The sequence below is a fragment of the Apteryx mantelli genome, chromosome 18 (assembly GCF_036417845.1).
Source record: "Apteryx mantelli isolate bAptMan1 chromosome 18, bAptMan1.hap1, whole genome shotgun sequence".
Taxonomy (NCBI): Eukaryota; Metazoa; Chordata; class Aves; order Apterygiformes; family Apterygidae; genus Apteryx; species Apteryx mantelli.
Window position 1 is genome coordinate 19222694 of NC_089995.1, and position 109532 is coordinate 19332225.

The 109532-nt window shown below is 58.4% G+C and overlaps 6 protein-coding genes across 6 annotated transcripts; 4 read left to right on the plus strand and 2 right to left on the minus strand.

The window, feature by feature from the left end:
* Nucleotides 1-1873: 1873 nt before the first annotated feature.
* LOC136993645 (BPI fold-containing family B member 3-like) lies at nucleotides 1874-7909 on the plus strand. The gene is made up of 15 exons (XM_067307977.1): nucleotides 1874-2241; nucleotides 2289-2357; nucleotides 2879-2983; nucleotides 3403-3543; nucleotides 3920-3983; nucleotides 4352-4412; nucleotides 4808-4899; nucleotides 5169-5381; nucleotides 5509-5553; nucleotides 5637-5807; nucleotides 6119-6186; nucleotides 6538-6580; nucleotides 7054-7117; nucleotides 7246-7322; nucleotides 7583-7909. Exons 1-15 carry the CDS (start codon nucleotides 1874-1876, stop codon nucleotides 7619-7621), a joined length of 1620 nt encoding a protein of 539 aa, XP_067164078.1. The 3' UTR covers nucleotides 7622-7909.
* Nucleotides 7910-8905: 996 nt separating this feature from the next.
* LOC106490850 (BPI fold-containing family B member 4-like) lies at nucleotides 8906-19514 on the plus strand. Its single transcript, XM_067307978.1, has 17 exons — nucleotides 8906-8911; nucleotides 10769-10952; nucleotides 11596-11727; nucleotides 11983-12169; nucleotides 12705-12809; nucleotides 13179-13322; nucleotides 13771-13831; nucleotides 14415-14475; nucleotides 15042-15133; nucleotides 15532-15744; nucleotides 16018-16071; nucleotides 16623-16793; nucleotides 16996-17063; nucleotides 17266-17308; nucleotides 18397-18460; nucleotides 18921-18997; nucleotides 19208-19514. The coding sequence occupies exons 1-17, from the start codon at nucleotides 8906-8908 to the stop codon at nucleotides 19229-19231; spliced, it is 1686 nt and encodes a 561-aa protein (XP_067164079.1). The 3' UTR covers nucleotides 19232-19514.
* Nucleotides 19515-45415: 25901 nt separating this feature from the next.
* Nucleotides 45416-52768, minus strand: CDK5RAP1 (CDK5 regulatory subunit associated protein 1). Its single transcript, XM_067307636.1, has 13 exons — nucleotides 52689-52768; nucleotides 52145-52248; nucleotides 51662-51696; nucleotides 50825-50925; nucleotides 50427-50637; nucleotides 49460-49580; nucleotides 48962-49192; nucleotides 48632-48729; nucleotides 48463-48518; nucleotides 48222-48352; nucleotides 47066-47215; nucleotides 46227-46367; nucleotides 45416-46079 (listed from the first exon to the last, which is right to left on the minus strand). The coding sequence occupies exons 2-13, from the start codon at nucleotides 52220-52222 to the stop codon at nucleotides 45999-46001; spliced, it is 1434 nt and encodes a 477-aa protein (XP_067163737.1). The 5' UTR covers nucleotides 52223-52248; nucleotides 52689-52768; the 3' UTR covers nucleotides 45416-45998.
* A 721-nt stretch (nucleotides 52769-53489) lies between these two features.
* LOC106490849 (bactericidal permeability-increasing protein-like) lies at nucleotides 53490-62616 on the minus strand. The gene is made up of 15 exons (XM_067307483.1): nucleotides 62457-62616; nucleotides 61838-61952; nucleotides 61187-61315; nucleotides 60774-60929; nucleotides 60201-60264; nucleotides 57910-57973; nucleotides 57347-57438; nucleotides 56999-57175; nucleotides 56740-56799; nucleotides 56375-56542; nucleotides 55897-55964; nucleotides 55616-55658; nucleotides 55023-55086; nucleotides 54499-54575; nucleotides 53490-53937 (listed from the first exon to the last, which is right to left on the minus strand). The coding sequence occupies exons 1-15, from the start codon at nucleotides 62569-62571 to the stop codon at nucleotides 53890-53892; spliced, it is 1440 nt and encodes a 479-aa protein (XP_067163584.1). The 5' UTR covers nucleotides 62572-62616; the 3' UTR covers nucleotides 53490-53889.
* A 5871-nt stretch (nucleotides 62617-68487) lies between these two features.
* Nucleotides 68488-80975, plus strand: KIAA1755 (KIAA1755 ortholog). The gene is made up of 14 exons (XM_067307601.1): nucleotides 68488-68584; nucleotides 72200-72397; nucleotides 72900-74109; nucleotides 74234-74419; nucleotides 74997-75120; nucleotides 75685-75778; nucleotides 76296-76382; nucleotides 76468-76584; nucleotides 76704-76802; nucleotides 77160-77308; nucleotides 78217-78355; nucleotides 78680-78802; nucleotides 79584-79775; nucleotides 79859-80975. Exons 1-14 carry the CDS (start codon nucleotides 68582-68584, stop codon nucleotides 80639-80641), a joined length of 3504 nt encoding a protein of 1167 aa, XP_067163702.1. The 5' UTR covers nucleotides 68488-68581; the 3' UTR covers nucleotides 80642-80975.
* Nucleotides 80976-88747: 7772 nt separating this feature from the next.
* TGM2 (transglutaminase 2) lies at nucleotides 88748-100864 on the plus strand. Its single transcript, XM_067307503.1, has 13 exons — nucleotides 88748-89008; nucleotides 90414-90593; nucleotides 91900-92142; nucleotides 93463-93581; nucleotides 93904-94032; nucleotides 94175-94352; nucleotides 94992-95127; nucleotides 95231-95334; nucleotides 95471-95710; nucleotides 95887-96159; nucleotides 99577-99737; nucleotides 100080-100216; nucleotides 100323-100864. Exons 1-13 carry the CDS (start codon nucleotides 88999-89001, stop codon nucleotides 100477-100479), a joined length of 2067 nt encoding a protein of 688 aa, XP_067163604.1. The 5' UTR covers nucleotides 88748-88998; the 3' UTR covers nucleotides 100480-100864.
* Nucleotides 100865-109532: the final 8668 nt, after the last annotated feature.

The following is a 109532-nucleotide window of genomic DNA, read 5'->3' on the forward strand; positions in this document are numbered from 1 at the left end:
CTCCACGTTCTGGTACTGGGCTGGTACTGGATGAAGAGCAAGCCCAAAAACACAACACGCAGGTGTTTGCCTGCATCCCATGTGGACCCCCATCCCAGACCTGGCCTGAAGTCTGCCTCTGCCCTCACTGGCCATTGCTCAATAACTTACCTAACTTTTAACATCTATAAAGAAATATTTGCACTGGAAGTCACCAGAAACCATATATTGTTTGTTTTACTCCCTGCCAATTATTCTGATGTCCTTGATGACATCTGTTCCCTCATTCCTGTTGTAAAGTTTTGTATATAAGGATCCACGCTGCAGGTCAGCTTCAGAAGACAGGGACATCAGCTGAAGAGGTTTTTACGAGCAAGAGATTGGTCAGGTATGAGCAAAATTATTCCCTGAAGGCATGCGCGGAGCTTCTGCTTCTGCAAAGTCAAATGCCTCCAGAAGGAGAACTCTTAATGTTAGCTTGTGAGTGTTGATCAGGTTCACAGGTATCTTGGTTTTTAACAGAAATTGTTATTCTTGCCTGCTGCATGGTTAGTTATGCTCCAACAGGTAAAGTGAGAAGCTGCTCTCATTCTGAGCTTCGCTGGCATACGTGTGAGTGTTCATTGTATTGACTGTCCTTGAAGAAGAAAGGGTATTTCATGATTTTCATAAACAATTATCGGTTAAATTATTTTTGGTATAACTCTATTATCTGGGATAGGTTTATACCTAAGATGAATGAGACCTTTCATGCTTATTTTGATTCTTTTTGATGTACTATTTACATTTAAATGAATTGGGGGCAGTGAAGTTCATTACAGTTCTTGAATAAATGCTACTTCTAGTAGTAGGTCCCATAAAAATACAGGAAACATTTCAATGGCTCTGAAACTTTTAAAATGATTTTCTCCCTGTTACAATTTTAACAAAAGGAACCTCTGTGCAGAGACAAGCCTCGGACATTTGATATTTGTGTAGAGATGCTGCCATTCAAACAAGGAGATGCTCTCCTTGCTAGATATGTTGGTTTATTTGTCCTGCGTTCATGCTATTGCTTTTCTTTCTATGACTAGAGTTGTCAGAAACGTCCTGTTTTCCCTTCATCGGGGATACAGAATCTTGTTTTTCAGAGAAATTCTCACCCAGAACAGATGCACCCCAGATATTCCAAATGAAATAACTAATATTGCGTGCCAGTGCTAAGGAATTAAAGCAGGAAGAGCTGCACAACCCCTTTCTTTTTATGTGGTGCTGTGACAGTCAGTCTTTGAACAACTCTCCTCTTCCTTGACCCCCTCTTTCCTTGACCCATTGGCTTGCGGTTACTGTCTCAACACTGCACTGATTGCAATTGCTTTCCACAGTTCCCGGACCAAAGATGTCCAAGTTGTGGGCAGTTTTCCTCTTCTGTGGCCTGCTGACCCCTTCACAAGGACTTCTTGGAAACATCCCTTTGGTTTCCAGGTTGGATAAAGATGCAGTAGAAAATGGTAAATTTATGGAAGGGATGGGACTTTTCTTTATTTTGAGACTAATTCTGCTCCTCCTGTATCTTGTCTGTGCTCAGAAAATCAGAAGTCAGCAGTAGTGATGATGCTGGTAATTTGCACTTATAAAACACTTTGGACATGGGACTTCAGGGGCTTTACAGTTGCTGGTACCATCATGGCTATTGTGTAAAGGGGGAAACAGAGGAGCAGTGGCAGGAAAGAGATGCCAGGCTGACACAGCATGTTTGTGCTTTGAATCTGCATGACTCACGGTGACCTTCCATCCATTTGTTCAGCTATTGCAGGGTCACTTGCCAAAGACAACTTTCTCCAAGGGCTCGTGGGTGGCCTTGTTGGCGGGGATCAGCTCAGCAGTCTCATTGGCAGCAGCCTCCTTGGTGGAGATGGTCCTGTTGGCGGCCTCCTTGGTGGAGACGGTCTTGTTGGCGGCCTCCTTGGCGGAGATGGTCCTGTTGGCAGCCTCCTTGGTGGAAATGGTCCTGTTGGTGGCCTCCTTGGCGGAGACGGTCCTGTTGGTGGCCTCCTTGGTGGAGACGGTCCTGTTGGCGGCCTCCTTGGCGGAGACGGTCCTGTTGGCGGCCTCCTTGGCGGAGACGGTCTTGTTGGTGGCCTCCTTGGCGGAGACGGTCTTGTTGGTGGCCTCCTTGGCGGAGACGGTCTTGTTGGTGGCCTCCTTGGCGGAGACGGTCTTGTTGGTGGCCTCCTTGGCGGAGATGGTCTTGTTGGTGGCCTCCTTGGCGGAGATGGTCTTGTTGGCGGCCTCCTTGGTGGAGATGGTCTTGTTGGCGGCCTCCTTAGTGGAGACGGTCTTGTTGGCGGTCTTCCTGGAAAGAAAGGTCTGCTGAGTGCAGTACAAGGACTCACAGGGTGAGTGAGAGTAGAAGACGGGTGTCCCCGAGCAGTGCGTGGTCTGGGCCATGCTGGGGAAAGGAGACTCTAGTCCAGAGCCTGCAGTCTGGAGACATGCGAATCCCTCTTTCCCCTCCCAGGGCAGGTTTATAAACAAGCCTTTGAGAGACACTGTATGTACCTACCGTGTCAAGGGTGTCTTCTGTTTGCCGCATGCTGGCCCTGGCCGGCAGGGTTCCCTCGCTGACCCAAGGCAGAGGACCATGGCGGTTGCTCAGGGGCTGCAGGTCTATAGGAGACGTCTTTTGCCCCGGAGCTGAGCTGCAGAGTCCTCCCACGTGTGCTGGCATGCCTGTGCACAGACCTGCGCGGCGGGCAGCGCTCATGGGGCGGGAGCGGGAGCATCTCTCGCTGCCAGAACATGTCCCCGAGACCGCGGGCTCTGCAAGCAGATGCCAGCGCTGGAGGGGGGCTGAGGTGACAGGGCATCCGCTTTACAAACGTGCTACTTTCTGCTTCCTCTTGGTTCAATTATCCAGGCTGAAAATCGTGAACTTTACCCTCCCCCAAATCACTCTGCGCTTCCTGCCGGGGATCGGGCTCCAGCTGAATCTCTACACCCAGCTCACGATAGACGGAGGCTCGTAAGTAGTTTCCCACCTGGAACACAGCAGAACTGGTGGTTGCACAATGCGGGACAGGGGGTTTTCTCCATCTCTTCAGAAAGTAGATAGTTAGAATATTTTCTTACCATGCCTTGTGCGTACACGGCACGTTCAAATGCTGATGCATCAGAAGTGTCTCTGAGAGCGGCGTGTGGACAACGTACGCTGTCTCAGCCTTGTGCACCCTACAGCTCTCTGACAGCACCTTACGGAGGCTTCCCAAATTGCTCCTCGGAGGCCTTCATGTCTGTCTGTCTGTCTCCCCACGAACTGGGCTGAGGGACTAACCCAGGTGCGGTGGATTAAATTCGGAAGCCTGAAGTCCAGCACAAAGAACGAGCTGCTGTGAGTTTGTGAGTGAGACGTGTCCTGTGTTTAATCCCCGGGGCTCTGCTCAGTGCTGCAGGTGGGCTGCTTCGTGTCCAGGTCAAAGCAAACGTTACGGCAAGAGCCAGACTGGTCCAGGATGCGTCGGGGGCGCTGAAGCTGGTCATCGAGGACTGCAGGACTCTTCTGGGAGACATCAACATCCGCGTGGGGTAGGTGCCCGTGTGATGAGGTGCTCGGCAGCAGCACGGTGCAGCTGCAGCGCTAATGAACGTTTGCTCTGTTAATCGTCGAAGACGGTGCAGTAGTGCTTTTGTACCTGGCACGAGGGAGGCTAAAATGCTGAAGTTTCTTTTAAAGTTTTGGCTCAAGTGGCCAAAATAGCATATTTCTGGGTAGTGCTGCAATCCTGACACTGGGCCACATTCAGAAGGTTCATTTTTGTTTAAAAAAAAAAAAAAAAAAAAGGCCCTGAAGTACAGCCCTGCACAGTGCAAGTGAGGCCTCAAATTTCTTCTGAGCAGAGTATGTTTGTTTCTAGTTACTAATTTGAGCCACCTTTTTACTTCCTATTTTCCTATTATTTAGACCCAAAGTGCCAGTTCTGGATCAAGCTTTAAAAGGTGTCCTTGGTAACACCCTGCCTAAACTGGTAAGTCTGCAAAATGATCTCTGTTAATGAATGGGCACGATGCCTGGAAGGGCAGTCTGTGCAGCCGACCCGTCGCCCTTTTGGACCGGCTGCCCCGGGCGTGCGGGCTGTGTGTCCGTGCAGGGGCAGGCTCACTCGGCAGCGGCGAGGCTTCCTCTCCGGCTGCAGCCGCACCTGCAAACGCGCACCATTGCACGGCGCGTGCGCCCTGTGCGTGGGCAGAGCCTCTGTTTGCAATCACGTTTCTGGGCCTCGGGGGGCCAGGGATTGCCCAAGCTGATGAGTTGTTGCTGGTCACGTTAATAAAACGTAGCAGGACATACGTCCCCGAGAGTCTCAGGGAATCTCACTTACTTCTGCCTCTTCAGCTGTGCCCCGTCGTCAACACTGTGCTTGGCGTTGTGAACTCGCTGCTTGGCACCGTCACTTGTAAGTGTTTGGTACCTTCCTTTGCTTCTGCTCCCGTATAATCCCCCAGCCTGTGTCTGTCTAGCACTTAGTTTTCCTTTTCTTTTTTATGTTGGATAAATACAAATATTTTAACAACTTCCTAAAACCACAACTTTCTGCTCAAGCACAACATTCAATTCACATTACCCCTGATCAGCAACGGAGAATCTTTCTGCAAAAAGCCAATTCAGAAACTGTTGCTTTTGGAAACAACAGTTTTGCTGTGAAAAAAAAAAAGTGCTTTCTAGACACTTGTCCAACTGGGAACGTTGTGAGCAGGAGCAGCCATTGGTTCAAATATCTTTTGAGACCAGTAACTGGGAATATTTCTCCTTCACTGCAGTTTCAAAGCTTTTCTTCCTCTTTCCCTGTAGCTGTGCTCCCACTCGGGGCTCTGGGGAATCTCCAGTACACGCTAGGGTCCCTTCCCGTCATTGGCGACAAATCCATCCAGCAGGATTTAAATGTAAGTGCCACCACTTTCCCTTGCGCAAACACCTTTGAGTCGGTGAATCTCAGTAATTCATCTAGATGCGGTGACTACTTTTGAAAGACTCCTCTTACTTCCAGCTATCTTTAGGGAAGCGTTCACTGAAAGACGCTGACGACTGTCATCCAGCGGCGTCTGTGTTAATGCTACCGCTGGGTCTCTGCTTTACCTTTTTCTTGCTAATCCTGGAGCACGGCACGAGTTGCACTGCCTTGACGCTGCCCTGCTCTCTCCATCCCCTGCAGCTCCTCGTCCGCGACGCCGCGGGCAACGTGGTGGACCAGGGCCTGGGGCAAGTGGCGCCCGTCTCCCTGCCGCCGGCGGCGAGCGGCGTCTCGCAGCTCGGCCTCTCGCAGACCGTGCTCGGCGCCGTGCTGAGCCTCCTCCGTGGCACCGGCGCCTTTGACACGGACATCACGGCGGCGGCGCTGAGCGCGGCGGGCTCCATCCCGGGCCAGGTGGGCGTCCCTACCCGCGTTGGCGCTCGCGGCTGCCTGCTCCCGCTGCCGCGCGGAGGCGCCCAGCGCGGGCACCCACGGCCGCACCGGCCAAAACACCTCGTTTTTCACCGTGCTTTTTTCGCAGGACATCCTGCTGTCGACGTCCGCCCTGCGCTCGCTGCTGCCGCAGGTCAGTGCTCTTATTTCTCGCGACCTGTGCCCCGGTGTCCGAGAGCGATTCCTTGCCCTAACCGTCTTGCTGGCCCCCTGCAGCTCTCCACGGTGATCCCGGAGTCCCTGCCGCTGGTGCTGCAGGTGCGGAGCGCCGGCGCCCCGGTCGTGTCCCTGCGGAACGGGAAGGCGACCGCCAGCGTCGCAGCCTCCATCGCCGTGCTTGCCCAGCGCCCCGGCTCCCCGCCGCAGCCCCTCTTCACCCTCGACGCGGTACGTGCCCGTATGCATACAGTACTTGTACTTTTGAATTTATTATGTCTTTAAAATGGTGGTGCCCAGTCCTTTTAAAATGCACATAACAAAGCACAAGCAAAATATTTGGCGAATAATTTGAAATAAAGACAGAAAGTCAGAATCCTCAGGAGAAAGATCAGTGATGCCATCTGTCAAAAAACACTGTTTCTAGACACAGGGAGGCGTTCTTCCTTGGGTGGGTTATTTACAAATATTCTGGGTTTTCTTTTCAGTCTTAGGAGGTAGACAGGGAAATAACTTCATTTATTTTGTTGTTCCGACTTCAGGACATCAATCTGAACGTTAGCCCATCTCTCTCGGCCAACAAGCTCCAAGCCACCCTGGCTGTTGACAGGTAGGACAGAGCGTTGCGTTGCTGGTAGGGAAGAGGCGGCGCCTTGGGGCTAAGCAGTGGGTAGACGAGAGGGGTCTGGTGCCAGTTAACAGGGAAGCACAATGTAAATGTGATAGAAATGTAAAGAGCCGCTGGAGCTTTGCTGCGTCTTCCTAAAGCTAACCTTAGATGAAGTGCAGATCCGAAGTAATGAGAGACTTAAAAGTTGCTCTATATTCAAAATCATTATATCCTTATGTGTGTAAGACAAGTTTCAGACCAAACAAGATCTGAGCACCATGCTGAAGGTTTGACTGGGGCTTCAGTGGATGTGTCGCACCCCTGACTCTTCCTTGTTTCTATCTTTCACAGCATCACCCTGAGACAGGGAGGTTCGAAAATTGGCAATATCAACGTAAGTTCACAGCCCTTGTGACCTGCACACTGCAGCAAGTGATTTGATGATCAGAAATGATATGCGGGGAAGGAGGTCCAAAATTTTAATTCTTCCTGGGTCTTCACATTTTTTATTCTTTTGGCAGAGAATTATTGTTGACTGATCTGTTGATTCACACACCCATTATAGTCTATAATAATGACACTTGAATATATATGTTCTCTTCTGCTGTTGGGAGCATACTGTGAGTGCTGAAGAGAAGAGAAGGAAGATTCAAGAATAAATCACTTGAAGAGTATTTCATTGTGTACCACCCCCATACTCATGCCTGGAAGAGCTTTACTTAAGGAAATGTCCTCGCATTTGCATTTTATAGTTCCTAGCATCCTGCACTGACAGAACTTGATTTATAAGCTTGACTTGCTCACTTTTCATCCCAGCAATCATTACTCTTTTCTTCAGATACTAATACATGTCTTCTTCCCCTGCAGGTCTCCCTTCTTGAAAGATGGGTGAAGGACATCCTTGAAGCTGCATATCTACCCGCAATTAACAGTACGGCTGGGGTTTGAGCCCCCTGCTCTTTGCAGCTCCGCCTGTATTTCAGGACTCTCTTCTCTTCCTCCCTCATCTGCGTTTGGGGTTTCACTGCTGGGATAAACTGTTTCTCCCTGTTTTTGCAGAGGCTCTCAGCGTGGGGATCCCGCTGCCTAACCTCTTCAACATGAACTTCGAGGGTGCTAATGTTGATGTCGTTGATGTAAGGACCTGACTTTTTTTTACGTGTTGTCTTCCTGGGGACTTGCAGGACGAGCCAACCCTGGGGCAAGGGCACGCGGCATTAATAGGCTCTTGCAGTCCCTTCCCAACCCGTTTCCTATGAGTCGCTGCTCATTTTTAAAAGGTTGCTCTGCCTGTGTGGGCCCAGTGTTGGAACTTGCTGAGCAGGATATAGGGGAAAAACTGGTGAAAATCCAAATGAGAAAAATGATTTGTTTTTCTGCTGCTTCTTCCCGGCAGAATGCTTTCGTGATCTCTCAGACCCACAGAATGTCCTAAAAAGAGCCTGTTCCAGAGAAACCTCCACCCTTCTCCTTGGATGAGACAGAGAATTCACTGCAAACAATCCCAGTTGTCCTTGTTGTCTCTTGGGTGCTGTCCTGGGTTAGCTCCATGGCCTGGGGGAGAAGGTGATTCTGCATCTGGTCAATGAGCTCTGCTGTAGACTAGAATTGGGGTATGGAGAAGTTGCTCAGCTGATTCAAATATGGCTCCAAACTTACGAAGTTTGGAGCCAGAGCTCATTTTTAGGCGTAAAGGATGTTGCTCTTGAATTGCTCTTTCAATAAAATCTTTCACCGCCTCAATATTTCTTTCTCCAAACATTTCTTTGATATGGGTTTCCAGGTGCCAGAAACCATTTCTATCATCTCCCCTATATCATGTGACCCATAGAACGACAGCACATTTCCGGGAGGGGACTGTGCCTGTAGTGAGTAATTTGATAAGCTGGTACCTTACCGAACGTGTTTTGGAAGCTCAGCCCGTGGCACGAGCTGGAGGTCAATCGCATGCTTCGTCTTAAAGCTGGCGAAACGTGCGTGCGGTTGCACAGAACGACTCGCCGTGCCCGTACCGCGCTGCCGCGGATGACCGGCTTGCAGCCCCGGGGCTTTCGGCATCCTCCTCGGCCCTTTGCCGTCTCAGTAGAAGCAGTGGGCGACACCTCTGCTCTTAGTTGTGCTCATTGCTGCTTAGTCCCGCTCCTCAACAACCCTAATACAGCAGTGCTTCACCGTCCGTAGGCTTCCGGCTGTTTCCACCCCTCCTGTCCCGTAGTCCCTATGAGCCGAGGCCGGTGCATCTGCCACCGAAGCAGCCTGGCTGCAAACGGGGCTCCGGCGGCGCCAGGCAGGAGCAGGCGTCTCGCTCGCCCTGCGGCGACGGGAGCTCCTCGTCCCACGCGGAAGGTGCTCTCCGTCCGAAGGGGCCTCCGGCAGCGACCTGCTTTCCAGGGAGCCGAGCGCCTCCTGGCTTGCTGCCAACACGCTTCCGCGAGGCTTTGGCACCTCTGGCAGTTGCACTTAAGCCAACAGTTATTTCTTAACCATAAGTGCAGCAAGCAGAAGGGGGGGGGGCTTACGGGCAGGGTGAGGCAGCGGCTGGGGGCAGCGAGGGCTCTGCTTGGAGCCCGGCACCGCGGTGTCCGAAATGTCCGAAATGCCGGGGCCGGGGGTGGGGGGGTGTGCCTCCTCGACACGAAACGCCCGGCTCCCGGGCTGTCGTGTCCCCGCGGCGGCTGCAAGGAGCAGCTCGCAGCTGCGTTTAATGTGTCTTGCGGCGATGACGGTTTCGGGTGGGGCAGCGTCCCCCCCTCCGCAGCCCCGGTGCACAAGGGTCCGTGCGGAGCCGGGCAGCGACACGCCAAGCCTGGGCCTCCTCCTTGCTTGCTTAGGATCACGGTTTCCCCTCGTTGTGTAAGATGTGCCGGACGGACCGTCCTGGCGAGATACTTTAATCTCAGGAAGGAATTAGCGGTGCGAGACGGGCGGACAAAGCGTCCTCTGATCGGGAGCTGGCACTCGATCGCCTCTTCCCGCGCGGGACCGCCTGGGCGGTGGAAATGCGTCCCCAGAGCGGGCTGGCCCCCGTGGGACGCCGGAGCATCTCCGGGAGCCGCTTCTCCGGCTGAACCTCAGAGGAACCGAAACGCCCCTTGGCCGAAGCCTCGGGGCTCCTCCGATGGCTCCACGTTCAGCTTGTGTTCCTGCCTGCCCAGAAAAAGTTTTCCAGTCGAGTAAGGACATTTACCGGCTTGCAGAGCCGGTCGCTGCTCTCCTGCCTCGACTGGAAATTTTGCAGGCTTTAATCCCGGCTCTTTCGTTAGCTCCCGGTAGCTCAGCGCCGGCTTTGAGGAACCGCGTGCGATCGCATTGTGAAGGCGCACGTCCACTGAACGGTGATTTTTCAGGCTGAGACATTCAGTGTGTCCCGGAGGTTGGGCGCAATGGTTTTAACGCTTAAATTTAAAGACAAAGCAGCCGGAGAGCGGAGAAGGAGCGTGGTGCCCACGGTGTCCCTAAACGGGAACGAGTAAAGAGTCACCGTAGCTGCCCGGGCACTGGCTTGAAAAATTGCCTGCAGATGTGTGTGCGTGTGCCAATACAGCAATGTGTGTGCGAAATCCTGGGTGCAAGTATCAGCTGGGATGTGCTCGGCTCTTCCTGCGGGGCTGGGATCAGCTTGCGGCGCTTGGGCAACGCCGTATCCGATAACCTGTTGCTCAATACCTTCCCCTGTTCTAAAAATCGTTATTTATATTGGAAGATATTAAAACCACAAATGCTGATTTATGCACTCAATCTGCTAGCCCAGCTTTTACAATTTAGGTGTCTTTCCGCTTTTCCGCATCAGGGCGGCTATATAAGGATCCTGCGTTTCAGAGCGCGGACGACGTCAGAAGCCGGTGGCTATGGGCAGCTCCGAGGTCTCCCCCTGACCCAGAGCTGACCGCGGAACAGCAGCACCAGGCTTCGAAATTCGGGATAAGGCCAGGTAAAGAGAGACATCATGGGTTCCCGGGTGCTGGGGGGGGGACGGGGTCACCTTTGTACCTCTGAGCCTTACAGTATACTCTGGTGAGCAAGAAAAAGCCACGGGAAATATAAAATTAGTGGTAGAAATGTAGGAAAGTAATCCAGCTTTATGTTTGGTGGCTAGCCAGAAAAATCAGGAAAAAAGGGTTGACAGAGTAAAATGAAAACCCTTCTCTGAAGAAAAAAAGAGTTTATATTCATTTGACACAAAAAAATTAAGGATTCTCTTGGATTACAGTATCTCCTTAAATCTATTATTATTATTATTTTAAGGTTAAAACACGGCATTAAAAAAAGAACCGAAAGGCTTTATGCCAAACGCGCATTGCTGGTGTAATTGCACCATTACCTTGCACACGCGGGCAGAGGGCGGTGGGAGCGCGGGAAGCCCAGCCTCGTCTATAGGCTGTTGGTAATGATTCCGTGTGGGAAGTTTAAAATTATGTCACAGCGACCAGAGGCTGGAAAGGAGCGTGTCGCCCGAGGCGCACCTAGGCAGGGAGAAGCCGGCAGGCGCTGCTCTTGTGCAGAAGCGGGCTTGAAAGATTGCCTGCAACGTGCACACGGCTGCCTGCCCTCCCCCCCCCCCCCCCCTTGTGTGCGTCCAAAGCTCCCTGCTGAACGTGGCTCCGACGCGGGGCAGTTTCGGTCCTCCCAGCGCTCAGCCGTGCCCAGCGGAGCCAGCATGCTCGAGGCGCTGAGCGTCGCCAGCCTGTGCATCCTGCTGGCCCCGGCGCTGAGCCAGATGTCCAGGGACGCCGTCCTCAGGATCAATAAAGGTGTTTTAAGCGATGGTGAGTCGACGAGCTTCCTCCTCGTGGGACCCCAGGAAAAGGGGACGATGGTCCTTGGGGCCGACACCGTCGTACTGGCAGGAGCCCAGAGGCCTGGGAGGGGAGGGGAATGCCACCGAGAAGTGACACAGCACGAGGCTCACGTGCAAAAAAACCCTGAAACCAAACCGAGGTTTTTCTTTTTTCTTTTTTTAATGAAAATTTTAGCTGGCTGGGCTCCTAGAAGGAGCAAGCACAGACCACCTCTCGGGGGGGGGGGGGGTGTAAGCCCGTCTGAGGCCTGCCACGTTGCACCGCGCTTCATCTCACGCTTTTAGGATTTAGCAGCACCCCAGGATGGTGCAAAGCCGTTTTCCAGAGAGGCTGCAGACAGACGCCTCCGAGCCGCCTCTCGTCCTGGTGTTTAAAAGATCCCAAAGCCCCTTTTCTGTCAAAACACCAGCAGAGAGGCAGGAATTAGAATGGTGATATTAGTGGAGAGCGCAAACCCCTGCACAACCCGCGCTCGAGCAACGCGGCACCTAACCGTGCGCGCACGGGGATGGAGGCAGCGCATCGTTCCCGGCTGAAAGCAGCTCGTAGCGGCTGCAAAAGCAGCAAGAGCAGCTCTGGGCTGCAGGCTGACTGTGTGCAATGTCTCCAGCTGTTGCAGGCTCCTTCCAGCAAAGCAACGCTCTCCAAGGCGCCCTGGGCAACGTGCCGCTGGGGAGCGGCGGCGCCGCCACGGACGGAGGCGGCGGGCTGCTGGGCGGCCTCGGCGGAGGTCTCCTCGGGGGTGGCGGAGGCGGTGGCCTGCTCGGTGGTGTTACTGGTGGCTTACTGGGTGGCAGCGGCGGAGGGCTGCTGGGGGGGCTCACCGGTGGCCTGCTCGGTGGAGGGGGCAATGCCGGCGGGGGTGGCGGGATGCCTGGTGGCTCGTTCGGCGGAGACGCTTACGGAGGAGTCCCCAGCGGCATGCCCGGTCCCAGAGGCTGGCCGGCGGCCGGCCGCGACATCCCAGGAGGAGACGTCCCCGCTGGGGTGGCCGGAGGAGCTCTAGGACCGGGAGGTCTGCTCGGGGACGGGGGCGTCCTCGGCACCCTGGGGGTCCTCGGCGGCTCCGGCGGCCTCCTGGGCAGAGGAGGGCTGCTGGGCTCCGGCGGGCTGCTGGGCGGCGGCGGCGTCCTTGGCGTCCTCGGCGAGGGAGGCTTGCTCAGCACCGTCCAGGGGCTCACCGGGTAAGGACGCGCAGCGCGCAGCTCTCTACGGAGCGGGCGGGCGCTGAACGCGGTTTAGGGGGAGCAATAGCGATGTTTCAGCGGGTGCTCAGCTTTGGTTCACAGCCGATGCTTCTCCGGCATGAACGTTGCCGGGAAAGCCACCTAGTTTTGCATTGACGGCTGCAAAATAGTCTCCTGAGCTACACAAGGGAAGGTTAAAGGTAGTTGAATAACGTTGCCCATTGGCAGCGCGCTGGGCCTTATGTCAGCCCCGGGCAGCAGGGCCGCGGTTTCCAAGCCAGTGCTCAAGCTGCTGCCAAAGTTCCCATGTTAACTCTTGGTTACATGAAGCACAGCGCTGGGCAGAAGAACACGCAATAGCAAGGTGAATAGACAAAAGCACCTAGTAAAAGTGGAGAATAACCCAAGAAACCTTGGTGGCTCCTGCCATTCCTTGTCTGGATGGGCTCGGCCATCCTGGGAGCAAGCCGCAGGGCCGGCAGCGGAGCTCGGACCATGACCGCCCCCCCCCCCCCTTCCCCGTGTGCCGCAGGCTGAGGATCGTTGAGCTGACGCTGCCCAAGGTGTCGCTGCGGCTGCTGCCCGGCATCGGCGTCCACCTGAACCTCTACACCAGGGCGTCCATCAGCGCCAAGAGGTAGGTCGGGTGAGCGCCCGCTCTGCTCACCGGACCCCGATGAAGGCACTGCATGGGGCAAGGGTGTCCCCAAGCGCTGGAGTGACAGGGCACCGTGGCCACCAAGCCGTGATGGATGGCCCATCCTTGGCTTGCTCCGGTCAGAGGAGATCGGTGTCCACCCCGATGGGATGCCGAAGAGGTAGGCGGCTGTGGGAGAGGCGTCCTCCTGCAGCACCAAGGATGAACGAGTCCCCCTGGCCACCATCGCACTGGGCTGGTCCCCGAGCCACCGCGGAGGGGCCGAGGCCGCTCTGTCCCCTTGCGGGCAGCTCCCGCTCTCCGGGAGGACGCGATGGCCCTGAAGGTTTTCCCTTCCCTCTCGCACAGCCTCCTGGGTTTCCTCGACATCGCGGTGGAAGTGAACATCACGGCCAGAGTGCGGCTCACCATGGGCGGCACGGGTTACCCCCGGCTGCTGGTGGAGCAGTGCGACACCCTCCTCGGCGGCATCAAGGTCCGGCTCCTGCGCGGGTAAGCGCCTGACCTTGTGCCGTGCCCCGGCCGGGTTGTCAGAGCTCCCACCGCGTTGCCCGCTGTCCCGCTGGGGACGAGGGTCTGCCCAGCACATCCCCGGCAGCGAGGAGGGACCGCGCCAGCCCCAGCCGCTGGCTCCCTCCTGCAGCTGCAATGATGGCAGTGCACAGAAACCGCTTAGGCTGAGGTTTCTTTTTCCCCCTTTCATTTAAGGAGACTATATAGTAATACATAAAAGGCAGCAATACATTTCCCACTGGCTATTTTGGGATGCAAATTAGACTTATATCTCATGCAAAATCTAAGCATACATGATGCACTTTGCTGCCGCAAGCGTGTTGCTCCAGGAAGTCTGCTCTGGATAATATTCACAGGGAATTGTTTAACAAGACTCATTTGCTTTGCAGCAGGGTTTTTTTCATGGTGCTCCTGTGTTTTTCCACAGCTTGCTCCCAATTGTGGACAATTTATTGGCAAGTGTCCTGAACAGACTTCTTCCTACGCTGGTAAGTCTGAAAAAAACCTTCATGGTGCAGCTTCACAGAAGCAGAGTCAAGGTCCAGCTTTGGTGTCATCTTTGCACAAGTTAGTTTGGGAGGTGATTTATCCCAGGCTGCCAGCAGGAGCGGGGCCGGGTGCCCAGGGGCTGCTGCGCCTGTCCCGGTGGTTTGGGATCAGTGGGGGACACGGACACATCACTGGGGACAGCTGCTCCTTCCTTTGACGTTCAAGGCCAAAGTGCCTCGTGCGGGTCTACGCCAGCGCCCGGGAGTTTCTCATGATCTCCTAGACCCCGTTACGGGTTCGAATCTCTCCCTTCTCCTGCAAACCCCGGGATCTCTCCAGCCTGCCCGCATAGGCTCCTAGGACCCCGTCCTGGCCCCGCTGCTCAGACATGCTGCAGGGTGCCGGGGCCGGACCCCGCGCTGACACCAGTCCAGCAGCATCGTGGCATTGCAAACGGGAGGTCTGAGCCCACGAGTCGGGCGCTCCCATTTCCCGGTGAAAATGAGACACAAATGGGCTGCTGGTGCGTGTCCTCGTCCGGCTCCGAATGCCAATTCGCCACCTCTCCCGTACCTCCTACAGCTGTGCCCGGTAGTTGATGTCGCCCTGGGCCTCGTCAACGACCAGCTGGGGCTCGTGAACTGTAAGTCGTTTTTCCGTGCCTTGCCCTCCTCCCTCGCACCCATCCCTGCCCTCGGCTCGGGCCGTGCAATGCCTGCAACGCTCCTCGCCCCTGTGCACCCCGGACGGCAAGAGCGGATCACCTGGCTCCATCCCACGGACCCGAGGCCCCACTCAGAGCTCAGACCCTGCACCCAGACGGCAGCCGTGGGGCAGACCCCCAGCTCGCACGGGACACGTGTCCTCATCCTCCTCCTGGCCCAAATCTGTCTTTCCTCGGTCTTTAACCGCTAACCGAAGGGCCTCTGCGTGTGTGGAGGTGGGCACCGATGGGGGGCTGCGAGCTCGCCCCTCCGTTTCCAGCAGGGGCAAGTGTTGCTCCTCAGGGCCGTGCTTTTGCCTGCAGCGGGACTGTGCGGCGCAGGGCAGGCGCTTGGACCCCGTGGGCGAAGCAGCCCCGTGCGCAGGCTCCTGCTCTGAGTCCCCCTGCAATCTAGGGGCTTTTCCAGAAGAAAAGGAACGGATGGGGAGGTGGGAGCTGCGCCCCAACTCAGTGGGCAACCGCTGATTCGTTTTCTCTCCACCCAGCGCTGGTGCCCCTGGGTATATTGGGAAGCGTCCAGTACACCGTATCGAGCCTTCCGCTGGTAACCGGCCAGTTCCTTGAAGTAGATCTGAATGTAAGCAAGTCCTGTGGGTTTTTTTTCCCTTGCATTTCTATGAAGGTGTTGTGTGGTTTCACGGCGGTGCTGCAGTTTGGGAATGGCTCCTTGGGTCCCTGGGTCTCAGAGCAGGCAGCTCCGAGGAGCAGCTGGCTGCTGCAGAAGGCTCGCAGCGAGCCTGGGTCCACGTGCTCTGCTCTGGGCTTGGCCCCGCTGCGGCCACGGGAGAGCGCAGCCGGGGTCTGCGCTGCTGGAATTTCTGCAGGAGGAAACGTCAGGGAGCCTGACGTGGGCTGGTTCTACGTGTGGTGATTTCACATCAGGGGGGGGACCTTAAGTTTAGCGTAAAGGCAAGTATCATTGCAGCCTTCTGCAATGTTTTGAAATGTTTGAACTTTCTTTCCCGGTGATTGCAGACTGCAGTCGGGCAAATAGCAGGAGGCGTGGTTGACTACCCTCTGGGAAGACCAGAAGCTGTCCCCATGCCGCCGAAGGTGCCCATGCCTCCACTGCCACCGATGCCGGACACCAGCTCCTCACAGCTGGGCCTGTCCGTGAACTTCCTCAGCTCGGTGCTGTCGGTCCTGCAGAAGCAAGGTGTCCTGGACTTAGACATCTCCAACGGGATGGTGAGTACAAAGTCCCCGGGACGGGGCCAAGGAAACAATGCCTAGCTTTGGAGTTCAGAGAGATTAAGGGTGGTCACCAAACTGGTCTTGCTTTGCAATGCTTTAGCATGTATTTACCATTTATCAGGAATTCTGCTATCTTGAGCAAAAAGAGAGAGGCAGAGAACTGTCTGGTAAAGGCCCCAGGTGCATTACTGTGCCAGAGTAGGAGATATCTATTGAAAATCATCACACACACACTCCAACGCAATGTCTCCTTCTTGTCCGTAACAGTTTTCCGGGCTTCCACCGCTAACAACATCGACCCTTGGAGCCCTGATCCCTGCGGTGAGTGCGTTCAGCTTCCACTTTATACTGCAAACAATCTGGTAAGAGAAGAAATATCCAGAGACAGGGGAGCTCTCCCTATCTCTCCTGCTCAGAGGCCTCTGACTCGAATCTCAGAGTCCTGTGGACTTGAAAGAGCTTTGAATTAGGTTGAAAACTGAAAGCTGCAGCAGGCCAGAGCCTGGTTTATCACCCTGTTCTCTTGCACCTCTCCTGGGTCACAAATGAGCCTTGTAGCTACCTGTTCACATCTGCCTGGGTGAAGGGGTTGTCTGTGGTCCTCCACGCAGGACAAGGCGTCCTGACCTGGGCTCTGAGCTTCCATGGTGGTTGAGCTCACAGCTGGCTTGAAATCACTTAAATCGACTGGGATACAGCCTGGCTGGACTGGAGTAAAGCTGGCCCCCGTAGAGCTGCGCTGGCTCCAAGTGAACACTGACCTAGTGGGCAGCTTGCTCTCTGATTCATACTTGCTGGCTTGTTCTGCCTGTTCAAGTGTCAACAGCACGCGTGCTCCTGCCACCAAACACTCTCCCTTTGGATGTTGACAGGTTTTCGAGGCATACCCTGAGCCACAAGAATTGCTGCTGAAAGTTGCGGTCCCTGAAGCACCCGTGGTGACCTTAAAGAAAGACAAAGGTGTGATCCAGCTCAGGGCTACAACGGAAGTGATGGTGATCCATCCAGACGACGTCCAGAAGTCCCTCTGCCTTCTGAATATTGTGTGTATTAAGGAAAAACCCATGCAGAAATTCCTCCTTTGGCGAAACAGTTGCTGCCCATCCTCCCCTTCCCCTCTCCCCAGATGCAGGGGGTGCCTGTAAACATGGACACGCATCTGTGGTGGAAAAGCCCATGTTGTAGACTGGGGCAAGGCCTGGCACAGCCAGCTCCTGTCCTGACCTCTCTGCTGTCTGCCTGCAGGATGCTACTTTGCTGGCCCAGTTTTCTGTTGAAGACCAGAAACTGAAGATCAGCGCCAGCCTTGAGAAGTAGGTGTTAAATTGGTGTCAGTTTGTTGCCAGTCACATAGGATGATGACAGGCTGCTCTAACGCAAGCCCGGGGGTAGTGAGGTGGGACCGTTCACAAGGGTCTATCCTGGGCTGGGTGCGGATGAAGAAACCGGTAGAATTGGACCATCAAAGGAACTTCCTTGAATTTTACTCACTTCTGCTGCTTTTTTTTCCTGCAGAACTGAGCTCTCCTTGGCATCTTCAACCATTGGTGATTTTGATGTAAGAACACGGCCAGCTTCAGCAATATGTGAAATCTGTTGTGGGAAGCAAAGTGCTGATAGATATTGGTTCAGGAGAAATAAGGGCCGATTATGGCGTAACTTTTGTGTCATACTTTTAGTAGAAGCTTTCTTTCACTCCGGAGATGGATTTTTTTCCGTGGATGATCCATTGGCAATTTTCAGGCAAAATCCTGTAAATCTGTGTGTGTGAAAAATAGTTACGGGAAATAGGAGAACAATCCCTATTACTGACATCAGGATACATGGGGCCAGAGGTGAACAAGCAGGAATTATCTGTATTTAGCAGTGAGTGTATTTATGTTGCACTGTGGGTAGCTGAGAAGCACAGCAAATTAGCCTGGGCATTGCCGCACGCGGCCGCGGCTGACGTGATTTCGATATCCGAGCTCCACGGGGCCTCCGGCCACAGCGTGGCACGGCACGGCACGGCATGGCACAGCATGGGGCAGGTGATGTACTTCATCATCCACTTTAATTCCCAGGCAACTCCTGGGCCCCAGCCAGCATGCTCACATTTATGCAGCAGGGAGGAATGTCCTCTGGGAATAGGGGTTCCTTCCTCGGTGGAAGGTTTTGTCTGATTTGTCATTCTTCATCAAAAAAAAAAAAAAAGAGAGGTTTTTGAGCCCCTCGGTCTATGCTTAAAATATTCTGCACGTATCCATGACATCATTGCCTTGTGAGGCACCTGGGGGAAGGCATGTCCTGGTGTTTTGTAGGGGACAAAAATCAAAATCCAGGAGCAGTCTCGCGGTTCTCCTTTCCTAGGTTAACTGGAGATAAGGTGCGCTTGGTTTGCAGGGTGGTTAACTGCAGGCAGCTTGTAGTGCCAGCTGGAACAGCTCTGCAGAGGGGCATCATTTTTGGACTATAGGTTGACCATTAAATGTTTAAAGAAAGGTCCATGTCCTGCGAACTTGGGGATTTGCACTAGGCGGGGGTGGAGCTGGAGCACCAGGCTCTGGCTTAGCCGGTGCGAGAGGAGCAGCTCCGTGAGGCCGGGTCCGGGTCCGGGTGCGGGTGCGGGGCAAACCGGCGGCGGGGCTGACCCTCTCCTTGCTGCAGACCTCGCTCCTGGAGATGCTGGTTGGCAAGATTTTCGATGTCGCCTTCCTGCCTGCGATGAACGGTAAGGATGCTTTGATTCCTCAGCCGTGTATTCATTTATGCGAGACCGTGCGCCACACGACTATTTTATGTATTTTTAATTTACCTCAGCTATGTACAACAGGAGCCAGTGGAACTAATTTGCACTAACAATGGCGAGACTCATTTCGGGTGACAGAGTGTTTGTCGGGAAGGGAACAAAGGCGTAAGGAAACAAAGGCCCCGGGAAACGGGGCTGTTCGCCGCTTGCCAGGGCGCTGGCAGGTGACGCCTCCCCACCCACGGCGATAAGTAGCGCTAAGTTTTGCCAAAGCCCTGCGGCCTCCGTGACCCGCAGCCCTCCAGGAAGCCGTGCTTTCGCTGAAAGGAGGGATGGGAACAAAAGAAGGACAGTTTCAGGAGACAAAACCCGCAGGAGGAGAGTTTAAGTAGCCATCGGGGTCCCTTTGTGCCGGGTGCTCAGGGACGGTTCTGCCCCGCAGGCATCCTCGGAGGAGGAGTTCCGCTCCCGAAGCTGCTCAACATCGACTTCAGCAACGCCGACGTGGACGTCGTTGAGGTAGGTGCCCCGGCGGCCGGCCGGGCGCGTGTCCCGGGAGCATCTCCCGGGAGCGTCCCGCTTCCGGGCGAGGGGGCTGCGGGGGCCGCCGGCGTGGGAAGCGGTACCGCCGGCGTGGGAAGCGGTACCGCCGGCGTGGGAAGTGGGTACCGCCGGCGTGGGAAGCGGGTACCGCCACGAGCTGAACGCCGCGCCCCTTGGCTCCGGCAGGACCTGCTCGTGCTGTCGGCGTGAGCTGGGATGCTGCACGGAAACGGAGCCCCGCGTTTCGCACGTCGTCCGCCGGCGAGGCGCCCAGTGCAGCCCGGCCTGGGGGCGCCGCGCCGCCTCGCGCTGAGCACGGCGGAGCGAGTCCTGCGGCCCCGGCGCGGAGCAGCCGCGTCCTGCCCGCGCTGCTCTCAGCACAGGCTCACGGGAAGAAAACGCGGGTTTCGTTGGCCGGGGCCTCGGGGACGCGCGGAAAGGCGTGTGTGTGTTCTTCGCGGTCTCGTGCTCAGCTCTAATAAAGCTCAGCCTTCCCTGCAGCCGCAGCGGTGCCTCGCAGCCTGCCCAGCCGCGCGGATAACGAGCCCAAGACGGGCGATGGAGAGACCAAGGGAGGTCGCGATTCCGCTCAGACCCGCAGCCTGCCGCCGTCGCCGGGTTACGGGCTGCAGGGCTGGGGCGGATCTTTCCTTAGATCGGGGAGGAAGTGCCGGTGTTTAGGGATAGGTGTTGGGGAATACGCCTGGCCAAAGAGGCAGGGTTACGGCTCGCCTCGGGAAGCGAGCACCCAGCTCCCGGCCCGGCGAGGAGGCGCCCGCAGCGGCCCGCACGGTTAGCGAGCCGGCGCTGGGGACGCCGGGGAGATTTGTCCACCGACGCTGCCGAACCGCCGCGGTTTAGCTGGGCACCGGCTCCTTCCTGAGCCTCAGCTGCATATTGCAGAACTGAAGCTCTTGCTGATTTAAAGCCTTAAAGCCACTTATCGCTCCTGGAGTGAAAGGAGGTACCTGGGACTGCTCTAATATCGCTGCCTTTCCCACTGTGTCCTCCCCCTGCCCGGTCCGGTTAAATCCGGAAAACTGCCTCGAATCTAGGACTCAGGCTTTTTCCATCATCCCTTTCACGCTTCTTTTCCATTCCGCTCTGTATTTATTTCCTTTTTTTTTTTTCTTTTATTTGCTATCTTTCTCGCCTGCCTTTGAACAGCCCAGCTCTTTCTTCGAGGAGCACAGTCTCGGACCTGCCTTCGGGTAACAGCCTGGCTTCGCGCCGCAGCCGGTGCGCTGTGAATCCGCCACACTCCGGCGTGTGATAACATTTTATCAGCCTCACACTGTTTCTGTAGGAGAGTAGGTGTCATCCAGCCCTGGGGCAGCCGGCAGTGCCCTCGCCGGTGCTTCGCTCGCGGGAGCGATAACACCACATTTTGGGTGTTCCCGCGGGGGGCGAAGCCGGGAGCCCTCGGGCTGGTGCTGCTCGCGGGGGCCGGTGCTGCTGCAGGGCTCAGCTCCTTGTGCAGAGCGTTGCAGGGAGCTTCTGCCTGGGAGCGTCCAAAACAGCCACTTGGCTGAACTGGGAAAAAAGGGGGGGGAAAAAAAAAAGGTTTCATCCTCCCTTCAAAGCCTCTCGCAGGTGCGCGTGGCCCTGTGCCTGCTGCAGCATCCCGCCCCGCCAGGAGCCATGTCCTTCCGTTTGCTTTGCCGGCAGAGTTTGCTGGAAAATGTTGTGCATCTTCAGCAGGAAATTCCCACATCTCAGAGTTTGCTTTGGCCCTGAAAAGTCCATCATGAGATGTTTTATGGGATGAATGACTAAAGTATTTAAATTTGAGAACATGAAAATGTTCTGAGCGAAGGGAAGTGCTCCAATAACATGACACACAATCTATAAAATCTGAAGTATTTAAGTAAAGAAATTAAAAATGCATACACACAAACATATTTTAATACAAGAGTAAAATCAGAACAATACGAAATGGAAGCAGAAATAAAAGAATCAGAAGCAAGAGGAAAAGCTGAAATGGAAACCAATGCTCGAGCTCAGGTTTAGGGTGTTCCGGAATCTGTGACAAGTGCAGATGCGCCTCTTGGGATGGTTCCGCTGTCCCGAAACACCCCTCTCCTGTGCAGATCACTTCCATTAGATGCCGTTTGCCAGCTTGCCTGGGACGGAGGTGACTGCTTTCATCTCCTGCTCACCCTTCCCTCGACAGCTGAGGAAGAGGAGGTGCGGACACGGGTGAGGGTGGTGCAGAGCCTGTGGGTTTGCCCGCAGGTCTCATGGCATCATGTGTTTCTTCAGTCTCCTTCCAAGGCAGGATGTTGGGTTTGCTGACGGTAACCCCAAAGAGCAACATTTTCTGGAAATGTAAGCGAAGGGCCCTGTGGGCCCTGCGGTGCAGGTGCAGGGAGGGAGGCGGATGCCATCCTGGCCGGAGCTGCTGGTGCATCCCTGGTGCCGGAGCTGTGCGGCAGCTCCACTCTGTCCTCGGCCGGGCGGCGCGGGGAGCCTGGGGAGTCTCCATCCCTGGAGGTATTCAAAGCCATCTGGGCTGGTCCTGGGCAGCCTGCCCTAGGTGACCCTGGGGGAGCAGGGTGGTTGGACCAGACGATCTCCCGAGTTCCCCGCCAACCTCAGCCCCGCTGTGCGCGGTTCCACAGGTCATAACGTGGTGTGGCGGTTTCGTGCCTCGGGAAAGCCGGCAGATCTGTGGCGCTGGCGGTGTCCCTCCAAAGCGCAGGAGGTCCTACCTGCGGTCGCGGCCGTGGATCCTGGTGCTGCTCGTCCTGCTCCTCACCTGCCTGGCTGCAGGATGGGCTCAGCGTGCCCAGGCTGCTGCTGAGCGCCAGGGCCACAGCCCCAGCACAGGGCACGGCCAAGTTCCTCGTTCCTTATGCTGACGCCACCGGTCTGGCACAGGCGGCTTCGCGGGAAGGCCACCTCCCCGAGGCACGTGGTGCTTTGCAACGGGCAGTGTTCCCAGGCTGCCGGCAGATGGATGCTGCCGCATTCGCCCCCCCCTTCCCTTGGCTCTGCGCAGGCTCCCGCACAGGGCTGCATCCTCACTGCAGCCCTGGGAGCCTCCCGAGCCCGGATGGTGCTGTGCTGCAGGGGACTCCCGAAAATAAAAAGAAATCCTCCCTGTCGCTAACAAGCTCGCTGGAGCCTCTTATGCTGAGGCCTGAGCCCAGCCCTGTGCTCCCCCAGGGACGAGCAGGAGGTCGCAGAGCCTCAGCTCTGCACAGGGCAAACGACTCCCAGCTGGAGCTGGGGCTCCCGGGGGTCCCGTGGGTGCAGGCTCCTGGTGGGGCTCCTGGGGGTGCAGGCTCCCAATGGGATTCCTGGCGGTCCCGGGCGTGCAGGCTCCCAGTGGGGCTCTGGGGGGGGGTCCCGTGGGTGCAGGCTCCTGGTGGGGCTCGGCGGGTCCAGGCTCCAGTGGGGCTGCCGGGGGTCCCGTGCACGCAGGCAGCCAGAGCCTGATGCTGGAGCTGGGACGAGTGAAAGGCTTCGTCCCCAGGGGCCGGGGCAGGAGCAGATTCCGTGCAGGCGCAGGAGCCGGTGGGACACGGCTGCGAGGCCGCAGGGATGGATTAGCAAACACCACCAGGCTTCTGCAGAAACCCAGCTGGTCTTGGCTGGCGCCTCTGGACCGGGGTCGTGGCTGCTGCGTGCGGTTTGCAGGGTCAGGCCGGTGCTGCGCTCGCAGCCCGTGCAGGGAGTTCATGCCCACTTGCATCCCTGCTTTTCCTTTCCTCATTCCTGCTCGCTGCTGGGTATATAAGAGCAGCTCCCTCCCGGCAGCAGCCGGAGGCCGTGGGCAGCACCGCACATCAAAGGCAGCCAGGTAAGAGGCGCAGGGGTGCCGCAGCCGCGCCGCTCGCGTTCCCGCTGGACTACCTACAGCAAAGCCGAACTCAGCACTAAAAAAGCAAGAATTTTAATGATGTTTTCCTTTGATTTCTGCAGCAGCATTTAATCATTTATGAAAATTAATTTTTAAAGCTAGTAGAGCTCTTGCTTGTCAAACTCCACATTTATTTTTGTTGTTGTTCAGTTTATTATAATGATTAAACTAGCAGAAATGACTAGCATTTTTTAAATGTTCTTGGTGACCAGCATTCAGAACAATTTTGAACTTGCCAGGTCTCATCTCAGCTGGTACAAAAGAAATGTTTATCTGCCAAGCTTTGTACCCGTTTCCGTGGGCTGGGTGTCTTGCCTGTGCATTTTTGCAAGTGACCAAGAAGGTGCACTAATCAGCCAGAGCTAGCTAAGTAACTGCATAGATATTGGTCTACTTCATCACGTATTCTCTCCAAGAGTTCTTTTAAAAGACCTGAAAACCTTTTTGGCATCCTTTTACAATGCTATCCACGTCTTGCAGAGACCCTCCAACAAATCCTGCTGATTTTATTTGACACAATTTTCAATCGAAGCTGCTCAAGCCTCTATCTCTCTCTTCTGTTCAATAATCACAGCTACAGGAGCTGTGCATCATTACATGCTGATCAAAGGGAGAATGTAAAAGACAGTCTAGTGAATTAAAGTCTAATTTAATTGTGCCAAGAACTGTCATAAAGGGATTTTTAAAAGTATCTGGAACAGATAAAGAAGTTGTTCAGTATGACCTAAATAATATTATTTCTTAGTGCTGCAACTCTGCAATATGCAGATTGTACATTGCCTTTCACTGCAGAGACAAAGCCAGCCTTATTTGGACCAAGACGTGGGGTTTGTAGGCATATGTTTTGTTAAAACTGAGCCCTGTAGAAATGCTTTAGTGATTGCCTTTTCTGATTTTTTTTGCAAGCACATTTATGTGCATGAACAAACATTCCACAGCGATGGTTGCAACCCCGGCTAGACCAAATGGTGTGAGAACATGAGGTCCCTGAAGGTGATTTCTTTTGAATAGAAGCAGATCAAATACGCAAAAAATGGACTGTTTTCATAAGCTGAACGGAGCAAAATGAGAAAAACAAACAACCCAGCCACGGAAAAGTGAATCTGATTTTGGCTGCGCTTTGAGCCTTAATAATGTCAGGTGTTACTCATAACGCAGAGAAGGACGTGGTTTTGACGCATGCAATTTTTTTAGCTGGCTGTGCCCCCTTAAGTGGTCTTATTTCAGGGTCATTTCCGAGCAGGCTGAAGTGACCCATCTCCCTCCGCATAAGGTCTTTCTGTCCTGTCTCCTTCCCTCTTGCTCTGCTCCAATGTCATTCTCTTCCTCTAAGTGTCCCCGCGGTGTCGGGCACCGACTTCCCCTGCACCGGGGCGGCCCGTCCAGGCACGAGCGCACGAATCGCTTTGCAGTACGACATTGCCACGCTTCAGCTGCTCCGTGGCACCCGAAGCGCTGGACCTCCCCGGCCGGCAGAGCGGGGTGGCGTGGCGATCGCCGCAGGCTGGTGCCCCAAGCTGGCGTGGGGTTGGCGGTGCTCGGGCTGACGTGGCTCTCGGCAGGTGCCGGGACGGGAGATGATGCTGAGCTGCTGCTGCCTTGCCGTTCTCTGGGGTTTGCTGCCCGCCTCCCAGGGCCTCCTCAACTTGGGGAGCGCTCTTGGGTTAAGTCCAGTGCGACCCGGAAATGGTGAGTTCAAAGGTTTTCCTGTGTTTCGCGGTGATCCAGGGACGTCGGTGGCCTGCTCCTTGCAGGCTCAGCTCTGTTGGGGAACCGAGCCACCAGCGAGGCTTTGCAGGGCCTCGGTGATTGCAGCGAGTTGGAGACCTCATGAGCCTCCCCCGCCAGTGTGCCAGAAAAAATAGCTCTGAAGAGCAACTCAAAAGCAAATACTCACCCAGAGCAGATGAGCATCCCTCCCCCTCACTCTTCCTCCTGTTTTTTTTTGCTGAGTTCCAAGTGTCTGTGCCTGGATGATGTCCCACAGAAGCCGATGGCAAAGCCCTTGGCTTTGAGGGGTGCAGGATTCCCCTTGCGTTGCACAAGTGGCACGCCACACGGGATGGGAGATCCCCTGACTTTCCTGGCATGGAGTCGCCCTTGCAGAGGAGAAACTTCAGAAAGATTTGTTCCATTTACAGTGATGTTTAACTAAGAGGGAAAGATATACCAGAATGTTTGTTTTGTGAGAATGAAATTTCAGTAGGACCCAGCGAGGAAATTGCAGGCAGCCCTGGCAGCAGGAAACCTGGTGGGGATGGAGTATACGTGGTGCGATGATGCATTTTCGTTTCTTTCTTTTAGCTTTTTCTGATCTTCTGCATGAAGGGGGAGGGGGGGTTAAGAAAGTACACGCTGCAGTCCAAGTGCCCAGGATCCAGGTCTTTTTGGCCAAGAAGATCTTCTAGGAACAGGACTGTTTGGTGGGGGCAGACCATGCAGCACTGATATTTTGATGCCGGGTGGGGGGGTCTTAGCAAATGTGTGCCCCACACAGAGCTCAGCAGCAAGGCTGTGCCCCTCAGGCCTTGCTGGCAATGAGGCTGTGCAAGGTCTGGAGCTCTTGCCCAAAGGGAAGCTCCTCAGACTACTTGGTGCATAAGATTTACTTTTCAGTGAAGATGCACAGGGTAATATTTTGGCTGGTAAAGATGATGTTTTGAACAAGGAAGATGTGCCTGGCCCAGATCTTCTGTGAGGTACAGTTTTGTCTGACGCAGGACATGAAGATGAACCTAGAACAGATATTCCTGCACAAAAGGGCAAATCTTCCCAGCCACAGAGACCAGTCCAGCAATGGCTATCCTTGCTGGGGAGGTCACACTAATGTATCTAAATCACACTTTCTTGTCAATGAAATTCTTCTCAACAATGAAAGTCTAATTAGTAACTGAGACTTACTTGGTGCAGGAGGCCTGCTTGGTACCGGTATTCTCGGCAATGAAGGTCTACTTGGTGGAAAAGGTGGAGTGCTTGGCACGGGCCTTCTAGGTGAAGGTGGGCTACTCGGTACGGGCCTTCTTGGCAAAGAAAGTACAAGTGGAAAAGGAAGCGAAGGCTTCCCTGGCGCGGGAAATGAATCCAGCAGAGCCGGACTCCTTGGCACAGGCCTCCTAGGTGAGGAAGGTCTACTTGGCATGGGGCATGGGTGTGTTTGGGAGAGGAGGGCTTCTTGCCTGTTAAAGCCAGTTTGGTAACGAAGCTCTGACTGTTGCAGGAGGACAGTCTGGCACTGGCGGTCTGCTCGGCACCGGGCTCCTTGGTGGGGAAGGCCTCCCTGGTAGTGGTCTCCTCGGCAATGGCCTACTTGGCAATAAAGGTCTTCTTGGAGAGAAGGGTCTGCTTGACACAGGTCTGCTTGGAAAAGGAGGTCTCCTAGGCAATGGAAGTCTACTTGGTCTTGATGGTCTTCTGGGTGAAGGAGGACTTCTGGGTGAAGGAGGACTTCTGGGTGGTGGAGTCGCTCAAAAGTCAACGCAAGACTTTGACTGGTAAGTCAAAGCAGAATCACAGCTGTGGTGCTCACTACAGGTCCTCAGCCTGTCCATCAACTTCCCAAGAGAGGAAAAGCTTGTATGAGCTGTAGGCCTGGCCTGATATTTTAAAACTAAGTTTAGTAAATGGTAACAGATACTTAATCGGCACTTGTCTAAGAGACTAGTGGTAAACCCTGCTTCCAGCAGAGCTATCTGAAGGGTAACTGATAACTTCCAGAAGAGAGGTTGCCCTGAAAAGGTGCTCCAGGGCAGGACCAGATCCTTCCTGTTATAAAAAATACCAGTGCCAGGCTTGCAGCTCACATGAGGAGCTGCAACAGGGGAAATTCCAGCTGGACACAGGAAGAAGTCTTCCCATGAGTGATGTGATGTTGGGATGGGCACCCAGAGAGGTGGGGGAAATCTCTATCCTTGGAGACAGTCAAAACTCAGCTGGACACAGCCCTGAGCAACCTGACCTAGCTTTGAAGTTGGCTCTTCTTGGAGCAGAGGTTGGCCCTTTCCCACCTGCACTTTTCAGCGATTCGATGGTTTTCTTACTGGGAATATCCACACTGGCAACGGGTTAAATGATTAGCACCCTGTAGTGAGCCCGTGCGTGTGGGCACAGGGGGGTAAACACGGGCAGGCGGTTTTCTCCCGCTGACGCTGCTTTGCGGCAAACTTGACTCACGGCTCAGCTGCCCGACCCTCTGGCTCACGTCTCAAGCCAGGCTTGCTGTGGTTTCGACCTCCAGGTTGAAGGTTCTGAACCTTGAGAACGTCCGAGCGTCGTGGAAGGTCCTTCACGGGGGCGAGCTCGTGCTGAACCTGTACTCAAAGCTGACGCTTAACTTGCCAGGGTGAGTAGGGTCGGGGGGGCGAGTAAAACAGCACGAGGTTATGGGAAGGCTTGAGAGGGCTGAGGTAGGATGGGACGTTTCAACACGCTGGAGAAGCAGCAGCAGACACTGAGCAAGGTGTTCATGAGGACAGGCTCTGTGTTGTGCTTCCTACATTTTTCTCGGTGAAATCTCTAGCTTTCACCACTTTAAAGGCATGGCCTCAAAGTTTGCAGCAGCAGCTTCTGTTCAGACAGTGAACCTGAGGTCACCTATCAGCCCGTTCCCTCACCCTCGCAGGTAAACAGCAGGCTGTTAAAGGCTACAGGTATCTTCTGCTGAAAGGCCATCATCTGCTTGTTTGTGACCATACTTGAACAGTCCAGAGGTCTCATATTTCTGACCTTTCTGCAGAAAGAGCAGCGCTTTGAAAAGCCAGTGAACTTGTGCATACCGTGATAAAGGAAGTTTCAGAAAATAAATATTGGCTCTTAGAGGAGGCTGCACATCGCATGCACCTCTGGAGCTGTTGTGGTTTTGCACTTTTAGTGCTTCCTTAGAAATCCCATTCTGTTTAAGAGAAGAGCAAAGCTGTTGACTCCACCAGGGCCCAGATTTTGACCCCGAGAAGCCGGCGGAGGCAGCGAGTGTTCTGCAAACAAGGTGTCGGAAGCAAAGTGCCAGCGAGGCTCTTTCATGTAGACTTGCCCTTCCTTCTTCTGAAGCCAGAATCATCCTGGAAAAAAAACCCTCTGTGCCTGTTCTCAGCACATGGGGACTATGACGGTGATCTGCTAATAGCAACAGGGGCCTAACGAAAATCCTGAGACGAAAACTGTCCCAGCTGAGCCCAAGCTTGTAAATCAACCAGAGATGCTGCTTTTCTGCGTTACTTTGACTTTCTTCATAACCTTCCAAGCCACAATAGTGACTTCCTTGTTTTTCAGAATCTTTCTCTTTCTGAGTGGATCTTCAGTGGAAACGAACATCACATCACATATTGCCCTGACGCAGGATACCCCTGGCAACCTCAAATTAGTAATTAAGGATTGTGGCAGCCTGTTTGGGGGCTTTAAAGTCAACCTGCGGAAGGGGTGAGTGTGAGGAATAATCAACAACGCTGTGCTAATTTAGCATGTTTTACAGCTTTTCGTTCAGAAATCCCCAGGCGATTGGCAAGGACAGAGCTATAGCACGCAGGAGCTGAGTCCAGCGTCCAGGGCTCATGTGGGACTTTGGCCATCAGGGTAGGGATGAATTTCCCACTGGATGCAGGATTGTCCCTCTCTTGCTTCCCTGGGGGAATCGACCCACGGAGCAGCCCAGCTGGGCTCTAATTTCCAGATTTCAGACTGTGCAGCACATCAAAGAGCAGGTTAATTCAAAGAAAAATCTCAGTGGCAACATGCACAGCTCTGTTATCCAGTGATGAGGAAACCATGGACTTTTCTCACAGAAAAGTCACTTTTCTGAGAAACCTGAAAGGGAATTGGATATTGGTGTATGCCTGTGGAAATATTTAATATAATGTGCAGAACTAGCCGTGGGTCAGCTCTTTGCATCTTGTAGTGGGGCGAAATTTCAGTCTCAAATCTGAGCACAGGGTTGCACGTTAACAGTCAGATTTTAATGAACAGGCATTAAAAGTCCTGAGCATCTATAATTCGTGCTAAAGCCTGGGGGAGCTGTAAGCTTGCTGCAACTTTTCACGTCAGAGATAACAGAAGACACCGTGTGCTGGTCTTCGGTGCTCACGGTATTGCAAACCAGCAGCGTGTTCCAGCTTCATCTTGATTCTGAGACCTATGTTTTGACAACCTCACTGACATTAGGTTGATTTTTGTCTGTCTTTTTCTTTTTTCCTTTCTAGCTTCTTCACCAATATAGTGAGCGGTTTGGTGAACTCTTCTCTTCGGTCTTTCTTACCTGCGCTGGTGAGTTTGGGCAAAATCCCTTCACTGTGAGAAGCTGCAGTTTAGGTGAAGTTACTGCTCTTTCCATAATGGTCTAGCATTTATATATGTACATATATATATATACATGTGCATTCACAGACACACATTCACATCCCATAACTGAATTCTGCAAACTTCCTTGATCTTTCTTACAGTCAGGATTTATTTGTTAAAAGTAATTCAAATTCCATCATGCAATGTTACGGGATAATTTGTAACCAATTGCTTTCTGAAATGCTTTTTTGTACTGAGAAAGTACGGTAAACAGAAGTGACAGCATCACTTAGAAAAAAAGGTGCTTGTTAGAAAATCTTTTATTCTATTAAATAGAATCTCTGCCGTTTTGAGAAGCAGGCTGAGCAATTTATATTGCTGTTTTTCCGTGGAGGAAACTGTGTCCTAGGAGCTGATTGTTCCGTCTTGATTTAAAGTCTGTGAAACTCAAACGATGTTAGTGAAACGTGCGGCTGCAGCTGCAATCCGCTCACCGAGGTTGTTCCCCTTGTTACCGTTGCAGTTTTGCCCATTAGTGAACATTTGGTTCAGCATCATCAATATTCAGCTACAATTTCTCAACCGTAAGTTGCTAACTCTTCTTTTCTATATTGATTTTGACAGTGACACTTGAGTTTTACGTGTCTAGCCCCCTCCATAGGCATCGGATGTCCTCAATAGACGTCTGCCGCCAACCCGCGGGAGAGGGAGCAGCTCCGGGCTGCCTCCGCCGGGAACGCTGCCGGTGCCGGGCTCTGCCCTTTACACGGGCCTTTTCCCGAGTAGGGTCCGGCCTGAGCTGCTGCAAGGCGAGACGGCTCTGCCGGGAGCCCCTGGGCTGCACCCGCATGAGCCCCACTTTGCACCCACATGAGCCCCACTTTGCACCTGCGCGAGCCCCAGGCTGCACCGCACGAGCCGGGCGGCTGTTTCCCGCCAGCTGGCTCGAGTCACTCGCGGCTGCATTTGCTGTTTCATGTCATGGAAAGTTTTCCCTATTATTTGCCCCGAATCTTTCCCACGCCGTGGGGCACAGAGCAGGTGGTTTCAGAGCAGTAGTTTGCAGCGGAGCCTCTGGATGCCGGCACGTCTGACAGCCGCAGGAGGACAAGCGGTTTTTCCTCCTCGGTTCCCCCAAACGCTGTCAGATGCTCCGCTTCCCGGGATTGCCGCTTCCGGCTGCTGCGCTGAGCCGCTTTGCGGCGCGATGCCGGGTTTCCCCCCGCTCCGGGCAGGGCGGCTCTCCCGCAGGCCACGGTTTGCCCCGCTCTGACGGATGCGCGTCTCCCTCCGTGCAGGCATCGTCTCGTTTGGGCTTCTTGGGAAAATCCACTCTGCCCTCTCCAATGCGCCAGTGACGACAGGGCAATTCGTGGAGCTGGATTTACAGGTACTGGCCATGCTCAGGGAGACCTCGGAGATGTGCAGCTTCCCGCGCCCCAAGCACCGAGCCGTGGCTCCGGGTGCTGAGCCGTGACTCCGGGGACGTCCTGAGCACCGAGCCGTGGCTCCGGGTGCTGAGCCATGGCTCCGGGGACGTCCCGAGCACCGAGGTCATGGCTCCTCCATGGCTTTTCCGCGCCACAAGGCTCGCCCTGACCCATGCCCACGTGGTCACCGGTGGCAGAGCACCGGGATCATCCCCCGTCCGCACCCCCATCCCCACCCCAGCTCCCTGCCTTCCGCTGGCCGCAGCCTCCGGAAACGGCCGCTTCGACACCTCCATCACATGCCTGTTTTTTTGCAGAATTCGCCTTTCCCAAGCGCCTTCATCAACTGGCTCCTGCGGAGTAAGTCCAGTCCCGGGCTGGGGGCGCCCGGCGGGTCTCTCCCGCTCATGCTTGCGGGTCAGGACGAGGAAGCCGCGGACGGCGGCGGCGGCTGGTGCCAGGAGGGGACGTCGTCCTGGGGCAGTGAGCGGGGCCCCACGGCTGCCAGCTCCGGCCCTTGGCCGATGCCACATGGTGTCGATGTGTCTCCGGGCAGCCCCGGCCCTGAGCGCACCATGGCGCGGTGCAGGGTGCTGAGCGCGGCATGGTGCAGGGCGCTGGGTGCAGCACGGTGCAGGGTGCTGAGCGTGGCATAGTGCAGGGTGCTGAGTGCAGCATGGTGCAGGGTGCAGCACAGTGCAGGGTGCTGAGTGCAGCGCAATGCAGGGTGCTGAGCGCGGCATGGTACAGAGCGCTGAGAGCAGCACGGTGCAGGGTGCCAAGTGCATTGTGGCGCAGGGTGCTGAGCACAGCGCATTGCAAGGTGCTGAGCGCAGCATGGTGCAGGCACCAAGCGTGGCATGGTGCAGGGCGCGGAGTGCAGTGCGGTGCAGGGTGCTGAGCGCACTGATGAGCCGCAGGGTGGTCAGGGCTCATCTTCTGGGCCCCTGGTCCTCAGGGGCTCTGGGCTAGGGCACAGCCAGGCTCCCCACGTGCCGGCCGCTGCCTCGCTGCTCCGGCCTCTCCAGCCGGTGGTGGCCGTGCCGTGACACAGCGCCTGCGTACACCTCCCGCCGCTCCGGGCAGCCTTGGAGGAGCCACTTCACCTCTCATAAAAGGGTTTAATACTATTTACTTAGCAGGAGTGAATAATGGTTCTCGGGATGCTGCAAGGATTAATTAATATTTGTGGAGGTGATTGGAGGAGCTTTAAGCTCCATATGAGTGCAAAGTAATATATAGAGGGAAGGAACACTTGGAAGCAGTCCCAGGTTCCCCAGAGACGTTTTCCTCGGGCGCTAAATCGCCTCTCCCGGTAAAGCCAAGGTCGTTCGTGCCGCTGGCCCACCAGGCACCGCCGGGGCCGGGACCAGGGCACTCGGCCGGACTGGGCGCGGGGGGAGCCCGGGGCCACCGCGGCACACTCACCGTGTCCCTCTCTCCAGTCGCAGGCGTCCATCCTGGCAGCAGTGTCCAGTAGCCACCTCCTCGGAGCAGTCCGGCACGCCGCGGGGTAAGGCCATCGGGTTTGCACGGGGCTCAGCTCGGGGCCCCTGCCCCTGCCTGTGCCCATGTCCATGCCCATGCACATGTCCATAGCCGTGCCCATGTCCACGCTCATGTCCATGCCCATGTCTACATCTGTGCCTGTGCCCATGTCCATGCGCATGTCCATGCCCATGTCTATGTCCCTGCCTGTGCCCATGTCCATGCCCATGCACATGTCCATAGCCGTGCCCATGTCCACGCTCATGTCCATGCCCATGTCTATGTCCGTGCCTGTGCCCATGTCCATGCGCATGTCCATGCCCATGTCTATGTCCCTGCCTGTGCCCATGTCCATGCCCATGTCCACGCTCATGTCCATGCCCATGTCTATGTCCGTGCCTGTGCCCGTGTCCATGCTCATGCACATGCCTGTAGCCGTGCCCATGTCCACGCTCATGTCCATGCCCATGTCCATGTCTATGCCAATGCCCATGTCTGTTCCCATGCCCATGTCCATATCTGTGCCCAGGTCCACGCTCATGTCCATGCCCATGTCTGTGTCCATGTCCATGCCCGTGCCCATTTCCATGCTCATGTCCATGCCCATGTCCATGTCTGTGTCCATGCCTGTGTCCATGTCCATGCCCATGTCTGTGCCCATGCCTATGTCTGTGCCCGTGCCCGTGTCCGTGCCCATGTCCATGTCCATATCTGTGTCCATGCCCATGCCCATGTCCATGCCCGTGCTGCCGCGCGACAGCAGTGTCAGCCCTGGCCTTTCCCCAGGTCCCCCCGGCCACCCCACCGCACTGCGAGGAGGAAGGGAGGAAGATGCTCAGAGGATTAAAAATGAAAATAGAGGCAACACGACCAAGAAAAAACACTGTTTCTTCGACTTTACATTTCAGCCTTACCCGAATTCGATCTCTCTGCCAGGCTAAGGGTTAAGCTTAGCCACTACCCTGCTGCTAGCGGTGCCACCGAGGCAGGAGTCCCCACTGCTGCCCCGGGAGCAGCCGCATTTTCCCTTTCTCAGTTCTGCTCTGTCCTTACACTTCCCTGGCTATAAGGTCCGTTAGGTCGGTCATGGTGGCGTTCACTTCCAAAGACGCTGGCCTGATCTCCAAGTCCTTCCTCATGCAAACCGGAGTTTGCCCGAATTGGGGTTGCGGTTTGGCCCAGGTCGCTGCTGCGGCACAGGGGAGGGTTTCCTAGCGCGTGACCAAGAAAACCTGCCGGCAGAGGAGATTTGCTCCGCTTGCACCAGCCCCACGCGAACACGGAGGTTGCACTGACTGCGCCGCATCGCCATCAAGGGAAGGAAGGAAAAGGACGAACACTGACGAAACACCAGCTCCTTGTCTTTGCTCTCCTTCTGCTTTTTGATTTGTTGACTGTTTGAAAACAAAATTTTACTGTTTCTAGTGATTTTGTACTGTTAAAAAAAAAAAAAAAAAGCAGACAAAAAAGGTCTTCAAACTAATCCGAGTGTGTACTTAGAGGTTTTTTTCACAAGCATTTACGCTTTGAAATGATCGGGATAAATGCTCTCCTATCTTGTAATCTCCAAGCGGATTTGGTGTATGTTGCATTGTGGGTAAGGCGGATTCACATCCCTTCTGTTACTCTTTACAATAAAAAGGCTTTTTCTTCATCTGCATTCAGCACATGGTTCGCTCTCCTTTCCAAACTGCCGGAGGATTTTTGCATTTGCAAGGGGTTTGTTATCTCTCTTCCCTATCATCAGCTGCCGGAGCAGTTCTCACCCGCGAGGGCCGGGGAGGAGCGGCGAGGTGGGGAGCCCGGCGTGGGGAAGGGTCCCGCCGCGGCCGGGGCGGGCAGCACCCTCCGACCCGCAGCCCCTTCCTGCCTCAAATGGAGCCACCCTATTTACGTTTTTTTTTAGCATTTGTGACTTCCTTGAATTCCAGGACAAACTGCGCCCGTGAAGGACCAGACGCATTTCGTGACTCTAATATTTAAGCAGAAAGAGCACGTTCCCAAGCATGTGGTTCTCCTTAGCTTATTTTTTACTCGTTTCTTAGTTTATTAAGTTTACTCTTTACTCGTTGCCTGGCCCCTTCCCGGCGCTTTTGCCTCTGGCTGCAGCCATCCTCCAAGACGAGAGACTAATTATAAAAACGATGCTGCTCAGTCCTGGACTCTCTGCTATTGCTGGAAAAGCAGAGCCAGTTATGGCAGCACCACGAACGGCCTCTGGTACCGGCAATTAGCCCAGTGCCTTAACGGCGCGAGAGGTCGCAGCAGCCCTCTGGGTCACGGCACGGCAGCCGGGATGGCCGGCGCTAAGCAGAGCCAGGTAGCTTGTCCTTAATGACAGTAAATTCTTTAACAAGGACCCTGCAATTCTCCAATGCTCATGTAAAAGACAAATATATAAATCAGGGCCTGATGCCTTTGCCCATTAATTTGCAACTTGGAGGAACAAGTTTGCAAGAGCGATGCGCTGGGCCACAGGGGAGACGGCTCAGGCATGCTGCGAGCAAGTCCAAGCCCCTGGAAACCAGCGGGCACACACCAAAGACCACTTTTCTGTTGGATGAGGCAGAAAACACAGGATCCACGGTTTCCGCTGGCTCCGTGGGTGCTGCTGGAGACCCCGGGCCGCGGAGGAGGTGACGCGCTGCCCCGGGGCTCGGCGCCGTGCTTGGCTGCGGCAGGGACCGTGACTGCCGGCCGCTGCTGTGCGTGGCCCCGAGGCCTCCCCATCGCTCCTACGCGCGTGATTTAAAGGTTATTGAAACTGAATTTTACAGTGAGTTTTTATTCAACTTGAGAAGTTTGCAGTGTTGTTATAATTGCTTCTGTTCTCATGCATGCGGGAGAATTGCTGTTTATCTGTCTCTGCAGATACCCAGGCAGATAAATGCTGCTTTGAAAATATGAAGTCTGCTCCCCCGGCAATGCTTCCCACGCGTTCAAGAGGCTGAATGGTTCGGGGGCAAAGGCAAAGCTGCGAGGCGCGTCGAGGAGCGTCGCGGTGCCTCCGGCAGCGCTGTGTCCCGGGACTTCCCTGCTGCCGCGGGAGCCTGGCGCAGAGGGAGCCGGCTCCAACCCTGCCCAAGCAGCCGCGTTCGCATGGGGCCCATGGTTTTTGCAGGAGCAGCCTTAAAAACGTGTCTCCCTGCTGCTCCCAACAGCTCCGTGCCGCCGGAGCTGGGCTGCCACTGGCCGTCGGTGCCGGGCAAGAGCAGAGCCAAAGGTGCCACGAGCAGCCGCCGGCTGCGGGAGCTTCGTCTCTGCCGGACGTGGCGCCGCTGCAGCGAACGCCGATGCTCCGGGGGCTTCGGCAAACCAATGATGTGTGTGTGTTTAACAGCGGGAAGATGGAAACCAGAAGGCTGGATGTGCTGGGATGGCAGCGTGGGGGCACCGCGGAGCTTGGGAGCAAAGGAGCAGAGATGGGTCTTATTTCCCTGGTCCACGTTATCCAGTGTGCGACGCCTCGTTAGCTGCGCTCAGCTTCCAGCTCCGAAAAATCCGGCGGAATGGGACGGAAGCCGCTGCCAGGCCCCAGCGCAGGCTCGCCGCCTGTGAATAATCATCGCAGGCAGATGCAAAGATTTCCCCAGTAATCCTGAGAAAGGAAACGCCGAAAGCAGACCGTTTCCGCGGCCTTGGTGCCATCTGCTTTGTTTCAGCTCCTGCTCTTCAGGATCTTCCCAGGAACGGCCGGGAGCAGGCGCAGAGCCCAGCGCGCACCTTGCAGCCCGGGCACCCGCCGCGGGAGCCGCCGCGAGCCCGCGTGGCTCTCAGGCCCTGGGCTACTGCGCGTGTATCACGGTCCTGACGGTAAATGGGATTTATACGAGGGAAGAGGCAGGAATTTTTCACTGGCTTGAAGCACCACTATTAATATAAAAACGTACGGTGCCGCATCCGGGCTGCTTGCGCTGGCTGGCGCCCGGGTGAGGGCAACGCCGGCAGCTGCAGCCCGGGCTGCATCGCGGAGGGGACCGAGGGCACTGAAAGGTTCCTGCTCGTCCTCCCGTTGCATCCCGAGGCAGCTGGGACACGTTGGTCCCTGGCGATGACCGCTGCTGGGGAGAGGCATCGCGCGGGAGCCGGGCACGGATCCCCCTTGGCACCGCACATCCCGGCTCCGCGCACGGCTCCTCATTCAGCTGCGCTTCAGTTCCACGTCTGCCTTTGTCGGGTTCACTTGGACAACCTGCCATCCAGCTTTCACCCGACTTCCATTAACGCTACGGGCAAATACGAGCTCTGGAATCGCTGGGCCGTGATGGACTGTGGCCCACGAAAATGCAAAACCGAAGCCACCGACTGCAGGCAGCAGCCTTGGATTTCGTTGCTCCTCTGCTTCGCCTGCTCGTGAGCTGCTCTGCCGTGCACGAGCCTCCGGTCCCGTCTCGAACCGCCCTGGCGGGAAAGCGGCACCAGCGGGCAGCGCCCTGGTCACGCGTAGAAAGAAAGAGAAAACAGGTTAAAAGATGAGGGTAAATCACCCAAAGAGAATCAATTATCTTGTGTTGGCTCCAGAAAAAAACTGCATCGGCTTGGCCCAAAGTGAGTCTTGTTTTTGTTTTTTTGCTTCAGCCATTGCCCTTGTCGTCTTAATGGCTGCAGAAAGGGGAGGAGGACAAATCCGTCTGGCTTTTCATTTTCACAGCAGTGCGCTGAATATTAATCAGCCTAAAAACAGTGCTGTAGGCAGTGCTGCAAATTACACATTCTGCAGTTGGTAGTAGTTTGCTGTGTTATTTTTGCATGCAAGTCAACAGCAGGGGTTGGGCAAGCAAACTCTCTTCTGTGACCTGCCTCTGCAGAGAGCAGACGTAACGCGGAGCGCGAGTGTCCCTGCAGCACCCCCGATATCTTTATTAGAAACGCAACTGTAGATCAGTTTGTTGTCATACAAGGCTTTTCCTTCCAGGAATCAGGTGTCCTTCTCCTCCTCATTAATGTAAAAACTGTAAGTAGCGAAATTAGGCTCGTTCTCACATTAACTCTCTCCGCATGTGGCCGAGCCTCACCTCGGGTCCTGCCTCGCACCTGCAAACGAAACCAGGGGGGGCGAATTTTACTGGATGGGGCGGACGGAGACGCTCCTCCTTCCCCGACGCCTCCCCCCAACTTTTCTCTTCGCTCTTTCGGAGACAGGAAAGAGCCCTTTGAAACCGCCGCGACAGATTGTCCACCTTGCGGGCGAAGCCCCCTGAGACCCGCGCTCGGCCGGCTGAAAGCCAGCCCGCGCTGTGTGTTTTGATTTAAGCAGAATATCTGAGCAGAATCTACTGCAGATTTGCGCACGGAATTACTTCCATCTGCTGCAGGTCGAACCTCGGCGGGACGAGTTTTCAGATGCTCCTGCCAGAAGAGACCGGCCAGGACTCGCTGACACGGGCCTCGGCGCAGCGCAGCGCAGCCCAGCAGCCGCGCGGGCATCAGGCTCTGCCGCTCTATAAACGCAGTGGCATTATGTGTGTTTTTGCAGCCTTTACACGGACCACGACGGGATTTATTGTTGACACCGCCGAAGATGCAAGGAGAAAATCCCACAAGCCCGCGGTACCGCACGGGTCCTCTCTGCTCTCCACGCAGTAGCATCTCCAGCTGGTTTGACTGCTGAGAAAAGGTGGCCTTTACCTAAGGCCTGGGGCCACGTGCCGCCTTGAAATAAGGTGAAATAATCCTGTTTCGCTTCCAGTTTACTAGAGCAAATTCTGCTAATAAGGATGAAAACCTGTCAAGCACATGAAACAGTATACACCCCCCCCCCCCCCCGCAGCTGGTACATTAAAATAATATATAATACAGGGTGTATTTATTCATTCCACAGATCTCAGATCAAGGGCTCTGGCTGCCAGTGGAAGAAGGCATCTCCTTTGCCCACAGCGTGATTTCCCGTCTGCAAGTAAGCAGCTGACGTTTCGCAAATTATCACTTCCAGCGCTGTACTTTTTTCTTTTCCCCAATGAAAAGCAAAAACTCCTGAATTTCCCCATCACCAGCGGTGTTTGCAGCGGGACAGAGAAGCCCACGCTGCCTCCGGCAGGGCAGCCGTTCGCATTTGCTCTTTGCCCCGCGGAGCGCCCAGCTGCTGGCGGCACCTGGGACCGGAGGCGTTTCGGAGGTTGCGCCCCGGCTGCCTGCGGCACTGGGAAGCCGCACGCCTGGAGGCTGCTTTTCGTGCAAGGTGCTGCTGCGCTGCCCTAGCTCGTGCTGCTGCCCTCGGTACTTGTTTATCAAAGAGGTGATTTCCTGACATCAGAAAGCTTCTTTGCTCTTTGAAATTTCGACATTTTAGGTAAAATGTTGTTTTGAATCCTACTTTGCTGTTTGATCTTGTGACTTTCCCGGGTAAAACGTCAACATTGCTGTTGCTCTTCATGCTGAACATTAAACCATGGAGCATGAGACAGTAATTTTCCTTCGGTAACTGTTCAGCCCAGCCTGTGTCTGTGCGGTTACCTGCTAATCAGCTCTCCCGAGGTCCCTGAGCCGCAGCGGTGGCCGCTGCTGTTGCGCCTGAGTCAAAACTCCAGCTCTTAATCCCCTCAACTGCACAAAAACATCTTGAATAACCCATGAGCATGAAGCTTTTTTTTTTTCCCCCCCAGAACAGCTTTCCAAATGGGCGTTAATGCTCCAAATCCTCTTCATGGCAGCCCGTGCCGACGCCAGGCACGTTGGAGCCGGTGGGTGCCGAGGTGGGTTCTGCTGTGCCGGGAGCCCGGGAGCACTTCTGCAGCCGCGGGGCGCAAAGCCCTGGCTTCGTGCAGGGCTCCCCGGCTGCGGGGATGGCCGAGTCCAAAGGCGGTCGGAGCAGAGCACGGATGAGGTTGCATCCCAGCCAGCCAGGGTATCCGCGCGTATTCTGCCTGGAGGTAAGCGGTTTTCAACCGTGCTGCCGTCCGCGCTACCGGCAATGCAACCAAAGTGCCCCAAACCCCGCCGGCGCGCTCCTTTCCTGCTGCTTCCGCTCACAGGGCGTTCGGGGCAGAGCCGGTGCTGCGCAAGGAAGTCCTGAACAAACAGCTGCTGCTCAAAGCACGGCCGAGACGAGGTTCCCGAGTGGAAAAGAGGATGCGCACGGAAAACAGCAGCTGTAAAGCATCTCGAATTCTAGGGCTATTGCCAAAAAAACCCACAGAGCTACGGTCCGAGACTCAGCGAAGAGGAAGCCAGGTTTCAAAACACGTGCATCCGAGGGTCCTGCTGGGAGAGGGGAGCAAACCGCTGGGCAGGTGGGAAAAGTAAGGACGCGCTTCCAACCCGACGCCGGGCTGGACACGTTCGCTCACAGAGCGCGTCCAGTACAGTTGTCCGAATAAATTGCACCCTCTTTGCATCACAGGAGGAATTTTAATCACTCTCTTGACTCATGCGCTTAAGAAAAGCAGCACGGCGTAGATCAGCCCAAGACTAAAGGGACGCGGAGGGAGGAAGCGCGGGAGCGAGCTTGTGGCCCTCCTCGCACTTCGCCCCCGCGAGCTGCCAGCTGCATCCCCCTTCCCTTCGCACGTGTGGGGGGGACCGGGCACTGGGTCACTCCATGCAGACCTTTGATCCCTGTCTAACTATTCGCAGGTCTCCCATCAGTGTCTAACTATTAAATATCTTAGCCAGCTAATGGGGAAAAAAAAAAAATTCTGAAAAAATATTTGGAGGATAGGGAGACATCGATGAAAAAATTGGAAAATAGATATCAAATAATGGCACCAAAATGAGAGCTTATTAATAGAAAAGTCTAGAGATAAAACTAATTCAAACCTAATGAGGCAGGACACCTCATCTTCAGGAGAAAGAAAAGTCAATAGTTAGCTGTCAGTAAAGAAAATAAATTACTCGCGAGGGAGGAGGAAAAGCCATAGGACTCCCAGGTCCCAGGGAACGGCACTTACTATGACAGACTTGTAAGACACACAGCGAATTTGCAAAACCCTGAAAAATAGAATATGCCACTCAACATCAGCACCTCTGTCATTGAAATTCAATTCGCAGCTGCTGGAGCGCTCCAGGAAGACATATTGTTATGGAAAGAGTTTGAAGATATAGACAGAAATGTAAACAGCGGATCTCTTGGCGAGAGCGGGCTGCTCGGTGAATTATAGAGCGGGTCTCGGGCTGTTTTGGAGCTGACGTTCGTGGAAGGATCGTGGAGGAGGGTCGGGAGGCAGGGACGGGTGGCTGGGAAAGGGCACACTTGCACGGCGAGGGAGAGTCGCGGTCTCGTTCCTCGCGAAGCAGGATAGCCCGCTGCTCGCCAGGGATTAGGGGATTTTGCGGGGAGCAGTCAGCGCCAGCGTCGTGGCTGTAAAGGAGCAGCGAGGTCCCCTGCGCGCGTAGGACCAGGCTTAACTCTTCCCGAGAGGCTCCAAGAGCAGCCAGTTTCAGGAACGAGTGAGCTAAATATATAACTAATTTTAGGGATGCAAGGGAGTTTAAAAGATGCTGCTTGCACGGTGTTAAACCCCTGAGCTTTATCCGCAGAGCTGGGGATGAGAAGCCACCAGAAGAAAACACCCTGCGGGCGTCCGACCCACAACAGCGACTGCTGCGAGGCAGCAAGATCCAGCCCGGAGGAAGAAGGCTGCAAGCACCTGGAGCCTGTCTGCTAAAGCAGCCGGCAAAGAGGGGCTGAAAGACCACGAGGAAAGGGAAGGGAAGGATGGGGAAGGGCAGGGAAGTGCGTTTCCCCCTCGGTGCAACCCGGCCGTGCAGCTCCTCACCCGCCACCACGCTAGCAAAAGGGAGCTTTGCGATTGACCTGAAGCAGACTGTTCTTACAAGCTGCCATCAGGGAAAAAGTCAATCTTTTTCTCCAGCTTCATTGGTATTCAGACTGAAAACAGCTTGCAGCCCCCGGGGGTTGCTCTGGAAGGATGTGCCACAGCAGAGCCAGTCCCAGCCGTGGCTAAAAACAACCTGCTCTGCCTTAGCTCTTTGGGAAGTCTTGGAGAACGGGGCACGGCTGGATATCGAGCACACTGATGGGAAATTATTATGAGATTGTCTTTAGGCTAACAAACCGCAGCGATGAGCAAACGCGCGCTGGTTGGGAGCGCGCGCTGCAGCCCGTCCCTCCTATCTGCAAGCAGAGCCAGCAACCGGAGGACAAACGGGTTTGGTCTTTCAGGACGCTGCGCTGCGGCGGCCGGACGCCAAGCGGGCTCTTGTTCTCCGCGACGGTGACGTTGGCCCACGCCAGGGTGTCGTCTGCGTGTTCGCGTTCCTGGCCGGCCTCACTCGGCATACGCTGCAAGCAGGAAAGGAAAGCGTTGCCGTTGGCGCGTGTTGTGAAATCCCTTTGCCAAGGAGATGCCTCGGGGCATGACTAACACTCGAAAGCAAATGTCCTCCCGGCCCTTCGGTTTTGTGCTCAGCAAACCTTCTGCCAAAATGCCTCATTAGGTGTTTGCTGGCTGCTGACCGCAGGGTCTCGTCAGACCGGGAACAAAGCTCTGCAAGTGTAACCAGGGGCACGGCCGGCCGGACACGCCGCCTTTCTCCAGGGGACGATTGCTCCAGGGCTGGGGAAGGAGCACGCTCCTGTAAGGGTGAGGTTGGACTGGGCTCTGCTTCTTCCAGAAAGGACAGTCTGAGCCACGAGGATATTAACATAACTAGATCCCGGCACACATCTGCTCAAGCAGCTCAGCACATCCGGAGTGGGAGACCAAGGACACCGAGCCTTGATGCCTTGCAGCGGTGGGACAGGCTGGCGAGACTGACGTGTCTCCTAGGTTGTGCTGGAGGTTGCACGTGACAAGTCAGAGCACTGGCACTACGATTACTGTCCCTGCGAGCTGCAGCGTAGCTATTAAGACACATTTAACGCTTACCCATAAGCCTGGCCCCATCCTGCTGTAGATCAGGAGGGGCTCCAGGGAAGTCGGGAGAGGAAGAGCGGTGTGAAGGAGAATGGGGCCCTAGAGCCGCTTTGTTCTGGCAGCGGAGGTAACACTCAGAATGAGAATCTGCTTTAATCGGAAACTAGATTAAAGCACATCGAAGGCTGATGTCACAGGGGAGGGACGGCTCAGAGCCTGCCACCTCCGTTCGGTGCCTGAGGCAGGACCGTTGTCATCCGGCCAGTCGCTATCACAGCAGCCAACTTATCCCCACAGCCGTAACAGGGCACGGAGGACAGCAAAGGCCGCCTGTTCCCAGCAGCACTAAATTCAAATTACCGCTACCTGCTGGTAATGCTAGACCAAGCCAGAGCCATAATCACGGACAGGCTCCACAGGCACAGGTGCTTTATCAGCACAGGTACAGAAGCGACCGGACTCCGGAGAGTTCACACGCTGCTGTGCCGCAGCCAGGCCTCCTCGTGCTGCGCCCTGTGCAAAGCACAACCGTCATCAGCAAAGTCCTAAGGGCCATTTAGCAGCTCATTTGTGCATCTAAGCTCCCCAGAGGCTCTCACAGGCTGGAAGCAGCCTTCCTTTTTTTCGGAGTGGATGGAGTTTAATCTGTTTTTCTGGGGGCTTTGTTTGTTTCCTAATGAACTGTCACCCTTCTGCTGCAGCTCCATCACCGCCTGGCTCAGGCGCTGCAGATGTCAAGTATATTCTATCACACTGGACCCATATTTCTATTGAGTTGTTCTATTTCTGTACATAGCAAGTGTGGCTCTTGGGCTCATTACTGAAGGCTTTATACGCTGACACTCTGGTTTTCATGTACGTCCTCTTTTAATTCCCCAGCTATTACCTAAAGAAGCTGTATCAGCAAATGACCTGGAAGTAAATCTTTGCTGTGACTTTTTCTTATCTTCTCCTAAATGTTTTCTGAATACGGTATTTTGTGAGAATAGTTCAGGGCAGGAATTAAACAGTGGTCTCCTTGACTTGGAAAATCCCTTCTGCCCAACAGTGGGAATATAAACTTGGGAACTTGGGAATATAAAGAGCAGAAAGAACAAAAAATAGCCCCAAAGTCATGTGAATAAATAGCTTTATTGCAGGACAGTTTTGTTTTGTTTCCTGAGGCTGGTGACTTCTAGACTGGTGTTGTTATTGCCAGGGGTTTTCTTCCCAAGAGAGAGTATGCAGAACAGCAGGTTGGGAGCACAGAGCAACGCTGGGGCTATGCGGTAAAAAGAGGACTGGAGTTGCGGGTCTGACTTGAGGAAGACCCCCGAGTCATCCCTAAAACAAAATATTGCCCATCAGCCAACGGGTGGTATTTTGCCTGTGTCCAGAAGCAACCAGAGCCTGACAGTGGTGCTGACTGCAGCTTCTTTCCAAAAGAACAAGGCTAGGATCCAGCTTTCAAATTATACCCTGGTAGTATAATCAGTCTCACATAGCCCCTCAGGAACATACCAGCACTTGCTCCTGGAGTTTGGGATACTAGCAGTGAAGACCGAGCTTCATTATGAGATACATCTTTTGAGACTTAGCAATCTGGTTGAAATTAAGGCTTTTAAATGCTACCTTCTGGATAAAAAAAGTCCTAACGGGCCTCTTTGCTGATAACGGTAAGAATATCACTATCTGTGATTCAAGTCTGGGTAACAATTCCTACATTTGTGTTTCTTTACAGGACCCAACAATAGAGATGCAGTAGATGGTTACACTAACCAACAATGTGGTTTGGACCCACAGCTGTCTTTCTTACAGCAGTAATCCCAGCAAAATAAATCTTTCTTTCATCAATGAGGTACTGATGTATAAAAACACTTCAGCTTCCAATAGTAGAAAGGTATAAATCGTTGAGGGGGACTGAGACTCCCTTGGAATTCAGGATTCTCGTGCCTGCTGAAGGTGGGAAAGAAAATGTACAAGAATGAGCATTAGACAGGTTAGAGGTTTCACAGCAGCTGCATTCAAGGAGCAAACCTTGTGACGGGCAATACAGAAACTGCATCACACCTTTAGCCCCTGGGAAAAACCATTCCTGCTTTCAGGCAGTGCCAAATGACTAACTCAGCCTCCAAGGTCATCCTAATGGTTGCTTTGCTGCCTTAAAACCTCAGCCTTCATTCCCGAGGCCTATAAAAACTAAGGAGGCAAGGCAAATGGTGAGTACTACAGCTCCTGGGGGAGTCTGTGCAGTGAGCATTATCACCTTCTCATCAAAATGTAAAACCTAGCTCTCCTCCTCATTAGTCTCTTGTTCTTAAAATAATGATTGTAAAACGACCACAGCTGGCCTCAAAGCTGAACGGAGTGGGGAGGGTGCACTGCTGTCAGATTTTCTCACTTGGAAATCGGTGTTCATGGAGAAAAGGTCAAAATGAACAGTGAAAGGCGGGTGTCAGCCCTTCTCAGGAGGTGTTTGGCCATGGTTTTAACATGCACGGGAAAAACGAGCTGAAAGAGATGCTGCAGGGTAGTTAACCCAGTTATTTTTATTAGCAAGCACATGTTGGCTTTGGTACCTGTCACTTTTGAGTGATGATGCTTACATCCTGCTTCTTCCCTTGGTATTTCAAACCAAATAGGCCCTCTCGTTTCCTTAAAATCCTCTTGTCAAAGGCTTACACTCACTGGATAGCAGGGGCCTACAAACTGATTTGTGAATTTGGGCCTAGGACACTATTCTTTCTGGAGGCAGGATAGCTGAATAGAACTGTATTTCTTAACATTTCAAATCCCACACTGATTAGTGCTGACTGTGCAGTTAGAAGATTCAGCTCTATGAGAAGAGAATTAGCTTTGGGATAATCAGCAAAAAGTGTTTGTTTCTTAAGTTAAGGTCTAACGAATACTCAGTGAACCATGCTGTTTTCAAAGAGAGAAAATTGTATCTTGGATCCAGTGGAGGAGAAAAGACTTTCTAGCAAAACCCTTTCATGTTAATTTAAAAATCCTGCAAATTCATGTCAGAACTACTTTAGAAAGACTTGATCAGCTTCTTCAATATTTCTCACTGGATAGAGCCTTTTACAATCTTTTCTTTTAATAACAAGATTATCTATATTAAAAGGTATGATTCTGTCTCACATTTCACAAGAGAGCTTAGCTGCAAGTGCAAGTTATAGTTATTTGTTTGAATTTTGTCATAGTCCAGCCTTGTCTACTATGTGGCCAGGGTTAACTGTGGGTTCTGATAAAAAACAGGCAATTAGAAGATGAACTTCCAGAAGTTACTGGCCATTTAAACTGGTACCAACCTTTTCTTCCCTCCAGTTAAGCAAAGGGAAGGACATACCACAGAAGAGGAGCACAAAACTCCTAGAGTTTGCACCTAGTTTTGACAGGCTAGAGAGGTAACCTCAGCTGCCCAGTCATTACAGTACACATTCCCTTAGGCCTAGAGACAAGGAAATCCCCTCTAGCCTAGATCCAAATATCCTCAGTGCAAGGGGCACATTCCCTAAATCCTCAGATATAAAATACTAAGCATCACTTGTGCATGTTAAACACCACTTTATATTCCACAGTTCTGTGCTACATTCCATCACACAAGCAGGAGGCAGGTTCTCCCTTACCCTTTCCAAGCATTTGCAAATGGGGAAGTTATTAATATTTGAAAGAAATCATCAAAATCTTCTGTTCTTTGAGTTGTCTCCTTGTGCTGTCCCTCTACAGCAGTAATTGGAGTTGTATTTTCTGGGTGCTGCAGGTTTTTGCAGCTCCAAAATTCAGCTGAGTTAGTAGGAATGACCTGCTCTGCAGACATCAGTTTCTCAGGCTGGGATGAAATAGAGGACATGATCAAAGACAGGGATGAACCTGCAACACTGCAAGGGGCGGGAGGGGGGTTCAAACAGAGAGCCAGTGAAAATACAATATCATGTCATAGCTGGGTTTGGCAAATCCATGCACGGCTTCTGTCCTTTTGCCTACAAACTTGCACTGATCTATGGGGGAAGGTTGTTGCCAAAAGGGAAAAGAAAATCCCTGTTTTTGCCCCCACCTCCCCCTGACCAAACTTCCTTGTTTCATCCTGGGGAAATCTGCTGCTTTTGCCCATTGACAGCAGGGATACATCAACAACAAGCCGCAGAGCGGGAGAGGGTAGTACGGCAAAGCGGAACTCCCTTCAAGGTCTGAGAGCTGGCAGAGGTTACCTGAAAGAAACAGCACAACAGTCCTTAGGAACAAAGATGCTTAGGAAGATCCATTTTAATTTTAGGCTCTCCTGGCAGCAGCTGCTCTAGAGAACAGCACTGTGCAGGAAAAATAGCCCAAGAAAACAAGCATTCCAGGCAGGTCACCTTCACCAACACGTAGTCCCCTGGCTGGGCCCTGACCAGAGCTTTGCAGTCTGCAGCATCCTCTATCTCGGCATCAGGGAAGATCACCTTGATGTTGCCATCGTTCCTCCCACACAGCTCTGATGCAGAGCGCTTGCTGGGCTGGAAGGAGGATAGGGAACATTACCTGAGTGGCAATAACTCTGATTCACTGCTGAGCTTTATCGCAGCAGGAATTAATTGAGCACTATTGGCAGTATTAAAATCGACTTTCCACACTGCTAAGCATGCTGTGTAACAAAGTCCTATGGCCTGAGCTGCTGTGTTGAGAACCACACACCAAAGCCAGTACTTGAAAACCTGCACTGATTCAGTGCTTGAGTGGAGAGAGGTCTCTAACCTATCCCATCCATTTCCAGGACTGCCAGTCCTTCAGATAGGAGTCTCATCTTCACAAGTGCATAAAGGACCCAATATGCTGTCTGTACTATGCCAACAAGCCATAATTAATCATTTTAGTCTCATCTAGTTACCTCTTTACACCCTGTGCCATACAGAATTCCAAGTCTGGTGACTTCCCTGATGGCTGTCTTTGAATTTGGACCAAGGTTTTTAGAAGCAAGGTGGCTAAAGCCCTAAACCAAAGAGATCATGCATTTATAAGGCAACATCTTGTGCTCAGCTCAGCACTCTGGAAAATCGGGCTGCCTGCTTAAGTGTGTAGACCTGGTCTTGGAGTCCTAGGAGTACGAGGGGAAGGGTGAGATGGAAAGATAGAAGGGATATTGCTGTATATAGACTAAGAGCCCCTTGACCAGCAAGAGGGGAGGAGGAAAAGTTTATGTTCCAGGCACACTCACCCCCTCCACCAGCACCAGTTGAGAGTGGCCCACCATGGCTCTGTTGGTCCTTGCAGCCTCCTCTCTAAAGACAGTAATGAGCTCCTCCAGCCGCCTCTGTTTCACGTCCGCAGGCACATCGTCTTGCAGCCGGTGATATGCCCGGGTTTTCTGCAAACAGACAAAATAAGTGTGGCCCCTCAAGAACTAGACAACCTGAGATCAGAACCCGGTCTTACCCCAGCCAGCTGGGCTGCACTTCAAGCAAGCAACAGCTTTTCACGGGTCACATGCTATATTTGCAACCTCAGGGAATATCTTTAGCTACTATATGTGCTGCTCTGGCAGGATCCCAAGCACCAGCAACATCCTTGTTTTCCTCACATTCTTTCTGCACCATCTTTTTGGTGGAAGGTTTGTGGTAGGGCACAGAGTATTTGGGGCTGCACGAAGCAAAGGTTCTGTGGCTCCTGTGAGTTATGTCTCTGTTGCCTGGCTGTCGACAAAGACAGGCAATGGATGCTATTACTTTTAGTCCCATGTTTGGAGAGCTGATCCATACTCCTTTATTTTCTCAGGCTTCCCAGCCTCCTGCCCTCTTTCCCCACCAGCCTCTTATGCCTCGGAGAGCATCTTAATGGAAACTTGTCAAGCATCACCTCTTTTGCTGGGTATATCTTCCAAAAATTCACCAGTTCTCTCCAGCACTGATTGAGAGAAAGTCTCTGTAACTGGACCCAAGCCCAGCTACATCAGCACAATTTCTCACCAGCAAAGACAAATGTACCTGCAGTCAGGTCTCTGCAGACATGGCTGTTTCACTGCAATCACTCTGGAGTGTCTGCAGAACTAGGTAACCCAATCAATAATCAACTCTGTTGCTCACCCAGGGGAGCTGGAAGCCTTACAGGCATAAAAGTTGCACTGCAGAGCATGCTGAGAGGCAGTAAACCCTGTAGCTTCACTCCTCTTGCCTAGCATGAGCACAGAACAACCTCACATACCCTTAAAGTGCTGCATGTAAGCAAAAAGCCCCACCAACATACTGAGTCTCTACGCATTATTTTCAAAGAGATTGTGAGAAACAACGCTCAGGAGCTAGGGACAAAACAGAAAATGACAATGTAGGCGAGATGTCCATACAGAGAAGAGAACCTTCTCCAGATCCTGCACTCACCTGTCTCATGCTGTAAGCAAACAAGAAGCCTACGTTGTAGCGGACTTCCTGTAGCAAGGACACAGTCTGCTGATGATCTTCTTCTGTCTCCCCACAGAACCCAGCAATAAAATCGCTGCTCAAGCTCACTCCTGTCACAGACACACAGCTTTACACTTCACTCAAGAAGAACACTTCCTTCGAGAACAGACAGTAAGATACAATCGTGCTGAAGTCAGATCAAGCCAAAGGGAGCCCATACCTGGAATGGAGTCACGCACGTGGTGTACCAGCTCTAAATAGGCTTCTCTCGTGTATCTGCAATGAACAACACATGGATTTGCTAGTCAGAAAACCATGACGTCAGTGAGGAGAAAACGGCACCCTATATTGAAGGGCAGGGTAGAGGGCTCTCCATGGCCATCACCCACCCTCGTCTCATGGCCTCCAGGACTCGTGTGCTTCCACTCTGGGCTGGGAGGTGAAGCTGTTTGCAGATGTTGTGTCGCTCCTGGATAAGCTGGAGGACCTGTGAACAGCATTCAGAAGACACTCTCATAGATGGCCCAACTCTGCCAGAATACCAAGGGAAGAATCTTCCCCAAGTAAAAGCCAGAAAACTGCAAACCTGTCAACTTCAGCATACACTTCCCCCCACTCCCAGGACAGCTGTTCCCTTTGGGAAGGAGGCACAACCCACATCTAACAGCTCACAGCTACCTGCCTGCAAGCAGCAGTCCAAGTGTTTATTTTACACTTGCCTCATCAGGAAAATCCTTGGGGTGTGGAGAGGTGAAACGGATCCTCATTTCTGGGTCAATTCTGGAGACCTGGTCCAGGAGATGTGCAAAGCGCAAGCCTCCTGGTTTAGCTTTGTACACTGTGCTAAAGCCACGGCTGAGGACTGGGGTAGCAGCTGATTGGAAGTGGACCTCAGACAGATCTCGAAAGCTGTTGACGTTTTGCCCCAAAAGGGTCACTTCTTTCACCCCCTACAAAGATAAAGAGAGGCGAAAAAATATATAACTTGGTCAGGAAGGCTAAAGCTGCAGAAGCAGCCATGGTTTTACTCTTACTTCAAGGATGAGTCTCCAAGGGGAGCCCTCCCTTCCCTGTCTGTCTCACAGTATTACAAGGGCAATTAAAAAGCAGCTGGTGGAACCCTGTGGTAACCTTATCTCCAGACATAAAGGCTGCTAAAAAAAACACTTTCACTGAGAACCACAGTGTGAAATAGTTGGAATGAGGCTCTGCCTAACCTGATCCGAGAGCATCTTCACTTCCTGCAGGATGGAGGCAATGGGCCGGCTCCTTTCACGGCCACGGGTGAAGGGCACAATGCAGTAGCTACACATGTTGTCACAGCCCCGCATGATGGATCTGCAAAGTGGTAAAATACAGGTCAGTATTACGACCGCTCCATAAGAACCACCCATGTTGCATCCTGCCCTGCTTTGACCTGGCCCAGCACTTCTGCCTTCAGCCAGCCCAACACCAACACTTGGTCTGCAGCGCATGTAGCACCAGCTCTGAACCCAATTTTGCGGCTTTCCCTTCCACATTGTTCCAATCTCAGCTGACTACTGCTTGCCCTTAGCTAACACCTCCTAATATCCTCTGCGTATTTCCACTCGAGAAACTTACAAAGCAGCTAATGAGACACAGACTTGTGTCGCAGTCTGGCAGTAAAGAAAGGTCCTTCTGCATCGCACAGGGTGAAAACTGTCCCTCTCTACTCTATGGCCAGACTGAGCAGAGTCTGATTTCATGTTTGGGAATCTTACTATCAAAACTGTACAAATTAAATGGAAGAAAAAAAATCAATAGAAATGACAACACATGGAGAATTAGAAAAATTAAATAGGAAAACATAGGCCAGGACATAGCAGAAGGCAGGGATGAGAGTGGCACAGATTTTCAAAAGGCACGAACGTCGGTGGGACAGAAATCACTTGGTGCAGCATCAGGCTTCCACAACCAACATTCTCAGAGGAGAATAAGAGAAGCCCATAGCCAGCCAGAGCACAGGTCAGTCTCTCCAGGGCTCAGTCAGAGAGCAAAGAAGCAACAAACAGTCTGGTAGGCTGGCGTCTCTGGGCTGCTGGGAGTGAGTGCAACCAGGCATTATATCTCTTGGGTAGCTACTGTCACTGACATGTCTGTTCTGCACAACAGTATTTCCAAACTAGAACCATAGAAACATGCACAGGAAAATAAGGTACTTACACAAACGCTGTTGTGCCACCTGCACTAGTCTGGACTGGCAAAATATCTGCATAAGTCTCCTCTAGTGATAGCAGGACGTTAGCAGCTTGCTGGCCAGATTCAGCCACTGTCAGCAGCCTGGGAAGGTCACGATATGCATCAGGGCCTGCCACAATATCCACTAGCTTCTCCCTGTGCAAAATCTTCTCCTTAAGCCTCTCAGCCATGCATCCTGCCGCCAAAGGAGAATGGTCTCTGTGAGGAAGTGCCCATCCTCAGCGACACCTCTGCACCCCCTCACTAGCTGCTTTCACCCTGCAGAAAAGGCTTGATGCCACCAGAAGGGGAGAGGAAACGCAGCGTGATGGGATGCGTCACAACGGCGTATGTTCCCCGCTGCTGCCCATCCTGCCAGGTACCTAGAATCCCGATGTGGAGAGGTAAGCGAGCCTGGAGCCGCCTGGCTTTCAGAGCCTTGAGGTGCTGCAGGCGATTCCAGATAGCCTGTTCTGCTTTCTCCCTGGGAAGCCAGGAAAACAGTGGTTATTTTGACTGGCTGCACTTTAATGTTCCTCCAACCTGAAGGCACAAAAGCTTTGTGAGGAGAATTAACTAAACACAGGGAACCGTTCGCCTGATTGATTTGATTGCACATGGAAGTGCTGTTTGTGGTGTGCATACTGTGTCTTGGCTCTATCTTATCTACTACCATTTTACTTGCTTGGGAACATCTATGCTGTGGAAATGACTGAGAGACTTAGCTCTTGCAGAGAAAGCCTGACCTAGCCGGCAAGTATGAGCTACCTCACAAGTGACAATGAGCATTTTGCACTGCGTTCTGAAAAAAAAAAACCATGCGAAGTTCCCTATATATTTATAGATATAGTTCCTAAATTTCCCAGAAACATATTCCCCAAATTTCTGTAGTATAGACCCTGTACTGCAATGACAGTCACTTCAAGAGAACACAGAAGACAAACAAATATCAAAGCAGCACAAATCCGTGCTGGTCTCTAACTGCTCATGACACATACACAGAGCATACGCTACCAAAGAGCTTTTTCTCACTATATGGAATACTAATTTATAGCACAATTAATGCTGTATGCAGTAACATCAGCTAGCTCTACCCTAAACTAAGTGGTAGTTTCACATCTGCAGTCTCTTTTCTCATCGAACATATTTACTGCCTTGGTTTTCAAACGGAAATGCCTTAAAAACTGTTCAAAAAACAGCAGTGACAAAAAGTTTCTTACCTCACTGAACAGGTGACAAGAAGAATCACATCTGCCTAGATTAAGGACAACAAAAAAGGAAGGAGAATTTGTAAAAGCCAACAAGAAGTACTAATCCCCTGCACAAGCCACTTGAGGAGGCAGACTATCAAACCCACTTAACTCAGTGAATAAGACGTGCCCAAACACACAGTGGGGTTCAACAAAGTAGCAAGAAAACACAACAGCAGACTGGTAAAGTCTTCCACCGAATGGTGAAAGTAAACTCAGATAAAGATGAGTCCTATCCCCTTTCCAGCTGAGACGGAACCCAGCAGTGTAATGGAAATAAAAACCCAACAGCTTTATATCAGGCTTGTCAAGTAGTTTCATTTACTCCACAAACTTAGGCCGCAGAAATCACTCAAGATAAAATCTGCCTCTCCACTCTCCCCAGGGGATGGACTCACACACATGGCACTGGTGTGAAGCCCTCACAGAAGGCCTGTGTTACAGGTGCCTCACCTCGTCGAGTGCCTTCGTCCTCGTGTAGCCACTCTTCTGCAGGATGGCCCAAGCAATCTCCGTGTCGTTGACGTTCATCTGGCAGCCGTAGGTCTCCAGGTACACTGCAATAAAGCCAGAGCTGGGTGTGATGCGCAAGTCTCTCTTGGCTGTCTCGCATGCAAGCTGTTCCCATGAGCTTTTCCATTCAAGAGAAGCTCTCAGTCTCACTATCGGTGGGATCCCAAGCAAGCAGCATATAAGCTGCTTCCAGCCCATGCAGAAAGGACAAGCCAAAAATAAAGACGGGCCCTGCCGGTGGCACCGGGAAACCCGAGTGCCTCCGAGGGTGCCGCTCCACGGCTGCCCGGAGAGGCAGCAGCCGCGTTACCACTGAGCTATAGCTTTCGGCGCGGCGAAAGCCGCCTCTCCCCGGGCCTGGTGGCGGGAAGGCCTGTCCGGCCCGGCGGCGGCTGGCACCCGGCCACGGCGGGGCCGCGCCAGCACGAGGAGGAGCACGAAGCCCCGGGAGCACCCCCGCCCCGCCAAACCCCCCAGCACGGACCTTTCCTGGGCGCGGGGGCAGGGCCGGCCGCCACGCACGGCCCCGGCTCCGGGCCCTGCTCGGGCCTCCCGGGCGGCGGCGGCGCGGCCCCCGCGAGGAAGTGCCGCAGGTCCGGCCCCGCCGCCAGCGCGGCCCCGCGCCCCCGCTCGCCCGCCCCGCCGTGGGCCCCGCGGGCGGCCCGGAGGAAGGGCCCCGCCGCCCCCAGCGCGCGCCGCCAGGGCTGCATGGTCGCCGCCGCCGCCGCCAGGCCCAGCGGGCTCCGGCGCCGCCGCCGCAGCTCCCGGCGCGGGCCGCGCTAGGCCCGAGGGCAAGGCCGCGTTGCCATGGCGACGGCCCCGGCAGGGGGGGCGGATACGCGGCCGGACCCGCCGGCGCCCCGCAGCCAATCGCGTGGGGCCGCCGCGCGCGGGAAAGCGGTTCCCCCCCGCCCGCCGCCCCCGCGCTGCCGTTCCGCGGCGCTGCCGTTCCGCGGCGCGTCCCTCCCCCGGGCAGCGCCGGAAGACGAAACGGCCTGAATTAGACACCCGTTTTCCTACAACAGCAGGGATAAAAACACCCCCCAAAGGAGTCCCAAGAGCGCCTCTCCCTTCAAGAAAAGCGCTGTGAGGAGATTTTTGTAACACCGCTGTCGGTTAACGCTTGCAACTTCACCATGAAATTTTCAGGGGAACGGTTCAGAAGACAACGCAGCCTTCACCAGGGGCGCTGGTAAATTTGACTGAGCAAATCGCTGAGATGTGCATAAAGTGCGGTGTAAGCGTGAAATACGCTTAAAAATAACAACAGTAGCCATGTTCCTGCGCATCTGCTTGCTTTATTTGCCACCAGCAGCATTTCACCGCCCACGCGGCCTCCCCGGGCCGAGACAGGAGGGGGCCAGGGAAGGACCCGTTCCTGTCATTGATGCCCGGTGATCCCGAGGGATGGCAGAGGAGCTGGCCCACCCCGGCAGAGCCTCCCGCTTTCCCCCACCATGGCGTTGCCGGTGTTTCTAAACCCCAGCACATGCTGCTCGGGGGCCAGTCGAGCTGTCTGACGAGCAAGGCATCAGCAGAGCCACTTTTTTTTGGCTTTGGCATGTGGTGAGGGAGGGGATGGAGAGGCCGGAGCCGGGCCCAGACCCGTGACGGCAGCTGGAGACAGGGGTGAGGTGGGGACGGGAGGGCAGCGCTCACTTTGGTGCCCCAGCTCCCCCTCGCCTTCATCCTCTGCGCTCGTAATGGACGTCTGCTCCGAGCAGCAGGAAGTTCTGGGAGAGGGAGAGAGGGCGGCAGTGGGGCCGGCAGAGCCCGCAGCCCTGCGGTGCAGCCCAGTGCCCAGGAGCCGGGCTGTTCCTAGGATGCGAGCTAACTGGCTTCTGCAGCCCCTTCTGGCTAATTTTAGCTCCAAAGACGTTTCGCAGCCGCACCCAGCAATAAATATTCAGCATCTTTTCGCAGCTGCTCCAGCAGATGCTCCCCACAGCCTCCCAAAACACCGGCTTCCCTCCCACCCCTGGGTTGCTGCATCCCTGGGCTTCAGCATGGCTGTGGCCCCACCACATGCAGACGAGTCCTGGCAGCGTGCAGTTGCACCACAGGAGGGGGTAACACCATATAAACCTCTGTGTGCTATAAAAAGCACCATGGGAAACTCAGGCCCCAAGTTTAAAAGCTGCAGGAGGGCACAGCGCACCGCTGGGACGTGGTGCAGAGCAGCCACCACCTTGGCAAGGGGACACTGGTGGCGTTTCAGCCTGGCCTCCCGTGGCGCTGGGACCCCACCACCTCCCCAGCACCCAGTGAAGGGCCACAGCCGGGTGCTGGCTCACCTGGTGCGACTGCACGATGACGTTGGAGAGCTGTATCCTGTCCGGCAGTGGGAGAGGGAAGCCCTGGCCTAATCGCGCTGGAACAAGACGATGCACAGGGTGGTATGGGGACAGGAAGGGTGCACATGGGGCTGGGCAAAGCAGCAGCTGCCTCCTACCACCCCGACCCTTCGTCCTCCCTGCCTCATCCCAGGGCAGCAGAGGAACCCCCCCCCCCAGGGGCTCTCCTCGGGCTGGCACCCATAGAACTCAGGAAAGCATTTGGATGCATGTTGCACTTGTTTCTGTCCTGTTCCCTTTTGGATGCATGTCACCATGTGGAGGGAGGCTCCAGCACTGTGCGGTCCAACTCCGCCACCCCCAACACCCCTACGCTTGCACTGCCGTCCCCACCGCTCACTGCCAGTTTTACTCACGAATCAGGCCTGGCCACGCAGTTTTAATTAGCGAGCTGGGCCTGCTGTGATGGAGCAACCAAGTCTGTGCTTATTCCAGCATCCCCCATTCCCCCAGCAGGTCCTTACCATTAAGACGTGGCAGCAGGATACTGGAAGCAAGTATGTTCATTATTGACTGCAGCGTTCGCACCTGGGGACATGGAGAGAAGGGAAGGAAAGAGCTTTAGCCTGCGGGAGGGCAGGTGACCATGCACTGGTAGATAGTTAGGAGAAGAAAAGGAGACCGGGAATGGGGAATGAGCATCTGCTTCACTAGAGACCAGCCTCATGTCAGGGCCGTGCTGGTGGCAGAGCAGCATGGAGAAGACGGAGGCATCCCGCAGACAGTGGCAGGAGGTGGCCGCACAGTCAGCGCACCCCAGTCCTGCGGCGAGGCAAAGCTGGGACAGAGTTGTGGAGCTGCAGCTCACGAACCACCCGGACCAGAGGGGACGGAGCCACCAAGACCCCGGGAAGGGGCAGAGCATCGCGGGTGGGAGGCAGGTGGGCTCTGGGCAGACACACGCTAGCGCAAGCCCAGCCCGGCAGCGCGGCCCCAGGGCTCAGGGCACCGTCCCTGCACCTCTCGCCTGCACCAGCGGATACTGGCTGGGGGGGAAGCAGCTCGCCAGCCCTCCAAGTGCACCACCCGGGCACGGGCTCTCCGGAGGGCAGCTCACCTGGAAAGGGCCGACGTCCGAATGCTTCAGAGACAGCCTCAGCCTGCAGAGGTACAGGAGAGCACGCTGAGACCTCCGCAGGGCAGGCGTTCCCGCACGGCCTCCGCTCCCTGCGGGCCCAGCTCAGCGCCGCCGCAGCAGCTCCCTGTTCCCAGGGTCTCCCCATCCCGCTCCATCCTGGAGCCCGGAGCAGAGCCACCACCCCAGCCGCTGCACCCAGGCTGGGCACCCCGGCGGCTCCGCCGGAGGCACGGGGCGAGCTCTGCCCCTCTCCCCCTCACCTGCCAACCGTCAGGTTCCCAACGATGCGGCTGGACTTCACGTCGATGCTGGCGGACACGTTGGCTGTCTGGGGAGAGAGCGCAGAGCTCCAGCGGCTCCCCCAGCCCAGCAGGAGCCCGGGGGGGACGGCTCGGACCGCGGAAACGCAGCGAGGCTGCTGCCTGTCCACGGGCATGTTTGCACCCAGCGTCAAAACCTGAATTTGCGAGCCCAGGTATTTTTCTTTCGGGAATGCACCCAATGTACCAAGAAAAGCAGCAAAACAGGCTGGTTTTGGAAGGAATTCACCGCCTCTCCTAGCAGAGGTGGTACGGGATTGCCAAACGCCACCGAAGGATGCTCCATAGCTCGGACATTCCCAGCTTCGCCCCGCCGGGATGCGGTGGGGAGCTCACAAGCGCCCAGGGCTGCGGCTGCACGAGCTGCTCCCTGCCGGGGCGGCAGACAGCCGGCACGGCAAGCCGTGCCCCGACTCACCAAGTTGAGGAGGAAGAGAGGAGCCAGGCTGGAGCTGGGAAGGATGGCGTAAGCTTGGATATCCACAACCGGCCGGAGCGAGAGCCCCGCGGGGTCGATGCTCAGGAAAGGGGCAGAAGGGGTGGACAGCCTGAGCTTCATCAGCATGTCGGGGTACATCTTCTCCAGCTGGAAAGGAGCAGAGCGGGAGGGCGGTCGGAAGAGCGGCACATCCGCGGGAGAACGCTGCGGCGGTCCGGGAGCAAAACCCACCGCGGGCCCCGACGGCCAGCCGCGGCCGCGCTGCTCCCCGTGCCGGCAGCTGGGCACGCGCAGGGCCGCGCTCCCGGATAAACCATCCCGCCGGCTCCCGCCGTGCCGCTCACCTGGGGGACGAAGGCCGAGAAGGCGGAGGTGTTCAGGTGGAAGCCGAGGCCCTTGGGGATCTGCGGGAGGGAGGAGGTCACCGCCGGGGGCGGCTCCGCGAGGACGATCCCGCCAGGGAGCCGGGGTGAGATCGGCCCTTCGGCACCGGCTCTGCCCCGAGCCCGGATGCGCCCCGCGTTCAGCCGCCGGCGGAGCGGAAAGCCCCGAGACCTCCGGCTGCCCGCCGGCGGGTTGCACCCGGCCCTGCGCGCCCCTCACCATGGAGTCGGTGAGCTCGAGGACCAGGGCCCCCGCGGCGTGGTAGGTCAAGCCGGCCGTGTTGAAGAAGTAGCTGGAGGCCCCGAAGTAAACCATGCGGGCATGGTCCGGCGGGAAGGCGAGCGGCGGAGGAGGGAAGGGCACGGCGGAGCGGTGCACCGCGGAGAAGAACTCGCCCTGGAAAGGGAGGAAGCGAGGGAGGGAAGGAAGGGTGATGCTGGCGGGCAGAGCGCGGTGGGAATCACCCGCTCACCCGGGCTGGGAAGCGGCATTTGCCAAACCCCGTCTGTCTCCCACCGCCTCCTGCGATGGCATCAGCCGGACCGAGCTCTCCCGGCAGCCTCTCACCTTCAGGCCCGCGTCCAGGGATTGGGCGGTAGCAGCCGGGGGTGCCACCAAGGAGTAATCGATCCCAGCCACTGCATCTATCTTGGCTGTGACTGTGAAACATGAGGCAGAGCCGTGAGCGAGACGGAGGCGGAGGGGAAAGCCGGGAGGACGTTGCCTGCCGCCCAGGCGGTGCCGGCACCCGGACTTCCCAGTGCAACCGCACGGTACTGGCTCTATGCATGGGCATTTTCTCTCCAAGTCTCTTTAGAAGCAAAAAAACCCCACGTTTCCCTCCGCACTCTGCTTCTCTGCACTGCAAAGACTCCTGCACCTGCAAAGCAGCCCGGGTCCCCTTGCTAAGAACCAGCCCCAGGGCACAGCTCCGGCTGCGTGCGCCGCCTGTGCACGGTGACAGCTGGGTGCACGGTGACAAACCTCCGCCGATAGCGTTCAGCGGCTTTCAACACGGGTGGGGAAATAAAGGGAGATGGGGAGGGGGCGGAGGGTCGAACGCTGTCCTCACGGGCAGGGAAACGCGAGGAAGAGCTGCTCAGAAACCCCTGGGCAGCCCCACGCAGTACCTGGCAGGGTCTGGAGGTAAGGCTGCAACTCGCTGTGGACAGAGCTGACCACGTTTTCGCAGACCTGGGAGAAAAAGGCAGCAAAGTTTAGCACCTGCAGCTCTGTTTGGGGTGACCGAGTCACATCCTGAGGGTAAAAGCCTCAGACAGTCTCTGCATTGCTGCCTAGTGCTGTTTTTATTCTTTGCAAAAGCCTGATTAAATAGAAGAGCACACAGTGACATTTGCGTCTGTGCATCAGACAGCAAATTAATTAAGTGTCCAAAATACATGCAGGGTTTGTACCTGCAAACATCTGCTCATGACAAGCTCTCCACGCACAGTTTAGCTGTATCAAGGCTCTTTGAAGGGATCTCACTTGGGCCCTTAAGATTTTCCCTGGGGTCTATACTGGAGTGAATTGTGCTGAGCAGCCAACAGTTCGGCTTAAGCAGAGCAATGGAAAGAGTTAATCTGTCCCTGCAGGGGCGGGAGGACAAATAAGCAATGCGAGTTCATACAGCTTGGCGCTGCCAGGACAGAAGAGCACGTCCCTCTGCCGCTGCCATCCCCCATCTGCAGGTGAAGCCTCAGCATTACTGGGAGCTTGGAGCGCGGGCTAAACACTGGCCTAGGAAACAGTCCTGCGGACAAATGAGATAATCTGCTAAAGGTCTCTTCCAGTCCTGTTCCCATAAGGGCACGGGAACTGCCACGCTGGATCACACCATCATCTGTCTGATCGGGCATCCAGCCTGCAGCAGCCGATGGCGAGATGCAGAGCGCCGGAGGAGCAGCGATGATGCTGCCAGCAAAGCAGCCAGCTGGCCACGCAGAGCCAGGGAGGAAGAGGAGGCAGAGCCTCGGGCACATCCTCATTGACAGAGGGTCACTGCTGCTCACTGTCCCCCAACCGACGTTCATCCATCTGTGCTGGAAATGCCCCCATCGCTTCCCGGGAGGGACAAACCGCCAAAGGGCTCCGTACCGGAGGTGGCAAACGTCCCGGGCAGCCCCGGTCTGGCGGGGAGGCGTTCTCAGCTGCTTGGCCACAACAGCATCGTGCAGCGGAGCATGTTGGGCAGTGCTAGCGGGAGGCCAGGAGACCTGATCCCTCCTTTGCGCGAGAGAGCTGCAGCCCCGCGCCCGGCAGGCCGGGACACCCACCAGCTTCCTTGCTGCGGTGGGACAAGCACAGGCAGGCTGGAAGGGGAGCAGCAGAAACGCTGTTTACAGCGACCAGGTCCCTCGTGCCTTTGGCGGCAGCAGACACTTTCCAAGGCTCATGCAGCACGCCGGGCTGCCGGGGCCGGGAGCCGCCCCGCGGGATGGAGCGGTGCCCAGGGAGTCCTGCTGCGGCACCTGCCCGGTCCATCCCAGTGCACCCTGCCCTCGCCCTGCACGGCCCCCTCATGCATTGGAAAAGGTACTTGAGAAACTTGCGTTTGGCAAGAGGGGGCTTTGCTGCACTGCCGGAGGAGCCGAGGATGCGAGAGCCTCTCCAGATTCCCGCAACTGCCTTCCTTCCAGGAGGTAAAAGAGCAAAAAAGGCCTGGTCTGCTTGGCCCCGGCTTAACTCCTACTGCCAACCCATCTGCTCCCACAGCTCCCAGGTGGCCCATAAAAAGCCACTAGATGGCATCCGAAGTAGCCAAATGCGCCTGGATGAGGACTCGGATCTGCTGCAGAAGTGGGATTTGCCTGTTCTCCAATTGCCTCCTTCCTGAACAAGGTTCACATCCAGAGAGGTTGTAACTCCTGCCAGTTAGCCTTGTAGTAATTATTGCTAACAGCTTGTTTTCATGTCTTATTGCAGGTTTCCTGCATGTAGGCTTTTGTACAGGGCTGTAGGTACCAGGGTTTCCCTGATGCACCCCATTAAAACAAGATGGCAAGTGTCTGAAATCCAGAGATGAGAATTTCTACCCCATTGCTCCCAAATGCCTGTATGAGTGCAGGCCATTGAAAGGACAGCTCTAATCAGGTTTCCTCTGTTACAATGAGTTTGGCTGAGGCACCAGATCTAATTAACTGACCACATGGAAAGAAAAGTCTTTGTTAATTAGGAACCAATTATCTTAGGCACTGGCAAATGTTGCAGGTTTAGAATTCAGCCTGAGCCACACAATGCCAAGGGGACTGCAGCTCGCAAGCGCTCATTGCTCACGGTTTTCACCAAACCGGCAGCGTGCCAGCATGCTCTGGCTCTAGCAAAACCTGCATGCGTGACAGGAGGAGCTCAGACCACAGTCACAAGTGAGGACTGGAGATCAGCAGGAAGCCTGGAGCTCAGCCCTCCCGGCCTACCATACCTTGCTCTCCAAGATCCTCCTGAACCTGGACTCGATAGCGCTGTGGAAGAGGTTGTAGAGCCAGCTGCGGAGAAAAGCACCGAGAGATACAGTCATTCTCCCTCCAGCTCAGGCAATGCTGCAGAAGCATTTGCCAGAGAAAGAGCGTCACTAGAGATACGAGACAGTGGAGAATGTTATCCCCATGCCAATTTGGAGTCTAGCTTTGCTTTAGGGTTTACATTTGCAAACAGACCTGCTTATAAACAACATGCATACAAATGTACTGACTGCCTGAAAACTTCTCCCTTAAACGTGCAACCACAGTAGAGCAAATCTGGACCAGATTTAAGTTCTTTCAATTGCATCTCTGGATGGAAATTGTATTGCAAGAGTCCAGAGGCAGCTGGATAATGGTGTGCAAGGGGCAAGTAGGTCTGGGGGGGCCGAAGGGACAACCTGCAAGGGATAGCGGGTGCCAGCATCCTATTCCTTGCACCAGGGCCTGAAAGCCGTGCCACGCTGCCTGTCACATTCCCATACCAGCTGAACTAACACACAGGATTTCTAGGCTTTAACAGTGAAGTTACATACCCTAACTTGCCCGAAAAGTGTATACGAACGTCGGAGATGTGAGTGCTGCAGTCAGAGGTGTCAGCAGTGGGCTTCCCAGAGGCATCGCTGCCCAGCTTCAGGCTGATTCTGATAGAGAGATTCTCAACCTTCAGGTCAAACGAACCGTGGTCCCTACTGCAGGGAGAACAAGAAAGGGGGCATTTTTCACTGGTGAGTCCTGGTGGTTGGACCCCAAACCAGCCAGAGCTTCGAGATGGATCTAGCTCAGGCTTCCCCTTGTAGAGAGCATCCAGAGAAGATGAAGACTTCTAAACTCAGAAAGACCAAACTTCAGGAGGAGAAGAAAACAGTCCAGACCCAGAGTGGGAAATGCAGAGTGAAGCACGTAGACGACTGGAAGATGCTCTCAGGGAGAGCCACGGGGCACCTACATGAAATGCACCTTCACCCGCCAGTTCCCGTCCACCTTGGCAAAGGCGCTGGAGATGGAGACTTGCAGGCCCACGTTGGGGATTGGGGAAATCTGCGAGTTTGGCAAGTGGAAACTGCGAAGGTTCAAGCTAAAAATAAAGAAATAAAAGGAAAAGCGCTTGAAAGGTGGTGCCTCGACCCCTTGCAAGCCTTGCTGCTGAGGGAGCCGGGCTCGAGGAGCCCCGGAGCCGTCCACCCCACGGCTCCCTGCGGCACCTCTTGGCTCCCGCTGGCCTGGGCTTGAAGTGCAAATGAGCTGCTGTTTCAGGGACTGCAGGGACCGTGTTTCTGAAGGCATCACTTCACTTTGCATTTCTGTGGCACGTCACTGTGCCAAACTCACCGCTTTGAGCTCAGTTGCACAAAAACCGCTTGCACCCAAATTGCTGTAACTCTAGTTCCCCTTTCCCCTGCACCGGGCGGGGAGGGTCAGAAGCAGGAGCGTCCCAGCCCACTCCGAGGACGCGGATGACATCTCTGGGGTGCGGCGGGGAGAGGACCATGCTCGCTGCTCCAGAGGCACCCCTGCCCCTTCCCAAGCCTCCTGTGCCTTGTGCAGGCCGGGGGGGGGGGGGGGGGGGGCCACTGCTCGGCGGGCTGGCCAGGCTCACCTGGAGATCTTGTAGTGCACTTTTCCTACATGCCGCACTCGGAAGTCCCCCGAGATGTCCGGCAGCCTCAGCTGACTGAGCTTCTTCTCCAGGACAGCGACCCCATACTGACGAGCTGCAAGGGACATGGGGAAAACATCACTGCCATGCTCTTTCCGAAGGGGACCCGGCCCTGACTCCCATCTCCCTCCAACACGCAGGAGGGCCCCAAGCTCCGTGCTGCTCCCGCTTCCCAGCAGCACAGGAAAGCTGGAGGGAGCCCGGTCCCCGGGAGCAGCGTGGCACAGCCGGGTGCTGCATCCCTGCTCCGGCGAGGCAGGGGAGTCACGTCCTGCTCTCCAGCGCGGCCGGAGGAGCCGCTGGGGTAAATGAGCCATTTCTTGCACAGCGTATTTCAATCCATAACTCCGCTCCAGTGGAGCCAGGGCTCTGCCTGCCTCAATAACAGCGACGCGGGGCCCATCCATCTCGGGCGCTGCCTCCCCCGGCAGCTCGGCACCTGGGCACGCCGGCGCTGCCTGCAGGCGTGCGGCCGCAGCGAGACCCTCCACCCCGCCAGACCTGCCGTGCACCCCGCTCTGCCCACCTGCAAGAGAGGGGAAATTGGGGCCAAACCTACCGTAGTCCAAGCCCGCCTGAGTGATCCTGACCTCGAAGCCGGGGTGCACAGCCCCGGCCAGCGCCAGGCACGCGGCCAGCACCATGCAAGCCAGCGCCGGGCTCCGCACTCCCATCCTCGCCGCCCCGCGAGGTCGGCCGCCCTGCACGAGCTGCGGCGCTGCCCGCTCGCCCTCCACCTTTATAGCACCGCGGAAAAGGGAACCGAGAGCGAGGACGGCACGCAGAGCCGCTGCGCCTTCCTGCACGGGACGGCCCCGCGTCCCAGCCCCCAGCCGGCCGGCGAGCAAGCGAAAGTGCTTCCTGCTTGGCCACGGCCCTGCTCTGGCGGCTCACCTGTGCCCGGCAGCACCGCCGGCTCTTCTCCTCGGGGACCCCGATGGGCTAGTGAAAAGCAGGAGGCAACTGCTCAGCTTTTAGCCCTAGGTCAGATGTGACCAGTTTTCCCAGGCAGCAGGAGCAGACGTGCTGCTGGCACCGGTTCGATTCTGCCAGCCGAGCTCGAGGGGCTTGTTTGCTCGCTCTGTGCTCTGCCCCGGCTGCTTTCCTTGGGCACAGGCTGCACCGGAGCTGCCTCCGAGCCCTCCTGCCCCGCCGGAGATCTCCCGGCTCCTGCCCCCAGCCATCACCAGTCACAGGCACCAAGCAGCAGCAGCAGCAGCACAGCCCGGGCTAAAGAAAACGAGTTCTGTTCCTTCACCTCGGGAGAGCAAACCCCAGATTCACCTGACACCGAGCAAGGGCTGGTGAAGAGGCACTCGACCCGGGCTGGGAGACCACGACGGGGCGTTAGGGAGACTGAAATCAAGGAGCATCCTCCTCTCCTTGCCCCCGAGCAGCCGTGCCCGGGGGAGACCCCGTGGCCCCAGGTGTAAGAGGTCCGGGGGTCCCGCCGTGTCGCAGCGCTTGGGCTCGGGAATACCGAGAGCTGTGCATGGCCCGGGCGCAGCGAGGCGGAGGAAAGGGGAAGCACCTCTGCCGCTGCAGCCCCAGCGCCGCAGTCCCGGGGCGAGCCGGGCAGGCAGGACATCTCCGTGCGGGCTTCGGAGGCTGCTCTGCGCTTTCCCCAGAGCCCTGCTGACCCCCGGCTCAGCACTCGCAGGGGAAGGAAGAAGAAACAGTTCAAGTCACTTTCATTTCCCTTTCTGGAAGCAGAGCGGGACTGGGCACAGGAAATCCACAGTGGCTGAGGCAGGCAAATATCGCCTTTGGATCCTGGGAAGCCCTGATTGCCAAAGACAACATCCCGAATGAAGCACTTGTGAAATGGAGCTATTGCTCAACCGCGGCAGCCTGAAGTGACCGTGCACTTTGGTGGAGCCTGGAGAAGAGCTGCAGCCCCAGCGGGGCCTGGAGAGAGCGGGCGAGCAGGGAGCTGTCATTGCTGGAGGCATTGGGCACGCGGAGGGTTGGTGCTGCGAAGACTGGGATGCACTGGGATTCCCATGCGATGATTGCTCGGGAGAGCGGAACTGCTGCCGCCACGTGCTCTGGGGAGGCACGTAACGGCCAGCACTGCCCCGCTTGCGGGTGGAGAGGGCAGCCCCGCACCCTGCCCTGCTCCGGGCTCGCGCCTGCTGTGGGCACCAGCTGCCAGAAAAAGCAGAGAGGATCCCGCAGGTCTGGTGCCAACAGTGCACATCAGAGCCGCAGCAAACAGCCCCCGGGCAGCTGGACACAGCGATGGGCTGAGACGCCCCAGCAGTGCAGGAGCCCACGGACCTGGCTCATTTCCCATGGAAAGTGGGAGCCAAGAGCAGAGCAGGTGGCTACAGCACAGCCCTGCACCAGCGGCCCCCGAGCTGGCGGCTGCCTGCTGTCAGCTCTCTGCCGGGTCTTGCTCCGTGCGAACGGGCCGCTCCAAAGCCTCCCGTCCGTGACGCTGCATCCAAGCGGGGCGGTTTTGTAATGTTTAAGGTCTTTAGGACAAGCATTAAGGAACCAGAACCTCTTTTATGAGGAGAAATGAAATTTCATGGGGAGCAATGTACAGAGGAAGCATAAACAGAAAGTTTCCCACCTGAGCTTGAGCAAATTTTAAAGTTGAACTGAAAAACTTTTGCACAGCACAAGTCCTGACAGAACAGAGCTTTGTTCGTCAAGGAAGAGCTGAAAACACTTCTAACGCCCCATAGCAAGGGCTGGCCCCGCCGGCGCGTCGCGCTGGGGATGGCAGCAATAAACCAGTTGTGAAATTCTGCCCTGACTGAGCAGGGGGAAAAGGGCTTCGCTGCCCAGGCTGCGCTGCCAGCCCCCGGGGCTGCCGGGGAAGGGCCGGAGCCGGGTGGCCAGAGCCGTTCCCTCCGGCCGCGCGCATGGCCATCGCGGGAGCAGCTCCCCGGGCTGCCCACGACTCTTTTCCACTTCGGGATGCAACCACCCTGCCCGGACCATCCTGCCGTCGCGTGCACGGGCTCTCCGGGGGCTCCATGGGGCGGCTCTGCCCCATGCCAGGCAGCCGTCCTCCCTGGGCGCTGGGCTCGCTCCTATGCCCGTTGCGGATGCAGGGCCGCGCAGCAGGGTTTATCGCTCCGTTGGCTGTGAGCGAGGACATCCAGACACAGCAGCCTTCAGAGAGGGGAATTGGTGGAATGCGTTTCCCCGGAGACGCATCTGCCCTGGGAATTCCCCAGGGCCAGGGCTCTGTGATCCTGCCGGAGGTGCCGAGCTGAGCTGGCGGCTTATCCGACTTTTATGTTTGCAGAGCAAATCTCTGGTCTGGCAAGCGTGCTGTTTAATGGGGAAATACACGGGGAAAACCCAAGGAGACGGGCAAAGAAAGCAGGAGGCACCTGGCTGGTTTCAGGGGAGCTCGGAACAGGAGACCCTCAGTCCTGCTGCAGCCAGGCAGAGGCTTCCCTGTGGATTCCCTGCTGGCAACGGAGCAGGGCTCTGAGCAGGACCCGCAGGCGAGCAGAGACATGCTTTCCAGAGGGCTTCATCCCAACCCCTGCAATGGGTCGGCAGCACGGAGATGCCGGGGAGCCCGTGGCTGCTGCCGGCTCCCGTGCGTGCCCATGCACTGCCCACCCGGGCACGGCCCCCGTCACCTGCTGCTGCAAGTCTGACAACGCGGATCCAGCAGCATCTAAAAATACAGCCGGGGGCAGCACAGGGGCTCCTTCCCGCTGTTGTTTTCCCAGCTGCGGGACGAGGCCGGCCCTGGTGTGACCCGGGGCCCGGCTGTCACTGGAGGCTCCCCGTCGGGGCTGGGGACACGGCAAGCAGAGCAGGAGACCCGCTGGGCATGGCAAGCAGCATCGTTCTGCCACGGAGCCCCGGGCACGGGACCGAGCCACGAGCAATGTCGCTCCTGGAGGGACCCGGCGGCATGGTCGGGGCCAGGACCACGCAGCTGCTGCCTCGCCGGAGCGGGCCTGGGGGTGCAGAGGCACGGGGAGGTCACCGCGCAGGCGACGGCCAGGCGCAAGCTCAGCTGGAGCACGGGCTTCCCCGAAGGGCTGCACAGCACCGCAGGGAGCGGAGACCACACCGAGGTCCCCGGGTGCGGGACCAGCGCCCTTGGGGCCGGGCTCGCTGCCTGCACCAGCCGTTAGCGGCATCCCGGGCCCCCGGCACGAGGCTGGCTCCGCAGCAGGGCGCCCTCCCCACCGGCCGCAGCGCTCCCTCCCCGCGGCATGCCGCCCCGTGCTGCCTGACGTGATGTCTGGGAGCCTCGCGGGAGACAGAGGGGGACGATTTTGCAGAAAAGTCAAAATAAAAATGCAGGAATGGTGACCTCAGGCGGACCCCGGCGGGGGGGTGAATGGTGGCTCTGTGCCGGCGGAGGGGCAGGGGAAAGGCCACGTGCACAGCTGCTCGGGCAGGGCCGGGCGCAGAGGGAGGGAGAGCGCCAGGGTCAGGGGCCCGGGGCTGCCGGGCGCTCGGGGGCCCCAGCAGCACTGCTGGCTGCTGGCCGACGCCGTCTCTGATGCCCCTGCTCCAAGCCTCGCTGCTGCAGGGTGCACGGGGCTGCTTTGGGGCGCTGCAGGGATTCAGAGCAGGATGCAGCCGCACTCACGGGGCAGCCCAGCCGAGCACAGCAGACGCAGGGCACATCACGGTCCCGCAGGGAGCTGCTGCCTGCAGCCACCCCGGGAGGTCACTCTGCAACACCCGGGACGGCGGGGCCCAGCCAGGGGTGGCTTTGCACCTTCCTCCCCTGCTCACCAGCCCTGGGGCCACCAAAGCATCCTACCTGCCGCTGCCCAGATCCAGCGAGACGTGGCTCAGCACCCTCCTCCACCAGCTCCGCTCACTGCTCCCTCCCTGCCTGCGGGGGCATGGGCCAGAGCAAGCGCTCAGGTGCATTTCAGAGCTACCTGAGCAATTAAACAGGAGGCTACAGGAGATGATATCACATTCCCTCCTGCCCCTGCACTCAGAGAAACCCTAAAAAGCCTGAAGCAGAGTATGCGAACTAATGCAATTACGGAGCAATTGGCTGCTGGTGGGGAAGGGAGGAGCTGGCCCGGCAGGCCCTGGTCTGCATCGGGGTTCCCAGGCAGGCATCTTTGATGGGGGCCTGGGCGTGTCTCGGCTAAGGGGTGACCTGCGGGCAGTTGGCAGTGCCAGCAGCTCTGTGCCGAGGCTGTGCGGCGGTGCTGGGGCAGTGCTGCGGCGCTGGGGCATGCCTCGCACTGTGGGCCCCGGCCGCTCTCAGCCCTCCTTGGCATGGGGAGCCCAGGGCTGCCGTCGCCCCCGGGCAAGACCTGCCGCCCCCTGCACCCGCTGCTGGGGTGCTGTGGCTGCCTGCAGCCTGAGCCCTTGCAGCATTCGTGACCTGTAACGGCAGAGGAAGAGCTCTTGCAAGCTCCCAAGGAAATGGGAAGCGAAGGCGGAGAGCCCTCCCTCGCGCTGTTTCTCCCCTCCGCGCGAGCCAGCAGCCCAGCTGCACCGTCTCCCGGCCTCCGCTTGTTTTCACAGCGTGTCCTTCAGCCGCTGACTAATCCCTGGACAAGCGTCACCACGACTGCCCTGTCCCAGCCAGCAGCTCGGGGCCAGCAGCTCGCGGCCCACGCCGCGGCCGTTCCCACCGACGGTGCCCGGTGCCCGTCCCCGCGCCCTTGCCTGCAGCGCGGCCGAGGGGCTCCGTGCCCGGCTCCTGCCCTGGGGATTAAGGGCTCTGCCAAGCAGCCGTTCGTGTCAGGCTGCACCGCATCTGCGGGTTTGGCTTTTGCCCTGATTGTTTTTGTACAACCTCTGGCCAGTAAATCATACTTTCTGCCTTGAAATAGGTACTCTCCATTGTTGAAACATGCCAAAGAGCCCCACAAGGCACTTTCCCTGCGACATCATTCCGGGCCAATTCACAAATGAAAACTCCAAACTTGTTAAATGCTTTGAGTACAAAACACTCCCTCATGTTTCATATCAACACTTGCCCATATTCAAAAAGAAGAAAAGCAGCCCTAAGTTGTGCATACGCACATGTATACATAAATCGTGCATGCATGAATGTACAGACACAGACACACGCGCGCGCGGAGTTTTGCAGTTTTGCTGGTGTGGTGAAGGATAATCGTTTGCAGCCTGGAGCGGGATTTGGAGCAATGCCGCTCCGTGCGACGGGGCGCCGCGTCTCCGCGCTCCCGCCGGGCTCCCCGCGCCGGGCGCCGCGAGGCCGCGGTGGGGGCGGCAGCGGCCGCGCTGCCCCGCCGGAGCCGCGCGGCCGCCTCGGAGCCGTGTTTGCAGACAGCCCCCTCCCTTCCCTTCCCTTCCCTTCCCTTCCCCCTTTCCACTCCCCCTCCTCCCCCCTCGCCAGCGGGGCTCGCTCTTTTTCTTCTGTTTTTGTCTTTTCTTTTTTTTTCTTTCTTTTTTTTTTTTTCCCTTAACGAGAGCCGCGGGTGAGTGGGAGGGATCCTGCCCGCCCGGCTTTCCCAGGCCGGGATGGAGGCTCGCAGGCAGAGGCCGGGCGGCCGCGGCCGGGGCCGGGGCACCCCGCGGGCCGGTGCTCGGCGCTGCCGGGCCGCCGCCGGGGCGCCGGGACTGCGCTGAGGAGCGGCGGCGGCGGCGGCGGCCGGGAGCGGCGGCGGCCGAGAGCGGCGGCGGAGCGGCCCCGAGGAAGGAAGAGGGACGGGGCGCTTCTGCCGCCTTCCCCCGCCCCTCTGCCGCTTCCCCTTGAACATGGTAACTGCTTCTGCTTTCGTGCCCCTACCGTGCCCCCGCCTGCGTCCCGTGTGGGCGCCAGCCCCGGGCCCTGGCGCTACCTGTGCCGCGGACCCCGCACACCTGCACGTGGCGAGGCCGCGCGACGCTGCCCGGACGTGGCCACGGCCATGCGAGAGCCGCCTGCTGCGGGCACCGCCGCTGCCCCGACAGAGCTTCGGCTCCGGGAGCGAGGAAGAGCGCGGCGGTCGCAAGCAGCCATCCGGCGAGACGCACGCGGGGCTGCGACCTGGCGTCGTTCGAGCTGCCCTGCAAAGTTTTGCGGGGGGATTCGGTGCAGCGGAGGGGTGCTACTGCCTTAGCCGCGCCTGCCTTTCTCGCGCCGGGGTGCTCAGTCCGCCCGCTCCTCGGCTCGCGTCTCGTTTGTCATTGTGGCTGCTCGGTTGCCTTGGGCTCCCGGGCTGCGCCGCGCTGAACGCCGGCCTTGTATTCTTCCATGCTGCGGCTGTTCTTTAAAACTTGGATCCTGCAGTGCCAAACTCTTGCTGGAAGTAAAAGCTGCAGAAAAGGGAGAGGAATTGTTATTCACTGCCTGTCGCGGCATTCAAGCCGTGCTCCCATCCTGAGCGGGGAGAGGGAGCTGAGTCACCCCCTTGGTTAGGATAGGCATTAAACAACTCTACTGCGCCGAAACACCAAAGCCCAGCTCCTCTTGTTGGTATAAACCACTTTTTAAAATATGGGCATTTGGGGAGAAATATCAATCTCTATTTAACAGCACTTTGGCTTATTAAAATGGAAATAGCTTTGCAAATGTAAATCTCCTTATGCTCCCTAATGCCTTTTGTTTCGTTTTTGCATTTCATTTAAACCAGCGAAGGGAAGCAGGCTAATTGGTTTCTTTTTGATTTCTAATCTCTCTCTGGTCAGTCTCGCCTTGGCGTCCCACGCTGACGCAACGCTGCTGCGCTGCGTTTGCCCCCAAAACTTCTCCCCGGGACGAGGTGCTTTGTGGCGCTTAGTGAAAACATTTTTAGGCATTCTAGGCCAAAATGTTCTTCAGCATAACCAAATCTGTATCTGGTGCCTCCATCAGTCGACAGTTTTGTTCTGACTTTGGCTCGAGCAGGCCCCGCTGCTTTATGAAGTTCTGGGCGGTTTTGTTCCATTCGCAGGAAAGTGCATGTATTTATGGAGATGATCTGTCCTCTGCCGAGACCGTTTCCTGTTGGATGGTGTTGTTAGTGATTTGGAAGATGTTTGTCTCCTCCCTCCCAGCAGCGTTTCTCCCTTTCTCAGATACTTAGAGTTTATCCCAGCTGGCAAAGCCACTGGTGGCTTCCAAAGGCGGGTTTTTACCCTCTGTCTCCAAGGCGGTTCGGAGCCACCGGAGCCTCCCGCACCCACCCGGTCCTTGGGGCGCTGTGGGGCAAGGACCGGCCGCCGGGGCGCGGGGCGGCGTGGGGCACGGGGCAGGCAGCCGGCGCTGGGAAAACGCTGCCGACCTTCGGGGCGCGGGAGGGAGAGGAGAGGAGAGCTGGGTGGGAGGAAGCCGGAGGCAGATGCTGCCCCGGGGCCAGGGCTGCTGCGAGTGCATGTCTCCCTGCCGCAGGCGCTTCTCCTTCACTTCCGAGACGGAGCAGGGACCGGCCCGGGCACGCCCAGGGCAGGGGGTCTGGGCTGCCCTCCCGGCTCCAGCCCCGGCCCCGGCCCGGTGCCGCCGCCTTCAGCGGGACGAGCCCTGAAGCCTGCGCAGCAGGGGCATTCTGCTGCTTTTCCTGTTTCCTTTTTTTCCCCGTCTTTTTTTGTCAGCAGCAGATGAGCTCAGCCGGGAAGAGCTCGGTTGGGTTTCCAAGAGCTGCCCTGGGGCCGTGCCAGGGCGCTGCGAGGCGGCTCCGGGCTCCGGGCCGCAGCGCTGGCGCTCGCAGCAGTGCGGGAGCCGGAGTGAGCGCCCCGGCCGGTGTGGATGCGGGGGCTTCGCCGGCGTCTCCACGCAGCCGGGAAGGAGCGATGCCCAGCGGGGCCGAGGCAGCCCCGGGTCCGCTGGGAGCCCCAGGCATGGGGACAGGCAGCAAGGCGGAGCGGAGCAGTGGGATTTGCCCTGGCAGCGGGGTCCCCCACCCCTCCCTGTCATGCAAAATAGAGCAAGCGTGAGAAAACCGGCGGCTAAGGAGCTCGTGTAAGAGCAGCTCTGCAGGGGACAGGCTTGCAGATGGGGGCAGCGAGAAGCGGCAGGGACCTGCTCTGCTTGGGCCCTCTGGCCTCACCTTCCAGGCCCAACAGCAGGAGTCTTCTGGGCGGAAACGCTGAGAAAAAGTCAGGAAGAATTAACCAAAGCATGACTGCAAAGTGCTTTAGCTAAAGCGCATTAAAGCTAATTAAGCTGAATTAACCAAGGCCGCGTTGTTTCTCAATGGGACCAGACCAGGGATTAGCTGCCTGAAACTAATTCCCACCTTCGGTTAATCCCACTGAACGTCCGGAGCGCCGAGGAGCGGGACGGCGCCGTCGAGGCAGCTGGCGCCGCGGGCGGAGGATGGTCCCGGCGCTGCCGCCTCTCCCGGCTGCCGTGTGGGCGCCGGGATTCCTCCGCGGTGAAAGCTGGCGCCTGAGCCCCGGCTGGGGGCTGCGGAGACGCCTTGGCAGCTAGCGACCGAGCGGGGATAACATCCAGCGCCCGTCGTGCAGGAGAAGGAGGGAAAAGCGCCCGGACGTGGCAGCTTCCAAGGGCTGATCCTGCGGCTGCCCCAGCATCGTGCGCGCAGACCCGCGTTTGCACGGGCAGCGGCGTTGCCACCATCGCAGCCACCGTCGCAGCCGCCGCAGGGCGCCAGGCTGCCGGTCAGGCCCCTGCCTGCAGCGCTGCGGCTGCGGCTGATTTTGTCATTTATTTGGGCCTCTCATGCAGAAATACCCCCGAGACTTGAAGACGTCTCTGCCTCTCCCGCTCGGCGCTCTGCTTTTCTCTTTGACACCCATGTTGATATTCACCCTTGTGCTGTCTGCAACGCAGCTGAATTTAATATGAACTGTGTGATTGCTTCCTTCCATGGATCAGCTACGTCGGTGAGGTCAACATGAGCCTGGAAACAAGGTCTAAGTAATTAATGTCTTCTGCAAAGCTGGAAGAGCAAACTCAGAAATACGAGGTTATGCGTGGTGCAAACCCAGGCTTTCTTGCCTGCCTTGGAAAGCCCGGCTTTGCGGCGGGATGCGGCTCAGAGTCAGCAGAATGTTTCCCAGAAAACGCTCTCATGATTAATTTCAGGTTAATCACATTCAGCAATGAGTCTGAATCGAAACACCCGCTCCGTCTTCAGATGTTCGTCCTTCCTCCCCGTCCCCCTCCGACCGCCACATTCCTCCGGCGAGCTGCGAGCGCGGCACAGCGCGGCGCCCGGCTCCGCTTAACCCTTTGCTGCTGCTGCTCCCCGTCTCCCCCATTACCAGCTCTCCCGGACGGGGGGCAGGCGGCATTTGGAGCTGATCGTTCAACCTCGTTAAATCTCAGCCAAACCTAACGAGCGCGGGCCACCTTTCCGTAGCACCGGGCCGACGTCCGTCGGGGCGGCGGGTCCAGGACGCCCCGTGTCCGGGTGCCGCCCCCCCCCAGCGCCGCTCTCCTCCCTCCCGCAGGACGCCCGGTCCCTCGACGCGGCGGTGCAGAGCGCCCTCCGAGCCCTGTACCCACCGTTCGAAGCCACGGCGCCCACGGTGCTCGGCCAGGTGTTTCGCCTCCTGGAGACCAGATACCAGGGGGACGGGCTCTGCTGCCTCCTCGACTTCCTCATCCCGGCCAAGCGCCTCTTCGAGCACGTGCGGCAGGCAGCCTGCGTAAGCTCCCCGGCCGTCGCCCCGCGCCCCGCTCCTGGGCCCCGGGGGGGTTTTGCCCTAAAGCACGGCGTTTTGCCCTAAAGCGGGACGTTCTGCCCTAAAGCGGGATGTTCTGCATGGCCCCGGTGCCCCGCGCGCCGCGGAGCAGCCGAGCGGTTTGGCTTCCCAACGCGGAGCCCGGGGCATGCCCGGCTCTCGGGGAGCTGAGCCGAGGCCAGGCGGGATTCCCACACCTCCGCTCCCTCCCGGGAAGGGTTTCGCCCCACGGGAGCATCCGGGGAGTGTGCGGCCGGCGGCCTCCTGCCGTGGCCGTCCGTGGGCCGGGGGGAGGGGGCCAGACCCACGCTGGCACAGCGTCAGGGTTGTCGCCGTTGGGTCTCCAGGCTCTCCGGGTCCCCGTCCAGGGTGCCAACGTGCTGCTGCGTCCTGCGGAGCCGGGCGGCGAGAGCGGCCAGGGAGCTGGCGGGACGCTCGCCCACGCTGCGTCCTTGCTCCCTGCCAGGCTCCCTACTTCAACTGCGTCTTCCTCCACGAAGGCTGGCCCTTGTGTCTCCGCGAGAAGGTGGTTGTCCACCTGGCGCCGCTCAACCCCCTCCTGCTGCGCTCGGGCGACTTCTACCTGCAGGCCGAGCCCGGCGAGGAGCGCGCGGCTCGCCTCACCCTCAAGCACCTCTCCGGCGACCTGCGCGCGGTGCGGCGGACGCCCGTCCCCGAGGCCGCCTACGCGCTGCTCTTCACCCACGAGTGGCTGGAGGAGATCAACCGGCAGCGCGGCGGCGGCGCCCCGCTGCGCACCTGCCTGGTGGCCACCGAGGACGGCATCGCCCCGCTGCCCTGGAGCAGCATCGCCATGCCGGAGTTCGTCGACAAGCCCGACGCGGGGCCCGGCTGCACCCCGGCACCGGCGTCCTGCACCGCGGGAGCGTCCTGCACCGCGGAGCCGGCGCCGCCGGGGCCCTACAGCAACGTCGCGGGCTCCGTCCCGGGCTGCAAAGATGCCTCTCGCAAGCCCGACCAGGGAAAATACCCAGGACTGATCAAGGTGGACCAGCTGGGGCCGCGGAGCAAGGCGGCCGCGCTCGCCGTGCCCAGCCTGCGCGAGATCGTCAGCCGGAACCTGGAGGGGGAGTACGTGGACCTGCTGGAGCCGTCCGAGGAGAAGCTGGGTCTGCCGGCGCCAGCCCTGCCGCCCGCTCGCCGAGCCGGGGGCTCGCGGGCTCCCTGCGCGCCCTGCCTGGGGACGAGGCTCGCTGGGGACCCCGGGCGCCACGGCCCCCGCTGCCGCTACCGCGACTCCTACCTGGCTGCCCTGCAAAACCCTGTGAGCTTCGGCCCCGGGCTCATGGCAGCCATCCTGGAGGAGCCTGACGGCGCCGGCCACGTGCCAATCCCGGCCGCCGGCAAGAGCCTGGCGCAGCAGCAGCAGCAGCAGCGGTGGCGGCAGCGGGGGTCCGGCCCCGGCGGCAGCCCCGCGCTCCCCTCCCGCTGCCCGCACGTGGCGGCCGGCGGCCTCGGGCTGCTCGAGCCCCCGGCTCGCTCGGAGGTGACAGGCTCCAGCCACAAGTTCTCCTTCCTGAAGGGCCAGCGGCACGCGGCGTCGCCCGGGGACGGCTCCGCCGGGGACCGAGCCGCCGGCCACCACGAGGGGCCCTGGAAGAAGATGTCGGCTATTTACTCTCCCAGGATGAGCAGAGCGAAACCCACCGGGAAAGGTAGCGGCGCCGTGCGCCGGGGCCGGAGCGCCGCTTTGCGGGCTGCTCAAAACGCCCTTTTTTTGCATTTCTCTGCCCTTTTCCACTTCGCCAGCTCATCTCTGCCTCGTCTTCTCGTGGGCAGGTCCGGATGGGGCGGCCGGCGCCCCCGCGGACGACGGGTCCCTGCAACGCGCCAGCGGTGCCAACGGCCCCCGCGCGCCCGCCGTGGGCCGGGAGCCCCGGTGTGCCGAGCCGGGCGCCCCACGACCGCCGGCCTGGAGTGACCTGCACACGGGGCTGCTGCGCTCCGGCGTCGTGTGTCTGCCAGGTACCGCCGGCGCCCGCGCCCCTCGCGCGCACCCTCCTCCGCGGAGGCCTTGGGAAGTAAAACACCTTTCTGCGGGAGACGGTTCCCTGCGAGGAAGGGTTCCGGGCTGCGCTAGAATCCAGAAAGCCCCTACATGGAAAATGTTCAGTCAACTGGGCAAAAAAAAATTGGGAACCCCCCCTGCCACGGCTGATGCTGCGCGCGGCCGACGCGGGCTGTGCGCTCAGCCGCACGAGCCCTCCTACACCGTTCCTCCGAAACGGAGCTTTGCAGCTCGTCGCCGCCAAATACCAAACATTTAGTCGATTTCTTTTCCCAAGAACTGTGCCAAAACCATCTTTTTTCCAGGGAAAACATCCCCAGCAGCCAGCCCTGGCATTTCCCGGCACGCGTGAGCCCCGAGAGCCCCCGCGGGCTGCTCTCGCCCCGCTGGGGGGGGCTGGGAGGGGGCTGGAAACCGGCAGCCGCGACGCTCGCGCCGGCCGCAGCTGCAGCGTATTAAGGCGGGTTGGGCGGGAGACCCCTTGCACGGGGCCGGGGCCGGTCACTGTCACTCGGCGCCTGCCTTTCTCCGCAGGGAGCACCGACAAGCTGGGCCGGGCCCTGCTCCAGGTGAGCACCAGCGGCAGCGCCTGGACAGCTGCGTGGTGCTCTGCCGGCGAGCTGGCGCGACTCGTCCTCTACCTCTGCTCCATCCCCAGGTAGGGCCAGGGAGCTGCCGGGGGGGTCCTGCCCCAGCTGCCTCCCGGCTCAGCGTCCCGGGCAGCGAGGGATGCCTGGAGAGGGATGCCCAGCATCCCACGCACATCCCGGCTTGGGCACATCCTGCATGCTCCAGCTTGGGCACATCCCATTTTGGGCACATCCTGCACACTCCAGCTTGGGCACATCCCAGCCTATGCCAGCTTGGGCACATCCTGCATGCTCTGGCTTGGGCACATCCTGGCTCGGGCACATCCCGGCCCGTGCGCTGTGCACACCTCCCGCACGCCCCAGCTGGAGCACCCTCGGCACGCTGGTTTGGGCAGCCGCCCCATGGCGGGTGAGGACCCGCTGCGGTGCCTCCATCAAGGCTTGGGGTACTGGATGGGGAGCGTCTCCTCCAGCCTCGGTTTCCCACGGGGACGAGGGCATCGCCGTCCTGCGTTACCACCGCCAGTCCAGAGAGGAGGGAGGGAGGGAGCTGCCGGGCGGGAGCAGGCTCACGTGCCGCCTCCCATCAAGGCGCTTTCCTCCTTGTCACTGCATTTGTTTCCGTCTGCCAGGAAGGACGCGCCGGACGGCGGGCTGACGGTCGTCGTGGACGCGAGGCAGCAGCCGCCCTCTCCCGTCCTGTTCGCGGCGCTCCAATCCGTGCAGGTGCGCGGCGGCCGCGTGCCGGAGCCCTCGCGGGGCTCTGCTCATGGCCGCGGGAGCAGCGCCATCCTGGGACGCCCATGGATGCTTCCCTGCCGCACGGAGCACCTTCCCTGCAGCCCCTTGCCCTCTGGCGCCCACGGCCACGATTTTTATCTTGCTCACGGATTTTACCCCTGAGCATGGCAGCGCGGATTTATTGAGACAAATCGCAGCTGCCTGCTGCTGCATCACAACATATTTATCTAGAAAAAACCACATATCTCTTGCTGCTTTTGCCCCCGCCGCCAGCCTTGTCTCCTGGCTCCCTCTGGGACTGGCAGTGCTTAAACGGCTGCCGCTCTCTTCCCAAAGCTGCTGTGAAAGCTCAGCCCTGAGCAGGGGGCTGCACGCAGTCCCGGGCAGCGTGCGAAGCCCCGAGCGAGCTGCTCTCCCCGTCCCCCCCTTTTCCCTCCCAATGAGCCGGCGGCGGCGCCGACGGGCCGGGTTTGCCGCGGTGACGCTCCTCCGCCTCCCGCAGAGCCTGGCGCCCGGCTCCGTCCACGCGGTGCTGCTGCTGGCCGAGAAGGAGCTGCTCGCGCAGCGCGAGAAGCTGCCCGGCGTGCAGGTGAGCGCCGGCTGACGAGGCAGGGTCGTTTAGTGGAGGGGGGGGGTGCTGCGGCCGGCGGCGCTCACGAGCCGCGTCCCCGCAGGTGGAGACCCTGCCGTCGCTGAAGGCGCTGGGCCGCTACGTCGACAGCTCCCAGCTGACCCGAGAGCTGGACGGCACCTTCCCCTACTGCCACAGCGAGTGGGTGCAATTCTTCCAGGTGCCTTCGGCTGCGCCCTCGCGTTTCCCCCCCCCCCGCCCCGCGGTGCAAAGGGGCTTTGCTTCTCCTCCGCGCCCCCGTCCCTCTGCCCGGCCCCGCTGACCCCCGTCTCCCCGCAGAAGCTGCACCCCTTCACCGCCAGCCTGCGGCGGGCGTCGGAGCTGCTGCGGAGCTGCATCCGGGAGCTGCGCCAAGCTGACGGCCCGGCGGGGCTGCAGGTAACGGGGAGCCGCCCGGCCGGGGGGGCGCGTGGTGCATCCCAGCCCCGTGCCCGCTCCCCGTGTGCTCCCAAGCCCCCTCGGCCTGGGGCAGAGCTGAGCATGGCTCTGCCGGTCTCAGCAGCTGCTGGACCTTGCCCCGGGGCCGCTTTCCCCGGCGGGCGAGCGGTGCCGATTGCACCGGGCTCGGCTCACCCCGGAGTCCATGCACCATCCAACACGCAGCACCATTTCACCCCATTTCTCCAAAGTCGAGGAGCAAAGGCTTCCAGCTCGGATGCTCCCGGTGCCCGGGGCTGCCTCGGTGCCGTCTGCTGGAGCGGCACGGTGAGGCGAGACGGTGTCTGTCCCCCGCAGGAGGCGGCCGCCTGCATTGCCCGGCACAAGGAGCTGATGCGGAGGGTGCTGAGCGACCCGCAGCTCGTCGGCCTGCAGCGCGACGGCGGCGCCGTGCTCGCCCGGCTGCGCAGGGAGGCCGCCCGCCTCGGCGCCTCGCCCCACGTCAGGTAGCGCCAGGGTGGGGGGGACGGAGTCCACGCGCCCCCGCCGGCCCGTGAAGCCGGTCTCCCCGCTGCCCGGGTGCTCCAGCACTTCCTCCGAGCGCCGGGGCTTGCATCCCTTGCGGCCCGTTGCGGGCAGCTGCAGCGCTCCCCACCGTCGCGCCGGGGAGGGTGCAGGTCCCACCGGAGGGTCTCCCCGCTCCGAGCGGCTTGGGGCTGCTCGGCCAGGCCTGCAGCGAGCCCGGCAGGGTTGTCTCAGCGAAGCCACTAGATGGGGCCAGGCCCTGGCGATGCTGCACCCGGCCGGCCGGCAGTGCCGCGCGTGTCCCGCGATGCTGTGCACATTCATCAAGGCCGTGCATGCCCGCGATGCTGCCCACGCACAGCCAGCGATGCTGCACGTGTCCCACAGTGCTGCTTGTGTCCCACAATGTTGCACGTGTCTGATGCTGCACATATCCTGCAATATTGCACATCCTGCAATGCTGCACGTGTCCCACGATGCTGCTTGTCCCGCAATGTTGCATGTGTCCGGTGATGCCGCACATATCCTGCAATATTGCACATGTCCGGTGATGCTGCCTGTGTCCCATGATGTCACGCGCATCTGGCGCTGCCGCACAGGTCTGGCGCTGCACGCCAGCAGCAATAATCCTTCTGCTCCCTTCGCTCAGCTGGGTCAGGCCGTGCTGCCAGCAAACACTTCCCTGTCCCGCGGTCCCTTACTTCCAGCTCTCCCGGTGGCGCGGGGACATTTGCAGACCCCTGCCTGCGCCCTTGCGGCACAGCCGGTGCGCAGGGCCTCAGCGTGCCGCCCGCGAGCTGCTCCTGCTCGGCATGGCCGCCCATCGGCTGCGGCGTCCTCCCTGCGCCGTACCGCTTCCTGCGGGGTTAGTGACCGCGTCTCCTCCCAGGACCAGCCTGGAGGCGGCTGAGGGGCTCTACAACCAGCTGGAGGAGGATGTCCACGACCTGGTGTCCAAATCCAACAGCTGCCTGGAGCGCCTGGAGTTCCTCCGGAAGACCAGGGAGCTGGAGGCCGAGTTTGGCGAGGTGAGCTGGGCGCCACAGGCCGGTCCAGCCCCCTCTCGGTATGCAGCAAATTAAAGTTATCCAGCCTTGGGAGCACAGCAGAAGCAATCGTCTGCCCGTTTCCTAGGTTTTTGATGATAAAGGAAACGCAGAGAATAACAGGATTGCCTGGAGCTTTGATTTTAATTATGGGGCTACTGCGCGCAATCAAGTCAGATCAAGATAATCCAGGGGAAGGAAGGGGAGTTCCCGAGGAAGCCGCGGCTGTAAATAGCAGGTCTGGCGCGAACCTGCTCGCTCCCGCTTCTCCCGCGCGAACCCCCCTTGCTCCCGCTTCTCCCGCAGCTCGGGCGCTGGCTGGACGGCGAGGCAGCGGCTCGGCTGGAGGAAATGGGTGCCCAGGAGTGCAGCCCCGACGGCTTCGAGAAATCCTTCGAGCAGTTTAAGGAGTTCCTCGCTCAGGCAACAGTATGTTTGGAAGAGGCTTTTCTGTAGTGTTTATCCATAGGTATCATTAGCGCTAGAGCGGTTACGTGGCTCAGGCTCTCTGCCAGGCGTTCGGCAGGAAGATGAACATGCAAAGTTAGGAGTGTGCAAATGTCTTTACAAGTCTTGATGCAATCGGCCCAAATTCCCCAGGTTTGGTTTGGAACAAGACTTCCGCGTGAAACTGGGTTCCCTCCAAGCTGGCTGGGTCAAACTGCCGTTTTCATGGCTGATTTTCCAGGGGGTTTACCAGGTTTTGGGCAGCCCCGCTCCTACATGGGGGACAGTTTCGCTGTTCGCTGATGTGGTTTGGGCTGGGGTTGCTGTTCCCCACCGCTCCCAAGCTCCAGCCTTCGCAAACCCCGGCTCCCTCCTCCCGCGGGGAAGCGCTGCAGAGACTGGGAATCCCTCAGACAGGAAGGTGGTGGCAGAGATTTTCTTCACGTACCCCTAAATACGAAGGTCCTTTAATTACGTGCACTGCACCGAGGAAGAAACGAGGTGAATCCTTTGGGGACAGAATAACCCGCTTTGTGCGGGGAGCAGAGCCCGGACGGAGCAGAGTTGGAGAAGCCTTGTTCTCTTTGCTGCTTCTCACATGCCCAGAAGTGTTTTGCCGTCCAAAGCGAGAACGTAGCTTTGCTGTTGATGGCGAATGCTCAGCCCTGCAGAGAGCCTGACCCCTAATAAACAGGTCCGCAAGGAAGCGGGTTGGAGCCTTCTCACATTTCCAGCTGTTTTTTCCTTCCCGCTGTGCCCGTAGGCGCGGTACAACCACGGGCTGGCTCTGTGTCAGGAAGCGGCCGAGGTCCAGGACTCCGCTTTTCCCGAGGCAGACCCCTTCCAGGCGGCTGCGGCCCTTTTCCGGGCCAAGCTGATGAGCTTCCACGCGGCCGCAGAGCGTCGGCGGGCTGAGCTGGAAATGCTGCGAGAGCTCTGCAGCTTCTCCAGCCAGGTGGGTGCGCGGCCGCCCCCGGACTGGGCGCTGGGCGAGCGGCGAGAAAACCCCAAACCAGCAGCTCTCGCCTTGCTTTCCAGATCACGTGGCTCAGCCTGGACTGCACCGGCTGCGGGAAGCGCGGGGAGAGCCAGCCGGGGAACCTGGAGGCGCTGCGGGGCCTTGAGAGCTCCTTCCAGAAGCTCTCGGTGGACTTCTCCCTGGAGAAGCTGCAGGAGATGACGGCCCAGGTGCGCGCGATGCGGAGCAGCAGCGGGCTGGGAGCGTGGAGCGCGGCGTGGCAGAGGTACCGGGAGACCAGGCGGATCCTCGAGGAGATGCTGGCGGAGCTGCGGCAGGCCCGGGGTGCGGACGCCGGCGGCAGCGGGCAGGGAGACGTCTTCGGCCCCTCTCGCTCCGCAGCCCCCGGCAAGGAAGCGCCAGTCTGCAAGGATGCTCCCAGCCCGGTGCCAGGGAGCCGGAGACCGGACGGTGCCCGGGAATGCGGGGATGCCGGACCGCCTCTGGCTGGTGGCTCCCTCCCGAAACCCGACAGCGGAGCCTGCATGGGAATGGGAGGAAGCGTCGCCCGGGACCTCGGCCGGCCCGTTCAGGGGCGTCCGCTCGCTCTTCCTGCCCGGATGCGCTGCACCGAGCAGCCGGGTCCCAGCGCACGGGCTCCGCCGGCAGAAGCCGCCCAGTACTTCCAGGTTTCCAGCCAGAGCAGCCTCTCCTCGGACGACTCGGACTCGCATGCCTCCGCCGAGGAGCCCCCGGCGGCCGCTCTGCCGTCGCCCCGGGGCACCGCACCGCTCTGCCCCTCCGGAAAATCCCCGCACATCCTTTACCTGGAGAAGCACCTGGCCGAGGCAGGCGCCGAGTAAAGCCGGCTGCGCGGAGCTGTCGCTCCCCGGGGCAGACGTCTTGCGGAGGCGCCCAGACCCGCCGTGACGTCCCGCGCCGGATGCCAGCGCCGCTGCCCAACGCTCGGCCTTGGATTGTCCCTCCGTATTGAACGCTTGGCGCGCTGCGACATGGCAGTGGCCGGATTTCCCGACCCTCCCGAGGCCGAGCGAATTAATAACCTACTAAGCGCGTAGCGATCGTCACGTAAAGTGCCTTTACCTGTGCGAGCGCCACAGCAGCCGCTGTGGCCGCCCCGTCCCCGCGGCCCCTCGCCCGCTCCCGGGTTTCCTCTCCCGCGCGGATTTGCCTTGCTCCCGCCCTGCCCAAGCGCCGCCGGCGGCAGGCGTCCCGTTTGTGCGCGTTCCTTAGCCTGGGACTAACCGTGTTAATGGTAATAAACCTGGAGCCGAGCGCTCGGAGCGGTCCTGGCGGAGCAAAAGGGGAAGCGCTGTCCTGCGGCGAGCCCGGCAGCACCACCCCCCCCCCGGCCCGCTCCGGGGATGCCCTGCGGTCCGGCACGGCCCCTCCGAGCGGGAGAAGCAGCGACCCTACCCGGGGTGCAGCCTGGCACCGCCAGCGCTCTGCACCCCGCCGCGGGGCACATGGGGTGCACGAGCACAGTGGGGTGCAGGGGGCTGCATCCCTCTGCGTCACCCTTCCTGCGATTCCCTACCGGATCGCACACCACCAGCCCCTCTTCCCTCTTCTCAGGGCTGGACAAATCGCTCCCTCCAGTTTGCATGCCGGCACCCCGTCGCACCTCGGAGGGTGCCGGGTTAAGCAGCCCGGGCTCGGCAGATCCCTCCTCGCGCAGCTGGCCTGGCGCCGCCCGCTCCCGCGTCGGCCGGGGTCGTCAGCGGCAATGTTAACGGAGCCGGTCTGCGGCCGCTCCCCGCGGAGCTGCCCCATCCTCGCCAGCCTCTGGCTCCCCCCGCAGCCCTGCTCGCTTACCACCCTCTGCTCACAGTTCTCCTAAACTCCATCTCTGCCAGCTTAAATACCGATTTCCTCAGTAGCACTTTTATCACTGCTTTTCTGAAATCCAGATAGCCGCAATCTCTCACATTCCTTTCGGCTTAAAAAATAATCATCACGGAGAGATATCGGCGTAGGGTTGCACGGTCCGTCTCCAGTGAACCCAGGCGGCTTTGCTCCATTTTCCAATTACCGCCACGTCCTGGGTTTTGCTGAGGTCGCGCCAGCCAGGTCACTTTTTCCTCCTTCTTTATGTTATATTTGCCACTGTGCAAACAGCGGGTCCTGCACTAAGTTTAAGGGGCGGCAGGGCCGCGGAGACGCAGGTACCAGCGTGTGCCGGGGTCCCCGGAAAGCTTTTTTCTGCACATACCTGTTAAATCTTCCCAGGCAAAGACCGCGTTTCCTCCTAGTCAAATTCCCCTTGCAGCTTTGGGCCGAGCAGGCGGGAGCCGGGTCAAAGCCGTGTTTCGGGGAGAGGGGCCGTGCAACGCCGCTCCTCAGCCGGCCGCGGGAACAGGTCGGCACAGCGGCGCCGGTGCCCCGAGCCGACGACGTTACACGCGCACGTACCAGCACACTCTCACTTTCCTAGTATTTCCAGGAAACTAATAAGTAAACAGGTACTAAAAATGAACTGGCACTTAAAATAAACAAGAGCTAAAAAGAGGAATGAGATTATTATTATTATTGAAAGTAATACAACGCGAAAGCGCTTGGGCGATGCCACCTTTGCATACAAAAACCCCTCGACGCCGCAGCGTCGCGCTGCGTCCCTGGATAAGCATCTCCCATCCCTGGCTGGAGCTGCCTTTTAGCGCTTTTGCAATACTCCTGGAGTCACAGCACTGCCCGACCGCAGGAGACAAAAATGCTAATCAATACTTTTGTCATTTCTGGGATTGATTATTCTAATTAATTCCGTGAGCTTTTCAGCCTGGCTGGGAACAGATAGTTGCTGATACGCAAGGTGGCAGCCAGATTGGGATCTCGTTTATCCCATCATATAATTCAAGAAATGAAATCTCTCTAGTGGCTGCGAGTAAAAGTTCTTATTGATTCCCAAGTACTTTACTTGTTCATAAGAATAACACCTACAGTGCTCCAGAAGATATTTTATGCTTTGCTATTTTCCTATGCTATTTCCAGCGGTGAGACGAGATCAGAGTACCGAGATGACCTAGATACACGACCGGGTGGAAACGGGGAGGGAGCGCCGTGCGTTTTACGGCCCGACGTTGGAAGGTTGCCGCTTTGCTTTACTGTGGCAAGCGGCATCTCTTTTAGCCTCCGCATTGAAATGAGAAAGGTGCACACCATTTTTCATTTATTTTACTTGTGTTTAAATAGACAATTTCCTGGGAGACCTTTGAAAAAGCACTAAAATCCATTCTGTTGTTCTTTATTATCATCACACATGGATCAAAGCCAGTTTCTGCCTCTCAACAGCCCTTAACCTTGCCTGGAGAGATTTTGGCATCTGGACCCGAGTTTTGCAGCCAGCGGGCGCTCCGTGCCCGTCCTGCAGCCCGCGGAATCGACCCGACGCCAGCTCCGAACAGTGCGGCCCGTCCTGCCCTTGCCAGCAGCCTCCAGGAAAGGGTGGGAGAAGGGCAGCCAGCCTGGAAGAGGCTGCAAGAAACCAGCCGGAAAACCCGGATGTGAGACCTGAAACCAGGCTCGGGCAGCACGAACGTCGCTTGGGGAGAAGAGGAGGAGAAGAGCTGAGCAGAGCCGGGAGGCGCAGGGGCCACAGGCAGGCAGCTGCCGGGGCAGTGCCGATGCCCTGCCGCCGCGCTGCCCCAGGCACGGGCACGGTGCCCGGAGGCTCCCGCCAGGGCCGGGCTGCGCTCGCTGGGGTGGAGGGACGCCCTGCCTGCGGCTGCTGCGGGGGGGGATTCAGGGTCTTGCATCTGCTCCAGGGATATGGGGAGGGAACGGCACCACCATCCCTGGCTGGACCACGCTTGGAGCTGCAACTCCAACAGCCGGGGCTCAGGGACACCCAGCAAGCAGGGTCGCTTTCCGATTTGCGACCTCGGAGCAGCGGCAGTGGGGAAGGCATCCCCCAACAGGGACATCAGCAGCTTTTGGAGCACTCGCACTCACCTCCCAACCCCCCAGTACACAGCCAGGGAGAACAAGGGGAGAAATAGTTATCAAGAAGAGCAGCAAACACCTTGCAGCCGTGACCCGCTTCTCTCCCGGCTTCTAGCATCCTGCTCTCGGAGCCAGCAACGTACCTGGTGCAGCCCCTGTGCAGCCAAGGACCCTGCTGTCCCACAGGCTTCCTCCCAGCACCAGCACTGCAGGATGGTGGCAGCTCAGGGATGATGCAGCTGCAGCAGCAGCACCATGGGGCTGAGCCCAAATGGGCTTCAGGGCAGGGGGTCCCAGCGGGGGCTCGTCAGGGCTCATTAGCACCCTCAGCCCCTGGCGGCCTGCGGCAGCCTCAGAGCCTCTGGCTCCCCGCTGGTCCGGTGCTGTCACGAGTGGGACCCTGTGTGCCGCTGGCCGGGCACCACTGCGCTGGCAGGGCGCCGGCAGACGAAGGGCTCATGAGGCTGCTGAAACACCCGAGCAGCACGGCAGTGTCCCGCAGCGACCGGCTCCCCGGCCCCTGGAGCTGGGAGGCTCCCTGGGGCTGGCACTGTGGTGCAAGGTGCTCGGTCCCAGCCAGCTCTGGCTCCTGGTGCCACGCGAGGGACCGTGCTGCGGACGTGTGGCAGTGATGAGCCGCTCTGGGGAGGCGTCGGGGCGCTCACCGCAGTTTGTCCTCGCGAATGACAAATTCTGCACAAATCCGGGCCGGGAAAGGGGAAAGGAGAAAAGCCACTTGCTGCTTTGCCCTGGAGCACAGCGTTAGTGCCGGGCACCGCAGAGGTGGCGAGGGGCACACCGGGACCGACACCTGGGAGCGGGGATGCAGCGTGCCGTGCACATGCTTTCCCATGGAAAAACAGCAAATACAGCAGAAAAGCAGCAGAAAAGCAGCAGAAAAGCCCGCCGCCCCGCAGGCACCTCCCCGAGGGCTCCCAGCCTCCCTGCAGCCCTTGTGCACTGGCCCGGGTGCACAGCACGGGTCGCATCCGGATGGGCTCACGCGGGGCTGTGCAGTTGTCTATGCAGCACTGAGGATTTTGTTTCGGGGCTGACGGACGCTCGGTTGTTTCCCGCTTTGCAGCCCGGGCGGCACCAGCGCAGGCTCAGACGGACGCTTGGATGCACGTGGCGGTACAGTGGCATCAGCCGGCGTCTCCTGCCTCCGCTGGCAGGCAGCACGTGGGAGCCGAGCCCTGCCGGGGCGCTGGGTCTCGCCCGCGGTCTGCAGGGACGGTGCCCTGGCCCGGCTCCGAAATGCCGCCTGGCGCCAGCTCCGTTGTCCCTAACGGAGATGGTGCCGGGAGGATGCGACGCGCGTCCCCTTCCCCGCGGCCGATGCTCCGCCACGCTCTGCTAGCGCTGCCAGGAGCAGACGTCTCGGGAAGTAAAACACTCCCGTCTCGGCGCTGCCGGATGGCGGTGGCACACGCAGCGTCGCGCCGGGGGAATCTGCAGAAATCCCTGGGGAAGAGGCCGAGCCGGACCGTCGCAGCCCAGGGTTTCGCCCCGTGCCACCGGCCGGGCGGCACCTTTCCGAAGCCGCCGGGGGGGCAGCGCACCGAGCACACGCTGCGTTTGAGGGGTACGAGCCGTGCTCGGCCCCACTGGGAGACTTCGCCTCCCTTCTTCGCTGCCGTCTGCTGGTACGAAAAAGGGGTTTTTTTTTTACTTTTGTTTTTTATGTTGAAGGGGAATAGCACTTCCTATGGAGAAATAGAATAAATAACATTTCAAAATACAGTTGAAGTCTTTTCTTCTGAATAAAATAAACAATAAATTTCCTGTTGTTTTCCATTTTCCGAAAGAACAGAAATATTTTGAAAATCCTGAGATTAACCGACGGCAGAACGGCGAATTTCCTGCTCCTCGGCTCCGCCGGGGGCTCTGGGCTCTCGCTGTCCCGCTCGCCCTCGGCGCCCCCAAACCGCATGGGCCCAGCTGGAGGGATCCCGCCAAAAAGTGTTTTTGCAACGTTCTGCAAAAATTTTCTTATCTACCCTGATCCCTCAGCACCTGATTTATGACTCTCAGCCTGACCAATTAAGCTATAACCTTTCCAGAAAGGCAAGTGCAGGAGTTAATCAATGTCTCCTTCCCATCCCCGAAATGGCAAAAGCATTTGTCAAGGGCTGGCGGAGCAGGTGCCTGTGGCAGCTGGCGGCCGGTGCCCGGAGGAGTTCCAGTCCCGGAAGGCCCTGAGAAAATTCTCCTTTTTCCAAAGGAAAAAAGCTAATAAATTTGAGATGCAAAAGGAGAGACAAAACCAGCGCAGGGATGCAAGCGGGGCCGTGCCGAATGTGGTCCCGAGGAAAGCAGAGCCGGGGGGAAGGGGCCGGTGTCCCAGCGCCGCAACCCACCCTGCAGCAGCCCCCGCTGTGTCCGGAGACGCCTGCTGGGCCCGGAGCCGACTCCGGAGCGAGGGAGCGCTGGAGCGCCTGCTGGGACGAGTGCCTTTTCCGGAGAGAAAAGCTGGGGATGGGACGGAGGAGGCAGGCAGAGCCGCTCCGCCGGGGCCGCACGGGAGGCTCCCGCGATTCGGCCCCTTGGAAAACATGGAGCTATTGCTGCATACCAGGCACGAGGGAATTTTGCGCCTCCAGGCATTGCACACTGCAGCTTTGCAGAGGCCCCAAAGTATCGGTTGCTACAGAGCAAAACCAGGACTGGAAAACTGAGAACCCTCTTGCTTTCCTCTCGCAAATTCCTGGGACCTGCCGTCGAAAAATCACAAAGGTCTCAGATTACTCCACGAGAAGCAGGCTCAAAGGCACAAAGAAACATCTTGGGGGAAAAGGAAGGTTTTTTTTCTTTTTCCAGTGAACCACTCGAAAATGACATTTGGAGACTGGAATTCAGCTCCCGTCAGGTTGATGCATTACGGTTTTCGAAAGCGTTCCCAGCGGGCGCCCCCAGGCCAGGGCTGTGCACCCGCTCCCGAGCCCCTGGTGATCCCAGCACTCCCAAGCCCCCGGCGAGCCTGGTGCACCCGCTCCCGAGCCCCTGGCAATCCCGGTGCACCCATTCCCGAGCCCCTGGTGATCCCAGCAGTCCCAAGCCCCCAGCAATCCCAGTGCACCCGCTCCTGAGCCCCCGGCAATCCTGCTGCACCCACTCCTGAGCCTCCGGTGATCCCGGTGCACCCATTCCTGAGCCCTGGGACACCCTGGCCCAATCCCGGCCCCAAGCCCCCGGCGCCGTGAAAACTCCCAGCCCCTGCTGCCACCCCCCCAAAAAGATTCAGGAACCACGGATAAATCAAGGGACAAGTGACAGGTTTGGGTTTCTCGTTTTTAAACAAAAAGCAGAAACTTGGCCTGAGAACAAAGATGGTGAAACAATGAATTCTTCCTCAAAAATCTCTTTTTTTTAGAAAAGTTTCGGAGCACTTTGCCCCGAGGTTTTCCAGCGAAGCCGTTTATCATCTCTCTGCCTCGTCATATCCGAAGGCGCCTCCGTGTTTTGGCTCTCGGCAGTTCCCAGAAACCGCTGCCCTGCGCCTGACTCGCGCGGGAACCAGCACCGCCGCCGGCACCGGCCGAGCACGTCCAGTGAGTGCCGGCGAGCGGGAGCCCCGGCGCGCGCGGTGCTCCGGGCACTGCGGGGCAGCCGTGCCGTGCTGTGCCGTGCTGGTGTCCCAGCGTGTGGGCACAGGTCCGCGCTCACCCCTCGCCTCCCCCCGGCAGTGGCATTCCCCAGCTCCAGTGCCCGGCGTTGCCAGTTCCGGGAAACCCCAATCCAAAGTCGCATCCCTCCAGCTGCTGATGGGAAGCGGCCCCTCTCGGCACGCTTTGCCCGCCACTGGCCTCTCCAAAGTCATTGCTTCGAGCCCCCCCCGCACCGGCAGGTCCAGGCCACTCGGAGCCTCCGGCGCCCGGTGGAGCGCTGCTCCCGTGGCTCTGCCGGCACGTCGGGAACGCCCGCGGGAGGGGACGGGAGGCGAGGCGGGCGGGCAGCAACGCGGCTCGGAGGAGCACACTGTCCCTTTTCACGGGCTTGTTTATCCGTCTGCACAAGAGCCTGAGTCAGGAGGTGCCGGCGGAGCGGCCGCGGGCTCGTCCCGACGGCTCATCCCGACGGCACACACCCGGAAAGCAAACAGCCCCGCGGGAGGGCAGCGGCCGGCCAGCTCGGAGCAGCGCCAGGGCAGGGGCAGGGCGGCTGCCGGGCGGCCGCAGCCCCGTCTGAACACCTTGAGCAAACGAAGATGAGTTATTCCGGCAGTGCAAACACCTCTTTGGCCGAGATTCCTGACGCTCGGACGAGGCCTCCGCCGCCCTGGCGCCCACGGGATGCCGGGGAGCCACCGCCACCCTCATCCCCGCAGCACGGTGCCGCAGCGCGTGCAGGGATTTAACCGGAGGCAGCTCCCGAGCTTTCCCTTAGCAAAACCTCCCGCCCGCAGCTGAACCCCCTTCCCGCCCGGACAGGCTTCCGTCCGCTCCCGCCGTCAGCTTCCTTGTGGGATGCCTTGGGTTTCGGGGTGCCGCCGCCCCCAGTCATGCCAATCGGGTGCCTCGGCCGCGATGCCAGACGGGACAGGACGGAGCGAGACCCCCGGGGCAGCCCGGTCCCTGCGTGCCACCTCCGGGCAGGCGCCGCGGCTTCCCGGGCGCAGCATCCCCTCGGGACGCGCTTACGGGAAGGCGAGCGGTTGCTGCAACCCGAGCGGCCGCGGCCCTTGCCAGAAGGGCACGGAGATAAGGGGAAGAAAACTTTATATGGAGAAAGCATTCCTCAGGCTTCTGGCACCTCCGCGCGAACGGCACGGCCCCTCTCCTCCCCCCACGCCTTTTTTTTTTCCTTTTTTTTTACTGGGCGAGGTTAAGAGTTTGCTCCGGAGGCGGGAGTGCGCGGAGGCCGGCTGGCGAGGGGCTGCGCGCCGGGAGCGCGCGTGTGCGAGCGTGCATGTGTGCATGTGTGTGAGCGTGCATGCGTGTGCGAGCCCGCACGGCTGCTGCAGCCGCTCCAGCGCGCGGCTGAGCCCTGACCAAATTTTTTTTTTTTTTTTTTTTTTGCTCTTGTTGTTTTTTTAAATAGGTGGGACCCGAAGTGCTCAGTTTCCTGGAAATTCCGTTTTTCCTTTCTCTCCCCGCCGCCACCGCCGGCCCCCGGCCGCGGGGGTGTGCGCTGCTTCTGCTATATAAGCAGCGGAGCCGCGAGGCCGGGAGAAGGGCGGCAGCCACCGGTCCCGCACGGCCCCCGCGGCGCAGACCCCGACGCCGAGCGACGCCGAGCGGCCGGCCCCGCGCTGCGCACCATGGCCGAAGGTAAGGCTGAGCCGGGGGCGTCCGGGCGCCGGTGCCGATCTGCTCCCGCCTGCGCCTCTGGAAGCTGCCCCAGGAGCCGGGCGAGCGCGGTGGCTGCAGCGAGCACAGCCCGTGCTGCTCGCGGCGGGCTGCGTCCCCGTCCCCCCGCAGCTGCCCCGCTCCCCGCGCGCTGCAGCAGCGCCCGCGTTCGCAGGGTGAAAGTTTTGCACCGTTTAAAGTGCTCGGAGCTGCCCTGGAAGACGGCGCTGAGAGCCGAACTAAGAGCCCGCGCTTAGGGTCTCGCCCCGATCTCAAGGAGACTTTCTGGAAACCCGCTCAGGAATAACAACGCTCCCAGGCCCGTATCCAGGGCGAGGTGCCCTCTGTGGCCGCGCTCTGCCCACGCTCCAGGGCCCCCGGACCGGCCAAACCGGCCTTGCCCTTGCTGCTGAGCAAATAGTCCCTGCTCCCGCGCCGGCTCCCCCCGTGCTGGGCACCGGGACGGCGAGATCGGCCCCCTCCCTCCAGGGTGGCCGGGAAGTGGGATTTCCTCTTGGCTCTGGGACCGCGAGCCCAGGATCTGCCCTTGCACCTGCCACGGCCCCGGGGCTGGCAGCAATCCGAGGGGTCGAGAGGCGCCTGTGGATGGGGCCCCATAGCCTCGCTCAGTCACTGGCGGGCGCTGAGCTTGCTCCATGCTCGCCTGCGTTAAACGCTTTTGCTTATACTGGCAAACAATCCGTCTGACTGCGGAGCATTCACGGGTCACCGGCCTGGGCCGATGACAGATGGCATTGCATTGCACTGCGCTGCATTGCACTACACTACATTGCATTGCATTGCACCACACTGTATTGCACTGCACTGCATTGCACTGTGCTTCATTGCTCCAGCACGGCACCCGGGATGGGGGGCACACAGCAGCGCGGCCCCCAACAGCGGGTGCGCGGCTCTGCCCACGTGTGCCGTGGCTGGGGGACAGGAGCAGGCAGAGCGAGCGCCCAAGGCCGGGGATCAACACCTCCTTGTCGGCCTCTCCCATCGGTTGCAGCCACCGAGCAGTAAAGCTGCCTGGAAAACTTCTGCTCAGCCTGGCCGAGGCTCAGAACCCCCCTCGGGCTGCTCAGAGCTTGGAAATGCTCCTCGCCCAAATGCACCGCAGACTGGCCCAGGGGCCCGCAGCATCCCGAAAGCACGCGGCATCCAGCCCCGTGCAGGGCTCGCGGGCTGCAGCGTTTCGCCACGGGCTCCGCCGGCCGTGGCTGCCCGGCTTCTGGCAAACGCCGGGGCTCTGCCGCGGGGGACGGGGGGGACGGCGGCAGCGGCCTGGTGCCTGCTCCCAGGTCCCGCACCCGGGCGCTGCGGGGGCTCAGCGAACGCCTGCACCGGCAGCGCGGAGCCTCGCTCAGGCGGCGCCTTTTTGCAGAGCTGGTGCTGGAGGCGAGCGAGCTGCACTGCGAGCGCAACGGCCGGGAGCACCGCACGGCCGACATGGGCTGCCGGCAGCTGGTGGTGCGGCGCGGGCAGCCCTTCGCCCTCACGCTGCGCTTCGCCGGCCGCGGCTACGAGGAGGGCGTGCACAAGCTCGCCTTCAACGTGGAGACAGGTAAGCGCGGCCGCGGCGGGCTATCGCGGTCACAGGAGCGCGCGCCTCTTGCACGGCCGCCGGGGCACCACCTCCCACCGGAAGGAGGGCAACGGCGCCGTGCAAAAACGGAGCGGGTGGTTTTAGAGCGGGTGTTTTTAGAGAGGGTGTTTGTTTTTAGAGCGGGTGTTTTTAGAGAGGGTGTTTGTTTTTAGAGCAGGTGTTTTTAAAGCAGGTGTTTTTAGAGCGGGTGTTTTTAGAGCAAGTGTTTTAAAAGTGGGTGTTTTTAGAGCGGGTGTTTGTCTTTAAAGCGGGTGTTTTTAGAGTGGGTGTTTGTTTTTAAAGTGGGTGTTTTTAAAGCGGGTGTTTTTAGAGTGGGTGTTTGTTTTTAAAGTGGGTGTTTTTAGAGCATGTGTTTTTAGAGCAGGTGTTTGTTTTTACAGCGGGTGTTTTCAGAGCGGGTGCGCTGGGGGAGCCCGGCTCGGGCGGCCGGTCTCTCCGGTGGGAGATGCCGCACGGCCGCGTGCTCCGCGGGGGCGGAGGGGACGGGATGGGGCGGCGGGCAGGCGGGCGGGCGGCACCCGGAGCTGCCCGGGACCGGCCGCATCCGAAGGGCCCGGTTAGCTCAGCCCTCCCGAAAGGGCAGGGGAGAAACCGTGTCACGCTCATGAGTTCATGAGTATTTTTGGTGACTCGCCTGGCGCCCGCCCGCGCTGCGGGCCGAGGGCTGGCGGGGCCCCAGGAAACACAACGCCTCGCCCCCTTCCCGGTGGAGCCGCAGCCGGAGCGGGCTCGGTGCAGGTGGCTGGGACGCGGCCAGCGCCGCCGCCGGGCTCCGCCGTCCTCGGCCCCGGCCCCGCGGGCGCTGATGTCATCGCTGAACCGGGGAGGTTTGCAGCAGCCGCCGCGGCTGCGAACCCTTCGCGGAGCTCCGGCCGGCTGCTCCGGGCTCCCTGCTCCAGCCGGGGCGGCAGCGGGACCGGCGCACCTGCGGCCGCCTTTGCACGGCTGCCTTTGCTCGGGGCTGGGGATCCCGGGAAAGTCGCCGTGCTCCCGCTGCTGCCTGCGCCCCTCGGAGCCGAACCCGCGCCCGGCCCTGGAGCAGCGCCGGCTGCCTGTGCCGCGGCATCCGAACCTCCCCGGGATCCCGCAGGGCTCCGGCCGCCTGCAGCCCCGGGGCGATGCCGCCTCCGCTGCCCCGGCCCCGGGGTGCATCCCGCGATCCTGCCCCTTCCCGAGCGGGGGCATGGCTCAGCCCCGCTCCCGCGCTGCCCCAGCGAGCCCGAACGACGGGGCGGCGGGCGCTGACGACCTCCTCGCCCGGCAGGACCCTGCCCCGCGGAGGCGTCGGGGACCAAGTCCCGCTTCCCCGTGACCGACTTCCCGGACGAGTCGGGCTGGAGCGCGGTGGTGCAGGAGCAGGATGGCGCCGCGCTGTCGCTGTCGCTCTGCTCGCCGCCCGGCGCCCGCGTCGGCCGCTACAGCCTCACGCTGGAAGCCGCCACCGACTACCAGGGCACCAGCTTCAGCATCGGCGACTTCGTGCTGCTCTTTAACCCCTGGCACCCAGGTGAGCCCTTCGCCCCCCCCCCCCCGGCTTTGGGGCACCTTGAGGACGGAGGTCTTTCCAGCAAAGGCGAACGTTGGGATGCTCCCAGCGCCCACCAGCGTGCCCGGCTTCGGGACCGAGCCCCGGCCCCCCAGCAGGGACCTTCGCTCCTGGTGGCGGTCGGGCAGGGAGAGCCGGCATTGCGCGGTTCGCCTCCGGGCAGCCACGCTGGGACTTGCCCATCGCTGCTGATTGCCTCCTTCCTCCCCCCCCCCGCGGCCGGAGCCCCCCGGCGCTGCCCGGCCCCACGCTCAGCCCCGGCCCGGGGCAGATATTTGCTCAAACCAGTAATTTCCTGACGCCCCGGGCGCTTTGTGCTGACTCCGCGGAGATAAGGGCCGTAGGAAGCATCACTCACCCAGGGCGGAGCTCCACACTGGAGCTGGGGGGGGGGGGGGGAGATATATATATATACACACACACACTTTTTTTGCCAAAATTATTCCAGTAAATGGCAATTTTTCTAGCAGTAACCTCTGGGTGAGCAATAGGGCTTTAATTGTCTTCCCAGCCAGCTCTCCCGGTCCTCAGTGTTCATTTCTCAGACCTGGGAGGTTTCCGCTCCCAGGGAAAAACCCAGCGCCATAAAACAGAAGGGAAGTAAGTAAGAGAGAAACAAGTAAAGAATGAAAAACAAAAGCCCTCTGACATGTTCACATCAGCTCAAAGCCAGATAAGCTGAAATTCTTCAGCAGCTTTTTCATATGACAGCAATCCTGGCCCCTTGCTCCTCTTGCTTCATTTCCCACCAGACTTTTTCATGGAAAACTGCTGCGGTGGCCTGGCATGTCCCCAGGCCCGGGGAGGTGGTGCAGGGGGACAAGCTCCGGAGCCGGGGCAGCGCCACCAGGGATGCGGCAACCGGGGAGGGCTGCACGGGGCAGAGCTGCCCTGCCCTCCCCATCCCCATCCCCATCCCTGTCCTTATCCCCATCCCCATCCCCACCCCTGTCTCCATCCCTGTCCCTGTCCCTATCCCTGTCCCCACCCCTGTCTCCATCCCTGTCCCTATCCCTGTCCCTGTCCCCATCCCCATCCCTGTCCCCATCCCTATCACCATCCCCATCCCTATCACCATCCCCATCCCCATCCCCATCTCATCCCCGGCCCCATCCCCTTCCCCTCCCCATCCTTTTCTCATCCCCATTCCCATCCCCATCCCCTTCCCCTCCCCATCCTTTTCTCATCCCCATTCCCATCCCCATCCCTGTCCCATCCCCGTCCCCATCCCATCCCCGTCCTGCCCCGTGCCGTCCCCGCTAGCTCTCGCTCTCCCCGCAGAGGACACGGTCTTCCTCCGGGACGAAGACGAGCGCTGCGAGTACGTGCTGTCGCAGCAGGGCCTCATCTACCAGGGCGCTCGGGACTACATCACCGCCACCCCCTGGAACTTCGGCCAGGTGACGCGCGGGTGGCCCTGGTCCCTCAGCCCCTCGGCCCTCGGCCCCCGGCCCCCAGCCCCGCCAGGGCGCCCGGCACCCCTCCGCGACACCCCAGCAGCTCCATTGCGCCCGGCGCCGCGTGCCCATCCCCATGCGATGCGGGTGCTCCACGGGGTGCCGGTGCCCAGGGGCAACCGTGGGTGCCCACGGCCCTCGGAGGAGCAGATCAGCGGGACAGAGGGATCCCCCCTCATGCCGCGGGGCAACGCTCGCGTTAACCTTGCCGGCGGGCGGCAGCGCTGGCTCCGTCCGGCTCTCACGCCGCCGTTTCCCGTGCCAGTTCGAGGACGACGTCTTGGCCATCTGCCTCAAGCTGCTGGACACGAACCCCAAGTTCCTGCGGGACCAGAACCGGGACTGCTCCCGCCGCAACGACCCGGTGTACGTGGGCAGGGTGGTGAGCGCCATGGTGAGTGCCGCGGCGTCGCCGGCACCCCGCTGCCCGGCGCGGAGAGCTTGCAAAGCTTTCGCGAGCCGGCTTCGCCCCGCGCGCCATGGCATGGCGATCCCTCCCGTCACCGCCGCCGCCGCCGCCGCCTCTCGCCCCGCAGGTGAACTGCAACGACGACCGCGGCGTGCTGGCGGGGCGGTGGGACAACAGTTACGAGGACGGCACGAGCCCCATGGCCTGGATGGGGAGTGTGGACATCCTCAGGAGGTGGAAGAAGTTCGGGTGTCAGCCCGTCAAGTACGGCCAGTGCTGGGTCTTCGCGGCCGTGGCCTGCACGGGTGAGAAGCGGCGCTTCCCGGCCGCCCCTTCCCGTGGGAACGTCGCCCCGGCCGCCGGTGGATCCGCGGGACGCGGGGCCGGTGCAGCGCTGCAACGCCTGCGGCTGGAGCCGGGGAGCTGCCCGACCCCGCGGACGGCACCGCCGCGCAGGGAGCCGCTGGGGCCCGTTGCACCCGCCGCAGCGATTGCTCAGCAGCCGCGCTCTCCGTTACTCAATTTATCAGGAAACTGGGGCAGGCAGAGGGTGGGGGGGTGATAAAAAGCCCCCAGGGCTTTTTGCTTAGCTCTGCCGCCCGCCAGGGAAAGGGGCCCGGCGACAGGGAGGCGCTGGATTCCCGGTGCAGGGGAGGGAAAGCGGCCCAAGGCCGGGTTTGCACTAACGTGATGAATCCGCGGCGGTGCAAGGAATTCTGCCGCCGCGGATGCAGCCAGCCGGGCAGGGGAGACGCAAGCCCCAGGCTCCCCCGGGGGACGGTGCGGGCACATGCACGGCTCGGCCCTCGGAAGAGCGTCCGCCCTGGCTGGGCTGCGCTTTTCGCACCGCAGCGTCGCGGCTCGCCGGCGGCGGGGGAGCGGGGAGCTGCAGGCGGCGGGTGCACCGAGCGCGCCCGGCCTCACGGCGCCCCGCCACCCCGCAGTGCTGCGGTGCCTGGGCATCCCCAGCCGCGTGGTCACCAACTACAACTCTGCCCACGACACCAACGGCAACCTGGTCATCGACCGCTACCTCAGCGAGACGGGCAAGGACGAGAAGCGCTCCAAGGACAGCATCTGGTGAGCGGCGGCGCGGCGGCGCCGGGCCGGTGACGGCGGTGATGGGCGGCGGTGGTGGCGGCGGCAGCAACCCGGGCAGCCACCAGCCCTCGCTCCCGTGCAGGAACTTCCACTGCTGGGTGGAGTCGTGGATGAGCCGCCCGGACCTGGCGCCCGGCTACGACGGCTGGCAGGCGCTGGACCCGACCCCGCAGGAGAAGAGCGAAGGTGCCGCGCCGGATGCTCCGCTCCTCCTTCCTCCGGGCGATCCCGCGGACGGCGTCCGCCCCGCGCGGTCCGGCGGCGCGACGGGGTGGGGGGGGGTCTCGCTGCCGGTGCCGTGACGCCAAGTCCTCTCCCGCAGGGGTTTACTGCTGCGGACCCGCTCCCGTCAAAGCCATCAAGGAGGGAGACCTGCGGATGAAGTACGACATCCCCTTCATCTTCGCCGAGGTCAACGCCGACGTGGTGTACTGGGTAGTAGGCCGAGACGGGGCCGAGAGGAAGAGCACGCACTCCTCTGTCGTGGGCAAGAACATCAGCACCAAGGGCGTGGGCCGGGACAGCAGGGAGGACATCACCCACCACTACAAGTACCCCGAGGGTGCGGAGCGGAGGAGCGCCGTGCGGCGAGCAGGGAGGGAGGGAGGGAGGGCCAGAAAGCCGAGCGGGGCAACGGCTTGGCTAACGGAGCGAGGACGCCGGGACAGCTCCGGCGACGAGGGCGGAGGGGGCTCGGCGCGCGCCCCGTGGTGACGGCGCTCTTCTCGTGCGCCGCAGGCTCCGAGAAGGAGAGAGAGGTGTTTGCGAAAGCGGAGCACGAGAGGAGCTCCCTGCCGGAGGAGGACGAGGGGTTGCACCTCAAGATTAAACTGTCGGAGGGCGCCAACAACGGCTGCGACTTCGACGTCCTTGCGGTCATCAACAACAACACGGACACGGCGCGCGTCTGCAGGCTCGTGATCTGCGCGCGGACCGCCAGCTACAACGGCGCCGTGGGGCCCCAGTGCGGCATGAAGGATCTGCTGAACGTGGAGCTGGCGCCCCGCGCAGGTAGGCGGCTCGACAGCTTTGCAAAAGCCCTACAGCCGGGCTCCAGGCCAACGGGGGGGGGGAACGTTGCAGGGGCTCGTGCAATGGCAGCTGCATCCCGTCGGGAATTGCCAAGCCTGCCGGCTCTGCAGCCCGGCCCGCGGCACTGCACTCCCCGAGGGCAGCAGAGGCACCTTCGAACGGTCGTCTCTCTTGCAAGGGAAGTGCAGGGATGCGTCTCCGCTCCTGGTGTCCTCCTCCCCACGCAGAAGGGATTCTCCGCTCGTTGGCTCTGTTGGCCAAGGGGGCAGTTTCCCGCGCTGAGCGGGAGGCTCCGGGGTCGGCAGCGGCCCCGGGAGCCCAGGCAAAAGTGCCGCGGTGGTGCATGGCCGTGCCCGGCTGCGTGTGCGTGGGCGCCTCTCCGGGACTGCGCATCTGGAGACGTGGGCAGCATCCAGCCCGGTGGCGGGCGGCAGCCGGAGCCGGGACTCAGTGCCGATGGGTTTCCGCGAGGAAATGTCGTCCCAGGTGCCAGTGCATGCTGTGCGCTTGCAATGCTTCGAATGTGCAAACCCAGCTGGGGGTCCCGGTCTGCAAAGCCCTCCGAGGGCTGGGATCAGTGCTGATTCCCCTGGCAAACAAGGTGCGAGCCAAGGAAAGAGCTTCTCTTTCGGCTTTCGGTTTCCCTGCTTCTCCAGCGCGGGGAGAGCACTGCTCGACGCCACAGCTGTTGCTGTATTCATTTCACTTATGCGACGGCTCGTGGGGGTCGTCAGTTTGAACAGGCTCTGGGTTGGCGTAGCGCAGCAATCCGATATTTCTGCTTAATCCCGCGGAATAGCAGGAGCACCGATGCACAGCCGGGGCCAGACCGCGGGGCCGCCCGGGGCCCAGCGCCCTGCCAGCCCTCGCCAAGCCGGCGAGCTGCTCTGGCTGCGGCTCTGCCACGGGGCTGCTGCCCGACCAACGCCGCCGCCGGGGTTTTTCCCCTTATTTATCCACCGCTGTGGATTTTTAATCTTTGAGGAAAGGCTAAAAAGCGTCACTCAGGCGGGGGGGGCTGGAAAGGCATGAGCAAGCAGGACACGAGTAGCTGCTCTTGCATCCTCCAGCGTGGCCCCCGGCCGTGCTCATCGCCACCCTCGCCCGCTCCCGCATCCTCCTCCGCTTCGGAAACCGGAGCTGGGCCGGGCCGGCGCCCTCGGCTGGGCTGCGGAGCCCTGATCGCCCGGCGGCTCCTGCCGGGGCCACAGGATTTTCCCATGGGCAGGGAATCCGGGATCTGGCCCAGGGTTCGCTCCGTTAGTGGAGGCGCCAGGCCAGTGGGAAAGCGGAGCACGCCGTGTTTAGTTGGTCGGATTGCGTACAGCAGCCGTGAGGTTCCCAGCGTCTCCTCCTTGGAAGGGCACCGCTTTTCTCATCCTCCGGTAGTTTTGTCACAGAGCTGTCCTGCAGCGGTCCCAGCACGCAGCGAACCTTGGTTTGCTTTTCTTACAAATTACCACTACTGCTTGGTAATTAAACCAAGTTTTGATTTATGCCATTTTTCTACAGACCCTTCAGGGCTTAGAAAACGAATATGTCTGATGTACCGGAACAGACTGATTTTTAATCTAAGCTCAGATCTGCTCTCCAAAAGGGGCCCGTAACAAATGCAGCATTCAGCTGCGCGCTATTTGTTCAGATGCAATAAGAAAACAACAAACTCGCCCGCTCTTACCAGCACGGAGAGGACGTGGGATGCAGCCTCGGACACGCAGGCGGCTCCGCGCTTGCAGCCTGCTGGAGAAGCTGTGCTGGAGATCACGGTGTTCAAACCGCCGGTCTGCAAGCTGTTCCCCGTCCTTTCCTCTGGTGCCTTGGCTGCGAACCCCGCGGCGCCTCGCTGCCGTGCTGCCTTGCGCGTCTGCCTGCTTGGGGCACCTGCACATCCGTTTCCGTAGCTGGGTCTTTCGTGACGGCAACGCTGCCTGCGACGGGAGACCCGGGCCGGGGCGCGAGGGGCGGCCGGGGGATGAGCAGCCCCCGCGGGGAACCTGTGGGCTCGGCCGGGAGCCGCCGGGGCCGCGCGAGAAACCTTGACCGGGGAGGTTAGGAGTGTGGCTGCGGCGCTTTGCGCTGGATAACGCCCGGGCAGGGAGCCAGCGCTGTTCCCGGTGCCGGCAGGGAGCAGTGTCCCCAGGGAGGCCGCGGGAGCCCCCTTCCACGCGTTTCCCGGCGGGAATGGGCCGTGCTCCGCACATTCAGCACGGCCCCGCTCCCAGTCCGGCACAGCCATTTTAAGTCAGGCACTTCCAACATAAACCCGGGATGTATTCTTCATTAACCTAGTGCCTATTTGAAGCAAAAGGATGCGGGAGAACAAACCTCCCCACCTTGCCTACGTGCGCGCTGCTTCTGCCCATCCTGAGGCCGGAAATTATTCCATGTCTGAGAAAAAAAATCTGGTTCCACTTTGGTACATTCTGTCCTTGTCCTCGCCGAGCATTGTTACCCGGCACTTTAGATAGAGCGGGAACCTTTTAGAGGAATAACCTTATCCCAACCTCGCTGCATTAAGCTTGTCTCATCTAAAAGCCTTTGTTGCTAGGTGAAATTCGGAGAAAAGAAAAATGAAAAGCAAAGGGAGAAACCCAAGGACTCGGCACGCTGCGGTCTTTGCAGAACCTCTCGCACTTGGCGTTGGAGCGGAGGAAGCCGGGCTTGGCCGCCCGCCAGCCGCAGCTGCTCCGGGCGCCTTTTTCTCCTGCCTGGTGGTTTCCAGCTCCCCGCAGCTGCTCTCTGCAGCCCCTCCGAGGGCCTTTTCCCGAATTCCCTCGTCCGCACAACAAGCTCCTCTTGGCAAGGCTCTGGGAGCCTTTGGGATACACGACACCCAGCCATGATCCCTGCAGCCGTCCCGCATGAGAAAGCTTGGCATTCCTTGCGTTCACCAGCGTCCCTGCTGCCAGCACCATGCGGGAGCTCGGCGTTCCTGCGGTGGCCGAGGGCCTGGGAACGGCAGTGCCATCCCTGCTGCCGGCACCGTGCAGGAGCTCGGCGTTCCCGCGGTGGCCGAGGGCCTGGGAATGGCAGCGACGTCCCTGCTGCTGGCACCGCGTGGGAGCTCGGCGTTCCCGCAGCGGCCGAGGGCCTGGGAACAGCAGCGACATCCCCAGCTGCGCGCGGGCGGCAGAAACCGCAGCTGAGCCTCTGGCTCCTCCGGAAACTGCCAGCAATCTCGGGGTTAACAGCAGCTAAATATAACCCCGCTTTTCGGGGAAGCTGTGCGCTGTCGGTCAGGAAGGAGGCGCGAAGCCCACCCGTACGCACCGGGCGCCCCGACGCCTCCCCATCCTCAAGGGCTGGGAAAGCCGGGGGGCTGCCGGAGGGCGGCACGGGGCCGCGGGGGGCTGCAGCTCGCAGCCCCCCCTGAGCCACCGTCACTCTGTCCCGCAGAGACGCGGGTGCCGCTGCGTGTCCTCTACGAGCAGTACGGTGCCCACCTCACCCAGGACAACATCATCAAGGTGGTGGCGCTCCTCACCGAGCACCAGAGCGGAGAGGTGGTCCTGGCCGTCAGGGACGTCTACGTCCAGAATCCCGAGATCAGGATCCGGGTGAGACCCGCTGCGAGGTGGCCGGGGGGGGGGGGGCGGTGGCAGGGGCTCATTCCTGTGGCGGGGCGATGCTGGGTGGCTGCAGAGCCCAGATGCCACCCGGGACCCTCCCGGACTCCGGGGACCCGGAGTGCCATGGTGGGGCGATGCTGGGTGGCAGCAGAGCCCGGATGCCACCCGGGACCCTCCCGGACTCCGGGGACCCGGAGCACCGTGGCGGGGTGATGCTGGGTGGCAGCGGAGCCCGGATGCCACCCGGGACCCTCCTGGACCCCGGGGACCCGGAGCGCTGCGGTGGGGTGGGCGGGTGGGCGCTGGAGATCCAACCCCATTTGCTCGCAGATTTTAGGGGAGCCGATGCAGATGCGGAAGCTGGTGGCCGAAATCACCCTGACCAACCCCCTGGGCGCCCCGCTGCACGGCTGCGTCTTCGCCGTGGAGGGCACCGGCCTCACCGAGGGGCAGCAGCTCCGGCACCTGTAAGAGCTTTTCCTCCCTTTTTCCCGCGGGATGGAGCCGTGGTGCGGGACGGGGGACGGGGGATGGAGGCCACGGCCACCCCGCTCACCGCCCGCCGCCCCGCAGGCAGGAGCCCGTGGAGCCCGGCGCCGAGGCCAAGGTGCGGGTGGACTTGGTGCCGCGCCAGTCCGGCCTGCGCAAGCTCGTGGTGGACTTCGAGAGCGACAGGCTGACGGGGGTCAAGGGCTACCGCAACGTCATCGTCGCCCCCCTGCCCAAGTGAGCGGGCCGCCCCCGCCGGCTGCCCCTCCTGCCGCGGCACCGGGTCTTGCAAACCGGGCGGCGCGGGACGATCTTCCCCGGCACCGGCTGCACGCCGGCGGCGTTCCTTTACGCCGGTTAAAATTCTCCGAGCACAATTTGGTAGAGAAAAGAGCGTATACTGTGAGCACAAAGCTGTTTATATGCTATGTACACACGTAGCGTAAACCTATTTATAGCTTTATAAATACACACCGCGTCTAACCCTACCGCAGAGGCAAAGCCGGGCATTCGCTTTTCTAACCCTTCCCATCGTTGCAAACACCGCGCTGTGAAGAACGGGACGTTACGTTGACATGAATTAACCACGCGAGCACTGAATAAAAACTCTATTTTTCACTATTAAAGCGGGACCCAAGGCTTTCTGAGCGCCCTTTGGCACAGGGAGGTGCCGGCTCCGTCGCAGCCTCCAGGGCCGGTTCCCGCGGCACAGCTGGAGCCCCAAGGGCGGCTCGGGAAAAGCCGCAGCTGCTGCGGGGTCGCCCGGGAAGACCGGGAGCCTTCGGGGTTTTTGCTTTTCAGTTGAAGATGCCTGGAAAATCCGCCGAGGTGGCGAACACGAAGGTTTGCTGCGCGGTGCCCCCTCGCCGGCGGCCCGGCCGGCAGCTCCGGGGGGGCTGGGGCTTGCACCCCACCGGCCGCCGCGGGCGCGTTTTTGGTCCAAAACGGCGTTCTGTGCCGAGAGGCCGGCGGGAAGCGGGGCCCCACTCAGCCGGGGACGAGCCCCAGTCCCGGCCACCCCGGCACAGCGGCTGCAATGCGGGACGGGCCCCCCGAGCCCAGCGTCTTCCCAAAAGCCTTGCGTCCGAGCTGCCGGCACCGCCGCTGCCCCGGCTCCCGGGGGGACGCGGAGCCTCGGCAGGGGCCCCAGCGGCAGGGCGATAACACCCTCGTTACTGGCACCGAAAGCCGTGCGGGGTCACGGGGGAGCCCCAGCGCTGCGGATGCCGGAGGAAGCCTGCAAAGCGCTCGGGATCTTGGCATGAAAAGCTGCGCGTGAAAGCAGCGGATTATGCACGGGAAGAGCTGGCCCAGCGATAAACGCGCTAAGCCTAGAAAGTAAATATAAATGCAAAGCGCTATTTAAGATTAGCATTTCACATAGAGTGCCGGCCTTTTATTCTGATCCAAGGAAAACCTCAGCAAAACGAATGCAGATAGGGACCAAAGGAGAAACAAGGTGCAGAATTAAACCTGAGAGGGGAGAAGAGGGAGGCGGCGTGGTGGCCCCCGCTGCCGCCTCCTGCAAACCTGTGCAGGAGGCTTCGAAACCACCTCCGCTCGCTCCTGCAAGCAACAGATTAAACGTGGCAGCAAGTTTCCCCACGTTGCAGCGGTCGGAGGCCCAGGGGAGCCCGGGGAGGAGACGGCGCCGTGGGGAGCGCGGTGCATCGCTGTTTGCACCCCTCTGCTGCAGGGGGTCCTGCAGCCGCGCCGGGATCACCGAGCTTCGGGATTTATCTGGATTTATCCTTGCGAGCAGCCGAGCCGGCCGCGCGCGCTCCAGCAGCTAGGGCCACCAGGAGCCGGGCTCGGCACGCCCCGCAGTTTGGCTCCGGTGCAGCAAACGTCGCGTCTCCAACAAAATCCAGCCGGGCTCAGGGCAACCACCCAAGGATGAGCTCAACCTGGCCGGGCCGGGGGTCCCGCTCGCTTTGTTTGCTCTAGGAGCGAGGCCCGGACGTGGCGGCCACCCGCGGCTCGACCCCGCGGCCGCGCGCCCCGGGGGCCTGGGGCCGGCTGCAAACGCGGCGGCGGCTCACGGCACCGCGGGGGGATTTTTGTCCCCTCGGCTTAGCCCACCCCCCTCTGCTGCCGCACCAAGCAGACCCTGCGCTCCGGCTCCTTCCCGCGCCCTCCGGGCACATCCCGCGCAGGGAGAAGGGCCGGCGTGCCAAAGCACCATTTTCTTGCACGGCAGCCGGTTGCTTTGCTGTTAAAACAGGCGACGTTTTTTCAGCAGCGGCCGTGCAACCCTCGTGCCCCCCCTTCTCCCCTCGCCTTGCAGGAGGTTGGAGCACCCCGTCCCTCCCGCCGGCGCAGGCGGAGGAGGCAGCGAGGAGGAAGAGCCCCTGGAGCCCACGGAGCTGCCCGAGAAGCTCTTGGGGGGACAGGGAGGACCGGGGGCACCCTGCACCCTGGGAGCGGGCCCGGGAGCTCCCGTGGGGATGGGGACGGGGATGGGGACGGGGATGGGGACGGGGGGTCCTCTCCGCGCCCGGCACCCAGAGGGGCGAGCGGCGGAGACGAGCTCTGCCCGGGACGGGCGGCACCGAGCCTCGGAGACCCGGCGGCGGCGGTGCCACGAAGGAGTTAACGCGCCGCCCGGCGCAGCCTTCCTTTGTCAGGGACATTCCTCAGAGCCGGGGATGATGCACGGCCTCACTTTAAAGAGCATTTGTTACCCACAGCTCTGCTGAGCCAGGCTTCAAGCTGCTCAACGCCCGGTTTAAAAATAACCGGCAGCTCCTCTGGTTCGAAGCTGGGTCCCGATAAAATAAACATTAGCACAGCTATTTCTGAAGGTCACTCGCATCCATCTGAAGCGGTGCAAAGCGAGGCTGCTCCGAGGAGGAATGGAGCTCGCGAGAGAGACTCCGACTGCTGAATTTATGAGGTTTGGCTCTGGTGCTTGGCTCTTTTCAGGATTGGTTTCTCTCACATTACGCTCCACAGCCACCATCCCCATCGCACACCGTTTGCAGGGCCTGATAAATTACCCGAGGCTCCTCCATCAATCCCGGGACGATCGCCACCCCCCTGCAACCTCCTCCGTTGTCTTTTAAAGGCCAGAGAACGGCGCGACACCGTGACGGGTCCAGCAGCCAAGCGGTGCCTTTCCCGGTGCAGAGCACGCAGCAGCCGGCCGGGGCGGCCCGGACAGAGGTTTGCCGAGCAAACCTCTAGATCACTGAACGACGAGGAGACTCCTTGGCACGCTTGTCATGCAAGCGATAAATTATAAATTAAATATTTAAAGCAGCCATTGCAAAGCATTTCTAATTCAGCATTAGCCCAAGTGCCAAAGCAACGTGAGACCATTCACACATAGAGGAGAGATTATTAATATATCTCAGCTTGCTGGAGACGTTGACTCGCCAGGAAATGACTGTAAACTCATTTTAGTCCTGAGAACTTTTAACTTACCTTTATTGATGGATTGAGACTAGAAAAACATTACCCCAAAACAGAGCACATGCAGGAACATTTCCGTAGGGCTGTCAAGTCTCCCCAGCTTTCAAAAGCTCTCCCGCCTTCTCGCCAAGTAGGGAAAGTATTTTCACACTCGCCAAACAAACAGGATACTTGAGGCACAGGCAAGTAGCCAGCAAAAAACAAGAACGGAAGAAGAACCAACTGCAAGGGCCCCAGCCACGTTCCCGTAGGAAACTGTCCCCACGAGCGCAGGAGCTGCGGGAAACCTCACTGCCAAACACCTCCTCCACCGTGGCCGCCCAAGGAGGCAACGATCGCGATAGATTTCGGTGCCTGACTAAAGCGAACCTCGTGCACAGCCCCCAGGGAAGGAAAAGGCCAGCGAACCCAGCCCCATAGCTTCGGTCCTGGCTTTCCCCCACGTCAGGTGGGGCAGGCGACCCACGCGCCATCGTGCGCTTAGCGCCGCTCCTGCCGCAGCTGGATTTGGGCACGTAAACCGATAAGGAGATTCTCTGAAAGCCACCCAGGCATTTACAGCAAAGAGACCGGCGTGTTCGCAGTCGGTCACCTGTCTGTGCCAAGAAAGGAAAGACAAGCCCTAAATCTGCTTACAATTCATTATTAAATCCCACACTGATTCATTTCACCGGCAGCGCTAAGCTTGAATATAATGAGTTGACCAGGCTGTAATACCACATTAAATTCATGGTGGAGGAAAACTCGGAGAAAAGGACATGTATTTTCAGCCATTTTCAAAGGTTCGGGCTCCAGATGTGGCTGCAAAACGCCCGTCAGGCTGACGCATGTTCAGCGGGTATCCGCATGCACAAGGCCCCCGTTTGCCGTAAGCAAACATCTCCCTCAGATGCAGCATATATGCCTGCACAACCGACACGCAAAAACCCCGGAGGCGGGCACAGGACCAGGTTTTTCTGATAGACGTCACGCTGCCTGGGGATGAGAAGGACCACGCTCGCCTCTGCCTGGTGGGACCCAAGGCGACAGACCTGCCCAGCCGTCCTGTGCCACCGAGTCACGTCCGACGAGCTGCGCCTGCTCGTGCAACCAGTCGCGAGGTTTTGGGGCCAGCCTGGTGCAGAACCGAACCAACACCTGCAAACAGAGTCAGAAACGTGAGGGCTGCCATCTCCGGTAGCTCCGCGACGGGAGGGAAGAGCCCCAGCCCCAGGCGGGAGGCTCCGTGCCACCGGCCACGGTGCCAGACGCGGCGCGGGGCCGCGCTGGGGGACCCCGGCCGTCTCCTCCCAAGGCGGCTTCGCGGGCGCTGCCGGGTTCGCTGCCTCCGCGCAGGGACGGAGGACGGCGTCAGCGACACGCTCGCTGGCCAGCCGAGAGGCCGACGCGCGCCTGCCCGGGAGCGGCAGTCTGGGACGCGCGGCCGGAGCGGAGGGGAATACTCGGAAGGACTCGCGGGAGCGCAGGATGGCGGCAACCTCACCCAGCGCAGATGAGCGGTTCTGCAGCCCTTCAGCAGCCTCTTCCACCCAGTCTCTTCATGCTCCCGTCCTCCCGCCACTCGCCCGTCTTACTCTCCTCCGCAGCCCGTCGGGAAAGACCAGCTGCTGACATCTCCTAAAGCTGCACAGCTCGGCTCCTCCAAGTCGAACCAGGGACAGGGCAGAGGGAGGAAGAAAGACTGGGAGGGAGAAAGCAGTGCTAGGAACAGCCTCTGCAGCTAGCAATTAGCCCCTAAAAACCCACTTGGAATTCAGTGTAGATGCTCCCGTAATCGATGCTTTTGGAGATCAGCTGGGCTCAAACAGTAAAAGCACAGCGTGATCGCCGCACTCTCCGTAAAGGCTGACAGAAGAACCTGCCACTTTCTCCACATCCCTGCCAATTCCTGTGTCCTGCTTAACTCAATCAGCCGGTGAGTGACGCTAGAAAATGAGCCCAGGAAACCCTGGAGCAGGTCTGGCCAGCACGGCGCAGCTGGGCAGAAGTAGCATCGCCCGTGGAGGTGGGCTGGGGTTGCCCCAGGAATACCTGCCGCGTCCACCCGCCGCAGCGAACGCTTTCAGAAAGCTCTCCTTCCATTCAACGCTAACCGTGGTCCGACCTCCAAAACCGTGAGGTCTGCAGGGGCCAAAGCTCCTGCCAGAAATCAGATAACCGCGCAAGACAAGCAACTGTATCACTGGAAGCTGTTTTCCCTCTAATCTCCCAAAGCTTCCCTGCTGTTTTTCCCCTGGCTGGCTTCCTATCTGCTCAGAGATGAGAAATAGCCTTAACTGCTTGCCACTGCAGGTGCCATGTTTGGCCAGGGTTATTTGCAGCTCTTTATTGCCAGGTTCCTCCATAAAGCCCAGAACAACCACAGCAATACAAACACGTGGAAGCCAAGCACAGATTTTATTTTTCCCCGCAGCTGCTGCTGCTAATATGGCTAATCAAAAGGAAACAGGAGACCCATCTGAAGCTATTCAATCACCCAAGACAAATACTCAGATCCCCTAGTCCCAGACCATCAGAGAAACTGGGAAATGACACTTAAACAGTATTAGATGAAGGAAAACAATTCGCAGTTAATTCTGTGTGAAAGAACACCCAAGGCAGATGGCAAGGGGAATGCAACTGGGTGTCCTATATTGATACACACTTTACCCCTAATTCCCTGGACAGCAAACAAAATATCTCAAAAAACATTTGACTACTGTAATAGATGAGATAATTGTCATCTGCTGTGACAATTACAGTGGCAGATGCCCCCTCATCTCACTGGAACAACTGCTTCATTGATTCATATGACAGAAGCTGTGCAGTTTAGTAACAAGAAGAAGGGAATGTCAATCACAAGGTTTAGGTCATTTTCCCAGTGCCGCCGTTTGCTTCCCGGGTGAACCCAGCCTCTGTGCCTCACCTCTGCACCCGTCACAGTACTGCACTGCAGGGCACTTCACAGCCAGGAGCACGGATCTCCTTCATAAAAACCCTGGAGACTCTCACATGAAAAGCATCCTGCATTTTGTACTGGCACAACTGCAGTTTCATCTGTTCCAGCATATGCTGAGGAGAGGCTTGGTATGGTATTAGCCCTTTTTAAATTGGTTTCTAAATGCTGTTGTGTGAAGCCCCTGCTGAAAATACAGATAAAGAGTTTTCTGCCTACAGTTGCCTTCCAGGAGGCATGTTTGACATGATCGCTGCAAGTGGAAAAAGAAAGGAGGAGAAGAGAAGGCAAAGACTGCAGCAGCTCTCTAGAAGATATGAAAGCATCTGCAATGTTATTTGCACCTTCTTCCTTTCAATCCTCTTCCCACTAGGCCTTGCTTATCACAACATAATCCCTGAAAGAAGCTTATTTGCTTCTTGGACTTTCTAGAGACGCTCCGAGCTGGACACCTCACCAAGACTTCCTGTTGACTTGGCTCATTGATTGGCACGGAGACCCTCCCCTGTGTGTCCCAGACACTCTCCATTAGCAGCGCACACAAAATCACAAAACTCAAGTCCGCAGATATGCAAAACCTCCAACTTTTTTGTGACTCGCCCTGTCACAATCAGATGCCACTCAAGAGAAGCAGCCTCCTCCATACCCTGCCCTCCCCATCATCCATCACGCTACTTTCTGCATTGTGAAACCGCCTCTGATATTTCCCGGATCATAAAGCTTCAAATCTGACTCTCCTTTACTTGCCATAGTTTAACAAGAACATTCTGTTCCTTCTCCCCTGTAAACAACTGACCCAAACTCTACTTTCGTTTTACTTGGCTATTCAGACAAGAATTTTTTCCTAAGACGTTACAAAAATAATAATTCTTGTGCTAATGCAAATTTCTTTATCTTTGAAATACAGTGATATTGTACCTTCTTTTTCATTGCTTGTTTATCCAACATCTCCAAAATATGACTAGCCACTCCAGATTTGTGTTAGGAAATTTGGTGGACCCCAAACTTGCAAACCATTGCAAATTTCAAATAGGAAAAAGGCAGCTGATGTCTGTGGCACTACCCTAAAAACAAGTGAAATTACTGGCAAACGTTTGTTTCAATCTCATTCCACTATTAATAGACTGTCATAGCAACTATGCCAATGCTTCATTAACATGTTCTACAAGGTCGTTTATTTTCAGATGGCATGAGGTGAATTTTATATTTTTTCTATCTGGTCTTAAAGATAAGCATACATAAAGTTTGTAACTGACCAGGGAACAAACACATCCTACGGCCCAAGTAAATAACTGGAGTAAGCCCACAGCAACCCTATGTCTCTTCACGCCTCCCCGGGGAGGCACCTCCGGGCACGGGCGGCGCAATCGCAATCGCCAGCGCTCTGAACGTCCTCGCTGCAGAGCTCCTGCAGCCGGCACACGTGCAGGTTACTGACAGGGGGACAACAGCCCTATGACCACATTTCTTTTGAAGCTATCTTCTACAACTCAGGGCAGGTCCCGGCATGTAAAACGTGTTGTCTGAGGCATAAAACCTGTTGATACATGCCAGCCTAGTAAAGAATTCAGGGCATTTTCTTTGCCTTAAGTTTCCAGAAGCCTGTCTTCGTGATTCTTTCCCTGCAGACATTTGGCACCAGCACCCGTACATTTGTACCAGCACATTTGACACCGCAGCATTTGTTTTATCAATACAAATTGTTGTTTTACCTCAGGCTGCAGCTTTTATCCTTTATGATAAGATTAATTTTAACCTTTTAACACATAGGGGACAAAACTTGCAGTTCTCTCTAAGTTGTTTTTGTTTTGTTTCACTTTTTTTATACAATCCATGAATTACCACTTCTATTTCCTCTGACAGTTACTTGATTTTCTCACCTCTGTATTTACTTTTACAGTCCTTCCTCCATCCCCCAAAAGCTAAAAACATTGCTTCAACTTTATTGGAGAGAAGTCCACATCTCAGGATCTTCCTCACCCTCTTTCCCCAGTCAGTTTTCACAGAAGACTGTTATATGATGGGCTAGCTATGCCAATCTTGCTTTCTTATCATAAATATAACCTGTGATCTTACAGACTTAAATATGTTAGTCAGCTAGAATCAAGCTCTCTTCTCACCTCCTGCAGCTGTGTAAGCTGTCATTAATTTGTTATGCAGCAATACCTGGTGAGTGTGCAGAGTAAAGGGAATACCTTCTATTGCACTAATTGTAGTTAGTTGTACAGAAAGCAGTAAGAGAGTCAAATATTTTTTGGAGGAATTTGTTTCAACTCCGCAATAAAAAGATTCCCAAAGGCAAGAGAGGACATCTGGTACCTAGTCACATTTTACACCTTTGAAAAATTCACTCTAGCTCCTACAAACACTGTACAAAGGCAGCTTTTCACTGGAAAGAATCATATCGGACTCCCTCCCATTCACAGAAAGATGTACACCCAACTCCTTGCAATCCTCTCGTGAGGAGAGCACTAAACATATCCTTTACTGAAGACTTGTAATGGTATAAGGATCTAAGTAGCCTTACTGGTACTCCCCAAGACATATGAAACAACTGCTAAGTTTGCCCAGAGACCGTTGGAGAGTGGTTAATTGGCCTGAAGAACCCCTAAGCCCCCCCTCCCTGCCATGCAAACCCCTAAGACAATTAACACGCAATAGACTAACGATCCTCCTCCTCGAAAGCAGAAATGCTTTGACCAGGAGTGCAGCAAAGCAACCCTGCTGCAACAGCAGCTCTCCACGCTTGCAGAGGGAAGCCGGCTTCCTGGGTTTGGCTTTCAGTGAAGAATGTAATTATTTACATGTTCCTCGGTACAACCTAGATTCATTTATGAATTAAGCAGCTAGCCTTCTGCATCTTCAGTCCCTCAAATCAGAAATTAGTCCAGGACAGCACATTTTATTTTTGTTGCAGTGACAAGCTGGAAAAATTACACATTGAT

Excerpts from the sequence above, each read along its gene's own strand:
- LOC136993645 (XM_067307977.1), top strand. The coding sequence starts at position 1,874 with ATGGTCCTGTTGGCGGCCTCCTTGGTGGAGACGGTCTTGTTGGCGGCC. Across the intron at positions 5,382-5,508 it reads CGGGCTCCATCCCGGGCCAG|GACATCCTGCTGTCGACGTC; the intron begins GTGGGCGTCCCT and ends CTTTTTTCGCAG. Across the intron at positions 5,554-5,636 it reads TGCGCTCGCTGCTGCCGCAG|CTCTCCACGGTGATCCCGGA; the intron begins GTCAGTGCTCTT and ends GGCCCCCTGCAG.
- LOC106490850 (XM_067307978.1), top strand. Across the intron at positions 10,953-11,595 it reads TAAAGGTGTTTTAAGCGATG|CTGTTGCAGGCTCCTTCCAG; the intron begins GTGAGTCGACGA and ends CAATGTCTCCAG. Across the intron at positions 16,794-16,995 it reads CCCTCTGCCTTCTGAATATT|GATGCTACTTTGCTGGCCCA; the intron begins GTGTGTATTAAG and ends GTCTGCCTGCAG.
- CDK5RAP1 (XM_067307636.1), bottom strand. The coding sequence starts at position 52,222 with ATGAACGTCAACGACACGGAGATTGCTTGGGCCATCCTGCAGAAGAGT. Across the intron at positions 51,697-52,144 it reads GGACGAAGGCACTCGACGAG|GCAGATGTGATTCTTCTTGT; the intron begins GTGAGGCACCTG and ends TCCTTAATCTAG. Across the intron at positions 49,193-49,459 it reads TGAAGATGCTCTCGGATCAG|GGGGTGAAAGAAGTGACCCT; the intron begins GTTAGGCAGAGC and ends TTATCTTTGTAG.
- LOC106490849 (XM_067307483.1), bottom strand. The coding sequence starts at position 62,571 with ATGGGAGTGCGGAGCCCGGCGCTGGCTTGCATGGTGCTGGCCGCGTGC. Across the intron at positions 57,439-57,909 it reads TTACCTCCAGACCCTGCCAG|TCACAGCCAAGATAGATGCA; the intron begins GTACTGCGTGGG and ends CATGTTTCACAG. Across the intron at positions 56,800-56,998 it reads TCGAGCTCACCGACTCCATG|ATCCCCAAGGGCCTCGGCTT; the intron begins GTGAGGGGCGCG and ends TCCCTCCCGCAG.
- KIAA1755 (XM_067307601.1), top strand. Across the intron at positions 76,585-76,703 it reads AGTGGGTGCAATTCTTCCAG|AAGCTGCACCCCTTCACCGC; the intron begins GTGCCTTCGGCT and ends GTCTCCCCGCAG. Across the intron at positions 78,356-78,679 it reads TGGAGGCCGAGTTTGGCGAG|CTCGGGCGCTGGCTGGACGG; the intron begins GTGAGCTGGGCG and ends CTTCTCCCGCAG.
- TGM2 (XM_067307503.1), top strand. Across the intron at positions 94,353-94,991 it reads CGCGGCCGTGGCCTGCACGG|TGCTGCGGTGCCTGGGCATC; the intron begins GTGAGAAGCGGC and ends GCCACCCCGCAG. Across the intron at positions 95,711-95,886 it reads CCACTACAAGTACCCCGAGG|GCTCCGAGAAGGAGAGAGAG; the intron begins GTGCGGAGCGGA and ends CGTGCGCCGCAG.